The 144,179-nt window shown below is 38.4% G+C and overlaps 2 protein-coding genes, 1 long non-coding RNA gene, 3 other non-coding genes and 5 pseudogenes across 11 annotated transcripts; 9 read left to right on the forward strand and 2 right to left on the reverse strand.

Annotated features, from left to right (window-relative positions):
- The first annotated feature begins 17,054 nt into the window (after positions 1 to 17,054).
- LOC149022971 (protein PHR1-LIKE 3-like) lies at positions 17,055 to 37,257 on the forward strand. The gene is made up of 7 exons (XM_089150859.1): positions 17,055 to 17,726; positions 17,887 to 18,081; positions 35,254 to 35,330; positions 35,748 to 35,802; positions 36,102 to 36,183; positions 36,276 to 36,345; positions 36,448 to 37,257. The coding sequence occupies exons 2-7, from the start codon at positions 17,892 to 17,894 to the stop codon at positions 36,874 to 36,876; spliced, it is 903 nt and encodes a 300-aa protein (XP_089006985.1). The 5' UTR covers positions 17,055 to 17,726; positions 17,887 to 17,891; the 3' UTR covers positions 36,877 to 37,257.
- Positions 37,258 to 39,025: 1,768 nt separating this feature from the next.
- On the reverse strand, positions 39,026 to 39,630 carry LOC149022972 (MLP-like protein 43; annotated as a pseudogene).
- Positions 39,631 to 53,614: 13,984 nt separating this feature from the next.
- Positions 53,615 to 56,129, forward strand: LOC149022973 (uncharacterized). Of its 2 annotated transcripts, none has more exons than XR_016172494.1 (2): positions 53,615 to 53,913; positions 55,306 to 56,129. It is a non-coding gene; the product is annotated as an uncharacterized LOC149022973 (long non-coding RNA). The 2 variants fall into 2 exon arrangements; XR_016172495.1 differs by having other exon boundaries at positions 55,310 to 56,129.
- Positions 53,722 to 53,824, forward strand: LOC149022974 (U6 spliceosomal RNA). Its single transcript, XR_016172567.1, has one exon. It is a non-coding gene; the product is annotated as a U6 spliceosomal RNA (small nuclear RNA).
- Positions 56,130 to 57,543: 1,414 nt separating the features above from the next.
- On the forward strand, positions 57,544 to 58,828 carry LOC149022975 (protein PHR1-LIKE 3-like; annotated as a pseudogene). Its single transcript, XR_016172045.1, has 2 exons — positions 57,544 to 57,945; positions 58,037 to 58,828. The product of XR_016172045.1 is annotated as a protein PHR1-LIKE 3-like (transcript).
- A 9,461-nt stretch (positions 58,829 to 68,289) lies between these two features.
- Positions 68,290 to 100,874, forward strand: LOC149022976 (protein PHR1-LIKE 2-like; annotated as a pseudogene). Its single transcript, XR_016172498.1, has 4 exons — positions 68,290 to 68,545; positions 98,437 to 99,033; positions 99,878 to 99,936; positions 100,040 to 100,874. The product of XR_016172498.1 is annotated as a protein PHR1-LIKE 2-like (transcript).
- LOC149022977 (U6 spliceosomal RNA) lies at positions 68,354 to 68,456 on the forward strand. The gene has a single exon (XR_016172578.1). It is a non-coding gene; the product is annotated as a U6 spliceosomal RNA (small nuclear RNA).
- LOC149022978 (protein PHR1-LIKE 3-like) lies at positions 68,544 to 74,625 on the forward strand (annotated as a pseudogene). Its single transcript, XR_016172496.1, has 3 exons — positions 68,544 to 71,367; positions 72,787 to 73,759; positions 73,851 to 74,625. The product of XR_016172496.1 is annotated as a protein PHR1-LIKE 3-like (transcript).
- On the forward strand, positions 95,032 to 95,134 carry LOC149022979 (U6 spliceosomal RNA). Its single transcript, XR_016172589.1, has one exon. It is a non-coding gene; the product is annotated as a U6 spliceosomal RNA (small nuclear RNA).
- A 401-nt stretch (positions 100,875 to 101,275) lies between the features above and the next one.
- Positions 101,276 to 103,654, forward strand: LOC149022980 (putative calcium-binding protein CML22). 2 transcript variants are annotated; one of them, XM_089150860.1, is made up of 6 exons: positions 101,276 to 101,336; positions 101,467 to 101,531; positions 101,753 to 101,989; positions 102,094 to 102,296; positions 102,753 to 102,924; positions 103,030 to 103,653. In XM_089150860.1, the coding sequence occupies exons 2-6, from the start codon at positions 101,516 to 101,518 to the stop codon at positions 103,140 to 103,142; spliced, it is 741 nt and encodes a 246-aa protein (XP_089006986.1). In that variant the 5' UTR covers positions 101,276 to 101,336; positions 101,467 to 101,515; the 3' UTR covers positions 103,143 to 103,653. The 2 variants fall into 2 exon arrangements, with proteins under 2 accessions (XP_089006986.1, XP_089006987.1); XM_089150861.1 differs by lacking the exon at positions 101,276 to 101,336 and having other exon boundaries at positions 101,362 to 101,531; positions 103,033 to 103,654.
- Positions 103,655 to 111,067: 7,413 nt separating this feature from the next.
- LOC149022981 (dynamin-related protein 4C pseudogene) lies at positions 111,068 to 113,468 on the reverse strand (annotated as a pseudogene).
- Positions 113,469 to 144,179: the final 30,711 nt, after the last annotated feature.

Genomic DNA, 144,179 nt, shown 5'->3' on the forward strand with positions numbered 1-144,179 from the left:
CATCTCCCCCCCCCCTCACCTTCCCATCTACGCCTACCCTGTGTCAGGTACTTTGTGAGTGTGGGGGCATTGGGGGACAACTTGCCTAGGTGGAGAGGATCTAGATCCGTGTAAATCATTGACTTGTGCGTGTGATTTATATTGTTTTTCATGTTGGGGCTCCATTTTCAAACTTAAAGTAAGTGGTCAACCCCCCCCCCCCTTTTATATATCCATGCACCTTCTTGGTACCCTTAATACTATTTGATAGCTTGTATTGTCATGTGACCAACTCTAAGTAGGCTATTTTCTTTCTTTCTTCTTCTCTTTTTCTTTTGCGTCGGTACCTAACACCTACTTGCTTATGTGGAGCCGAGGAGGATAGGCAAGGACCAAGAAGCTCGAATCCAAGACCTCCTTTCGGTATGTGCTTGTACGAGACATACTACATTACTACTGCAAGCTTAGATGCTTTGATAAGGAGACTCCATCTTAAACATTGATTTAGCAAAATCCAATCTAAAAGGACCAAAACATATCATACATGGTATGGGCTCATACTTAAGTTTGGGCTGGGCTTATTTGTGACAAAAATTAGAAATAAGAGAATTTTTTTTGTCAACAAACTAAAAGAATTATAAAAAAGAGTCAACGCCAGGAGACCTATAGACAGATCAATCATAAACACTGGTGGAATAGTCCACCAAGACCTAGATAAATGAGAGCATGATATTGGGCTTGAGAACCAACCTCTCTAAAATAAAATACAATGAAATAAATAGATTGTTTTCCCTCTTATCATCTTTCCTTTAGAGGTATCAATTCGGTATGGTGTCAGTATGGAACCACGTAAATCTACCTTATATTATTATCATATCGAATACAAAACGAGTATGTCATATCATTACCGTACCATTCTTATTTGATACAAGATGGTTTTGATATTCCAATTGTGTTGGTGTAGTATGATTCATTTTAATCATTTTGTCGATACCATTACCGTACCATTAATCAAAGGCTATACCTATACCATGTCCATTTTGTACCATATTTATTTAGTGTGGTATGAAATGGTATAAGTTGCATGGTCTTAGTTTTGGTAAACAGTACACGGTATGTTTATCTAAGTATTTCAAGTGTAACAATTACGACTTACAAGTATCACAAAGCAACCAAAGCTTTCGTCTACCATTTTTTCATCCCTCTTTGGACTTGACACATACAAAATTTGGTATTTTTCAATTAAAAAACTTCAATCACGAAGGGGGAAAAAATCCGTCACACATCATAGTACTACTAGATGGATTTTTTGTTTTTGTTTTTTATCTCAGGTTCATTTGGGTCAACTTACACGCACCTCAATTACATTCTTAGGAGAGCTTTATATAATTAATATAGACGGGACTTCGCCCCTGGCCTTAAGGGAATTCGAACTCTGACCTTCTACGTAAAAGCTTTGGTCTTTTGCCGTATTCGATGAATTTTTTTTTATTTTTTTTATTTGAAGTTCATCCGGGCCAATTTGCGGGCACCTCGACTACATCATCAAGGAAGACTTTAATATAATTAATATGTCATCCCCAATGATCAAAATTACGATCTCTCTATTGAAAAATATGAATCTTACCATTCCACTAACCTTGATTTTTATTTGAATATACATATGTTATAGTTTTCAGAACCGCCATATTAATCATAACTAATCCTCGTCCATTTTTTTAATTACAACCCATTTTAAAAATTGTTCAAGAAAACAAAATAATATGACAAGTGGCTGGGGGGCCCAAAGTTGCCACGTAATATGATTGATGACATTAGTGAACCATCAGTTTTTATAGAAATCTATTTATAGGTTTATATGTAGCTGCAAATTCTCTTTTCCCACTCAAATAAAATAAAAAATTACCAACCCCCCCAACCACCCCCCCAACCCCCCCCCCCCCCCCCCCCCCCCCCCTCCCCCCCCCCCTCTTCCTTTTTTTTTTTTTTTCCCCTCCCCCCCCTCTTTTCCAACCCCCCCCCCCCCCCCTCTTAACAAAAAAAATTTTTTTTTTTTTTTTTTTTTATTATTATATAATAAAAAATTTTTTTTTTTTTTTTTTTTTTTTTTAAGTTTCCGAGCGTGGTTCATGCATCCATCTTGCATCCGGATATTATGTAAGGAACGTTTTCTCGGTACCAAATTCTGAAGTTATGGTTCAATTTCTATGGAATGCATCCCCTAGCCCAAAAGGAAAGTCTATTATCCGAACTTCGTAGGCGAGCTTGGCTATAAGTCTCGGTTCGATAATTAGATGGAGCCCCGTAGGCTTTGTGTTTTGCGCCAAACGAAATTTACCATACAATACCAAGAAAAGACCACGAGAAAACCACTCCTTCGATATCTTTGCATTCATATAGTATAACTTTGCATCGGGCCAAGATAAGTAAGTCTTAACCACGAAGGTAGTCTTGAGTAGGATATACAACTTTATTGATCACTCGTGTATCCAGTTCACGTTCTCTATTCACTATTCACTTGTTCACTTCTGCTAGTAAATTTACTTTTCGAACTCTAGTAAATTTTCCTTACTATCTTTATAAACTTGATATAATGAAGGAAGTAGTAGATAAATTTCTTTTATATTCATCTTTTGCATAATTGTAATAATTTTTCACAAATAAAAGAAGTATTTTGCGGTTTACTTGAATATTACAAAACAATTGTGAATATTATAGAACTTCCACAAACATATGTTGAACAAGGATTAACTCTTCCAATAGAAATCCGCGAACTTATCTTTGATAAGTTAGCAATTTCTATTAAACCAACCAATACTGTAGTACAAAAAGAACAATTAAGAAATAAGTTTAAAAATCAAAGACAAAAATATGTGATATATTTGGCAAGAAACATTTTGATAAAAAAGAACAGAATTCCGTGGTATGATCTTATAAAAGGAATAAAATATAAAAGTCCCACATCTATGGGATTTGATCCTTATACATATGAATTACTCATGTCCGAAACTCTAGAAATAAAAAACATGAAATTAAAATAGAAATTTTACACCAAAGAAATATTGGTGATGAACTTGTTTGTATAAGAACTAAAATTCAACAAAATTATAACAGAATCCATAATATTATGAATAAAGGTCATGGCATAATAAGTAAAAAGATAGAAAACATATGAATAAAATTGAAAGAAATAATCAAAAATTATTTGAACAAATTAAGAATTTAGTAAAAATTTATGGAAATATTAAACAATATATGGAGCTTAAACAAAATGAATTAAATACCGCAATTGACATTGAAGATAGTGATAATTACGAAATAGAATAATTATGCAAAATTTAATAGAAAAACTCTAATATTTAATAACATTAATTGGAACATGAGTTCTCAAGATAGGCTAAGACAGTTAAGAGGAATAAAAACTTAAGAGATAAAATAAAAGAAACAAAAATGAAGTTAATTATTTTAGAAGAAAAATGGCAGAAATAGATCATAATGAACCCTTTGATAATATCCCAGACTATTTACGTTGGAGAATAGATAATCAACAACCAATACTAATAAGAATATACCAAATAGATAGATTAAAGGCTATCTTAAAATATAAACAAAAAGAATTAGCACAATTTGCATCATGAGTCATCTTGGTAACAAATTATTCTAAAAATTATGCAAAAACTAGTAGAAACATACACAGTATACATATCTCGCTTTACAACTTAGTGAAACAACTAACGGAAAGAAAGTGGCTTTTTGTAGCTTATTAGAATATTTTAAACATGCAGTAAATATTATTGAACTCCCTGAAGAAACTATTAGTCAAGGAATAACTTTACCCAGTGAAATAAGAGAACTGATATTTGATAAATTAGCATCATCCATAGAATCTACAAATTCAAAATTATTATCACAATATATACAATTAAAAGAAGACACAAGATCAATAAGACAAAAATATTGTATACATAGGATTTCGAGTTATTTCGATCAACCTGACGAAGACCTCCCCTGGTATAAAAATATAGAAAATATGAAAATGAAATTAGCTATATCTTACGGATATGAACCATTTGATAGAAGTTTAACTTTAATCGAAACAATAAATATAAAAACTCAAGAAATGAAAATAGAAATCCAAAAACAAAAAGATATAAGTGATGAGATAGTAATCTTGAAACAACAAATCGTAAATAATTATGATAGTATACATCGATTAACTGCTCCAAGATATTTAGGACCACGCGGCCCTACCTTAGAAGAAAGAAAACTTCTAAAAGAATTTAGACAACAAAATTATGAATTATTTGAAGAAATTGGAATATTATTAAAACAATTTGAACAAATAATTAGAGTAAATGAAGAAAATGACAACCTTATTTGAAGATTATCATAATTCGAAGAATATTACTAAATGGACCAAGAAAATAAAAATTATAAAAATGAACTAATAGTACTTAGACAAAATCAAGATTACATAAAAAGTGAATTAGAACAAATTATGTCTGTAACAAACCAATTAAAATTACAACAATTACCAACAAGTGAGGATATACATAAATTAATCTTTTTCTTTGAACAAGAGCAAAATAGACATATAAAGCATAAAGAAATATTTAATTTATTGAACGAAAGATGTGATAAAGTCAATATTAGGTGTGATCAAATAATGGAAAAATTAGAATATTTAGAAAAGATAATTAAACAAATAGGATATTAGGCTATGGAAGACAACCTGATATATCAACAAATTTTACAACAAGCCAAAGAATATCACCCAGAAACGGAAGGCTTATCAAAATATGATCCAGGACAACCCACTGATAAAATACTCCTTAAACAAAATAATGTAATTATATTATTACATTTAAAACTCCTAAATAACTTAGAACAATTACACAAAGATTTGCTTTTAGTACAAGATTTAATACCAAAGAAAACCACAGTAAATGATATATTATCTCAAATGGAAAATCTAAATATTAACAAGACAACAGAATAGATAGACTCGACAACCAAAACCCCTAGCTAAATTTTACGTGCAAAAATCATGAGTAAAATGATAAGAAAATTTTCGAATAGACAACTAGTAGGACAGTCCTCCAAAACTTCAAAAGCCCACAAGAAAATAAAATAACAGAAATTGTAGATATATATGAATATATAGATATATTTAGGAATAATGCTTTAAATCTATTAAACCCTAAAACCTTATATATATACAAACAAACTTCCCAAGAGATACTGTATTTATAAGACACAAAAACGAAGAAATTGTAAGTTGTTTAGAAGGACAAACCATCAGATTACCAATGGTGGACAAAGAATTAAAAATATTATTAAAACCAAAGCATATTAAATTAATACACACTGGAATATTTGTAGTTGGAATAAAATCCCTTACTCGAAAACACTTAGGCACTAAAGCCCTGGTAACAATATATGATTCTAGATGGAAAAACACAAATTCAATAATACAATTAATGGAAATAGATATGAACAATAATGTAGGATTAGTATTCTTCACCCCTGATATGTTAATTGATAAAGAAGCTTTTATAAACAATATACAGATAGGAATCCAAACTAAAGGATATGAAGGATTTACAGGAAACAATCTTATAATATGTACTTGGATTTTTAGGAGCTGGAATACAAAATTCAACCACTAATTATAAAATAAATATAAAAGATATAGTAGAAAGTATGGCTAGTAAAGGAGTAAAAGCCATAACACCCCTAAAATAGACTCTTTTGAATATGCAGGATTACCATGGAACATTTCTCAAATAGTGCAAAACGATACACAAATGACAATAACTCCATCTGAACACTCAATGTATCAAACCGCTAAAGGAGAGACATTAATAAAATTCACAAATTATACAACCCTAACTCAACCTAAGACAGACAATCGATCTGAATCAATTAGTGATTAAACAAAACAAAATGGATATCAAAAATACTTTAAACGAAATGCACTAATCATTAGATAAATTAACAAATAATATAGCAATAATTACCAAATTAGTAGAAGAACAATGTAAAAAAGATATGTTAGAACAAGAAAACAAATTTAAGGTTATAGAAAAGCAGAAAGAACTTGTTATAACCCCGATACAAATATCACCTATGAATCGACATAGAATTCAATCGAAATATCAAATATTATTAATACGGAATATGTTGTAGATCCGGAACGTGAGTATATACAAGAAATTATAGATATATATATATAATGAATATATGGAACCACAAGAATCTAGAGCTAGTGCTTCACATCAACCTCACAATACTCACATACGAGATACAGAATGAGTACCGAAGATGGATCATCCGGAATGAATCTACCTAGACCATCTCGCACAACATAAAGATATATTTTGGTTACCGGAAATACCAACAATTTTAATCATAATACACAATGGAAATCTAGAGGACAAAGATATCCTACCGATGAACCGATAATATTCCGGAATCATGAGCAAGGAGCTATATTAAATATAACACATCATGATCCACAAAATGGAATGTCATATAGCTATTTGGAAACAAAGAGTTACTAATGATATTTATAAAAATTTTAATGTAGAAAATTTAACAACAGAAAATTATTTGCTAGATTAGAAACATATTTAGGTGACTCTGTTAAAGTGATATGGGAAAAATTTAAACAAGAATATCAACCCACATATCAATATTTAATAAATCTAGAAATAATCCCTTCAATTTCTTAAATTATGTAGGCCAATTAGTCACTGGAAAAGACCCAAATTTAGGAAACACCACACGGCTGATGCCTTAAAAACATTAGAACAAATGTCTTTAACAGATTATCGATATATTAAACAATTTTGTAATGATTACATGTATCATGGAATAAAATCTGGATTATATTTTAATAAAGAAATAAGTGACAAACTATTCTTAAAATTACCCGGAATATTAGGACAACAAATACTCAAGCTTGGAATAAATTTTTAAAGACAATGCTGAGCATATAACTAAAGCAGATATGCACGGTCTCGGTATAAAATACAATTTATAATGGAAACACTCAAAGCTAAATGTGCCCAATTAGCACAAAAACAATTAAAGGGTGATAATAGCTATTGCGATATAATGTATGTCCCACAACAATACAATAGAAATATACCATTCTATAGAAAACAAGCTAAACAAAATAGAAATTACCGATTCTAAATACAATACAAATCTCACTAAAGCCAAAATAGCTATACTAGTAAACCTCGAAAAACAATTCCAATTACTCTATCCAAAATCTACCGCTCAAAACCATTTTTATCTCAAGATAAACATGTTCCGATATGACCCTCACGGACATATAAACAACAATTAAAGTGTTATACCTCGTGCATACAGACATTTTAGTAATAACTGCCCAAATCTACAAAATACATATACTCGAATGCTTATTTAGTACAAAATACAAATCGCGTTATTAGAAATTGATAAAGATGTTTCCACACCAGCATTTATAGTATCATTACTATCCATGATAGGGAAGATATAGAACAAGAAGATCTTGAACAAAAACCAATAGAAGAATTATTCCACAACATCAATTTAAACCATATTTATTAAATGACAAGTTGTTCTCATAATTGGATAAACAACAAAGGCAACCTACAAATAGGATGTCTCTCTGTGGGCTTTTGGCCATCTTTACAAAACCGGTATCAATGTAACAAATGTTATAAAGAAGCTCTTAACTCTTGCCTTCCGGCAAAACCTCTCCATTTTTACGCACACCCGAATATTCAAATATAACTCTTCTCTCACCTACCTCAACCCAAACACACCAGTTATCCTCCCCGACCTTCGATCTTCGATTAACACAAATTGAATCAAATAATGCACAACTTCAAACTCGCGTTTCCCCTCATCGATATCGTCTCTATTAAATCACATTCAAACCATGCACACAACTCTACATACCTTAACATCCAAGGTCCAATATATTACACTTATTACAATTAAACAACATTCTCAATCACCCCTACCGCTCTCAACCCAATATTCTACAAACTCCCCCCTTCTTTTCCCACTTTCCAATGTTCACCTCCCCAACTTTACATACTCTTTTGGTCAAAGTCAAACTAACAATTCTTTCCACCACAAGATATTTCTTATAGCCCATGTTGACACCGGATGTACAAAAACCTCCTTTCTTCCCACTTTATCTCTAACTGATACTCCCCATTCCCCCACAACTCGCTCTTTGTTTGATAATATTCCCCATATATATACTCATCACTCAAACCTTCCACAATTGCTTTTCCCATTGTACTATTCTCTTTCCTACCCCTTGACCCGTTTATATCAAACCACATGCCCTTCTATCTATGCTATTGGCCTAAATTTCCTTTTAATCAAAATGCTCTTCTATCACCAAGCCCTTCTTCTCTTTGTGGTTCTACCCTTCCCCACGGTTTCTCCATATATCTCCTCTCCCCATCTCCACTTCTGTATCGTTGCTACTTCCAAACTCAACAACCAATTAACATTTCTTCAACACATGCGCCTCACATCATGTGATTACCTCCACTTCATTCATATAATGAACATATTCTTCACATGATGACTTCGCATATGACTCATTTTGACATCTATCCAGTAATCTTTATATTATAGTCTTGACTCACATAATCCACATAATTAGAAATTTAAAAATTAGAATCATAGCAATGATAATCCACTTAAACATTGAATGTTACAAACCAATTTGTAAATTAGAAATAATTAATCCCAATCATAGATCGTAAATATACACCTAAGATAATGAGAATTTCTATTACACATGAAAGAATTATTAGAATATAAATTAATACAAAAATCAATTCTCCATTCTAGTCCCTTCTTGTATATCTGCCACAATTAGAGGAAAACCTGGTAATTTATAAGATTAATGATAATACACTGAGATTCTTCATCCCGGTTATTTTTGTCTATCGTTGTCTTTTTGCTTTTTGTTCATTTCCCCTTGCTACTCATGTCCTTTTCTCCCTTGACATTTCTTTGTTGCCTTTGGTTTCGCTCCATCCGTCTTTCAGCTGGATGATATATTTTTACATAGAAATTTCTATAGTCTATATAGATATATTTTAGTCTTTACACCTCAGCATATGTCATTTTTATTTCCTTTATGATATGGTATAATTATTTCTGGATTGGTACAATACATTAATTCTTAGGAATGGTTGGCATGTACTATTGTTCCCCCATATTGCCCAATCTGACTTTCCCGATAAATTAACATCTATAACCATTCTCATTTTTAGGCTTAGCTTCGCTCCTTTCATCAACTTGGAATTTTGGCCGTTCTCATCTTCTCTGGCGAACACAGATGGAATAATCAAGATATTCTTCTTGTACAAAAAATTAAAAATCTTTTCTTAAATATTCCCTCATTAAGATTACCTACGAGATAAGGATTATCGAATAATAGAAACTGATGGTTGTGAGTCATGGGGAGCTATTTTAAAAATTAAACCATCGTAACAACACCCTAAATCAATCAAGAAATCGTAGGTATAACTCAGAAAGTTTAGTATAAAAACATTAACCTCTCGTTGAATACGAAATTGAGGCCTTATTAAAAGGACTTGATTGTATGGAAATATTCTTAACAAATCACCATTTACAATTAGAGCAGATCGTGAAGCCATAGTCAAGGCATATAATAATTTAAATGAAAGGAAAATACAACATAGGAGATGGGTTCTTTTAAGAAACCATTTTTATAATAGAGGATATAAAATTACAATTGAACATATAAAAGGTGTAGACAACAAAGCTGCTGATTTACTATCCAGGATACACCAAATTTTACAGACCCCGGTTAACCACCTTTATTTTATGATTACACAGAAGATGATATGATCCGAGATCTCATACAAAGGAGTAATACAACTCCGAACAAAGCTCTCAGCTCTCCTCCGATAACCCCCTCACAATTATTGAATAATACTTTCTCACCACAAACACGGCGTTTACCTCGCGATAATGGGAACAGTCGGTAATTCAAATACCGTGCAGCTCGCACATTCCCTTCTTTCTCACCTCACGTAATTCCCTCTCCCCCGAAACTATAAACTTTGGAAAACATATTCTGTTCAAAAACTCTCACATGAAGTTTGAAAATAGCAATGGCTATATGATCGGTGATGAAGAGCAAATATGTTTGGACAACATATGGTACAATGCAAACAAGTGTATCACTCAACATAAAGCTATCTCGGATTAGCCAATGCCATACATGTCCTGCTTTCCTATACGGACAATTGCGAACAAAGAAAGGCAAGGCGAGTTCTACGTCGTCTACCAAGGACACAATACGGCATTTTTCTTGATTGGGAAGATGTTGCGAAGCTACAAAGGGTTATCCCACTCCTTTCTTCAAGGGATATGAGACCCTCGAACAAGCACAGATTTTTGCCAAGTCGATGATTGGCCCAACATATTACGTAGATCCAAAACTACGTAATGCTCCTCCTCAACAACCTTCTTTCTCCAACATGGCTCGAGGAACACAACTTGTATACAATGCGAGCCAATCAAGAACAAAACCGAACTCTTGGATCAAGTAGCCAATTGTTCTATGAGGATAAGCAAGTTACAAATAGAAAATGCTACAAAAGAAAGACTAATTCAGCGATTAGAAGCTTCAACAAAAGCCTCTTAGCTGAGCTACAACTTTACAAAGCACAAGATACTCCATCGAAACGAAGCTCAACAAGTTGAACAAGTATCACCAGGTCTCTAGCTCACAATCACCAATGGAGGCCTTCAAAACAGAAATACTTGGAGAAATAGAAGCTCTCCTTCAACAAAAATTCACACAATACGGCGGAAGCTATCGTGGGCCCATAAACCCACAGACTAACAAGAAAGAACATTGACCCCACAAGAAGACACCGAGTATGAAATAGTACACGAAGACACAACAAAGGAAAGTCTCCGTCAACATCACAAAATCTCTGGAAATGTAGATTGAACAAAGGGGTGATTCCCTAACCATCCGTCTCACACCCAAATGACGTTAAACTTAGGGATGGTTTTTGTGGACCTTAACAAAACCACAAGGATTTTGGCCCAATCCATAAAGGACCACATGGTTCATAGGACACCATGTAAAACTACATAATTGTCCTTAACCCTCGATCCGGGCTCCATCCATGCTAGTACCAAGCATGAAAAACATTGGGTAAACTAGGCCGCTAGTATAAAACCGGCTAACCCCGAACACGGGTTACAAACGTAGTGTTCATCACACTTTAGCATGCTAAGGATAAAGGTATGCCGCAGAACCCCGTCTCGTAAATATGGGTTACACACCCGAACCAAACCAATGTGGAAAACAGTAGTTTTATACTACATGGAATGCCACGGGGTGGTTCTTAAGAAATACCAAATCTACGTCCCCGCGGTACAAGCGCATCTGGGGTGTTCTGGATCATTCTTTAATCATTAAAGTGACACCTCTGGACAATGTTGTAAATACCAAAAGGGCTAAGGGTATTCTAGTACCCTAAAAATGTACCTTAGTCCTTTTACTTCCATTTTGTAGTAATTTGACGTGTAATAGTCAATTACAACTTAGCTTAAAATAGTGACATGTGTCTTTGGAATAGAGGCCCTTTGCCTTAATGAAGTAGTTGTTGGGGGTGCGATGAGGTAGTTATCTCTCTCTCTCTTTCTTGGCTCTCTCTTGTATCAGCTCTCTTGTAACATGCTTTTGAAGAAATAAGACAGTTTACATAATGGTATGTTTGGATCCTTTCTTCTCTACTTAGTATTTAGTTAACACTTCGATCCCGGACCTGTGGTTAGATGTCTTCTTGTCCTGTTTTTATTCTTTTTCTTTATTTCTTGGATTTGAGGATGGCCTCATCTCTTCTATCATCTCTCTTAGGCCCCTCTAAACTTTGACATCATGCATCATCATCCTTTATATGTATTTTACTTCTTTCATTTCTTTCTTTATTTCTTGGAAGGATTTGGGATGAATAGCCTCCTCTTCCTTCATCTCCTAGGCCTCGATAATTTTTCATGCATCTCATTAGCCACATCCATTTCCCCTTTTTTTTCTTTCATCCTATTCCTACTCTTGTAAATTTTTGGTATTCATTTTTCTTAATCTTTAAACACTTTTAATTACCTCGTGTCCATATTCCTCTAAGACCGTTTTTTTAGAAACTATTGTCTGTGCTGTCCTAAATTCCACATAGTCCCCTTTTCCTTTTTCCTTGCTCTGCTCGCTGCTTGGTGTTCTTTTTTTAAGATTAAATTTTTATGTGTTTTACTCTATGTCTTCACTTACCTAATAGGATTGTCTTTTTTTCTTTATCTTTCTCCTCTTCTTCTTCTCTCTCTTGACTTCTCGACTCTTTTCCTTTCTTTTCTTGTCCCGACCTTTCTCCCCTCTGTGTACCCGTGGTCCTTCCGGAGTTTCTTTCATTCTCCCTTGTTTCTTGGTTGTTTTTCCAAGCCGACCTTAAATTCTGAGGGTTAAAAAAAAATCACGTGAACAGGTGAGGAGATTAAACGATTTGTTCGCTCCCGCCCGTGTGTGGCTCTCCATACGCGCTATGTCACCCACGCACTCTTTTGGAAAAAAATAAATAAATAAAAATAAAAAACAAGTTTGTATTTAAAGCTCAAAAACCTAATACCCTTTTATATTGTACTAATTTGGATTTATAGAGAATGAACAGAGGAAGAAAACTGTACCCCATGTGGTATACCTGTAATGTAATGTTTGTTGTAGACATATAGGTGTGGGTGAAATGTATTTTATGGACAAAAGACATAAGAATTAAAGGCATTTTAGAATAACGGAAATCTCATGTATGTATAATGTGAACCTATAAATTTCTTGGTACAAAATGATGAAGTCAACTTCAATAACTTTAGTTCACCAAAATTGAAAAGACTTCAATAATTTTAGCGTGTTAGCTCTTATGGATTGGGTTGAAAATTATGTTTGTGCCTTTTACAGGAATAGTTAAACTTATAAACTGTCAGTGTTTATCATCGGTCCCAAATCCAGGTGAAGGAGGAGACTGGTGTGTTAGGTCAGTATCTGGCATTGAAAAAACCCCAACCAAACCCTTTTTTTGAATGATCAAGTTTCTATAACCATTCACTGTCTAGGGCGCATTAAGCTTGAGGGGGTGGTCCTGCCATCGGTTGACCACACGTCTTGCAAAGCTTTTCACATATTTTTAATTTGAATACGATTTGTACCCTTTCCATTTTCTTTTTTAGTTTTTGATTAGGAAGACTTGTATATGTTTCTCGTATGAGAAGATTATTTGACTTAAAGGAACTGAAAAAATGAACAAAATAAAAGATCAAAGAGCACTCATGACTATTTCTAATTCCAATTTTGATCAATTTTCTAAGGGCCTGTTTGGTTACATGAGTCTAGAAATTTTAAATCTATGAAGTCATAATTCATAAAATTAATTGTTTGGTTAACCTGAATTTGTGGGATTTTCATTATGAAAAACTATTTGATCAACGTGATTTTTGTGGATGCGTAAATGTGTAGTGTTTTTATAGTATGGGGTGAAATCTAGAGATTTCATTCCATACCCATAAATCTACAGATTCATGAATCCAGGAATTTTCATAACCAAACATGTATAAGTCTCACATTCATAAATCTAGAGATTTGAAATATCTGAATTCATGTAACCAAATAGGCCCTAATATCATCAGGCATCTATTGTTTTGATGTAAAATTTTATACAAAATTTTCTTAATAGTAAATTTCACTTATGGTTAAAATTTGTTATTATCTTGCATACTTTTTTCTTCTTGGTAAATAATAATTTTCTTTTTTGTTGCTAAGGAAGAGAGTATGTGGATTTTTTTTTCAGGGGGAAGGGGTAGGGGGCAATATACATAATTACAACATTAGGTAATTATAACCCCTTAAAGGCTTTACATAGAAGTAAATGTAGCCGAGAGAGGAGGGACCGAAAGCTCTCTATACAAAAGATAGCTAGCTTAATAGTAATTTAATTTATGAAGTGTTTTTTTTTTTTTTTTGGTAAACCACATTTCATTCAACTGAAACAAAATGAAATATATCCGAGCTACAAAACCTGGAAATCCAGGTAGTGGAAATAGGCCACAAACCTCCCCGGTGAGGGCGCCCGTGCCGGGTCGCTATCGTTAGTCTCCCTTGGAGAAAAAAGAAATTTGCAACCTACAAAGTTTCTGCTGTCTTAATATCCCATTTCAATTGTCCACACCGGGGTTTGAATCTTGTCTTCAAGAACATTGTAGTTGCAAACATCGATCTCGCTTCAATCATCTCGACCCCTCGCCCCCGGTAATCCTTCTCTTGCGCTGGCTTCTCCTTCAGCCCTCGGTGGCTCGTAGCACCGCCACCGCTTGATAAACCCCGGTCCCCCTTTTGATCCTACCTTAGCTGCATCGAATTCGGTTTACACCCCACTCAAGGCTTAGCCACCTTACTTCCTTCTTTTTCCTTTCTCGCACCCAATATCGAAGGCTTAACCGAAGAGCGGGACTCAAGATCTTCAAATTGGCGAGAGCCTTTGGAACACTGGATGGTGTCGAATTCACTCCATTGAAGATGAGATCATTACGAGACAGCCATAAGTTCCAACAAATTAGTGCGGCTAAACCAGCTCGGTGCCCTTTCTTTTGACCTTCACTATCCAATTTTAACCAATCTGACACAAACTTAGTAAACTCAGGGTTCAATAATGGAGGGATATATGAGAAATCTGACCCAAACCAAACAGCTCTTGCAAATGCACAATTCATAATTATATGATCTTCTGTTTCTAATTTATGAAGTGTTGAAGCAATGAAGAACAATACTTCCATTGGCAACGGACGAAAAAATGACTGACTGTCTTACATGCCATAAGCAAGGACTTCCAGGCTGGAGAGTTGACTACAACACTGACATCTTTAAGAGTAAATGAGAAATAACTTCTATGCTAACAAAACCCTTTTGATATAAACCGGGTGGGGAATGAGAACACTAAAGGATATCAGGAAGAGATTGGTATTCTGATTCTACTTAAGGTGAGACATTTGTTGTTAACAGCCTCTATTAAAGCAGTTTTCAATGGAAATTCGAGCATATGAAAGACTTCGATACTATTTTCTTCGTTGTTGTCGTGTATAATTTTCAAATACACAAAATAAATAGTGAGAGACAACCCATTAAAAATGAAGGATGCTCTCCCAAATGAGATGTAAATAAATAATAAAAAAAAAATCAAAAAATGACATATACAATGAAATGAAGTGATAGAAAATTCAATTAATATATTGTTCTCTTTTTGACCCAAAAAAGAAAAATCAATAGTTCTCATATTGATATTCTTGTCTTATTGTTTATACATACTTTGTTCTAGGATTACGTCATCACAAATGTGATTTTATTTGATAGGGCTTCAACCACTCAACTCAACATCAACGACCAAAAAAAAAAATAAGCTTTTATAGTGGTCATGGAGATGCTATGTTAGGTTTATTTTATTAACCCTTCTTAGCAAATCATAGTCTTTCTTTAGCATATTTGTGTTTGTTAACAAAAAAAAAAAAATCATATTCATCTAAATCACTAGTGATTCAATTTGAAAGTGACTAATTATTATATCGTGATAGAATTGTCAATCGTTTCAATAATTATCTTATATATTTTCAAAAAACAAGTCAAACAAAAGAATGCAACGAAGAATCATATTCTCTCCCCACATTGAAATAGCTAGGTGGGAACAAATCCCTACCTTTCATTGGGGAGTATGAAGGACCCTTTAGAGATGTATGATCTATACTCTTTGGATGCTCGAGATCTTATCTCACTTGTACATGTGTGGTAGAAAACCTAACTTAAGAAAAAATGTTACTAAATTTTGACACCTTAAGGATCTGTTTATTTGATAAAGAATCATATAGAACGAGAAATGTTGATATCAGATTGCATCCAAATCATTCTTTTAGGGGGTCACTTAGGGGTGGTGTTGAAATTCGTTTTTAAAAAAGTTCACACCCATATGTCCAGTGCAAGGACAGAGCACCACAAGCACTTTATAGATGTTCTTTCTCGTATAACATAAGACAAAGAAAGTTGACAGGACTAATGCTTGCAGAGGTTGAACTCGAAAGTCTGAACATCGCGTGGCGGAGGACAATGTCGTCACTACTGCATCTCCTTTTTTTTGCTACAAAAAGAAAAAAAGATGGACATGTAGGTTAAAGAAAGTTTTGTTTGATGTATAAATAGTTTGGATCATATAGACTTTCACCAAATGATGTTTGAATTATGAAAGAGTCTTTTTTAAAATGATGGAATACTGCTCTATTGATAGATATTTCATAAAAAAACAATGTCTTTAAATTAATGTGGATTTTTTTTCTTCCGTAAGATATAAACTAACATGGATATAAAAATATCCCACAAAAAAAAAAAAGATATAAAAATAGAACTTAGGACCACATATTGATTTGTTTACTATGATTGTTGATTATAGTTTTTTTGTTTAAAAAAAAAAAAAAAAATCTCCAGAGGACTACTTGCATAATTTGACATTTATAAGGTCATAAGATAGTGATCGACGTAAACTCTGAGCAAACCACTCCCCTTAGGGAATTCATTTGTATATTTTTTTTGATGTTATCAATAATAAAATAGACCCAACATGATCAAAGCAACAATAATTCATACATTCCATGCATAAATATGAGATTAATCACATGCTTGCTGGCATCTAATATAATATAGTTCAATCAATTTGACCATCAACTATTATTTGAAGATGATTTGAACTCTGTAACAAACATGATTGATCAAAGAAGGAGAGAATAGTGGGGTGGAAGATAATAACAAGACAAACATACGCAGACAATATTGACTATGTTCCTCTGTTTGTGAGAATAACTAGACTTTCAGGATTGGATCACTGGTTTCAACCTATAATGATCTAATACTCTACTTTGATGTGTTCTATTATATTACAATTCATTCTTCAATAAGAAAACGCAGGAGAACATGACTACATGAGGTTCTGTAGTTTTCAGGGTATTCCTAGAAAAGCTTTTAGGAACCAGAAACAGTAAAACCAGAAAAAAAAGGAAGCTTTAGCTCCCCTTACATTTGAAAGACACCTTACCTAAAATCTCTCATTGTCTCTTTAATTTTTTGCTAGTAGTTTATGCAAATGGTGGGTCCCTTACAAGCCGCCCCTGTTGTGTAGACCTCACGGTACCCAATCCCTTGGATGGGCTGTGTCATCCTTCCTTATCCAACCTCACACCCATCAGCAAAGAGAATAGCAAATTGACAGAGAAAGATCTGGGAAAGGAAGTGGCAAAGTAAATAATAGGTGTTGTGCTTGCTTGGTAGCTGTGATGTGGGCTGTGGTGGGTCTTTGTCCTTTGTACAGTGCTCTCTCACCCTACTATTTGTACTGGGTAATAGGGAGTTGCTGTTGGCTTATTTAGCTCTCAATAAAAGAACAAGAGAAAGGAAAACTTGCCAGCCAGAGGCCCAGACTACAGCCAGTTCATGTGTTCATCTTTGTTTAGTATCATTACCCACAAAGACCCAACACATCGCTTTCTCTCCTTACATGCATGCCCTTCTTCTTTCTACTTTTTGGATTTATAAACCTTTTGACGCATTGATTACTTTCTGGCTTTGAAGATTTTCAGGGCTGTTCAGCCCTGGAACCCAGGTGGGTTTGTTTCTAGTTCGTGTGCTTGGAGAACTTTCTCTCTTCCTTTCCTGCTTTTAGTTGAAAAAGAAAAGAAAAGAAAAAAGAAAAAAAAAAAAAACGAGTATTTGCATGTTGAGTTGTTTCTTCTTCGCCTGATCTTTGTTTGTGGTGCTTTCAGGAAAAATGTACTCTGGGATCCATCTGATCGATGGTAGCGTCGGACATGAGGGTTTGCCTGGATCTCTCGAAGGCACAAATCTCCCTGGTGATGCTTGTTTAGTTCTTACTTCCGATCCAAAGCCTCGATTAAGATGGACTGCTGAGCTCCATGAGAGATTCGTTGATGCGGTTACTCAGTTGGGTGGCCCTGACAGTGAGTATTCTTCATTTTTATTTTATCTACAGTTTAAATTGGCTGACTATTTCTATTTGTCTTGGGGGGTTTTAATCACCAGTTCTTCTGCCACTTTTCACATTGTTGCGCTTTCAGTTTCTGTCATTAAATTTTGTCCACTGATTTTAGGTATATGCTAGTGGTGGGGGTATCTTCACCGCACATCCCGTTGCTTACCTGGGATGAATATGTGTCTCAAGCGAAGATTAACACAAACATTGTCGATTTGCTGTGACAGAATCCTGTGGAGATTGTGGGTCTTTAAATTTCTTTAGTTTTCTATTTTAGGGTGTTAAACGATGCTGTCTCCTCCTTACTTGTTCTTCATCCCTGTTGTGCCACTGTGGTTGATCTCAGAACTTAACCATCCTCATTTTCTTTTGTGGGGGCTTTTTTGGTCGAGGGAGTGGGTTGGTTTCGTGTGGATTTAGTACTTGGGTGATCCGGAAACTTTTTTTCTGTCTATTTTCCCGTTCAATTTGTTTATCTACTTAGGCTTGTTCTTAGGTTTATCTCATCTCTCAAATTTTCTTTCAATGTAAATACACAATGGGTTGCTGAGAAATCATATAGATGCTTATGGGAGTTCCGTTACTGAGTTTTGGGTTGCTGGAGTACAGAATAACTATAACTGAAATGACAAATGCTTTGGTGAGAACTGCTACTAGTCAACCTGCAGATGGAACAGAGCAAGTTTCTGTCTGGTGGCTGTATTAGAAGAACATATTGCTGTACAATACTATGTAATTATGCTCGTGATCATGCCATGAGGCAAATCCTAGTACTCCCCTATACTTAGAAAGAAACAGTCTCAACAGTGCTTATACTGTTTTATAACAAGATTCTATCTGATAGTTGTATTAGAATGATGACTATGCTTCTCTGTTGGAATTTTTGTTTTAGCAGGGTGCTGTGTGGTAATAAAAATCTAATGGTGTAAAATGAAAGTTTGGGTGCTTGGCTCGTAAATACAAGAAAGTCGTTTGAGCTGGCACATACATGTTCAATAGAGGCTTGCAAATGCCCGTGTGGAGGAGCGATTTAGTCTAGATTGAAGTAATTAGAAGAACTAGGGGCAGACCTAAGATAATCTTAGAAGAAGTGGTGAGAAAGGATAAGAGAAATAGTGAGAAAGGATATGCATAGCTAGGCCTTGTATCTAGTATGACCTCAAATAGAGCGGGTTAGAAGGCAAGAGTCCATGTAGCGGACCCCATTTAGTTGGAACAAGGCTGCTTCTGCTTGTTGTTGTTTTTCTTTTTGTTCTTTTACACTTATGTAATTATATATTTTAAATTTACATATTGTCAACCCAGAGCTGAAGTATCCTTCCTTCAGCACTTCCCTTCCCAAATCCCTTTTCTGATAATTTCACCGGAGTGTTTGACTTTCTCCTTTCATCAAGCTTGCTGTCATTTTTTCCCCTTATAATCAAACATTACTAATAGAAAGCTGAATTGGTGAAATCCTTAACTGTGCATATATCTTACAGCGGTGGAAACAGTATTATACATAGCAAAGAAGAATTATAGTGGAATGTTCTGCAACTGCTGACTATATTGGATCTCTGATTCTCAAAACAATTTGATCTCTATTGCTTTTGAGGTGCAGGTGCAAGAAAAGATAATGAAGAAACATTTCGAGGAGATGGTGGTTTCCAAAGAATCAGATATTCTTCTTTCATAAGCAGGAATTAGATAACTTCCTTTTGAGCTGGAGTTTGCTACTATTCATTTCACTGTGTCTTTCAATTTCAAATATCTCTTAGCCATCAGCATTAGCTTTTGCATACTTCTACTCGTTCTGCTCTCAATATTTTTATCATCAACTCATTACCAAGTGGAATCATGATCAGAATAAGCAGATACGGCGAAATCGATCTCTTAGCCCAGATTCTACTTGTCTTATGGGTAAACAAAAAACTCGAGCTGCTCTAGCAAGATCATGATTTAGAGGCTGGTTTTGACTAGCCAGAAATCGAGATACTGCCGAGATTCGTTGAAACCAGGGACTTTTAGGGAGTAAAACTCCTTATGTGATGGGCTGGTTGAAATCCTAAAAACTTGTCAAAAATGCTAAAATTGGATTGGTTGAAATTGGTCATAACTTGGCATTTATTGGCCGAAACTACTAAAATTTCCGAAATATTGATCAAAACTACCAAAATTTCTGAAATACTGTCGGAACTTGGGACTTCTAAAAACTAATGCATAGTTTGGTCTCAGTTTCTTGTGAAACCAAATTTTATTTGAAATATTGGCCCATTCTGTCGAAATTTGAACCATGTTCTCTAGGGCTCCTAAAATTAGAGAAAAACCTTGAACGTATCACATGTGCTGTGCTGTTTCTCACCCGTGAAGTCCACCTGGATTGTGTTTCTTTCTCCCTTACTATGTCCAAACTCTCTGGATCTGAATCCTTTGAATTCATAAATTCTTGCCTTCTTTGTTCTTTCTTTCTTCTTCAATCCCTCTTTGATATAAAGCTTCTATTAATCTCTCATTTGATGTTTAGTGTTTCCTACAACAACAACAATAACAACCAATAAGCCTTTGTCCTAACTAAACGGGTCGGTTACATGGATTCTTGCCTTCCAATCAGCTATGTTTAAGGCCATACTAGATACAAGGCCTAAACTATGCATATCCTTTCTCACCACTTCTCTTAAAGTCATTTTAGGTCTTTCCCTGGCTCTTTTAATTCCTTCAATATGGATTAATCACTTCTCCATACAGGGGCATTTTTTACAGGCCTCTGTTGAACGTGAACATATGATTTTTTTTTGAAATTTCGACCCTAGGTTTTGAGCCTTATATGACGTCCATTTCATATGATTTCTTGTCTCCTACCTATTTAAAGCATAATAAACACAATGGAACTAGTATTTTGTCCCCAAAAAAAAAAACCATTGAAAATTTATCATTCAAGTATACTATCAAATGACTGGTTTCGACGAGTACAAATTGTATTATATACAAGCATAGAATCATCAACATACATAAATTGTTTGATAGAATGGTTACATATACAACAAATCAACAAAATAAAATGCCCAATTAGATCAAGTGATGTTGTCTGACATATGTTAAGTTGAAGCCCATATATCATATATACATATGTATTTTCTCAAAATACATAATTTAGAAAATAATTATTAAAATAAAAAATGAAAGAAAGGTAGAAAATAATAAAAAAATAAGTTTAACAAAACACAATCATATATCATAGTTCTAGGCTAAACATATACTAATTTCAAGGCAATACAAGCATGAACAAAAAAAAAAAAAAAAAAAAAAGGGAAGTTTGGAACTGTTGGGTATGACTCATGCTTCACATTTTATTGCTGCCGAAGTTTCCTTTGTAGTTGTTGTGGCTTAGGAGGTGTTTGGAGGCAAAAGATGAACAAAAGAGTTGCTTGAAGGCAAATGAGTTGTGGAAATTAGGTGAAAATGGGATAGAAATCAACCAAAACCGAGGAAAAACAAGTTGGAATGTTGAAATGGTCGAAACCTCCAAAATGGTTGACATCTCTGAAATTTAGGTCGAAACCTCAATTTTTTTTGAAATAATTGGAATTTCGTTTCGATTTTCAAAAATGCTGGCATTTCGGTCGAAATTTCGACCAAAATTTCTTCTATTTTCCAAGACCAATTCTAATATGATCATTCTCTATCTTATCCTTCCTAGTTTTGCCACTCATCCATCTTAACATCCTCATTTAAGCTACAATGAATTTATCTATATGATGCTCTTTAACAACCCAACACTTTGCACCGTATATTATAGCTGGTTGTACAATAGACCTATATAATTTTTCTTTCAGTTTTAAAGGAATACATTGATTACACAAGATCCTTGACACACCTCTCTACTTCATCCACCCTATTTTCTTTGGTAAACATCATCTCAACTTTTTATTTATTTTTTATTTATTTTTGATTATGATTGAGCCAAGATACCTAAAGCAATCACTTTGAGGAATCTCCTTCTCATCAAGTTTCACCTGCTCATCATACGCCGGATCAAGACCTAAGTTGCAAACTAGATATTCCATTTTCGTTCTACTTAGTTTAAAGCCTTTTGATCCCAAAGTTTCTCTCCATGATTTTAACTTGGTATTAATCCCTTCTTGTGTCTCATCTATATAATAGATTGTTCAATTGGATAAACACTACTTTTATTTATATTTTTGGTTGGGAAGTAATTTATTGAAAAATAAAACTTCTTTGGTAATAACATCTAGAGTTATCAAATACAGTTTGCTGTAGATAAAAGGGGGTGGGGTGTTGGTGTAAAACAAAAAACTTGAGTCTTGGTTGCTTTTGTAGCCAATTTGTTTACAATGCTATTACCTTCTCTTAGCATGTGCTGAAGTCTCACTGTACGGAAGCTTTTTTGAAATTCCATTGCATCCAAAGCTACATCGATTCCAGAGCATTTCCTAAGGCCCAACCATGGTACAAATTTCTGTTGAAACCACCGAAGTTTCGGTGGAATCGAAAAAGTACCAGGTTTTAACTGAAACGGTCAAAATTTCCAACAAAATGGTTGAAACCTGTCAAAACCTGCGAGATTTTGCACGTTTCGACATCTTTTGCTAGGTTTCACCTTTTAAGTTTTGACCCCTAAACCAAAATTTTGGCTAGGTTTTGTGATTTCAACCTCTATTTCACCTTAAATCAATAACTCATTTGTCAAAACTTGTGGAAACTTGGGGGAAAAAGTTCACTCGATGAGAATTCTACATTATTTGGATGATTCCACCCATAAAAATGCATTGTCTCAGTTCATGGATAACTTTATGGGCAAAATGTCATGGGCAACTTTCATATAGTACTCGGAGTACTACTATACACATGGGATAGGTCCACCGGTTCTAGGCAGGCACTCAATATGGAATTGAAGTCGCAGGCATTGTAGTTACTAGTTTGTCGTTGTATTTTGTTTGACTTGTCATATATGTAATTATTTTATCAAACAATTCATGTATGCTAATGATTCTATGCCTGTATACAATATAGTTTGTACTTCTTGTAACCGGTCATTTATTTAAATACTTGAATGGTAACTTTTCAGTGGAGTTTTTGGCAAGCTACTAGTTTCATTGTGTTTATTATGCTTTAAATAGGAATGAGGCAAGAAATCAATTTAAATGGAGGCGACATAAGCCCCCGAAGCCTTGCTCGGAATACCAAGTCTCCACTGAAATTTTAGTCGAAACCTGGAAATTTCGGTTTTTGTCCATGTTGAAACTGGCCTCGAAATCAAATCTGCAATTCTTTGGCCCAACAAAGTAGTCCACTACGCCCACAACCTTGAAAAAAAATCTTGAAACAATAATGACTGCACAGTCTCTACTTTTGGGTCAACTTTGAGTTAAAACCTGTGCGAATCTAGAAGTAATTAGAATGAGATTTTTAGACGGATGGACAGATCTGGAAGTCTATTTCCAACGTAACAAACAGTGAGTCATTTGCTTTTTCCTAGTGGGAGTTATCGCCATTTTGACGAAAGTGGTCCAGTCTACGTAGCTCTAAGGGATTCCTAGCTCTACTCTATCTCAAGGCCACTTCTCCACTTCCAGCCACATTGGAACTAGTCTACCTTTGAAAACTCAACCAACTACCTCTTCATACTTTCAAGGTCTTGTAAATGTAATTCTATAGTTTCAAAAGAGTCTTTATTATAATAGGGAAGTTAGCTAGTCAAACTAGGTTTTCATTTTCAAGGATTTCTTGAAATTGCCTAATCATGGGGGGAATGTTCCAATGTACTTCTCTTTTAAGCTCCCTATTGTGAATGAATTTGATAAGTTATTGGAATGAAAATTGAGTTTGGCCTTTGGCTTTAGAAGGAGGAGTTCTTCTAGTTTTGCTCTTATCCCTTAGGTGGATTTTCTTTGGGGGGCGATTGTCCTATCTTGAGTATTCACTTGTGTTACCTCCTACTTCTCTAATCTTTTTGGAGTCAAGTTTGGTATTAGAGATCAAGGTTCAATGGCTAGGTTGTCATAAACATGGACTAAATGTTGATTCTCCTACGGCTTTAGAAAGAACCTACGAGATGTGGAGGTAAACGATTTTAGGAGATAGGTGCAACAACTCTAGGAGCGTTTGTAATGCTTTGAACTTTTGGAATATGATGATTTGCATCATAATTCAGAAGATAACCACTCTGATGAAGAGTCTATTAGCCCCTTTGCTGACATCTGAAGTCACAGTTGAGTGATGGATGACGTCATTGTCAAAGACATGATAATGATCGGCAAGATTCCTTTTGAAAGTTGATATTCCAGAATTTGAAGGAAAGATGCATCCTTAAGATTTTATGGATTGGCATTGGCTACACACCGTTGAAAGAATCTTTGATTACAAAGACATACCCAATGATCGAAAAGTGAAGCTTGTTGCCATCAAACTTAAAAAAAACATGCTTCTATTTGGTGGGAGCACTTGAAGAAGCAAAGAGCTCATGAAGAAAGAAGTCGAATCATAACTTGAGAGAAAATGAAGAAAGAAATTGAAGAGAAAGTTCTTAACAGGTGTGATATTGCCAAACCAGAGGAGCAAACCGTTGCTCACTTTCTTGGTGGACTTCAGCCTGAATTTAGTAATGTTATTTGACTCCAACCTTATTGGACTCTTAATGATGTTTTCCAACTTGTCCTTGAGTTGGAAACACAACTCAAAGACTCAATGTAGTAGCTTCTTCTACTAAGAGTAAGGCAGCCCCTTCAATACCATTTCCTAAGAATGATGGAGCTTTAAATTCTAGCTGCCCTATTTCTTCAAAATCAGTCAAGGGTTTCAAATGCCAAGGGTTCAGGCATATTGCCTTCGAATGTCCAAATCGGAAGATTTTCTTTTTAGTAGAGGTAAGAACTTGAAGAAGAGAAGAGTGAGGACCATCTAACTCTAATGAAGACTTGGAACAAAGTGATGGAGTTGTCTTATGGAGATGAAGGGGAGTCTCTTATCCTCTGCTGAATTTTGAATTCCACTTCTATTGAAGAAGATGCATGGCTCCGCAGTTATATTTTTCACACTAGATGCACATCTTATGGCAAGGTGTGTGATGTCATCATTGATGGAGGAAGCTGTGAAAATGTTGTGGCAACAGCAATAGTGGACAAATTGCAACTCAAGACAGAGAAACACCCTCAACTTTACAAGCTCTTGGCTTCGCAAAGGTAATGAGGTAAGGGTAGATAAAAGATGTCTTGTTCAACTTTCAATTGGGAAAAAAAATACAAGGATGAAGTGTGGTGTGATGTTGTACCCATAGATGCGTGCCATGTGCTTCTTGGGAGGCCTTGGCAATATGATTGAAGGACTAATCATGATGGGTTCAAGAATACATAATACTTTTGTGAACGATGGAATCATGGTCACCTTGGGTCCCTTCAAAATGTTGGAGAATTCCTAAACCATCAAATGGGGAGGGAAACAATTTACTCACTAAATCTGAAGTTGATAGTCTCGGAGGAATTCATGGAGGCTTATGCTCTTGTGGTGCTAGAAGAAAATGGAGAGAAATTTAGCATCCCAACCCAAGTAGAATCTCTCCTCAAAGAATTCAAAGATGTTGTCCTGGAAGAAATTTCTCCTAGATCTCCACCAATAAGAGACATTCAACATTGTATTGATTTTGTCTTGGGAGTTATCATTCCTAACAAGCAGCCTATGGAATAAGTCCTAAGGAGCATGAGGAGCTTCAGAGGCAATTATATTAACTCATGGCCAAAGGGACGGTGAGGGAAAGTATGAATCCATGTGTTGTACCTGCATTTAGTGTGCCAAAGAAAGATGGGTCATGGCAGATGTGAATTGATAGTAGTGTGGTGAACAAAATCACTTCCAAATAATGCTTTCCCATTCCTTGACTTGATGATCTTTTTGATCAACTTCATGGTGCTACAATTTTTTTTCAACATCGTTCTTTAAAGTGGATACCATCAAATACGGTTGAGGGCTGGAGATGAATGGAAACTGCATTAAAAACAAGGGATGGCCTTAATGAATGGATGGTGATGTCATTCAGCCTTTCTAATACTCGAAGTACCTTTATCCGCTTTATGAATTGTATCTTCAAACCATTCATTGGTAGGTTTGTTGTTGTTTATTGGTGAGAAATCTCTTTATTTTAAGTGGAGAAAGTAATGGTGGTAGTGGCAGTAATGAATAGTGATGGGAAGACTTCTAGGGTTGAACTTTAGCTAGAAAGCTTGAGGGTTTTGGATTTCCTAGTGTTCTGTAGTGAAAGAAGAAATAAAGGATTTTCAGAGACGTGAACCACATCAATTAAAGCCCTTGTTTGAGTTGTCCCTATCAGAAGGTTTGAAATGTGCACACATTCGCATGGCCTCATTTCAGCATTGCAGACATAATAGAATCGAACTTGAACTTAAACAAGGCCAGCACCAAGTTACCAACAAAGCGAGATGGTTAGAAGACTAACAAGATTAAAATGGAAAAGGGGAGAGAGTGTTGTTTGTAAACCTGCTGGTGCTATACTCACTTCCCTTCACATGACATACCACTCCATTTGAGGCCAATCATAATGCTTGTGCATAGAGATTTTTTTTTTGCTCATAGCTTTTATAGGGGTCATGAAATAGACTTAAAAAACGATTCTTTCAACGGAAAAAAATCACATAAAGTTAAATCAACAGGGCAATAAGGCCATTCATGTGTGAGGGGGAAATGTTTTACCCCCCCAAAAAAAAAGTGTGAGGGGGAAATGGGTGCCGTGTAACCACTTCACTGGTGACCAAACAACTGTTTTCCTTTTCAGAAGTCACAAAAGATGAATGAAGGGTATGGGAGACGGGACTAGATGGTTCAAATGACACCAGATGCTATGTTAGTTCTGGTGCCCACATAATCAACCTCCAAATCATATGATTACCGATATGAAAGGGTAGCACTAGTTTTAGGTTTTATTTGAATCAATTGTCGACAAGTGAGAACAGTTCTGTCAATCATTGGAAGTTTGAACCCATACCCTATCTCCAACTCCTGCCCCACAATATTGAAGAACCCTTGTAGAATTTTAATTGAAAAAAAGGGAGAGTGAAAGAGATCCAATGGTTAGCCTTGAATCTCAGAACTATTACACCATTACTCAACCAAACTCTACACTGAGGAAGCCAGCTCATTTAGTCATATGTCAAGGGATAAGTGATAAACTATGAGAAAGTCATTTGAGGTGGTATGACCATGTTCAATGGAGGCGCCTATAAATGCCCCGTATGGAGAAGTGATTTCATTTGGATTGAAGGAATTAGTAGAGCTATGGGCAGACGTAAGATAACCTTAAGAGAAGTGGTGAGAAAGGACATGTATAGCTTAGGCCTTGTATCTAGTATGGTGTCAAACAGAGCTGATTGGAAGGCAAGAATCTATGTAAAGGACTCCATTTAGTTGGGACTAGGCTTGTTGTTGTTGTGTTGTTTGACTGTGAGGCCTGTGAATAGTCTTTGGGTCATCTTACCATATATGCGGATACTTCTTAAACATAATCTACCTATCAACTTGTTGAAGTTATGCAGGTTTTGAGCCATGGTACTTTTAAAGTTATATCTTTACTCAATTACCAAGCGTATGCGTTATTTGGAGAATTTGATTGATGTGTGCACGTGCAATAATGGATTTCATACACTTTATCAGTAGTCATCTTATTACAATTCTACAAAAATTATGCATGACCATAAACCTTCTATGAGGAATTAAATTAAGTAATAGTTTCTTGATGTAACCAGGCCCAGCCCACATAAAGGCCATCGAAATTTGGACCACAAACCAAGCCCCATTGATGCACCAAGGGGCTGGCTGAACCCCTCAGAAGGGCATAATGGTCTTCCCCCCCCCCCCCCCATTTGAACATCGAAAGGGTCCAGTAAATTCGAGGATATTTTTAGGATCCTATATCTACTTTTTGTTTTCCAATTGGATTAGTGGTTAGAGTCCTTGTCAGAGTAGGAGTCCCAGTTGGAATTCAATTTTCAAGTAGTATTCTTTTTGGAAGTTGGTTATTTATTTTTTGCAAGTTTCTTTTATTTAGGAGATCTCTAGAAGACTCCTTTCTAATTTGTTTTTGAGTTGTAAGGGGAATCCCAATCTTATCCCAATCCAAAGTGGATTCCCTTGTTTGAGTCCTAGATTGAGTCAAAGCCAGACTCCCTCAAGTGGAAGGCTATAAAAAGCCCCCACCTCATTGTAAGCAATTCAGTTGAAGCATTAATACAATTTCGGAGACTTGGAGACGTGGGAAGCTAGCCTACGACCTGAGTTTGGGGGAATTGAGAGAGTTTCTGCAATTACAGCTTTGTTCTTCATCTTCTTCAGTCTTGCGGCAGCCCTAGAGTCCCCTTCAACTCAGCCTTCAGTCAGCAGCCCCCTCCTAAACAAGTTAATACAACCCCCAATACCCTTCCCAATCCCCTTCCCAACCCAATTCCCCAGCCCCACCCCCCTCTCTATTTCCCCTCTCCTAGCTCCCATCTTCTTCCCTAAACCCTGCAGTACTTAGACAATCCCTATAACCTTAAAACTGCGGTGACTCCCCAACCAATCATCCAAAACGGAATCCCCCTGGGAACTCCATCTCACCCTTCCCCTCTACCGTCGAATTCAAGTGGAACCCTAACCCCTAAGTTCAGCCTCCTCTTCCGAAATCTAACTGTAAGCCCTAGAATATTCTCTGTTTTTAAGAAAACAGCAAAACAGTAGTAAAAACACCTCAAATTTGTCCTAGCAGAACATGATTTAACTGGCAACCCTAACTCGTCCCCTAAGCCCTGAAACCCATCCGCAAGGATCTATGCCCATTCCCCCCTTGCTGCAGGCTCCAGAAACCCTTGTTTGGCTGCTGTCTAGTTCAAATTCCATAAAAAAAAAATCTATAACCAGAACCACTGAAGCCCTAATCTACTGTTGAACCCTAATTGCAGATCCTGTAGACTGGCCCAGTAACCCTTGGTTACATCATTTCTGACCATAATTGATTTTGAAGTAAATGCTGATAATTTTTTTTTACCATAGTTGCTGATAAAGTTATTGCTAATAAGGTGTAAAGCGTACTTGATTCCTTATGGTCTATTACGCTACATAAAGTAATTGCTGATGAAATAATTGCTAATAATTTCTGACCTAATTGCTGATAAGATATATAGCGTATTTTATTCCTTATGGTCATATGCTAGAAACTTGCTTTTATTCCTTGTGAACAGAATGATACAGTTAGATTTTGCAAAAACCAAGTCTGGATACGAGTTTGGCTTCGGACCATAGGGAGTACAGACAATGACGTGTTAGATGTCTAAAATACCCTATTTTGCACATAATTTAGTAATAGAAACTAATCCGATCATAAATTTTCATGTAAATAAACTTTTATCGACCAGTAGAAATGTTTGAATAGGAGAAGTATTGTATACCTGTGAGCTCTTGTCTTAGCATTTTGGAACCTGGTATTTTGTGCATGTGCCAAGTAGGTTTCCCATGTCATAGGGCTGCAGAATTAGAGAATGGAAAGAAGAAGACAAACTAGGACCGAATGGACCAAGCTGGACCATCTTAAGCCTGCTCAATCAACCTAGTTTGTCTTCTAGAAGGGCCAAAAAGAGGCCTAGGCTCTGTTCACGTGAAGTTTACAGCTCCATGTTTGACTCAAGTGGAAATATTCTTAGAAGGTTTGTGGGGCCTAAGATTAGGTTGCATGGAGATTTTTTCTTGGAAGATCTAGGAGTTTAGTTTAATTTCTATTGTAGTAGTTTATAGCTTATTTAATATGCACGTGGCTGAATCATAAAGCCTAGTACTCTTTAAATCTAGTTGCTTCGTATTTTCCATAAAATTCTACTGTCACTAGCTAGTGGGTTAACAGACACTTCCTTAAGGAGAACGAGTCTGGACTGATTGACATTTCTTTGTCTCATCAGAGACCCAGAAGGCTGATATCTTCACTAAGAGTCTAAGTACTAAGGTTTTTTGAAAACAATTCTTGCAAGTTGGGCATGATAGGTATCTATGCACCAACTTGAGGGGGAGTGTTGTAAGTCTAAAAAATAAAGGGTAGAATTGTCCTTGAAAGTATTATTTGTAATAATCTCACATATGGAATTTTCTTTCTTATTGTACTTTTGCATTATTATAAATAAAGACTGACTGGGTCTCTTTGACACAAGTCAGAAGTTCTCAGACCATTCAACAGATCAATTATCGGAGATGAGTATATAGTATTACCATTACAATTGGGCATAAAGTTCATGGTGGACTGTCTTGTAGGTCTAGTCCCCCCATTAGTTAACATTGTTACTCCATACGCCTCCCACCTTGGCTGTGTCAATATAGTCTTCCAACTCCTCTTTGGCAAACATACATCCATCAACTCCTATGGGACGAGCACTTTCATTCATACAGGATCAAGCATTGCCTGTAAAGCGTCCCTTTACATTAGGAGCATTTATTTCACGAGATTTCAGATATCTCAACCCCACTGAAATGAGACATTGGGTTGAAATGGAAATCAACCAAATCTCGACTGGAATCTCACGGTATTTTGTGATTTGGTCCTATTCTGAAATGTCAAAAATCTTGAGGGGGCTAAGTTTAAGGAAAGCTTATTTAAACCAAGTCTCATTGGTTTCAACTGAGACTTAATATCGATCTGGTTTCAATAAGAAACCCAAGTTTTGAGCCATTATCACCATTTTGAGCTAGATAGACCTCAATTCAGGGGGGGTGGGGACTTGGAAACATCACCAACAGTCAGTTGATTGGGATGGGGGAGCACTTGCTTGCTCCATTGTATTCTAGAGTTGACTACGGCTCCCACTCACAATATGGCGGTATTGGATCTTTGTTTATTAATGAGATGTTCTCCTACCCAGCACACCAGCCACCATACCTGGTGGCACCATATGATTCATATGATGGTGGATTAGTCGTACATCAGACTATCACAGTTTGGTGATCCATATTCTAGGATGGGTTACCGTCAATATGTTGAGATGCACCATCCATGTATACGGTGTTAGATTATGTTGGGTTCTTATAGTCTATGACGTGAACATCCTATGTGTCACAATAAGAGCACAATGCACATGGAGTCCAATGGACTTACAGTGGGATTGAGTGAGGCCGACATAGCAGCTTCTGTTAGTCTCGAGTCTAGAGGAATTTCTTTGGTTTTGTATTTTCTATAAATTGGTTATAGGCCTTAAAATAGGCTCTCCAGAAGAACCAGACCCAAAAAATGCATACAAACGAGAGAAACATACCACCAAAACCTGGCAGATTTTGTACCAGGTTCCAGTGAGATTTCGGTGGTCTCAACTTGGCCGAAACCTAGAGAAGAAATGAGATTGTAAACCTTGTTTTAGAGGTTGTTATTACACTTGCTACATCTTTCCTTGTTTGGTTTTCCTTATTACTAGACATTTGATGCATGGTTTAGTTGGTAGCTATCTTGTTGCTTGAACGTGGTGGAACCTTGTTGAACAATAGGATCTGAGAAAGGTATTCTCATAAAAGTAGGTTCATTTTGCTGTTCTCCATGTCTTGTCTTTCTCCTGTTCTTACCTTCTTGCTGAGGCACAAGTGCAGCTAAACCAGATCCACCTGCTCTTGCTTGCTTGGATTGCCTTGTGCTATCAAAGTAGAAAGACTATTGACATGCAGTTAAAGTTGCTTGAACTATCTCCGCTGAGCCTCTCATTGGTGTTCATTACTTAGTCTATTTGTCGGTACCCTCTCTAATGCTGCATTATTATACTATCATTCTATCTACCTTTCTGCCTTCTTCAACCTCCCTCCTCTTAAGTGCTTCGAGGTTGCTTATTTCACTTGGTCAACATTGGTGTATTTGACTACATCCTTATATCTTCCAGAGTTGAGCAACTTCCCACAATGTCTATATTTTTTTTCTTTTTTGGTGTCAATTGAAGTTGATGGAATGAGGTGTTGATAACTTAGGAGGTTGGAAAACAAAAGGGATGGATTTTTTTTTTCATTTTTTTTTGGGGTCATAATCTTTGAAGGGGCTTGTTAAGGCTTTTGGGGAAAAGGAATGGCTGTGGGGAGTTGGTTTTGGGGGTTGGAAGGAATTGGAGGGCTTCGATGGTCACTGTTAGGATCGAAACCGAGGAACAATGATACAACAAAAGACGGAAAACGTAGAACACAAAGGATTTTAATGTGGGAAACCTCCTCAAGGGGAAGAAAACCCATGGCCACCAAACAATCCACTAATTTTTGCAAACAGAAAAAACCAATTACAGTGGAGGAAAGTTACATATTTATACACCGTCCATATCTCGGAGTAATCTGAGCCATCGGATGAAGAATTTCCATGTAAATCAGGTATACAAAAATAATTTTCGGCACACAGCGATCGCCAGCCTAGTAAACTCAGCCTTCGCTCGCTTTGCGGGAACTCGTTGGCTCCGTTCCCCGCCGGGGGCTGCTGCCCCCTGGTTCCCCCTGCAGTCACACAGAGTCACACCCACATACATTACAATCACGAGTCAGGCCCACATACATTACGGTCACTGGACTGTGGAAGAAAGAGATTTGAGGATTTTTTTTTTAACCCACTGTCATGGGGGGATCAGAAGTTGCAGTGGAAGCTGGTCAGAGGTGCAGCAGAGAGGAACCGTCGGGGGTGAGGGGCCTGGGAAGGAAGGAGAGGCCTCGTTTTATTCTTGGTTACTGGTACTGGTACTCAGAGCAGTAACAGAGAAGAGTTTTGGGATGAGAGAGACAGGGAAGGAAGGATAGAGGTTGTTTAGGGTAGGATATGGATTTGAAGATTGATTTTCACACCAAGTTGTTTTGGGGGGTGGAGGGGAGTTTAGGGAAGATTAGGTGAAGTGGGGGAGAATCAGAGTTTGAGGAAAAGAGAGGTGACTCATGCACTGGCACATCCTTGCTCAAACCATCAACTTCAACTCTCAGATCAATTCTAAACTTTTTGTACTGCATTACAAATTTTAAGGAAACAACCTTTCTATGAATCAAAGTTAACTAACTGCAAATATAGGGAAATTGCCAGAGAAAGCCATATCTAAGAAAAGCAACTATGCAAGAAATACCTACTGTAAGCCTTTGTTAGACCAGAAGACCAGTTTAGGACCAGTCCTTGGTTTTGGGTCTCCAAAGTGGTGCATGTCGGTCCAGCCAGGTTAAGGCAACTGCATCAGCTTGGTGTGAAATGGTAGAAAGAGTTCAAAATTGAATGCTTGTAAGTTGAAGTGATGGTTTGTTCAGCAAAATGGCTGTCTGTTTCTCCCCTCCTCCCTGTTCTCTATGAATTGAAGTAGTTTTGTCTTTCGAAGGTGAAGGAGTGAGGTTGGTGTAATGCAGGGGGTTGAGAAACCAAAGGAGAGATTTTTTTTCTCTTGTTTGGAACCTCTGAAGGTGGTCAATTGAGACTTCTGGGAAAAAGAGATGGCAATAGAGATTGGAAGCAATGTCGATGGGATTTTAGTTGTCTTTAGTTAGGTGTCTTTCAATATCCTAGGCCAATTTATTTGTTCTTTGTAGTCCCAAAGTCTTGGAACAAGCATCTGGATTTATTGGGGTTAGTTTCATTATATCAGGAGTTTGTTTCTAGGCATTGGAGTTCCACTTAGTCTTGGAATCCCAGGAGCCTGTTTATTTTAGGCACGTGTATCGAAGAGGCATTAACTTCCATGCCTATGGCTATAAGCAAAATTGTAGGAGCTTCTCTGCATCCATGGAGTAAGAGATGTGGCTTTCTTGTGAGGACATTATCTCGGCTTAGGTAAGATTCCTACAGTGGGGTCAAGGTGTGACTCCTTTGATCGTAACATTGGGTAGACTTTGAAGGTTGGCAACCAGTGATACTCTGGGCTGCACCTTGCTTTATCTTTAACTATCAGCATCACGATCAACATCTTACAGTCTGACCCTCTGATGTCTACAGAACATTTCACATGTGTAAATAATTCGGTTTTTTTTCTCTCCATCTGGAGTCTGCACCCATAATAGTAGGAAATTTAGGAATGTTGGTCTTCCAAGGATGAAGAGGTAATATAGTAGGAGCATCCTAGATTTGACATAGGAAGTGACTGCCACTTCCAAGTTATTCATGTGGTGCAACAGTAACATTTCTAAGGGCAAAGTAATTGGTTTTCTTCAGTAATTGCATTAGTAGGTGAATCTTCAAATTCACAACGGAAGTTTAGCATTGGAAAGTGAATTAGTTACCCATCTTTCTCAAGGTTATGAAGTTGGACTTGATTTGGGCAAGTTATGGCTTGTTTTATGCGTGAGGGAAAGTTTATGGAGATCTAGAGCTGTTTAACTTCATTTAGTAAGCACAAAGTCATTACAAAGAAGAACCTCAAGCAGTGATCATTTGGAATTGGAAATACATGAGATTTGGAGGGAAGTGAATTGGATAGCATGCATGATCTTACTTTCCAACTGCAGGGAATTGTTTAACTTTGTTTTTCCTGGTTCATTAGTTATGGCTGAATAAATATGGTTCATATCTCTTGGGTTTTACAAGTTCCTTAATCCAAATTGAAGGAACTAAAGAGCTAGCGGCAGACTATCAATAACTATAGGAGAAGTGGTGAGAAAGGATATGCATGGCTTAGGCCTTGAATAGAGCTAATTGAAAGGCAATGATACATGTTGCTAACCCCATTTAGTGGGGATAATGCTTGCTTGTTTAGTTATTTTCTTTGGTTATGTCTACCGACGATAAATGTTCCAATTCTTTTACTTCTAGAATGAAGACATAAATGAGCTGGGTAAGTAAGTTCCAGAATTTCTTTAAGTTGCATTTGTAGTCAACAGAGCTGACAAGCTTGTAGATGTATGGGTTGGCCAGCCTTAAGGTCGTATTCAAAGTCTTCGATGGGCTTTACTTACCATTTCTGAGACTAGCCCTTTGAAAGTCCTCAAGTTAAGTGCAGGCCTGTGTCAATGGCCATTTGTTTCTAGTCAACTGATGCCTTTAGTGCCCTAGCATGGGGTTAGCAATTTCCAGATTCTGTGCTTCTTTTGCTGTCTATACAAAGACTTGTAAATTGCCTTTAGCCCTTAGTATTTTTTTTTTCTTTTTTCAGAGTTGCAAACCCTAAGTTGATTGACAATACTTTCTAAAATTTCCTTGCAGAAGCTACTCCAAAGACTATTATGAGAACAATGGGGGTAAAAGGCCTCACACTATATCATCTGAAGTCTCATCTACAGGTATTTTTCCGGACAATATATCTACAACCATATCCTTCCAAATTGTTGTTTTGGCTTTTACTTTTCCAGTTTCTTCTATTTTTTACTCGTAGTAGCCTAAGATGCTGATTAGAATGGACTCCACCATATCCTTTCAAATTGTTGTTTTGGTTTTTATTTTTCCAGTTTCTTGTATTTTACAAGTAGTATAGCCTAAGATGCTGACTGGAATGGACTTCCAGGATGTGAAAATTTCAAAACACTGGCCCTGATATGGAAGTCATTATTTTTGCCCTATTTTTGGTTGTCTCATTATCATGGATTCATGGCAAACTTGCTTGTTTCCATTTCTGAAGCATTGTGAGAGGCATTCTAATTTTTTGCTGTACTTCCCAAATAGCAGTTATTCATACTTTATTTTTGTCTTGTATCTTGCAGAAATATCGATTGGGGAAGCAATCATGCAAGGAATTTATTGACAACTCGAAGGATGGTATTTATCTCTTTCTAATAGATAAAAAGCTTCTTCACTCATCTACACTATCACCTTGCCTACTTCAAAGTTTTTTTTAAATCATCTCATTTGTATTTAATGATGAGCCTAGAAAAGAAATGTAACAATACACTAGTAAAATAGCATTGGTGTGGGTTCTTTTGTAGAATGTGTCAAGCATGCATTATTTTCTGCCCTGATACATGGCCTCTTCCTCTGGTTTTTCAATTTCCCATCAAGGGCCTGTTGCAGCCAACCTGTGGTCTTTGTCAAAAATGCTCATCTGTGTGGTCTTGCAGCTTCTTGTGCAGCAGAAAGTCAGGGGACTGGTTCATCATCCTCGTCATCCTCGTCAAGATTGATGGCCAAAGAATTAAATGAGTATGTTAAAATAAGTTAGATCCATATCTGCCACCAAAGTTTTCTAGCTTCTCCTGACATCACATATTCTTCCTGCTTTCAATTTTTAACAGAGGTTATCAGGTTACTGAAGCACTAAGACTCCAAATGGAGGTCCAGAGGAGGCTGCATGAACAGCTAGAGGTCATTCTTGTCCCCTGCAATGATAGATTTTGGGTTTTCAATTAAGTCAATTAATCCTAGGTGATAGTACCTTAAATCATTTTGTTTCAATTTCCCCATCAGGTCCAGCGTCATCTCCACATCCGGATAGAAGCACAAAGCAAGTATTTACAATCCATACTTGAAAAAGCCTGCAAAGCTCTCAATGAGCAGAATCTTGAATCAGGTGGGGTTGAAACTGCTAGGCAAGAGCTCTCTGGACTTGCATTCAAGGTTTCCAATGACTATCTAGGCATGGTACCACTTGAGACCTTAAAAATGCCAACTCTGTCTGAGATTGCTGCAGCTTTGGAAGAGAAGTCTGCTTCTAATGGGCTGGCAAGAATCGGAGACTGCTCTGTTGAAAGCTGCCTGACATCGACTGGGAGTCCAGTATCTCCAATGGCTATCGCCATGAAGAAAAGATCACGGCCAATCTCAGCCACAGGGGAGTCGTTGCCGTGGGAGAGCGATATGCGGGAAGATGTTGAGTGGATGATGACGAGTATTTGACGAAAGACGGGGGCCAATCTCCTTGGTTTATGCCTTTTTTTGGCAACTGAACTGACCGATGAATCTGTTATCCCATGTGTAACACCAGTCGTCTGTATATTCTCTAATCAGATCCTTGTACTTAAAAGGACACCCCTTGGTTGAAATTTAAGCCTTACATTCCTAGTAGTAGCTGAATCAAGAAGTTGTAGTCATTGTAACCCAGGCATCATTTTTTTTTACTGCGTCCATACTGTTCAAATGTATCAGCTCTGTCTAGTCAGTGTCCATGGGATGTGAAATTGAGACTCATTGGTTTAACCTGGTTGATGTAAAGAGTTTTAATGGAGAATTATTAAAACCTGGCTGAGAAAATGATTTTCTTGAGATCATATGGCTTTATCCAGTAATATGGGTCCTTTCTAGCATGGATTTCAATACTTGTGTAAGGTGGCTATTCATCGATTTGCATGCACCTACCATAATGGACTTGAATCTGAAGCCACAGTAGTGCAAAGCAGAAAAGTAGATGATCAATGTACTCTTGTCTGCTTTCTTTCCTCAGCTTTTCTTCCCATTCTGGTTGGAAAGAAATCCAAAGTATATCCTTTCGTTTTGTTTTATTTTCTTCACAGTTTTCTTTGGAGTGATCTGAATCACATTCAAGATATCACTTGTGCTTCAATTTCTTTTCAAGTCCTCCACATCCCGGAAAGAAGGAAGGGAAAACAGACGCCTTCCTGCCTCATATGCTTGGTAGTGAAGATTGAGTAATGTTCTGCAGTCAATACAACAACAACAATAAGCCTTGTCATAACTAAATGGGGTGGGTTACATGGATTTTTGCCTTTCAATTAGTTTTGTTTGAGGCCATGCTAGATACAAGGGATAAGCTATGCATATCATTTCTCACCACTTCTTTTAAGGTTATATTAGGTCTGCCTTTAACTCTTCTAGTTCATTCAATTTAAATTAAATCACTTTTTTGTACACGGATATTTATGAGTCTCCATTGAACATGGCCGTGTCACCTCAAACGATTTTCTTGAAGCTCATCACTTATGGGAGCAACTCCAAGCCAACTCTAGTGTTCTTCAGTGAATGTGGAAGAAAAATCATATCTTGTGTGAAAGATGCTAGTCACCGAGGTCATTTTCCAATTTTCTTTATTTCACATGAATTCCCATATGCTTCAATTTCTAGGGAAAATTACGTGATTAGCTGCTTTTAGGTTTTCTCTTACAAAAATAGCCATTCAATATTTCACTTTACAAAATTAGCCAAAACTAACTTTGCACTTACAAAACTAACCAAAATATTGATTTTTCTCCTTTTTGGATATTTTTTACCCCTAAAATTGATTACATCGAGCGAGAAAATCACTATTTTGTCCAAAAGGAAAAAAATCATTATTTTTTATACCCTTTGGACATTTTAACCCCTATGTTGATATAATCAATTTTAGGGTAAAAATGTCAAAAGAAGTGAAAAAAAACACTATTTTGATTAGTTTTGTAATTGCAAACTCAATTTTAGCTAGCTTTGTAAAGTGAAACATTGAGTGGCTATTTTTGTAAGGGTAACCTAAAAGCAGCTAATCACGTAATTTTCCCAAATTTCTATTGCCGCTTTATGGGTGCTCCCTCTCCTTTATTTTTGTTATTATTAACTCCTTCTATTCACTGTGGATCAGAGAGTTTGTTGAAGCTTGGCAACATTTAATTCTCTAATATTGAAAGCCATGAAAGAATCACCAGTTGAATGTTTTCTTATTCCCATTTATTTCTATAGTCTTGGGAGGGACTTTTTTTGAATTGTGTTTGTCTTTGATCATTGTAATGATCATTGTAATGGTTCAAACCAACACCTCTTAATGAAGAGGTCATGGGTTCGACTCTTGCTGAGACATATTAATATCCCCATCCCTCGGCTTAATAAAACCCCTTTGTACAAAAAAAAAAAAAGTTCAATGATCAACCTTTTTATTCCATTAGTAATACCAAGATCATTACAAAGACACATAGACGTAGAGGAAGGAAAACAAACATTACCATTACATACAAAAATCTCAGCTCGTCCTCATAAGCAACCTACATGGTATAGATGTACGATTTTAGTTGCTAGTAGTGATTACTAACAAGCCAAGGTATTAGGGTTTAAGACCTTGGTTCTAAGCTTGAGGAAGATGCATGTCTAGCCCCTTACCAAACTTGGTTATAAACTCCAGATAGTTAATTGGCTTAGGGACCTCCACACTTAGCTTCTCATATTCTATTGTGTAATTCACATAATTCTTGCCATCCTTTTTGAAGACTTTTACATGAAGCTTGTACTCACTGTAAAGCTCTTCTAACATGTCCATTGAACCCACTCAAAGTTTGAAAAAGATTCTTTTCATCTATAGCTTCCATCTTGCCTTTGATAGAGACAACTGTATTCCCATCTTTTGTTCAACAAAACGCAAGGAAAGAAAAGAAAAGAAGAGTTTAGAATTTCTCATTGGTATCTAAAGAAAAAATTTGCAGTTTATTGAAACATTTTTGAAGAATGACTCTAAATCATTTTCAGGGTTAGCCCATATAGTCTTACCTAAAACAATAGTGTAGTGGTTGATGGAGTTCAAGCTCTTTCGATCTCCTTCATGTACTTCAGACTTGTGGATACCATCAGGAAGAGCTTTGGAAAGTAGGCTGCATGATTTGCAGAACCATGAAAAAACTTAACCGCAGGTGATTTGATCTCTATTTCGGCTGAAAGCTTTCCACTAAGACCCATTGTTCCTAACTTTCAAAGGCAAATGAAGCACGGAAGAAATGTGGCAGATAGACAAGATAAAGAAGTTTGTGTAGTTGAGAATTGAAAATGCATGTATTTATAATTGTTCATTACTCTAATACAACAACAACAACAACAACAATAAGCCTTGTCCCAACTAAATGGGGTTGGCTACATGGATTCTTGCCCTCCAATCAGTTCTGTTCGAGGCCATGTTAAATACAAGGCCTAAGCTATACATATCCTTTCTCACCACTTCTCCTAAGGTTATCTTAGGTCTACCCCTAGCTCTTCTAGTTCCTTCCATATGGATTATATCACTTCTCCGAACAGGAGCATTTATAGGTCTCCGTTGAACGTGGTCGTGCCACCTCAAACGATTTTCTTTAAGCTTATCACTTATGGGAGCAACTCCTAGACCAAATATAATATGATCATTTCTTATCTTATCCATCCTAGTTTTGCCACTCATCCATCTTAGCATCCTCATTTCTGCTACACTGAGTTTATCTATATGATTCTTTTTAATAGCCCAACACTCTGCACCGTACATCATAGCTGGTCGAACAACGGTCATATAAAATTTTTCTTTAAGCTTTAATGGAATGCGGCCGATCACATAAGACCCTGGACGCACTTCTCTACTTCATCCACCCTATTTTAATTCTTTGGGAAACCTCATCCTCTAAATCACCTCTTTTACTTATGATTGAACCGAGGTACCTAAAACAATCACTTGAGGAATCTCTTTATCGTCAAGTATCACCACCTCATCATCTGCCCGATCATGACTAAAGTTACAAATTAGATATTCGTCTTTCGATCTACTAAGTTTAAAACCTTTTGATTCCAAAGCTACTCTCCATGATTCTAATTTGGTATTAATCCCCACTTGGGTTTCATCAATCAACACAATATCATCCGCAAAAAGCATACACCAGGGGACCTCATCTTGAATGTCTTTGGTTAATTCATCCATTACCAATGCAAATAGATATGGGCTTAAAGTTGACCCTTGATGTAGCCCAACTGTTATCGGGAATTCATTACTTTGTCCCCTCACTGTTCTAACACTAGTCACCGAACCATCATACATATCCTTAACTATATTTATATATTTACTTGCAACACTTCTTTTCTCTAGTACTTGCCAACTTAACGCTCTAGGGACTCTATCATAAGCTTTTTCTAGGTCAATAAATACCATATGAAGATCTTTCCTACATTCTCTATACCTTTCCATAAGTCTCCTAATTAAGTAAATAGCCTCCGTTGTAGATCTTCCCGGCATAAACCCAAATTGGTTCTCCATAACTGTAGTTAAGTGTCTCAAACGGGTTTCAATTATTCTCTCCCACAATTTCATTGTATGGCTCATCAATTTAATGCCTTTACAATTATTACAACTTTGAATATCTCCTTTATTTTTGTAAATTGAAACCACAACACTTCTCCTCCAATCATCTGGCATTTTCCCTGTGCTCATAATCCTATTAAACAACTTAGTCAACCAAACTAGTCCATGGGTTCCTAAGATCTTCCATACCTCAATTGGGATTTCATCAGGACCTTGTGTCTTGCCGAGTTTCATCCTCCTTAAAGCTTTTTTTACTTCGAACATTGAAATTCTACGTATATAAGCTCGGACATTGGTGTCTTGATAAAAAGTGTAATCGTCCGAAACATAAGTGCTTGAAGAATGCTCATTTAGTAAACTAGAGAAATATGTTTCCCATCTTTTCTTAATATCCTCCTCACAAACTAATACTTTACCATCTCCATTTTTAATACATCTAACATGGTCAAGATCTCTACTCTTCCTATCCCTCATCTTAGCTATCTTATAAATAGATTTTTCCCCTTCCTTTGTGCCCAGCTTATTGTATAACTCTTCATACTTCATTTCCCTTGATTTTCCCGCAATTTTCTTAGCTTCATTTCTATCCAACCTATACCTTTGAAGATCCTCAACATCCTAAGTTCTTTGCCATGTCTTAAAACTAGTTTTTTTTTATTCCTAATGGCAACTTGAACCTCACTATCCCACCACCACGTCTCTCTATAAGAATGGATCTTTCCTTTTGATTCACCTAGAACATCTTTAGCCACCTTCTTAATACACATAGCCATCTCATTCCACATTGCATTGGTATCCCCTTTAAAATCCCATTTTCTTTATTTGACTATTTCATTAACGAAGGATTTAGAGTACTCTCCTTTCAAATTCCACCATCTTATTTTGGGATAGTTTACCTTGGACCTTTTATGTGTTCTTGGGACTAAGCACATATCCAAGATCACAAGTCTATGTTATGCAGTTAAGCTTTCCCCCGGTATCACCTTGCAATCCTTGCACAACAATCTATCAGTCCTTCTAGTTAGGAAGAAATCTATTTGGCTTTTATGCTGTCCACTTTTGAAAGTAATTAAATATTCATCTCTCTTTTTGAAGTAAGTATTTATAATAGATAGATCAAAAGCAGTAGCAAAATCCAAAATTGAAATCCCCTCCTCATTCCTTTCCCCAAAACCATATCCTCCATGAACACTCTTATATCCTCTTTGATCTTTTCCAATATGTCCATTTAAATCACCTCCTATGATAATCTTTTCTCCTTGACAAATTCCTTGTATTAATCCACCCATATTTTCCCAAGATTCTAGCTTTAGACTTTCATCTAGTCCTACTTGAGGTGCATATGCACAAATTATATTTTCGAACTCTTTCTCCATTACAAGCTTGATAGCAATAATCCTATCACCCACTCTTTTAACATCCACCACATCATTTTTTTAAAATCTTTATCCACTATTATACCCAATCTATTTTTATTTGTTTTATCCCTAGTATACCAAAGTTTAAAGTCATCCAACTCTTTGGTTTTTTAACCCCTTCATCTAGTCTCTTGAATGCAAGCTACATTAATCTTTCTTCTCCTCATAACATCTATCAATTCTAAGCTCTTACCGGTTAGAGATCCTATGTTCCAAGATGCCAATCTAATCCTACGCTTATGGACTAGCTTTTTTACCCACACTCGTCCATGGCGCGGGAACCCTTGCCTACTTATCACCGCATTCGGGCGCCGATGCGACGCGTTGCTTACAAGGGGATGCCCTAGCTAACCCTTGCCCACTTATCACTACACCTGAGCCATAGTGTAGCGCGTCGCTTCTTTTGTCGGGGAATGCCTTAGCATAGCTTTTATCATATAAGGTCGAATCCATGAAAAAATGTTTGGCTAGATTTTTTCCGGTGCCGGCTGCCGACCTGACGCACCAACCCTCCTCCTTTACCCGGGCTTGGGACCGGCAGCAAAACACTGGCGGTCATTACTCTAATAGATTTTTTATTTTATTTTATCTTCTTCTTCTTACATATATTATTGGGTAACTTCCTCTCAATTCTATCTCATCTTTTCATGCTATTTCCATTAAAAAAAAGATTATGCTTTCAATTATTAGGTAAGGTCTTATGCAAAAAATTTATTAGATAAGGTTAGAAAAAATCATGTACAATGCTCTAATCATGTACCATGTTGTGGTTAAAAACACAACTGTAAATGTTTCATTATTAACCCAACCACCAATTTTAATGAGGTAGAGACATCAAATCAGAGAAGAGGAAAATGTCCGGATGTGGGTCTAGACAACCCATGAGTGTGTTTTGGAAGTAAGTGAATGAAGAATCTAGATTCTTTATGTGTCATGGTAGATGTCTGTGTTTTTGACCACACGTTAAGGGTATATCCCACTTCAGAGTACTGATAAAATGAATCAGAGATAGAATTCTCATTGGGTTTCACATTGGTCCCCCTCATAATATGTGATGGAGAGATATAAGAAGAGATCAAATAAACAACTTGGAACCATCATAATAAACAACTTGGAACTAAACCAATAACCCTTGCCAAAAATAGGCCATGAATCTACACAAATGCTCACAATATAAACCAAGTCAACTCTAATGCTTATCATATGATACATAAAAGAACCAACCAACTAGAGAAAAATAATTTAAACAATCCAACTTTAATATATAAACCATGACAATGACAATTTAAAATTCAACACATGAGCAACGAAAGAAACTTTAACAGACAAAAAAACAACAGGTTAAATTGCCAGTGACCATTGCTAAAATAAAATAAATGAGAATAGAACTTTCCCCCTCAACTAGGTAGATCCCAATCCTAAGAAATCCTTAAAAGGTCGAAGCATTCCATTAAATGTAAGTTTTAAAATCAATACATACAACCAATATGTAATCCATACATCAACAAATACAACGCAAAATAAGAAATGAAAAACTAAAGGCAATTGTCAAACCCACAAATGCAAAATACAATGTCAAACACATAGATATCAAGTCTTATATACTAATACCAATGATATATGCAAGAAACTACAAGATGAGTCATTTAAAACAAAGTCATAATTTCAATTTAGTTTTTAAAATGACTAAAGAAGTTGTAAATAAATTTTATCTTTTAAATTATAGTGAAGAAAAATAATAAATATCTAATTATCCAAAAAACATGATATAGGGAGCAATTCAGGATAGCAAACACTCTTATAGACTTACATTTAATGACAAGACGAAAATATCGAGTAAACAATCAAACAATCACTCAAGGCAAACCCAAATGCAATCGTTCTCCTAACTTTATAACTGGTCTACTAACCACTACTTAGATCGAGACCTCACCACCCACATATCACAGGGAAGGCACAAGTCAATCATTAGACACATCCAGGTCAACTTAGAGTAGACATCAACCAGGGATAAGGAAAAAATAATATATATAAGACTCAACAACTACAGTGATCCCTTAAGACCACACTAATGAAACGCTAGATCTAAGGACTAAATTCCAAATACCACCTATGCTGATACCTAGGACACAATGCACACAAGCTCTAAAATCCAAAGACTAGCATGACCTAACCTAGCATGCAATACTAGTGCAAAATAGCCCACTAGACAAACAACATAAATTCAAGACACCTTAAAGGTAAGTATTCTCACCCAAACCATACAAGCTTGACAAAACCATACCCATGAAACACATGTGAACCCCAACAACCAATGAAGACACCCCTTGACAATATTTGTATCAAGACAAACACTATCTAGGTTGAAAAATGGAGATATAATCTCTCCAAAGACCAGGGATAAACCTAATGCCATGCAAAGTGAAATATGAATCATCATGTATGTGCAACTACTATGTTCAAATCGACTAACCCCACACATGTCAACACAACCCATCAAGATATAATCTCCAAAGACCAGGGATAAACCTAATGCCATGCAAAGTGAAATATGAATCATCATGTATGTGCAACCACTATGTTCAAATCGACAAACCCCACACATGTCAACACAACCCATCAACACCCAAGCATTCCAAACCTCGTCCAACTAAGTACACTAATGCAATATAATCATATATGTGAGTACAATAAAAACAACAAAAATCAATCCAACTAGCATGCCAAACACTATCATAAATGTTCAAGACTTCACACACTATAAAACAAACATAGCTTAACCAATACTAGTAGAAGGCAAGACACAAAATGATGTTTCAATATCCCTTTTTCCCCCCTAAAAAAAACTTTAATTTATCAACTTCTTTATACAAGTATAACACCTCCCTTTAGGTTGCACCAACAAACCCTTCTATAAGTGAGGGGTTTTCTATCAAAAATGAGTACTCTGTGCTCCATCGACGGCTTTACAACCACAAACTATTAGGGGCACAATAGTAAAAAATAATAAAATATATATTTTAAAAAAAACCCATCACCCTAATCCTATGGGCCCCCTATAATTTGTGGTCAATAGCCGTCGGGGAGATGATCCGGACTCAACGTTACCCATAGATACAAAAAAAAAAAAGAAAAAAAATGTGCAATATTTTTTTGTCTTCTGCTGTTTTAATTCTTCCTGACTTTTTTTTCTTTCTTTTTTTCCCCTTTTCCCATTTAAGGTTAATGTGGATGAATCCATGAAATCCAATTAATTCTATTTCTCAAGCAAATCATAGCTCCACATGATTCTGAGGTTTTAACTAGAGTAATCAATGGCCAATGGTGGGTTAGTTGAGTGATTAAAAGCCCAACCTCTCATGGAGAGGTCTTGGGTTCGCACCCATCCGGCGCACCTATATTAGTAATATTCCCCCCAAATATGAATTCATCGGCTACAAAAAGAAACTAAAGTAATTGATGGTTTTTAAAAGTTAGTTCCATGACTTAATGGATCCATTTGATCAGTCATGTCCACAATCATGCTTTTGGTGCAGTTTAGATATCTCCCATGCGATGGCAATAAAAAAAAAAAGCATAATTGCATAAGTACTGTCAAATGGAAAATTTTATATCATGTATATGACCAAGGGTAAAAGGGAATCCCTTGTTTGTGGTTTTTAAATATATGCAAGGATGTCTCCCTCTACAATGTGTGGAGCTATCAACATCATTTTATGGGGCCAAAGGAGTGATGTTTAACAATTATGATGGTTTAGGAAAATTTTACCATCACGGGGTAATTTAGTTCATAATAACTAATGACCAACACTCTTAGTGAAGGGGCCATGGATTCATCTCTTCTTAATAGTTTTGAATTTTTTGTGGAAAAATGATGCAGGGTGAGGAGTCAATTGGGTGACTTGGAAGAAGATGTGTATGAGCAAAACTGTAGGGGGTATGGGGTTTCAGGATTTTGAGGTATTCAATCAAGCCCAATTGGCTAGGCAGTTTTGGAGGTTACTCACGCAACCAAACTGTTTGTAGTGTCAAATTTTTGAGGCAAAGTATTTCCCTAATTGTTCTCCATTGGAGGCAAATAAACGACAAACAACTACATGGGGTTGGGCAAGTCTTGTGAAAGGGAGAGAGTTGCTAATCAAAGGGTTAAGGAAACAGATTGGGAGTGGTAGTTCAACTCATGTCTATAATGAGTTGTGGGTCCTTTCTCTACCACTGGGGAAGACCAGTAGTCCATAGAGGGAGCACAATGTGCAGATGGTCCATCAGCTGGTTAACTGGAGCACTTTAGAGTGGAATTGTCACACCCCACCTAGCCGGATCCGGTCATACCCGAATTGTCATCGCCCAACCTAGAAAATCACTTTTCCACCAACCCTTTTTTTTTTTTTTCACTTTTTATGATCTCTCCACAATCTCTCTTTGCTTTTTCTCACTTTTGGTTGAAACCTTCCACATTCACGCCTAGATCTAGTCACGTACGACGCCCGAACGCAAGATTTAATAGCATTTTGTCCGCGAAAATACCGGTAAGCTCTCTCCTCATACCATTTTCGTGAGATTTCGGCTAGATTTATGTTTTCTCGCATTTTCGTCCGTGGCATTTCAAATATTTTTGTAGATCTGTAATGCTCACGACATTCTCTTTACTTTCCCATTTTTTTTTCAGATCTGCACTTTTTCCCATGACAACATGCGAACTTTTGCGAAAAAAACACTATTCATGCACTATTCACCACACTATTCACAACACTATTCATATCACTTAAATATTTTGGAAATTTTTTCTTAATTTCAGATGGCTCATCGAGGTGGTGGTCGAGGACTCATGGGCGGGCCCGATGCGGGTCAAGGACAAGGTCGGGGAATCCAACAGCTCGACTTATTCCGCACGGTAGAGGCCGAGCAATTGTACAATGACTTCTTCCAACACCGACCCATAGAGTATGGGCGGTTTGTCGAGCCGCTCCCGATGGCTCCATTCCCTATCCAAGAGAGGTTTGCAGCTTTACAATGGGGTGCATGCTTGATTTGGATGAGCCGGCTTACCCCGATCTCATCCGGTATTTTTATAGTAACCTAACATTCGCCGAGGTCTTAGGCAACAACGGCGACATAGTGCTTTCTGTCCGGTCTTGGGTACGAGGTATGTTCATTGAATTTGACATTGAAACACTAGCTACTATCTTGGGGGTACCGCATATTCCTGATGAGATGAGGTGGATTCCACCTGGTGGTGGGGATGACTCAATCCACTATATCGAGAAGTTCCTTATATTCTTGATGTTATGCGATCGGGAGTGTGATCACGTGCGGTGCGGCGGGGTAAGGACATGCTCTTTTCCCCTAGACTTATCTCCCGCATCGTAAGTCGCAACATCTTGCTCAAGGCTGGGCATCAAGATGAAATATCCATCATGCATGCTTTCATCACCTTTGCACTCTATGTGGGGTATCCCATCGACTTGGCATACATCATACAACGTGCCATGATTCAACGGGTGCTACATCTCGATTTTTGCAACCTTGGGTACGGGCGTCTCTTGACCCGTATTTTTAGGTACTTTGGGGTGGATTTCACCAATACCGATGAGTTAAGGACAAACATGGGGGAGAATATTGGGAGAAGGCTCTCTCACAGATGGGTATTCAGGATGGGCCCTACTCTCCGGTCCTACTTGCCGATGGCAAGGAAGGTAGGCCCCAGGAGCGGCGCCACCTGGAGGAGGGTGAGCCTTCCCGTCGTAGGAGGGCCCCACCGGCACCTACCGTTGACCCATCTCAGTGGGCTTCTCTCTTGGCCCAGTTGGGAAGGATAGAACAAAATCAGCACTTCATGGGCCGACGGATTACTGAGATCCATATCCAACAGCAAGAGATGGTCCGTTGAATGAGGGACATCAACTCTCGGATTGAGCATTGGGAGAGGTTCCTTCGCCAGTACATGCCTCAACCTCCGCCTCCACCAGAGCGCTAGAGGTCTTGGCCCCACATCGTTTTATTATATGATCTCCCCGATTTACTTCACTCGGTTCCATTATGTTTCGAACTTATGTTTGTATTATTATTATGCGTGTTTGACCACGCTTGCACTTAACACTTGGGTTGTAATATTCTAGAACTTAAGTCTTTTACTAGTTATGCAACTTATCATTTCATATACTTATTGTGCTTTATGCTTTTGTTTAATTAATAGCAGCAGTGTGATTTTGTATTCCATATAGTTATTGTATTTTATTCAAATTAGATTCATCATGCAACTGTTATGATAAATTTTATAAGTTCATATTAAGTCTATTATTCACCTCTATTTTATAGAGTCATTTATGGATTGATGACTCAAGATGTCCTTGCTACATCACATAGGTGTTAGGACTTGTTTGAACCTCGGCTCTGATACCACCTTCTATCACACCCCACTCAGCCGGATCCGGTCATACCCTAATACCCGTGGGGGTGATATACCGCAAGACCTAGGTTCAGTGACAATTCCATACAACACATGATATAACAAAATTAAAAGGACAAGAATAATCAAGTTCAAGTATTAAAGTCCAAAATCCTAAATATCGATTACAATCATCCAAGGTTTAGAATCCAAAGTCATAAACATCAGAGTTTAAAAGAAAGTCCATAGTTTGTTCGTAGTGGAAGCCTCTAAAGAATATTCTAATGGAAATCGACTCCATAAGAACAATCCACACAGGAGCATGACGCATCATGCGCATCCACCTCTTCCCCGATCACGCTCTCATGGAAATCACCCAACGAAGGATCCTCCATAGGGGTGGGGTCCTCATAACCTATAGAGAAGTCTAAAATATACACAAATAAAGTAGTGAGTTCATAGAACTTAGTGAAGTTAACTAACATCCATGGCATGCATTCATCCATCATTTCCACATCATAAATATAAGATAAGTATGTGATTAACAATATGGCCAATATAATGTATGATTATGATATGATATTCCTAACTCTATCATGTGGTCTCTATGGTAGACACGCTTTAAGTATAAACACCAATCTCCTTTGGGCGGTCTCAGTCGCTCTCCCTCAACAAGAGACGTCTATTGGGTTCTCCGCGGTTGTTGGGTAAAGTCCTGTTGATCCATGGTTGGGGTATAGGTCATCACTCTCTCACATCATTGTTTGGTATGAGATTTGGTGCGTGTCAATGATAATCCTAGCCCAGTGCAAGGTCATACGGTCTCGTACTACATATGGTACGGGTATCTCCCCTCATGCCTAGTGCCCTTTTGGTTCGATATCTTCCCACCTATGAATGAAATCCTCAACGGGAGGCATCTGTTGGACCCCATTCCTTAACCCAGTGGTTGTCCACATATAATATACAGGATGCTCTCTATGTCCTCTCACGGATTGGTTATCGGTCTTGAGCACCCATGAGTCCTTATATATTATATGCAACTCTACCTCTCTATGATGATAGTGGGCCTGTTCGACATCCAGGACCCATCCACTAGCATTACGGATTAACCGGCTTCAATACCCCTACCGGAAGGGTAGTAGTACTCATAAGGATTCCTAGCCCAACACTTCTAGACACCTATCATTTATGCAATTTAAATATAGGTACCATCACATGAGGTCACTAGGGCAATGGTCGAACCCACAACCCCAGTTGACAAGATCGGTTAAGAAGAATAATCACATTCTACATCATCCATCACGTATGCTCTCATGTCGTATACACATCATCAATATAAAGTTTCGAATAAAGAATAACATTCAACATCAAGCTTACCTTCCGTTCGCGCAAAGTCACACACAACCATATATTGGTAGCGAACAATTTAGAGAGGTTCGTATTACTAAATAAATACAAAATAATGACATTTAATAATACACAACATGGTTAGTCAATCCTCACCTTCCAATTCAATTCCTTTCTAAAATTCACCAATTTCGGTCACAAGAGTAGGCGATTAACTCACAAAAATTCATAATCACGCAAGAAGATTAATAGACACATATTAGAAATCATATGGGTTTCAAAATAGTCCCTAAGATTACCCAACAAAACCCAATCTGACGATTATGTTCAAACCCACCGTTTTAGACCTAGTTTCGGCGAAAAATCAATATTTCGTTATCGAAACGAAACTTTGGGAATGCCTATTTGGCAGCAAAAGGGTTCTAACTACCTTAAATTTGATCTAATTCCACCTCAATCAAAAAGCCCCAAATTTTGGCTCTTGCGAGTGCTCTCGGCTAGGTCTGAGAACCAAAATGCAAAATCGTTTGCAATGACTCGTACAAATCACATACAAACCAAAGGGAAACATAAATGGAACTATTTGTAAGCGTTCAAAACACCTATCATGTTACAACTACTCAGATCCAACATTTATTGCGAAGAACTACTCCTAAAACTAAGCCCAAAGAAGAGGGTTTGATGAATCTTACCTTTCCTAACGATTCCGCAAAGATCCGGGTGTCGGCATGCTTCCGAATGGTTAAGAACCTTCTTCTCCCTTGGTTTCTCCTCCTCCTTGAGCCTCAGCCTCGTACTAGCAATGTAAAATGCGAGTATGAGTGAAAGAGGGCTTAAAAATAGGGTTTTAGAGAGAAAAACCCGATTCTGCCCCGAACTGGGCTGGGGGCGGTCGACCGGCGTTCAACCGTTCAACCGGCCTGATCGACCGGTCCTGTTTGGAGGGGTCAAACAAAGTCCAAATTGGGAGATCTTTGGCTTGCTAGAAAGGTCTTTCAAAGATCTAATCATGGGTAAAAATACCTCGTCATTTGGATTTTCCATCATCGTTTTATGGACGTGCCAATATCACCTTTTAAAACCTTCATGACTAAACTTCTCTCTCCTTTTAAATTCTATAAGAGGTGTCAAGTCATCATTAGGGTCATTCACTTGCATTGGGTCCACTCCCGAACCTTCGGGCTCGACTCGGATGGCCCACCGTTGTCGTCAACTCGAGGCCCGGGTTCGCGATCCTGAAAACATACATGGTTTATCGGGTTAGAAATCCGGGGGATTTCACAGGAATCATCAATTATTTAATTCTTTTTTCCGCCTTTTAAGGTGCATGAGATCAAGAACATTCCTTTATGCTTGGAAGCAGTTGAAGACTCTTGGATGTGAGGTCAATGTAACTAGTAGATTTATAGTCAAGTCAACATACTTTTTGGGCTCCTTGGTTTTGTTCAGTCTTGTTACAAGTTCATCAAGTTCATCAACACTTGCTCTCAATGGAGAGAAATTTGGACTTTACCTATTGCCCCAAAGGTGCAACATTTTCTATGGAAATGCATTGCGAATGCGGTTGCTACCCAAGATAATTTGAATTGGAGGAATTTGGTGATCTCCCCTTGCTGCCCAATTTCGCAACTGGAGGATGAGTCACTAGTTCATGAGGTCTTCAGGTGCCAACATGTGGCATCCAGTTAAGAGGTTTCGCTTTTGAGATTTAGAGTTTTTGATTTTTAGGGAGTTGTGTTTCGAGATTGGTTTGATTTTATTCGTCTTTCTTTTCAGGGAGTAGATAAGCGTGATTTAACCCCTATGTGGACTTTTATTATTTGGAAGGTGTGGAAGTCAAGGAATAATTTTAGCTTTAATGGTGTAGATCCCTTTCCCACATCTACCCTTGCAGCAGCAAATGTGACTCTGGCTGAAAGCTTTTTCTTCGATACCTTTACCAATAGCCTACATGATCCTCACCGAAGTGTCTAGCTCGCATTGTGCCGAATCAACCGAAGCATTTTGTGATTTATACGGATGGTGCGTGGAAGGTGTTGACGGCAGGTGGGGGTTGTGCGGTTTTGATTTGGGAACCTGGATGAAATTTTGTGGCCGCCAAGTGCAAATATGGTTCTTCTTTCAGCAATGGCTATGGTGGTAGAGGCATGTTAAGACAAGATCTTCATGGCTAAAGCGTTAAACTTGTAGAGAATAGCTGTCTACTTAGATTGTTTATCTGTTAAAGCCTAGCTAAATGGCTTAGAGGTTGCAACGGATTGGGTTACGTCATGGACTATTGACCATGTGTTGTTTATTTGTTCAGGTTTTTCTTCTCTGCAGTTCCACCATTGCCGCATGACTGATAATCATATGGCTGATTTCCTTGCTGTGAGTTGTTTCCGCTTTAGACTCTCAAAGTGTTTGGTGGGTGTCGCCACTGTGTTTGTTCCCCCCTCTATATATTAAAAATTCCCTTAGTTCCTTTATGCAGATCTTTGATTAGTTCTTCTTAATTTGATCTTGGGTTTTTTTTAACCCCGTTTATGTATAAAAAAGGAAAAAAATTTCCCCTATAATCATTATAAATGTATAATTTTTTTTTGATTTTTTAATGTTCTTTATAAAAGTAAATACATAAATCAAATAAAAATGTGAAATATTGTAATGGAGTCTATCATGTAGGACCAATGTTTGAAATATCGGACAATGTTGCCTTGTTGGTGACTGGCGACACTACCGACACAACAACATTTCGCCGACATGTCGATGACTTTTGGTGGGGGTGTCGATGAAAATTCGACCATTGGTTTCGGGGGGTATTTAGGGTCGTTTTGACTTGAATTTTATTGTGTAGCTTAATTTGTGGCCAATAAACACACTGGGAGCATTATTTTGGCCTAAAACATCACTAAATCTAAAGTTTCTGATTGGCACATGCTAGGCTATATGCGGGTAAAACTGGAAGTTTGGAAAACTCATATAAACTAATGTAAAGATGTAAAGAGAACAAAAATACACAATTGGTGAAGAGAAGTATTAAGATCTACAATTCATTATACAATTATGTTGAGTATGATTCATGCTTCACATTCGGGTGTGGGGGCAACACCCCTGGAGTCTGTAGAGGTCTTACATCCCTTTGGCAAAAATTGAATGGAAAATCGGTGAAAAATCGAATGAAATTCTGTTAAATATACTAAATTTGGTGATATATCGCCGAAAAATTGACTTTTCGTGATATATATCGCCGACATTTGGTATATGTCGTGTCACTGGGGGAGTAGTGTCGCCCCCCAGCGACCGGGCAATATATTGCCGCCGACACTTTGTTTTGTGTGTAGGACCCATCTAGATGGCTCAAGCCCATTTTAGGAAAGAGAGAACTCTAGGTGGAAAGGACGTATCTTTTGTCTCTCGATATATAAATAAGCCCATTAATTAATTTCAAGCCCAGCCCAGAAGACACGAATCTCGAGAAACAAGAGTATGTGGTTTTTCAATCTAAGCTTAGGGACTACTGGCGATAATATAGTCCCATACGGTGCAGCTTTGAAGCTCTCTTCCACTTGATAAACTTGCAGACGCCTTGAACGGTTGTCTCTTCGGAGACATCCGATAAAATTGGAACGATACAGAGAAGATTAGCATGGCCCCTGCGCAAGGATGACACGCACAAATCGAGAAATGGTCCAAATTTTTGTGGCTTTTTTTTCCTTGCCTGTTTGTTCTGTGTTCATCTTCGGTGATTCTCAAGTAGGGTTTGGTGAGCTTTCTCAGAAAGTCTATTGGTAATCTTCTAGCTCGCTCTTTATTTTTTGTTGTTCGTGTTATTGGTTTATATGTGAACCTTACGAATGGCTTCTGAAAGGAACAGTCTGCTAGGATGTTTTAGGCACTCGAAGCATGATGGACATTTGTTTACTGGAAATAGTACTTCCATTTTTATGAAATTCATTCTTCTATTTGCTGTTGCATTAGCTGCTCTTTAGTTTTTCTGGGAAGAGAAAAAGGAAATACCACCTGCCCATGCTTTAAAATGGGTTTTGCCTACCTTCTCTGTTGGCTGTCTTTCATCTGAGTGTATTCCAGGGTTATACTTCTAGATGAGTCTAAAGAAGATTGTTGATCTTAACCTGCAATCCTCTTTACAGTTTTCAGTATGCGTTGTCTGTATGAGCAGTGCCCGACAGAGGTCACACTCACTGCCATTAGGAGTTTATAAAGGTTTGAAGCCATTCAGTGGCATCACTTGTCATGGCTGACATGAGTATTGCCATATCAAGAGTGAGAAAGGGCATATGGTTTGTAGCATACCTGATGTTGAGTATGTGATATCCTGTCTCAGAATGGTACCTATTTTAAAGATTTATGATATTATTTGCCAGAGGATACTGTCATGTTGATTTTCTTTGAAGTCATGATACTGAATATTTATTTTGTCATGCATGTATATGATATACTCCTAAAAATTGAGACATCAAAGAGAACATGAGATGAGTAAGATATACTTGTGTACTTTATTTGGAAATAGAATACCAAGGGGTTGAATAACCCACTATTGATCAACATATTTCATAAGCTATAGATCCAAAGCTCAAAATGTAACTGGGAGCCAAAAAAGTGAAAGGGATGAAAAGAGAAAAAGGTAGATGGATGAAGGGAAATTCAAGGAGAACAAGGGCGGCAGCATGGCTCTAAGCTTTAAACCAAGGGTTGGGATTTTGGAGTTGAAGTTTAAAGAAATCAAGCAAGAAATGGTTTGGTTCTTCATAGGCTAAATGTTCTTTCTTAAATGATTTCTAATTTTGAGATGGCGAATCATAAAATCAGAGGGTTTAATGACGGGCTTCCAAGCCCTTCCTCCGAGAATGTGAGTGGCTGCTATTCTAATATATGTGTGTGTATTTTGCTACAATTGAGTTTTTTGCTGAGGTACCTGTAGCCTCAATCAGAGCCACTAGGAGAGGGAGAAATAAAGGGGGTGAGGGATTGCTGACTCTGGGATGCATAGTACATTTATTTGTTGTCATTTGCTCTTAATTTTTTGACATTGATTTAGAAGCATCAATTTTTTGGTAATGCAACATTAATAATAATTCAGGGATAATCCAAAACCAGAAAGCAGAGAGTGAACCATCTGCTAAGCTGGGTAGATCTTTGTATGTAGAATAACATATTAGAAAGGTTTGGTGAACTAGTGGCTTACTTGTGGGCCATGCTTTGTTTCGTGGAATTGCTGGATTTCGGTGCCTCATTTCCCCTTGCAATCCTTACGTAGCCAATTCCACACTGCTGTTTTCGAATGAATCTGAGAACTGTCTGGTGATCTCCTGGAAATTATTTTTCGGTGAAACAGAGAAGGAAGATTGTGGTGTTTGTCTCAATCTTACCGCATTCCTTAGTTTCTAATTCAGGTTTGTTAAAATATATCCATTATTCTGATCCCCGACAGTGTTTTGTATTTTGTTTTTCAATTTTTGTTTATTATGGTTACATGTTATTCGCCTGTGTTTCTTTACTTGACTGTTCCCCTACAGTGTTTTTAATCCTTTTTTCCGAATTAAAGAAATGAGAAGGCTTTCAATTACAGGGAAATGGGAATGGACAGTGAATTAGTGCAGAAACAGGAGCTTTTTGATGATATTGAAGCATTGGACTCTCACATGCTTCAATTGCATGTATCAATTTTTTTTTATTATATTTACTTTGTAATTTGTATGCTATTAAAGATGAGATTATTTATCTGTATTCAGTTTTCTGTAATCGGTGATGGACAAATTGGAGAGGAAAACATTCTAGATTTGGAAGTTAGTTGAAGGAGTTGTGTGAAAACATTGGCAACAAAATGATTAAGTGAGAAATCAGAGTTTTCCAGCAGAGTATGACTACAATAATTTGGGGTTTTCTCTCTTTCACCATATATAATTCTTATCATGTTCCCTTGCATTGATTGATATTTGTCCCAATCTTTATTATGTCATTTGAAAGCCCTAATTTGATTTTTTTGAATAGAAAATCTTAAATCTTTGTTGACTTGAACTCTTTGTTTGTGACAGCAACATTTAATGGTCATAGAATGGTAACAACGGGTAGGCTCTAATGATGTAAATTTATCTTTGTCTTCTTATTTATATAATCTCATCTTTTCTAGATTGATTTTTACCCTATATGATGTTATATCTAATCCATGTTTTCCCTATATGATATTAGGAATTCATCTTACTGCCCTAGGTGCAGTGACATGTGGTTTTTCTCCTCTTTCAATAGAATTTCTTATTCCAAACAGCAGTCACTGTCAGTAGGCTGAATTGACATAAGCATTAACCATCCTGTCCAGTAATTGAAGCTTTTGAAAAGGGGCAGCAGTTTAGTAAGGATGAAAGCAGGTGCTATTGGCCCTATAGTCTCAGGTTCTTTAGGGAAAAAAAGAAAAGAAAAGAAAAAGACCTTTTCTGCACAGTTGCCCCTGAATTCATTGTTGATTTAAGAGGTTTTAAGGTACTTTACCTAAATGTTGCAAACAATTTTTGCTATTTATTTGTTTTTACGTTTTCTATAATTATCTTTATATGGTTGATGGTTCAGAATACTGCTGGGATAGATCCTGAAGATATTGCTAAGCATCTTATTGATTATGGAATCCATGGACCTACAATGTCAACATGCACTGGATATCACCTGTATTCTTCTTTGGAAGAGAAAACCATCTCAATCCCATCCTGTTTATTGTATATAAGCAGTTCATATTCATCCCCTCAGGGTTGTGATGCTTCCATATTGAATCAAGTGATGGGGAAATGCTTCCAGAGAAATGTCATTGTTTGAATATTGTTAACAGGTTGAATAGCTGTGAAGACAGCAGCAACGCAGGAGAAATGACACCTGGCTTCAAAAAGCTCTTGAGATTGAGATGCAGAAATGGATTTGAGGGACCGTATGCATAAACTTTACAAATTGGGTTGCAGTTGAGTAATGAGTACTCTTTATACTTGGCCATATTTTACTGGATTGATATTTTATATATGATGATTAATTCATGTGTTATTTTATGTGAGTTGGTTTCATTTGGAAGAGTATCATGTGGATGTATTTAGAAGAATTTATTTGAAGCCTAAATTATTTATTAGTTATTAGAAAAAACTCTTGTGACGGAAGTATGTTTCTGTCACAAAAAGTAATAGGTGTCCCCACTTGGTGCTACGGAGCCATGATATAAGGTGATAGCCCAATTTCTGTGGCATATGTTGCAGTATTTGTGACGGAAATATAATTTCATTGCAAAAGAAAGTATAACCCACAAAGCCATATTACCATTGTATTTGTTTACGAGCAGCTACACAGCTGACAGTCGACCGACGGAAGTTTACTGTCGGTTTACCTTCATTTTTGTTTGCCGCATTGGAATCTTGAGCTCGAACAACATATTAGTATTTCCCTACAATAGCCTTGGTATGGTTTCTTTTGTAGCATGTCTCATGCATGCCTTATTTTCTGCTCTGATACACGACCTCTTCCTCTGGTTTTCCAATTTCCCATCAAGGGCCTGTTGTAGCCAACCTATGGTCTTTGTCAAAAATGCTCATCTGTGTGGTTTTGCAGCTTCTTGTGCAGCAGAAAGTCAGGTGACTGGTTCATAAACATCGTCATCCTTGTCAAGATTGATGGCATGTTTGATCCATATCTGCCACCAAGTTCTCTTGCTTCTCCTGACATCACATATTCTTCCTGCTTTCAATTTTTTAACAGTGAATTATCAGGTCATTACTGAATCACCAGGACTCCAAATGGAAGTCCAGAGAAGGCTGCATTAACAATTAGAGGTCATTTTCTTCCCCTGCAATGATAGATTTTGGGTTTTCAATTAAGTCTTTTAATCCTCGGTGATTGTACCTTAAAATCATTTTGTTTCAGTTTTCCCATCAGGTCCAGTGTCATCTCCATATCCGGATAGAAGCACAAAGCAAGTATTTACATTCAATGCTTGAGAAAGCCTGCAAAGCTCTCAATGAATAGAATCTTGAATCAGGTGGGGTTGAAACTGCCAGGCAAGAGCTTTCTGGACTTGCAGACAAGGTTTCCAATGACTATCCAGGCATGGTACCACTTGACACACTAAAATGCCAACTCTGTCTGAGATTGCAGCGGCTTTGGAAAAGAAATCTGCCTCTAATGGGCTGGCAAGAATTGTTGATTGCTCTGTCGAAAGCTGCCTGACATCGCTGGGAGTCCAGTCTCTCCAATGGCTATTGCCATGAAGAAAAGATCCCGGCCAATCTAGCCACAGGGGAGTCGTTGCCATGGGATAGTGATATGCAGGATGATGTCGAGTGGATGATGACCGGTATTTTGAGAAAGACGGTGCCAATCTCTTTAGTTTATGCCTTTTTTTTGTGGCAATTGAACTGACTAATGAATCTGTTATCCCCAGTCTGTTATCCCATGTGTAACACCCGTCGCCTGTAATCTCTAGTCAGATCCTTGTACTTAAAGAACACCCCCTGGTTGAAATTTAAGCCTTTAATTCCTAGTAGTAGCTGAATCAAGTTGTTGTAGTCATTGTAACATGGGCATTGTCTGTTACTGTGTCCATACTGTTCAAATGTATCAACTCTGTCTGGTCAGTCACCATGGATGCGAAATTCAGACTCATTGGTTTAACTTGGTAGATGTAAAAGAGTTCCAATGGAGAAATATTAATGTCACACCCCACTTGCCGGTATTGATCCCGCTTGATAATTTGTGGGTGCAATCTGTCACAAGATCCAATGTTTTATCATCAATAACAATAAATGCATATAATAATAATCAAGAGCAAGTTCGATTAATTAAATAAAAAAATTATAAGAGTCCAAATACTCCAAAGGAAAGAATCAGAGAAAAAGGAAATAAAGTAAGTTAAGTTTCAAAATTTTATCGAGTTAAGCGGAAGAAAAAATAAATCTAATTCAATTTTATTCCTTTAGTTCTCTTTTGAGTGAGGTCTTCTAATCTAGTAATGAGGGGAGCCATCCAACTCTCCTCCACCGACTTTTTGAAGTGTCGAGCTATCTGTCTCTTTTTGCCGTCAATGGGTGCTATAAGCGCACTCCAAGCATCCACAGGAGGCTTCATGACATACATCTTCGTCTTCCACTGACGCCACCATAGGTTCTTCAAGGAGTCACTATAGTCATACGAAACTTATCCTGGTCTAGTATACCCATCTATATAATATAATGCAACATACAATAAAGGAAAGAGTTTTGGCGAACTCCATAAGGAAAACACATCTCACATACATATCAACAATGTATCAAGGTAAGCACAAGTATAAAGAATGATATGCAAACATATGGAAGCAGCTAGAATCCAACTATGCAAGTCTCTATATAGTGGACATGATTTAAGATATAACACCAGCCCTCCTTTGAGTAGGTCTAGTCACTTTGATCCCTCACGGATTGGTTACCTCCGTTGGGATCTCGGGCAAAGGGGTTCAGTCCTCGTTAGTCAACCGTGGCTGGGGTTTAGGTCCACACTCTCTCATCACAACCATTGGTATGAGTACTGGCGCATTTCGGGGTTTATAATCCAATGCAAAGTCATACAGTGACATATTACATGTAGTCTAGATACTTCTCCTATGGCACCAACCAACTCGATTCAGTATCATTCTCTACCTAGGAATGAGAACCCTCACGGATTGGCTACCGCTGTTGGACTCAATTCCCTAAACCTATGATCATCCACATATTGTTGGGGCGGATGCTCTCATGACCCCTCACCATCCTGACCGCTCCTTGGATGTCCATGAGCCTAAACCCTAACATATGCAACCCTACCAATGCATGATCAACAGTGGACCACTGAATCTCTGCACGGATTGTTTACCGCTGAAGGATGAAACATAGTCACATCACTATTATCACAGGTCATTCGGCTTCAATTCCCCTACCGAAAGGGTAGTAGCATGTATGGGTACCTAACCATGCAATCTAGACTCCCTAGTTATGTCATCCAGGAAACAATGGTAGTGCTGAGGGCATCAGTAAGTAGTGTCCCATACCAAAGCCCCTGATCCCAAGCAATGGATACCCTCCATCATAGTTACAACAAATCATAACCCATCATTACATAATCAGTCATTTAACATCATAAAGTAATTTAAAATACATCTAAACTTGATCCACAATATATATTCAACTAATAATCATTAAATCATACTATTACAGCAAGTTATAAGAGCAATGATGCATGTAAAGAGTAAACAGTTCATCATAGTTCACATCATCGCATATATATAAGAGTGCGTCCTTACCTGTAAATACGTAAAAAGCTTACTAAAAATGCAAGCAGACCTCACCCTCAACAGTTCCAGAGAACTTCAAAGATCACCTAAGTATGGATTACAAAATTACATTAAGTACAGAAGTCAAATCAGAGCAACAACCAACTTCACAGGGCTACTATGAAATCCCCTGGATTTTTGACCTGTTAACCCATGATTTCAAGATTGTGAATACAGGCCTCGAGTTAGCAACAACTGTGGGCCATTCGAGTCAAACCTGAAGTTTCTAAAGTGGACCCAATGATCATGAATGATTCTTGTGATGACTCGACAACTCTCATAGAGTTTAAGAGAAGAGAGAAGATTAATCACGATGGTGTTAAAAGGCGATTTTGGCACTTCCGTAGACCGGCGATGGAGAGTCTGATTGAAGAGATTAAGGTATCCAATCGAAGATCGTCGAAAGACCTTTCTATTAAACCAAAAGTCACCATAATCGGAGTTCATTTGAGGGTCCAATCATAGACTTGTTGGGTGGCCGGTTGGGTGACCAACCCCCCATCCCTTTTTCTGTTACGGGACAAAATCGGGATTTCGGGTTTTAAAACCCTACTTTATGTTGTAACTCACCTCTAAACGCATTTTTTTATGCTAGAATCAGGTTGAGGTTGTGAGAAGAGGAGAAACCAAGGAGAGAGCGGATCCCATCCATTCAAAGGTGCTTTGTGACTCGGATCTTTACGAGAACGTTAGGAAATGTTAGATTTCTTAAACCCTTCTCTTAGACATAGTTTTATGGGAATTTATCTCCTCTCTTTTTATGAGATTATGGTAGTGGGAGCATGTTAGGTTCATTTTTCATTCTTCAATTCTCTTGTTGAGGTTGCTCTTTTGTATAAGAGTTAATGGTGCGATTCCTTGTGAAAGATTTTGCATTTCGACTCTTTGAGTTGCCCACTGGCAATTTAGGAGAGCCAATTTGTAGCTTTTTGATCTAGATCGAATTTGATCAAATTGAAGGAACCCTTAGGATCCTTTTATTTCCGATTAGACTTCCCAAGGTTTCATTTCGTTATGACCTCGAATCGATGGTGAAATAATAACTTTTAACCTATTTAGGTAAAAGGCGAGTTAGAACCTAGTTTTCTGTTTGGGTTTTTGTGGTAAGATTTTGAAATATTTTTCTAAACCCAAATTAACTTCTACTTTATTTTTGTTAATCCTCTTTTATGATTAGGTTTATTTATCTTTTTGTCACCTTCTTATGAGAGTGAATTTTGATATCTGGAGAAAAGAATCCAATTGAAAGGTGAGAAATAACTAACCATCTTTTGCGTAATTTAATTGTTGCTATTTTAGTTTCCATTGATGATATAATTTGCTGTAAATCTCTATCCACCATGATATGCTTGTGTGTGACTTTGCGCGAAAGGAAGATGAAGCTATTTGTTTTGATATTGCTCTTTACAATTGAATCGTATATTATTGTTATGAAAGTGGTATGGTAATGTATGAGAAGAAAGAGGAGGAATATTGTTATTCTCCTTACCTTGTATTTTCTACTAGGGTTGTGGGTTCGCCCATTACCCTAGTAACCTTAAGTGGTGGCATTAAACCCAAATGTATGATTGATAGGTGTATAGAAGTGTTAGGCTAGGAATCCTTATGAGTACTATTACCCTTCTAGTAGGGGTATTGAAGCCGGTTAACCCGTGATGCTAGTGGCTGGGTCTTATATGTCGAACATGCCCACTTTCATCATAGAGAGGTAGGGTTGTATATAATAGATAAGAGCTTCTAGGCACCCAAGACCGGTAACCAACTCATGAGAGGACATGGATAGCATCATGTTCATTATATGTGGATGACCTCTAGGTTAAGGAATGTGGTCCAACAGATGCCTCCCATTGAGGATTCCATTCATAGGTGGGAAGGTAATGAACCAAAAGGGCACTAGGCATGAGGGGAGATATCCGGACAATATGTAGTACGGGACCGTATGACCTTGCACTAGGCTTAGGTTTATCCTTGACACGCGCTAGATCCCATACCAAACGATGATGTGAGTGAGTGGTGACCTAGATTGTCATTGAACCTAGATTTTGCGGTGTATCACCTCCAAAGGTATTTGGGTATGACCGGATCTGGCTGGGTGGGGTGTGACAGCTACTATGACCCAGCCGGTCGCTTGGGGCAGTTGGTTGGTTGGTCAAGCGACTGCCATAAATGACCGCCCCTATTCCAGACTACTTCTAAGTCCAAAATTCCGACTTTTGATCTCCCAATTTTAATCCGATTTTGGGATAATTTAAATCCGAATTTTTTCCTTAAGGAGCCTACAACACAAGCATGAAACAAAGCCCTAGAATTATAATAATTCAATATTCATATCATCTCCTTCAGTCAGATCTATCCTTTATTTGGATGCAAGAATCTTTCGAACATGATCTAATCAAGATTACTGATGGGGAATAGAACCAATACAATTAGCTCAATACCAATCCACAAAGAGAATGGATCCACACCATTCAAAGAGATGAGGAAAAAGAATAGAGAATGCGGGATCACTTATCTCCACTTTATTCGCAAAATTGATGAAGGATTGGATCTTCTTAGCAAACCACGCTTCTCTCACCTTTCAGCGTGTGTTCTCTGCCTCCTAACAGTCCACAGTAGCAATCCCGAATAGAATAATGAGTAAAAAGGTAGGAATTTACTATATATATGAGACTGGGGGCAAATTAAGGTTAAAACCCCACAAACAAACCTGGCGGTAGCTTGGGGCAGTTGATTGGCCAATCAACTGCCTTAAGCAACCGTCCCCTAGTACTTTTCAGTACTTGGGTGCTTTGCTCAAGGGGTTAATCCCAACTCGAACCTAACCCTCTAACATAATGTGGGGTGATCTTACCTTGATTCTGGACATCTTCAAATGCATCTTGACACGGACTGATAATCCACTTTTCCAATCCGTCAGGGTTTCTACGAGTTCTTCTTTGAATTCCTAGTAAAGCAAGTTCTTCATCAGCAGAATCTAGATCCATGGACTTCAAGCTGGATACTCCACAACTTATTCTTGCTGGACCTTCGGGCAATCGAACCTGCAACACGAATCCCATGTTAGAATTACAGGGGTTATTACATCCTCCTCCCCCCCCTAAAATAAATTTTGTCCTCGAAATTACAGCGTACCTGTGTGTCTGAAAAGATGGGAGTATTTGGTTCGCATCTCGTCTTCTTTTTCCCAAGATGCTTCCTTAAATGAATGATTCTTCCATTTGATCATCACTAAGGGTATGGTTCGATTTCAGCTGTGTATCCTTTCAATCCAAAATTTCTACCGGTTCTTCATCATAAGTCAAATCCACACTTAAACCTTCAGGTTCATGCTGAAGCAACTATTCTGAGCTTGCGAAGAATTGTCTTAGCATAGAAACATGAAATACGTCATGCACACCAGCTAAAGATGAAGGAAGGCCAACCTGTAAGCAAGTAGTCCAACCTTCTCTGTTATCTTGAAGGGTCCACTATATTTAGGGCTGATTTTCCCTTTGATATTAAATCTCATAACACCCTTCATAGGCGAGACCTTCAAGAACGCTCACTCACCAACCTGAAATTCCAAGTCTGACCTTCTTTTATCCGCATAGAACTTCTATTGAGATTGAGCAGCTTTGATTCTTTCTCTAATCATATCCACCATAGTACTCGTGGTTTCAATTAGATCAGGGCCAATAAAACATCTTTCCCCAACTTCATCCCAATAGAGAGGAGTTCTACACGTCCTTCTATACAAAGCTTTAAACAGGGCCATCCCAATCGTCGACTGGTAACTGTTATTATATGCAAACTCCACCAAGGTTAGGTGGTCATCCTAGTTACCACTAATGTCAATAACACATGCTCGAAGCAGAGCTTCCAATATCTGAATGGTCATTTCTAACTGTCCATAGTCTAAGGAGGATGAGTAGTACTCAAATTCAACTGCGTTCCCAAGGCTTTTTGCAAACTATTCTAAAAACGAGAGGCAAACCTCGGATCTCTATTCGACACAATACTGACTGGTACACCATGTAGTCTCACCACATTATCGACATACAACCTTGCCAGCTTGTCCATAGTATAGGTGATCCTCATCAGAATGAAGTGTCCTGATTTGGTCAGTCTGTCTATTACCACTAGGGGTGTCAATTTATAGCTTGAACCGTTAAAACTGAACCGCACTGGCCCGTTATAGCTCTAACCGGCCCAAACCGAACCTTAATGGGCCATAATTGAGCTGAGGGTTGTGGAGCCCGCACCAACCCGAAACCGAACCGCAACTCGTTATAACCCGTTTTGTAATTTTACATTAAATAGTATTTGAATCAAATATTACCATTAGGTAGTTGTTATAGACAATTAAAAAAATTAAGCATGAATTCAAAGATCAAATAGTCATTTTACTACTTGATAATATCTAGGTTCTTGATTTCTATAGAATGGGTGGGTTCTTTTTTTAATGGAAATTGACCAATAGCAACTTTGCTTACCACATAATTTTTCGCTTTTGTTGTAGGATGCTCAATTGTTTCTTCTTGTTCTTTTTTCTCACACACCATAAACCGTTTAATCAACTCGAATCTAAACCGTTAGCCCAAACAGTTAGTTAGCTTGAACCCAAACCACACCAAACCAAAACCGGCCCGAAACCGTTATTTTGCTAATGGGCTGTGTTTGGGCTAGGTGTTTTTTAGCCTGAAACCATTAGGCTTAGACCGAAACCATCCCAAACAGCACCGTTGACACCCCTAATTACCACCCACACCGAGTCATTCCCTTCATTAGTTCGGGGTAGACCTGTAACAAAATCCATGGCAATGTCCTCCCGCGTTCGACTAGGTACGGGAAGAGGTTGCAAAAGACTAGATAACGGCTGCTTGACAGCTTTCACCCGCTGACAAGTTCCACACTTGGAAATAAAATCTTCCACATCATTCTTCATATCAAGCCACAAGAAATATCCCTTTATATCTTGATATATCTTTACACTTCATGGATGAATGGTGAAGATGGATTGATGGGCATCAGCCAAAATCTCTGTCTTGAGGTCTTCCATTGCTGGAACACAAATTCTTTCTTTGAAAACAAGAGCACCATCGATGGCTAGGGAGAAATCTGTCACTTCCTTAGTCTTTGAAGAGATCAAATCAATCTTCTTCTTTAGTTTTAGATCAATCTATTGCAAACTAACAATTCTGTCCCTCAAACTCGGACTAACTGATATAGCTGATAAAATAGCATCGGAATCTTTTGGCACAATTTCAAGTCCAAGTTCAATGATGGAGAACAACAAGGGCTTACTCAGAGATGACAGGTCTACACCTTGTTGATTGCTCTTTCTAGTCAAGGCATCAACAACCACGTTAGCTTTCCTTGGATGATATTGAATATCACAATCATAATCTTTCACCAGTTCTAGCCATTTTCGCTATCTCATATTCAATTCCTTTTTGGTGAAGAAATACTTGAGGCTCTTGTGGTCAATGAATATTGCTATCCTCTCACCATACAAATAGTGACACTTGATCTTCAGAGCAAAAACCACTGCAGCTAATTCCAAATCATGAGTAGGGTAATTATGCTCGTAGTTCTTCAATTGTCTTGATGCATAAGCTACTACCTTCCCATTTGCATTAACATACAACCCAAACAAACTTTAGAGGCATCGATATACACTATCAAACCTCCAGAGTCATATGGCATAGTTAACACTGGGGCGTTAGTCAACCTCTTTTTGAGTTTTTGAAACCTTTCTTTGCAGGCTTCACTCCACTCAAACTTGATTCCCTTCCTCCTAAGCTTCGTCATAGAAGCCAATAGTTTAGAGAAATTCTCAATAAAGCGCCTATAATAACCAGCCATACGTAGAAAACTTTTAATCTCAGTGACTGACTTGGGTCTGTCCCAATCTACCACAACTTTCACCTTAGTAGGACCAATTTTAATACCTTTAGCTAACACAATATATCCCAAAAAGACAACCTTGGACAACCAAAAGTCACATTTGCTGAATTTGGCATAGAGCTTCTTTTCTCTCAACTGTTGTAAAGCAAAACTCAAATGCTCAACATACTCTTTCTAGTTCTTTGAATATATCAGAATGTCATCAATGAATACTATAATGAATTTGTCTAAGACATCCTGAAATACTCGATTCATCATATCCATTTATCGTCAACTTATTTAATTTACGGTAATCTATGCACATTTTCATACTAACATCATTTTTCTTCACGAACAACATTGGGGCTCCCTATGGTGAAACACTGGGTTAAATAAACCCTTTGTCTAATAGTTCATTAAGCTGAGTTTGAAGTTCTTTCAACTCAGTTGGAGCCATTCAAAATGGAGCTTTTGGAATTGGGGCTGCTCTAGGAATTAAATAAATCAATAGAAAACTATAATTCCCTCTCTAGGGGGTAAACTAGACAAATTATTAGGGAAAACATCAGCAAAATCTTTGACTACTTCAATATCAGACAATTAGACAACTGTTTCACACCTTGTGAGACATCTACAGAGGAGGAGAGAAGTTCAACATCTTTAGTCAATTCTCTGACTTTCACCGTTGCAGAAACAATCTTCTTGCTTAGCTTCCCTTGATTCCCTTGCTATTTGAATGGATGAGCATCGTTAGGATGAAAAAGTACTTTCCTTTCATAACAAAGGATGACAACTTTATGCTTCGTCAACCACATCCATTCCGAGTATCACATGAAAGTCTTTCATATCAAGCTTTACTAACCGAGCTTTCAAGTTTCTATCAGCTATAGTTACTGGACATGACTCAACCATTTCATCTAATTTTACAATAGATCGGGTAGGAGTACTAATAATTAGTCTTCTTTCCAATTTCTTAAGTGTGACAGGGATATGACTCACAAATGAAGATGCAATGAATGAGTGAGATGCGCTAGTATCAAATAATACAAATGCAAGAGTAGATGATACTGGAATAATACCTGTCACCACATCATGATTTGTCTTGGGTTCAGTACCAGTAACATTGAAAACTTTCCCTGCAGAAGGATTCTGTGCAGGCTTTGTTATAGCTGACACTTGAGGATTAGGTCTCTGAGTGCAATTACGAGAATAGTGATCCACCTTTCCAAAGTTGAAGAAAGTAACATCTCTAATGCCAGTAGAAGCTATTAAGGTAGAAACTGTAGGTCTCTGATTACTCATCGTTGGACAAGGGTTAGCATAGACTGATCCAGTACCTTGACTTTCTGCAGTTGGACGTACTAGTCTACTGCTAGATCCATAACTTGAACCAGAGCTAAAACCAGAACTAGCACCTCTAGGTTGAAAAGTAGGTGCAGGATATGGAGCAGGCCTAGAGAATCTTCTATTATGGTCCACAAGATTGTTCCTATTTGCCACTAATATATATAGAGCTGATAATGTTCTCTTTCATTATCTTCAACTTTTTTGGCATTCTGCACCATCTGAGCATATCCTTCTATCGGCTGAATAGCAAGATAGGTTTTCAGTGATGGTCGCAGTCCCTTGAAAAATTTCTTTGCCTTCTCACGATCACTTCTTGTGGTTTCAGGGGCAAAGAAGAAGAACTCTTCAAATTTCTGTTGGTATTTTAGGATTGTACTAGATCCCTGAATAAGAGCCATGAATTCGAACTCCTTAGCATCTATCATGGAGGACCTATCTAAGTTCTAGTCTACCATTGCCCATTTTAGGAAAGAAAGAACTCCAGGTAAAGGGCCTATCTTTTGTCTCTCGATGTATAAATAAGCCCATTAATTAATTTCAAGCCCAGCCCAGAAGACACGAATCTCGAGAAACAAGCGTATGTGGTTTTGCAATCTAAGCCTAGGGACTACTGGCGATAATATAGTCCCATACGGCTCAGCTTTGAAGCTTTCTTTCGCTTGATAAAATTGCAGATGCCTTCACTTATTGTCTCTTCGGAGACATCCGATAAAATTGGAACGATACAGAGAAGATTAGCATGGCCCCTGCGCAAGGATGACACGCACAAATCGAGAAATGGTCCAAATTTTTTTGGCTTTTTCTTCCCTGGCTGTCTGTTCTGCGTTCATCTTCGGTGATTCTCAAGTAGGGTTTGGTGAGCTTTCTCAGAAAGTCTATTGGTAATCTTCTAGCTCGCTCTCTATTTTTTGTTGTTCGTGTTATTCGTTTATATGTGAACCTTACGAATGGCTTCTGAAAGGAACAGTCTGCTAGGATGTTTTAGGCCCTCAAAGCATGATGTACATCTTTGTTTACCGGAAATAGTTCTTCCATTTTGATGAAATTCACACTTATATTTGCTGTCCTCTGCTGCATTAGCTGCTCTTTTCTGGGAAGAGAAAAAGGAAATACCACCTGCCTATGCTTTAAAATGAGTTTTGGTTACCTTCTCAGCTGAGTGTCTTTGATCTGATTGTTTTCCTGGATTACACTACTAGATGAGTCTAAAGAAGATTGTTGATCTTAACCTGCAATCCTCTTTACAGTTTTCAGTATGCGTTGTCTGTATGAGAAGTGCCCGACATTGGTCACACTCACTGCCATTAAGGAGTCTATAGAGTTTTGAAGCCATTCAGTGGCATCACTTGTCATGGCTTACATGAGTATTGCCATATCAAGAGTGAGAAAGGGTATATGGTTTGTAGAACACCTGATGTTGAGTATGTGATATCCTGTCTCAGAATAGTACCTATTTTAAAGATTTATGATATTATTTACCAGAGGATACTCTCATGTTAATTTTCTTTGAAGTCATGATACTGAATATTCATTGTGTCGTACATGTATATGATATACTCCTTATAATTGAGACATCAAAGAGAACATGAGACCCACTATATATCAACATTTTCCATAAGCTATAGATCCAAAGCTCAAAATGTAACTGGGAGTGTTATGATCCTGGTTAAGGGTAGGGCCTATGACAGAGGTTATCTTGTATGGGATTAAATGGGGTGGAATGTCATGTTGAGAGGTAGTCATTTTAGGACTTATTAAGGGTAGAAAGGTCATGCAAATAAGGAGATAACCCTACACTATAAATGTAACAGGGTAAGGTGTTTTGAGAAATGAAGAATTTTATCCCCAAACTCCTAAACCTCTCTATTCTCTGGGTTTCTTCTTCTTCCCCATTTCCCAATTTTCTGAATTCTTTTCCCAACCCCTCTGAAATTCCTCTGCTCTAGGTTCCCAAAATGTGGGTTCACAACAGGGAGCCAAAAAAGTGAAAGTGATGAAAACAGAAAAAGGTAGATGGATGAAGGGAAATTCAAGGGGAACAAGGGCGGCAGCATGGCTCTAAGTTTTAAACCAAGGGTTGGGATTTTGGAGTTGATTTAAAGAAATCAAGCAAGAAATGGTTTGGTTCTTCATAGTTATGTTCTTTCTTAAATGATTTCTAATTTTTTGGGATGGAAATCGTAAAATCAAAGGGTTTAATGATAGGCTTCCAAGCCCTTCCTCTGAGAACATGAGTGGTTGCTATTCTAATTTATGTGTGTATTTTGCTACAATTGAGTTTTTTGCCTGAGGTACTTGTAGTCTCAATCACAGCCACCGGGAGAGGGAGAAATAAAGGGGTGAGGGATTGCTGACTCTGGGATGTTTACTACATTTATTTGTTGTCATTTTCTTTTAAATTTTTGGTAATGCAACATTAGTATTAATTCGGGGATATAATATGAAAGCAGAGAGTGAACCATCTGCTAGGCTGGGTAGATATTTGTATATAGAATAATATATTAGAAAGGTTTGGTGAACCAGAGGCTTATTGTGGACAAACATGTAGTTCAGGTATGACTATGATTTTTTTTTTTAAAATAAAAATTTCCGGTGGACAAGGGCAGCAGGCTTATGACTCAACTAAACCTTGCTTAGCCATCTGGGTAGCTTTGTGAATCATCTCTCTTCCAGTTTGTTTCATCTGGGCAGTCTCTGATGGCCTTTTGTGACTTGAAGCAATATATGTCATTACTTATATTTCATTGCATTTGAAAGCCTCTCACAATCTACCCGCAGTAGTTGGGGATTTGGACAGAAAAGAAACCTAGAAGCTATGAAGTCTTCTATTTTGTGAACAACTGGGACTGTGATGCAGTATGTTGAATTTTATCCTGAGTTCTTGATGGAAACTGTGGGACTGGACTGCGTCTTTTCCATGCCTTGGCATCATTTTGCACTGGTGATGCAGTTTCACAACCTAGCTGGACTGATGTTACCAACTTTAGAGGCCAAAACCATGAACTGCTCCTAAACTGGTTTTCAGTCTATTAATACTTAAATTGCAATCTTTTAGTTATTATATTTTGATCGAATGGGTAGATTAGGCATATTTTCTCCTCCTTGTGGTCTTTGCAATTTTATTCACAACTAGCAAATTGCAGATGAAGAGTTTGCTAAATTATGGGATGATGATGTGTAAATTGAACATGATCTAAATCCATCTCATCAAGAGTACAATGTGTAAAATCAAAATATGAGTCAAAGATCCTGTTCATATGCAATGAGCCTTGTTAGGGCTAACATTGCTAATGAAATGGCTAGAAGGCATGGTATGCCTTAGATACTTTGTAGATTTGTTCAACAACTTACTTTTAAATTTGAATGTGTTGTATACTTGTATACTCTTTAATTTTGGGACTTTTTTTTAATGGATAGTCTTGTTTAAGAACTATGTAAAATTTAATTAGACTTTTTTTTTAAATGTTAGAAAGGTTTGGTGAACTAGTGGCTTACTTGTGGGCCATGCTTTGTTTCGTGGAATTGCTGGATTTCGGTGCCTCATTTCCCCTTGCAATCCTTACGTAGCCAATTCCACACTGCTGTTTTCGAATGAATCTGAGAACTGTCTGGTGATCTCCTGGAAATTCTTTTTTGGTGAAACAGAGAAGGAAGATTGTGGTGTTTGTCTCAATCTTACTGCATTCCTTAGTTTCTAATTCAGGTTTGTTAAAATGTATCAATTATTCTGATCCCCGACAGTGTTTTGTATTTTGCTTTTCAATTTTTGTTTATTATGGTTACATGTTATTCGCCTGCGTTTCTTTACTTGACTGTTCCCCTACAGTGTTTTTAATCCTTTTTTCCGAATTAAAGAAAATGAGTAGGCTTTCAATTACAGGGAAATGGGAATGGACAGTGAATTAGTGCAGAAACAGGAGCTTACTGATGATATTGAAGCATTGGACTCTCACATGCTTCAATTGCATGTATCAGTTTTTTTTATTATATTTACTTTGTAATTTGTATGCTATTAAAGATGAGATTATTTATCTGTATTCAGTTTTCTGTAATCGGTGATGGACAAATTGGAGAGGAAAACATTCTAGATTTGGAAGTTAGTTGAAGGAGTTGTGTGAAAACATTGGCAACAAAATGATTAAGTGAGAAATCAGAGTTTTCCAGCAGAGTATGACTACAATAATTTGGGGTTTTCTCTCTTTCACCATATATAATTCTTATCATGTTCCCTTGCATTGATTAATATTTGTCCCAATCTTTATTATGTCATTTGAAAGCCCTAATTTGATTTTTTTGAATAGAAAATCTTAAATCTTCGTTGACTTGAACTCTTTGTTTGTGACAGCAACATTTAATGGTCATAGAATGGTAACAACGGGTAGGCTCTAATGATGTAAATTTATCTTTGTCTTCTTATTTATATAATCTCATCTTTTCTAGATTGATTTTTACCCTATATGATGTTATATCTAATCCATGTTTTCCCTATATGATATTAGGAATTCATCTTACTGCCCTAGGTGCAGTGACATGTGGTTTTTCTCCTCTTTCAATAGAATTTCTTATGCCAAACAGCAGTCACTGTCAGTAGGCTGAATTGACATAAGCATTAACCATCCTGTCCAGTGATTGAAGCTTTTGAAAAGGGTCAGCAGTTTAGTAAGGATGAAAGCAGGTGCTATTGGCCCTATAGTCTCAGGTTCTTTAGAAGAAAAAAAGAAAAGAAAAAGACCTTTTCTGCACAGTTGCCCCTGAATTCATTGTTGATTTAAGAGGTTTTAAGGTACTTTACCTAAATGTTGCAAACAATTTTTGCTATTTATTTGTTTTTACGTTTTCTATAATTATCTTTATACGGTTGATGGTTCAGAATACTGCTGGGATAGATCCTGAAGATGTTGCTAAGCATCTTATTGATATTCCATGGATCTACAATGTCAACATGCACAAGATATCACCTGTATTCTTCTTTGGAAGAGAAAACCATCTCAATCCCGCCCTGTTTATTGTATATAAGCAGTTCATATTCATCCCCTCAGGGTTGTGATGCTTCCATCCTTATTGAATCAAGTGATGGGGAAATGCTTCCAGAGAAATGTCATTGTTTGAATATTGTTAACAGGTTGAATAGCTGTGAAGACAGCAGCAACGCAGGAGAAATGACACCTGGCTTCAAAAAGCTCTTGAGATTGAGATGCAGAAATGGATTTGAGGGACCCTTATGCATAAACTATAAAAATTGGGTTGCAGTTGAGTATTGTAGTACTCTTTATACATATGTAGCTTGCATATTTTCTGGATTGATATAGAATGATTAATTCATGTGTTGTTGTATGTGAGTTGGTTTCATTTGGAAGAGTATCATGTGGATGTATTTAGAAGAATTTATTTGAAGCCTAAATTATTTATTAGTTATTAGAAAAAACTCTTGTGACGGAAGTACGTTTCTGTCACAAAAAGTAATAGGTGTCCCCACTTGGTGCTACGGAGCCCAATTTCTGTGGCATATGTTGCAGTATTTGTGACGGAAATATAATTTCATTGCAAAAGAAAGTATAACCCACAAAGCCATATTACCGTTGTATTTGTTTATGAGCAGCTACACAGCTGACAGTCGACCGACGGAAGTTTACTGTCGGTTTACCTTCATTTTTGTAGCATGGAACAACATATTAGTATTTCCCTACAATAGCCTTGGTATGGTTTCTTTTGTAGCATGTCTCATGCATGCCTTATTTTCTGCTCTGATACACGACCTCTTCCTCTGGTTTTCCAATTTCCCATCAAGGGTCTGTTGTAGCCAACCTATGGTCTTTGTCAAAAATGCTCATCTGTGTGGTTTTGCAGCTTCTTGTGCAGCAGAAAGTCAGGTGACTGGTTCATAAACATCGTCATCCTTGTCAAGATTGATGGCCAAAGACTTAAACGAGCATGTTAAAATATGTTTGATCCATATCTGCCACCAAGTTCTCTTGCTTCTCCTGACATCACATATTCTTCCTGCTTTCAATTTTTTAACAGTGAATTATCAGGTCATTACTGAATCACCAGGACTCCAAATGGAAGTCCAGAGAAGGCTGCATGAACAATTAGAGGTCATTTTCTTCCCCTGCAATGATAGATTTTGGGTTTTCAATTAAGTCTTTTAATCCTCGGTGATTGTACCTTAAAATCATTTTGTTTCAGTTTTCCCATCAGGTCCAGTGTCATCTCCATATCCGGATAGAAGCACAAAGCAAGTATTTACATTCAATGCTTGAGAAAGCCTGCAAAGCTCTCAATGAATAGAATCTTGAATCAGGTGGGGTTGAAACTGCCAGGCAAGAGCTTTCTGGACTTGCAGACAAGGTTTCCAATGACTATCCAGGCATGGTACCACTTTACACACTAAAATGCCAACTCTGTCTGAGATTGCAGCGGCTTTGGAAGAGAAATCTGCCTCTAATGGGCTGGCAAGAATTGGAGATTGCTCTGTCGAAAGCTGCCTGACATCGCTGGGAGTCCAGTCTCTCCAATGGCTATTGGCATTGAGAAAAGATCCCGGCCAATCTAGCCACAGGGGACTCGTTGCCATGGGATAGTGATATGCAGGATGATGTCGAGTGGATGATGACTGGTATTTTGAGAAAGACGGTGCCAATCTCTTTAGTTTATGCCTTTTTGTGGCAATTGAACTGACTAATGAATCTGTTATCCCATGTGTAACACCCGTCGCCTGTAATCTCTAATCAGATCCTTGTACTTAAAGAACACCCCCTGGTTGAAATTTAAGCCTTTAATTCGTAGTAGTAGCTGAATCAAGTTGTTGTAGTCATTGTAACCTGGGCATTATCTTTTACTGTGTCCATACTGTTCAAATGTATCAACTTTGTCTGGTCAGTCACCATGGGATGCGAAATTCAGACTCGTTGGTTTAACTTGGTAGATGTAACAGAGTTCCAATGGAGAAATATTAATGTCACACCCCACCTGTCGGTATTGATCCCGCTTGATAATTCGTGGGTGCGATCCGTCACAAGATCCATGGTTTTATCGTCAATAACAATAAATGCATGTAATAATAATCAAGAGCAAGAGCAAGTTCGATTAGTTAAATAAAAAGATTACAAGAGTCCAAATACTCCAAAGGAAAGAATCAGAGAAAAAGGAAATAAAGTAAGTTAAAGTTTCAAAATTTTATCCAGTTCAACGGAAGAAAAAATGAATCTAATTCAATTTTATTATTTTAGTTCTTTCTTGAGTGAGGGTCTTCTAATCTAGTTTCGAGGGGAGCCATCCAACTCTCCTCCAGCGACTTCTTGAAGTGTCGAGCTATCTGTCTCTTTTTGCCGTCAATGGGTGCTATAAGTGCACTCCAAGCATCCACAGGAGGCTTCATGACATACATCTCCGTCTCCCACTGACACCACCATAGCTTCTTCACAGGAGTCACTCTAGTCATACGAAACTTCTCCTGGTCCAGTTTACCCCTCTATATAATATAATGCAACATACAATAAAGAAATGGGTTTTGACGAACTCCATAAGGAAAACACATCTCACATACATATCAACAATGTATCAAGATAAGCACAAGTATAAAGAATGATATGCAAATATATGGAAGCAACTAGAATCTAACTATGCAAGTCTCTATATGGTGGATATGCTTTAAGATATAACACCAGCCCTCCTTTGAGTAGGTCCAGTCACTTTGATTCCTCACGGATGGGTTATCTCCGTTGGGATCTCGGGCAAAGGGGTTCAGTCCTCGTTAATCAATCGTGGCTGGGGTTTAGGTCCACACTCTCTCATCACGACCATTGGCATGAATACTGGCGCATGTCGGGGTTTATAATCCAATGCAAAGTCATACAGTGACATATTACATGTAGTCTAGATACTTCTCCTATGGCACCAACCAACTCGATTCAGTATCATTCTCTACCTAGGAATGAGAACCCTCATGGACTAGCTACCACTGTTGGACTCAATTCCCTAACCCTATGGTCATTCACATATTGTTGGGGCAGATGCTCTCATGACCCTTCACCATCCTGGCCGCTCCTTGGATGTCCATGAGCCTAAACCCTAACATATGCAACCCTACCAATGCATGATCAACAGTGGATCACTGAATCTCCGAGTGGACTGTTTACCGCTGAAGGATGAAACAGAGTCACATCACTATTATCACAGGTCATTCGGCTTCAATTCCCCTACCGAATGGGTAGTAGCATGTATGGGTACCTAGCCATGCAATCTAGACTCCCTAGGTATGTCATCCAGGCAACAATGGTAGTGCTGAGGGCATCAATAAGCAGTGTCCCATACCAAAGCCCTTGATATCCCAAGCAATGGATACCTAGTATGGATACTTCCATCATAGTTACAACAAATCATAACCCATCATTACATAATTAGTAATTTAACATCATAAAGTAATTTAAAATACATCTAAACATGATCCACAATATATATTCAACTAACAATCATTAAATCATACTATTACAACAAGTTATAAGAACAATGATGCATGTAAAGAGTAAGCAGTTCATCATAGTTCACATCATCGCATATATATAAGAGTGTGTCCTTACCTGTAAATATGTAAAAAGCTTACTAAAAATGCAAGTAGACCTCACCCTCAAGCAATTCCAGAGAACTTCAGAGATCACCTAAGTATGGATTACAAAATTACATTAAGTACAGAAGTCAAATCAGAGCAACAACCAACTTCACAGGGCTACTGTGAAATCCCCTGGATTTCTGACCTGTTAACCCATGATTTCAGGATTGCGAATACAGGCCTCGAGTCGGCAACAACTGTGGGTCATTCGAGTCAAACCCGAAGTTTCTAAAGTGCACCCAATGATCATGGATGATCCTTGTGATGACTCGACAACTCTCATAGAGTTTAAGAGAAGAGAGAAGATTAATCACGATGGTGCTAAAAGGCGATTTTGGCACGTCCGTAGACCGGCAATGGAGAGTCTGATTGAAGAGATTAAGGTATCCAATCGAAGATCGTCGAAAGACCTTTCTATTAAATCAAAAATCACCAAAATTGGAGTTCATTTGAGAGTCCAATCATGGACCTGTTGGGTGGCCGGTTGGGTGACCAACCCCCCATCCCTTTTTTTGTTACGGGATAGAATCGGGATTTCGGGTTTTAAAACCCTACTTTATGTTGTAACTCACCTCTAAACGCATCTTTTTTATGCTAGAATGAGGCTGAGGTTGTGAGAAGAGGAGAAACCAAGGAGAGAGCGGATCCCATCCATTCAAAGGTGCTTTGTGACTCGGATCTTTATGAGAACGTTAGGAAATGTTAGATTTCTTAAACCCTTCTCTTAGATCATAGTTTTATGGGAATTTCTCTCCTCTCTTTTTATGAGATTATGGTAGTGGGAGCATGTTAGGTTCATTTTTCATTCTTCAATTCTCTTGTTGAGGTTGCTCTTTTGTATAAGAGTTAATGGTGCGATTCCTTGTGAAAGATTTTGCATTTTGACTTTTTGAGTTGCCCACTGGCGATTTAGGAGAGCCAATTTGTGGCTTTTTGATCTAGATCGAATTTGATCAAATTGAAGGCACCCTTAGGATCCTTTTATTGCCGATTAGACTTTCCCAAGGTTTCGTTTCTTTTCGACTTCGAATCGATGGTGAAATAATAACTTTTAACCGATTTAGGTAAAAGGCGAGTTAGAACCTAGTTTTCTGTTTGGGTTTTTGTGGTAAGATTTTAAAATATTTTTCTAAACCCAAATTAACTTCTACTTTATTTTTGTTAATCCTCTTGCATGATTAGGTTTTTTATCTTTTTGTCACCTTCTTGTGGGAGTGAATTTTGATCTTTGGAGAAAAGAATCCAATTGAAAGGTGAGAAATAACTAACCATCTTTTGCGTAATTTAATTGTTGCTATTTTAGTTTCCATTGATGATATAAATTGCTGTAAATCTCTATCCACCATGATATGCTTGTGTGTGACTTTGTGCGAAAGGAAGATGAAGCTATTTGTTTTGATATTGCTCTTTACAATTGAATCGTATATTATTGTTATGAAAGTGGTATGGTAATGTATGAGAAGAAAGAGGAGGAATATTGTTATTCTCCTTACCTTGTATTTTCTACTAGGGTTGTGGGTTCGCCCATTACCCTAGTAACCTTATGTGGTGGCATTAAACCCAAATGTATGATTGATAGGTGTCTAGAAGTGTTGGGCTAGGAATCCTTATGAGTACTACTACCCTTCTAGTAGGGGTATTGAAGCCGGTTAACCCGTGATGCTAGTGGCTGGGTCTTATATGTTGAACATGCCCACTTTCATCATAGAGAGGTAGGGTTGTATATAATAGCTAAGAGCTTCTGGGCTCCCAAGACCGGTAACCAACCCATGAGAGGACATGGATAGCATCATGTTCATTATATGTGGATGACCTCTAGGTTAAGGAATGTGGTCTAACAGTTGCCTCCCATTGAGAATTCCATTAATAGGTGGGAAGGTAATGAATCAAAAGGGCACTAGGCATGACGGGAGATATCCGGACAATATGTAGTACGAGACCATATGACCTTGCACTAGGCTTAGGTTTATCCTTGACACGCGCTAGATCCCATACCAAATGATGATGTGAGTGAGTGGTGACCTATACCCCAACCATGGTTCGACAATACTTTTCCCAACAACCGCAGAGAACCCAATAGATGTCTTTTGTTGAGGGAGAGTGACTGAGACTGCCCAAAGGAAATTGGTGTTTACACTTAATGTGTGTCTACCTTAGAGACAACATTTTTATAGAGTTAGGAACCTCATATCATCACCATGCATCTGTTTATTTATATTATTAAATACATGATTGTCATATGAATTATGATATGAAAATTGGATGAATATATGATGTGGATGTTAGTTTACCTCATTGAGTTCCATGAACTCATTCCTTTATTTTGTTTGTTCTTTAGACTTCTCTATAGGTTATGAGGACCTCACTTTCGTTGAGGATCCTTTATCAAGTGGTTATGAGGAGGGCGTAATCGGAGAAGAAGTGGAAGCACATGATGCTTTTTATTCGTGTCAAGATTGCTCTTATGAAGTTACCTTTCCTTAGAGTTTTCCTCATATTATTTTCCTCTACAGACTTTAGACATTCTTTCTTTTCTTAGAACTCTGGTGTTTAATTTTTGAATGGAAGTTTTGGACAATTGTAATTCTTTCTTTTTCTATGTTGATAATTAAATACTTGAACTCGTTTTATTTCTTGTCCACTTAATTGTATTATATCATGTGTTGTATGAAATTGTCACTGAACCTAGATTTTGCGGTGTATCACCTCCAAAGGTATTCGGGTATGACCGGATCTGGCTGGGTGGGGTGTGACAGCTACTATAACCCAGCTGGTCGCTTGGGGCAGTTCGTTGGTCAAGCGACTGCCATAAGTGACCGCCCCTATTCTAGACTACTTCTAAGTCCAAAATTCCGACTTTTGATCTCCCAATTTTAATCCGATTTTGGGATGATTTAAATACGAATTTGGTCCTTAAAGAGCCTACAACACAAGCACAAAACAAAGCCCTAGAATTATAATAATTCAATATTCATATCATCTCCTTCAGTCAGATCTATCCTTTATTTGGATGCAAGGATCTTTCGAATATGATCTAATCAAGATTATTGATGGAGAATAGAACCAATACAATTAGCTCAATACCAATTCACAAAGAGAATGGATCCACACCATTCAAAGAGATGAGGAAAGAGAATAGAGAATGCAGGATCACTTATCTCCACTTAATTCGCAAAATTGATGAAGGATTGGATCTTCTTCGCAAACCACGCTTCTCTCACCTTCCAGCGTGTGTTCTCTGCCTTCTAACAGTCCATAGTAGCAATCCCGAATAGAATAATGAGTAAAAAGGTCGGAATTTACTATATATATGAGTCTGGGGGCAAATTAAGGTTAAAACCCCGCAAGCAAACCTGGCGGTAGCTTGGGGCAGTTGATTGGCAATCAACTGCCTTAAGCAACCGTCCCCTAGTACTTTTCAGTACTTGGGTGCTTTGCTCAAGGGGTTAATCCCAACTCGAATCTAACCCTCTATAGCATGTGGGGGTGATCTTACCTTGATTCTGGATATCTTCAAATGCATCTTGACACCGACTGATAATCCACTTTTCCAATCCGTCAGGGTTTCTACGAATTCTTCTTTGAATTCCCAGTAAAGCAAGTTCTTCATCAGCAGAATCTAGATCCATGGACTTAGGGTATGGATCATGGACTTCAATCTGGATACTCCACAACTTATTCTGGCTGGACCTTCGGGTAATCGGACCTGCAACACGGATCCCACGTTAGAATTACAAGGGTTATTACATCCTCCCCCCCCCTTAAAATAAATTTTGTCCTCGAAATTACAACGTACCTGTATGTCTGAAAAGATGGGAGTATTTGGTTCGCATCTCGTCTTCTTTTTCCCAAGATGCTTCCTTAAACGAATGATTCTTCCATTTGATCGTCACTAAGGGTATGGTTCGATTTCAACTGTTTATCCTTTCAGTCCAAAATTTCTACCGGTTCTTCATCATAAGTCAAATCCACACTTAAACCTTCAGGTTCATGCTGAAGCAACTATTCTGAGCTTGCTAAGCATTGTCTTAGCATAGAAACATGAAATACGTCATGCACACCAACTAAAGATGAAGGAAGGCCAACCTGTAAGCAACTACTCCAACCTTCTCTGTTATCTTGAAGGGTCCACTATATTTAGGGCTGATTTTCCCTTTGATATTAAATCTCATAACACCCTTCATAGGCGAGACCTTCAAGAACGCTCACTCACCAACCTGAAATTCCAAGTATGACATTCTTTTATCCGCATAGGACTTCTATTGAGACTGAGCAGCTTTGATTCTTTCTCTAATCATATCCACCATAGTACTCGTGTTTTCAATTAGATAAGGGCCAATAAAACGTCTTTCCCCAACTTCATCTCAATAGAGAGGAGTTCTAGACGTCCTTCCATACAAAGCTTTAAACAGGGCCATTCCAATCGTCGACTGGTAACTGTTATTATATGCAAACTCCACCAAGGTTAGGTGGTCATCCCAGTTACCACTAATGTCAATAAAACATGCTCGAAGCATAGCTTCCAATATCTGAATGGTCCTTTCTGACTGTCCATAGTCTAAGGAGGATGAGCAGTACTCAAATTCAACTGCGTTCCCAGGGCTTTTTGCAAACTATTCTAAAAACGAGAGGCGAACCTCGGATCTCTATTCGACACAATACTTATCAGTACACCATGTAGTCTCACCACATTATCGACATACAACCTTGCTAGCTTGTCCATAGTATAGGTGATCCTCATCAGAATGAAGTGTCCCGATTTGGTCAGTCGGTCCATTACCACTAGGGGTGTCAATTTATAGCCCAAACTGTTAAAACCGAACCGCACTGGCCCGTTATAGCCCAAACCGACCCAAATTGAACCTTAGTGGGCCATAATTGGGCTGAGGGTTGTGAAGCCCGCACCAACCCGAAACCGAACCGCAACTCGTTATAACCCGTTTTACAACCCTTTTTGTAATTTTACATTAAATAGTATTTGAATCAAATATTACCATTAGGTAGTTGGTATAGACAATTAAAAAAATTAAGCATGAATTCAAAGATCAAATAGTCATTTTACTACTTGATAATATCAAGGTTCTTGATTTCTATAGAATGGGTGGGTTTTTTTTTTTAATGGAAATTGACCAATAGCAACTTTGCTTACCATATGATTTTCGCTTTTATTGTAGGATGCTCAATTCTTTTTTCTTGTTCTTTTTCTTACACACCATAAACCGTTTAGTCAACTCGAATCTAAACCGTTAGCCCAAACAGTTAGTTAGCATGAACCCAAACCGCACCAAACCGAAACCGGCCCGAAACCGTTAATTTGCTAATGGGCTGTGTTTGGGCTAGGTGTTTTTTAGCTCGAAACCATTAGGCCTAGACCGAAACCGTCCCAAACCGCACCGTTGACACCCCTAATTACCACCCACACCGAGTCATTCCCTTCAGTAGTTCGGAGTAGACCTATAACAAAATCCATGGCAATGTCCTCCGCTTCCAACTTGTAACCCAAGACTAGATGACGGCTGCTTGACAGCTTTCACCCGCTGACAAGTTCCACACTTGGCAATAAAATCTTCCACATCATTCTTCATATCAGGCCACAAGAAATATCCCTTTATATCTTGATACATCTTTACACTTCATGGATGAATGGTGAAGATGGATTGATGGGCATTAGCCAAAATCTCTGTCTTAAGGTCTTCCATTGCTGGAACACAAATTCTTTCTTTGAAAACAAGAGCACCATCGATGGCTAGGGAGAAATCTGTCACTTCCTTAGTCTTTGAAGAGATCAAATCAATCTTCTTCTTTAGTTTTAGATCAATCGATTGCAAACCAACAATTCTGTCCCTCAAACTCGGACTAACTGATATAGCTGACAAAATAGCATCAGAATCTTTTGGCACAATTTCAAGTCCAAGTTCAATGATGGAGAACAACAAGGGCTTACTCAGAGATGACAGGTCTACACCTTGTTGATTGCTCTTTTTACTCAAGGCATCAACAACCACGTTAGCTTTCCCTGGATGATATTGAATATCACAATCATAATCTTTCACCAGTTCTAGCCATTTTCGCTATTATTCAATTCCTTTTTGGTGAAGAAATAGTTGAGGCTCTTGTGGTCAATGAATATTGCTATCCTCTCACCATACAAATAATGACACTTGATCTTCAAAGCAAAAACCACTGCAGCTAATTCCAAATCATGAGTAGGGTAATTATGCTCGTAGTTCTTCAATTGTCTTTATGCATAAGCTACTACCTTCCCATGTAGCATTAACACACAACCCAAACAAACTTTAGAGGCATCGGTATACACTGGTCAAACCTCCGAGTCATATGGTATAGTTAACACTGGGGTGTTAGTCAACCTCTTTTTGAGTTTTTTAAACCTTTCTTTGCAGGCTTCACTCCACTCAAACTTGATTCCCTTCCTCCTAAGCTTCGTCATAGAAGCCGATAGTTTAGAGAAATTCTCAATGAAGCGCCTATAAAAACCATCCATACCCAGAAAACTTTTAATCTCAGTGACTGACTTGGGTTTGTCCCAATCTACCACAACTTTCACCTTAGTAGGATCAATTTTAATACCTTTAGCGAACACAATATATCCCAAAAAGATAACCTTGGACAACCAAAAGTCAAATTTGCTGAATTTGGCATAGAGCTTCTTTTCTCTCAAATGTTGTAAAGCAAAATTCAAATGCTCAACATACTCTTTCTAGTTCTTTGAATATATCAGAATGTCATCAATGAATACTATAATGAATTTGTCCAAGACATCCTGAAATACTCGATTCATCATATCCATGAATACTGCCGGAGCATTAGTAAGACCAAATGGCATGACTCTGAATTCATAGTGCCCATATCTGGTCTTAAATGCGGTCCTGTAGATATCACTAGATTTTACTCTCAACTGATGATATCCAGATCTTAGATCGATCTTCGAGAATTTAGCAACATCTTTTAATTAATCAAACAAGTCATCAATCCTCGGAAGAGGATACTTATCCTTGATCGTCAACTTATTTAATTTACGGTAATCTATGCACATTTTCATACTAACATCATTTTTCTTCACGAACAACATTGGGGCTCCCTATGGTGAAACACTGGGTTAAATAAACCCTTTGTCTAATAGTTCATTAAGCTGAGTTTGAAGTTCTTTCAACTCAGTTGGAGCCATTCAAAATGGAGCTTTTGGAATTGGGGCTACTCTAGGAATTAAATAAATCAATAGAAAACTCTAATTCCCTCTCTAGGGGGTAAACTAGACAAATTATTAGGGAAAACATCAGCAAAATCTTTGACTACTTCAATATCAGACAATTAGACAATTGTTTCACACCTTGTGAGACATCTACAGAGGAGGAGAGAAGTTCAACATCTTTAGTCAATTCTCTGACTTTCACCGTTGCAGAAACAATCTTCTTGCTCAACTTCCCTTGATTCCCTTGATATTCGAATGGATGAGCATCTTTAGGATGAAAAAGTACTTTCCTTTCATAACAAAGGATGACAACTTTATGCTTCGTCAACCACATCCATTCCGAGTATCACATAAAAGTCTTTCATATCAAGCTTTACTAACCGAGCTTTCAAGTTTATATCAGCTATAGTTACTGGACATGACTCAACCACTTCATCTAATTTTACAATAGATCGGGTAGGAGTACTAATAATTAGTATTCTTTCCAATTTCTTAAGTGTGACAGGGATATGACTCACAACTGAAGATGCAATGAATGAATGAGATGCGCTAGAATCAAATAAATACAAATGCAAGAGTAGATGATACTGGAATAATACCTGTCACCACATCATGATTTGTCTCGGGTTCAGTACCAATAACATTGAAAACTTTCCCTGCAGAAGGATTCTGTGCAGGCTTTGTTATAGCTGACACTTGAGGATTAGGTCTTTGAGTGCAATTACGAGAATAGTGATCCGCCTTTCCAAAGTTGAAGAAAGTAACATCTCTAATGCCAGTAGAAGCTATTAAGGTAGAAACTGTAGGTCTCTGATTACTCATCGTTGGACAAGGGTTAGCATAGACTGATCCAGTACCTTGACTTTCTACAGTTGGACGTACTAGTCTACTGCTAGATCCATAACTTGAACCAGAGCTAAAACCAGAACTAGCACCTCTAAGTTGAAAAGTAGGTGCAGGATATGGAGTAGGCCTAGAGAATCTTCTGTTATGGTCCACAAGATTGTTCCTATTTGCCACTAATATCTAGAGTTGATAATGTTCTCTTTCATTATCTTCAACTTTTTTGGCATTCTGCACCATCTGAGCATATCCTTCTATCGGTTGAATAGCAAGATAGGTTTTCAGTGATAGTCGCAGTCCCTTGAAAAATTTCTTCGCCTTCTCACGATCACTTCTTGTGGTTTCAGGGGCAAAGAAGAAGAACTCTTCAAATTTGTGTTGGTATTTTAGGATTGTACTAGATCCCTGAATAAGAGCTAATGAGCACATTTATGTGTGAAATCTTAGGGCATAAAGCATGCATGTTATACACTTAGAGTGGAGTTACCTTGGGTTTTATGTTGTTTTTGCAGATTTTAGGACTTTTTACGATTTAAGCAAATATTTGGAGTTTTGGGCTTGAATCATGCTATTTTACACGTCAAGAAGTCCATTCAAATTCTCAAATACGAAAATGGGCCTGCTGGAGCATGATGGGCTAGAGATGTGTGATTATGGGCCAACTTCGAAATATTGAAGAGATAAAGAAGGCAAATTTGATCTACGACCGAGATTTTAAATCAAATCTATAGAGATATTATTGAGAGAGTCAAAATGGAAAAGAGTCCTTGCATACCTCAATATCTTATTTCCCATCTTGGATTTAATTAAAGAAAGAAAAAGAGGGAAAAAAATTATATTTAGAAAGAAAAAGAGGAAAAATCCCGTTTTTGAATGCCTCTGTCTAGTTTCGATCAAACCCTTCATCGAATGGTCATCCGATGTCCGATAATGCTGATATTTGGAGGAGAGCTTCACGACTACTTAAACCTCAAATCCAATGGTGGAATTATGCATCTGATCTCTCTAAGTTGGTGCGATTATTACGTCAAAACCCTAATTGGTTAAGTCAGATAGAAACCCTGAGTTTTATTCAAATTCAGCCGTGCTTCACATCTCATAAAAGGAGACCATACTCCATCAAAGGAAAACATGTTCTAGAGCTTAGTAGAAACATTATTTCTTCTCTCTTTATTTTATTTAGGCTTTCTCTAGTTTTCTTTGCTTGCATTTGTGAGATTTAAATTTCTAGATTCAATGTTTAGGTTTATTTTTTTTATGTAATGCAATTCAAGTTCAAGTTTCAAGTTTTAGATTCGTTTTTCTCTGGGTCTAGCAATTGCAGATTTAGATCATTCTAGATCTAGATCTGGTTGTTAGGGTTGGTTGAGATTCAAATCATTTGTTCAATTCGCAAGTAAGTAATCTTCTTTATTAATCTTCTCTCCTCCCTCCATTCCCGCTTCTATCTACCCCTCCATATTCTTAATTTAGGATTTACTTTCAGCATTATTTATTGTTCTCCTTTCCCCTGGATCCTTGATCAGAGATGCCAACAGTCGTGCCTCTCTTTGGTTAAGGCTTCCTTTTCTTTTTATTGTATTTTTTTGTTGCTTTGTTATTTACTTTCTGTTATTTACTTTCTGCCTATTCATTCATCATCTTGGACCACATAACCGGAGCAAGCCTATAGGCGTGCCTCTGGCTTCTGTGACGGGTGGTGTTGCATCTGCATTTTAGCTATGAGCTAAATTTTATCGACTGCTTTAACATACTAACTGGTTTTACTTTTTTTTTCCTTTTTTTTTTTTTGTTCGCATTTTTTTTCCTGTCTTTTATTTATGCATTGATTGTGTTTAATTTATTTTTCATTTCAATTCAATTGCATTAGACGTATAAGTTAGGATCGTTTAGTTTAGTTAATTAGTTAACAAAAATTGAATCATTCCACTCTCGCATTACTATTAAGAAGTTGAATTATAAGTGGCATATCTCCTTGAGATCGACCCATTAGCTACACGATACCATGCGCTTGCGGTTACTTTTAAATTTCACAGACAAGAGCCATGAATTCGAACTCCTTAGCATCTATCATGGAGGACCTATCTAAGTTCTAGTGTACTATTGCCCATGTAATGAATATGACACCAAACAACTAAGCAATGCCTTCAAAATCTACTTCTATGCAAGTGTAGTCGCCGGAAAAACCAAGGTAACCATGTACAACAAGCTTGGCCGGAAAAACCAAGGTAATTTGGCCGAAAAATTTTTTCTGGGTCATTGCTGCTTTCCGATATACATGTTGTATTCTCCTCCTTTGTGAGTGATTTGTCTCCTCCTATGTGAGTGTTTTTTTTTCTCTTTCTCTATTTCATGAAAGTTGTTTATTACTCTGCAAGAGTAATTGTCTTCTCAGCAGTGTGATTTTTTGGCATTCGGTGATTACTTCCGCAACTGTGAGTTCTTCCATTTTTCTGGAGTGTCCTAGCAATCATCTACCTACAAGCAGGGCAAAGCATGGCTTCAGGATGTGGTAGAGGGAGAGGGAGAGGCTCTAGACATGAAACAACATCTCAGGCAGATACAGATGATTATTCATAAATTATTCTATCAGATGATGACGGAATAGATGTACCAGATGAATTCGAAGATACTGCTCAAGGAAATGGAAAACACTAGTGGGATGGGTGTTAACAAGGAAACCCTATCGCAGACAAGCAATTTTTGAAGCACTTCCCAGAGCTTGGAACCCTGTAAAATCAGTGGAGATTATACAAATGAAAGCAGATCAGTATAAATTTCAATTCGAACACATTCAAGATATGTACAATGTTATTGAGGAATCACCTTGGAGTGTTGGAGGCAACGTGCTTATGATGGAACCCTGGAGAGAAGATAAACAGTGGGCTTTCACACACATAGACTTCTGATGTCAATTCCATGAAATCCCAACCGATTTACTTAATCTGGAATTCGGTTTCCAACTAGCTACTCTGCTTGGAGAACCTGGAAGCGGGATGATCATACAAGGTTCACAATTTGGAGAGAGACTGCTATTTCCGATGTCGCCTTACCATCGATCGCAGAAAACCCCTTAAATCATCAATCCCTGCTAGAAGAAGATCCGGATCGGTGGCGAAGATCATAGTGAAATGGGAAAGATTGCCGATGTATTGTTATGAATGCGGGATATTAGGGCACGAAGAAGAGAGATGCCCAAATTTATATGCTGCTCCACATCAACGAAGAAACCATAGAAGAATCGATTCCAACCTTCGTGCGATCTCACCGGATAAGAGATTGGTTGAGAAGGCCATTTCTCTTCACTACGCCCATTCAGCCCACTTCCGGCGAAAGAACTCGAAGAAGGCACCGGAAACCGGCGCTAGCAGCGGTGGGGGAGAAGCAAACACGACCCCGACAACATCTGACAGGGCGTCCTTGGTGCCAGTGGGATGAATCTTCGATTCCATCTCTCACGATCTGTGTTTGGGACCACAAACAACCAAGGAGAACACGATCTCTGCACCACCGAACCACAGCTCTGCTCCATCAACCTCCCTGCAAAAGATTGTAGAGATCGTTCAGGCTCCATATGCGGGTGACCTCTCTTCTCTCTCCTCTGAAACGGCTGCAGCTATTTTAAACCCTGATTTCCATCGCCTCATTTCATCTCTACTTCCAACCCTAGAGTCAGTCTCTCTTTTTAACCCTCCCACTTCCCATATAATACCAACTCTGTCCCAACCAAACCTCACACCAAGACCCACAAGCCCAAGCCCATGTAGCTCACCATATCAGCCCCCAAATATAAACCCACCTTCACCAAATATGTACTCCACGCCTTCTAGCCCACATAACCAATTCCAAACAAATTCATCAGCCCATTTACCCATATCTCTATACCCAAACTACACCCACAAATCTGCAGCTAATATTCAAATGCAAGAACCGAGCCTACAAGTCAAAAATATTCAAACTTCCCAAACTCATAATCAATTTTTGACCGTTGGCCCCTCCCTCACAACCGAAGGCAACTTTCAAAACCCACTCTACCTACAGATTGAGAATGATATTTAGTCAGAGATGGATTTGGTTTTAGAGGGTTCAAATAAGAAGAAAAGGAAAGGTGTTCAAGATATAGACCATACCTATGAGAAGGACCAAGAGGAGGAGGACAATCATTTTTTTCAGACAGATTAACCCCATGGTGCATGGTGGAGACCAGCATCACGGGTCACCATGATTATAATTTGTTGGAACTGTCGGGGTCTGGCGAGTCCCCCCTCAGTTCGAGCTCTCTCAAATCTCACCAAGAAATGGAAACCAGATATGTTGTTCTTGATGGAGACAAAGATAAGTACAAATGAAATAGGGAAAATACGGAGGAAAATTGGTATGGGCTGTAGTGTGATAGTGGATCCAATAAGAACTGCAGGGGGCTTGGCTTTATTCTGGAATGGTGATATTCAGATGGAAATCCTAGAGACCAATAGAAGAATGATTGATTGCAATATTTCCTACAAGAAAAAGAAATCATTTCTGACCTTTGTCTATGGGGATCCAAAAAAACACAAAAGAAAGAAGGTATGGATAGGGCTGCACTGCGGGCGGGCTTGCAATCCCAAGCCCACCCTATAGGTATAATTTGAGCCCATTCCCGCCTGGCCTAGTTCGGGGCCATGTTTTGTCCCGGCCCTGCCCCGGCCGCCGCCCATTCCCGCCCTTTGGCCCTTTGGGCCGGGTCGGGTGGGTTGGCCCTTTGCCCCGTTGCCTGTCCCCGTTGGCCCCGTTGGCCCTCCCGCCCTGCCCTCGGGCCGCCCCCTTCCCCCCTTTGGCCCTTTGGGCCGTCGTGTTTCCCCGTTCCCGATTGCCCGTCCCCCCCCGCCCCGTTGCCCCGTTGGCCTTGTCCCCGCCCGTTGGCTCGCCCCTTTGGCCTTGTCCGTAGCTTTATTGGCCATATCTTTGGTCGTTATCTGTAGCGGTAGTTTATACATATTGTTTAATCTTAAATTCCAAACTCGGTTCGGTTGTGTGTCAACAAATAATCCAAACTTATATTCAATATGTATTTAACTATTTATACCCATTTAGATTTTAGAGATCCAAATTTCTAGGGTTTTTAATTTGCTATTCGATGAAATTATGGTTATTATATGTAAGCTCGAAGGGAAAGAAAAGATTTATCTCAATTCTCAATTAATTTGTAGCTTCTAAGACAATGGTCAAACTTCATTCCAAATTTCCAATTTGTCTTTCCCCAAGTTTCTCTCTCTCTCTCTCTCTCTCTCTCTCTCTCTCTCTCTCTCTCTCTTATTCGGTTTTTTCCTTTGGTTTTCTCCAGCAGAGTTAATTATTCATGAATAGATGTAGAGAGAGTTGTAATTAAATTTAGGCATATTTGAGTCAAGTCAATTATAGAGTGTCACACAAACTCTTTTTGTAAACTTAGAAACATCGAGATTCGATTCAAAGGATCGATAAATAATTTTATCTTCAAAGTCAATAACTTGCCGTGGTGGTATGTTTTCATTCACAACTATTCAATAATTGATATCTTTATTCAATACAAAAAAATCATATTCAAAACCTTGTTAACAAGTAAATCGACGATAATTTAGTATTCAACAAAAAAAAAAAATTCCATAGTTAAAGAAAATGATGTTTTAGTTACAAACATAGCTATATGTTTTTAATAAATTTTTTGAAATATCACGGTGATTTGTTAGATATTCATGATGGAGTTGGGGTATAGATTTGTTAGATATTAATTCTTTATGTAATAGTTTTTATTATTTATAATATATTATCTCACCTTAGTCAAAAAACAAAATCAATATTTTATTGAACTAGAAATGACTTTGTTGGAAAATAAAATTACCTTAGAAATAATATAAAAGTGAATTTATAGTCTAATATGATCAAAGTGACTAAATGTCAAAATCAAGACTCATATCAATGTTAGTATGAAGATCGGGGTAAAAATCTAGTCTGTAGTTCATGATATCGTCAAATTAATATTAAGATTAGAGCCAAAATTAGGGTCGGATCGGGGCCAAATCAAATAGTGCTTATTACATTGGTGAGGTTATATTTTTTGGTGGGTTATAATTTATTTTTATTAATTTTCTACAAAACATGATCATGTTTCTAAAATTTGACACGTGTCGTATCACCTATATGTATTACAATTAATTCCTCTCCATGTGGGTGGAGGGTCCGAGTCTTTGACTCAAATCGGGGCGTTCGGGGTTAGGATCGGGGCTAATTCGGGGCCATATCGGGGCCAAGATCGGGGCCGATCGGGGCCAAATCGGGGCCGTCGGGGCCTCGGGGCCGGTTAGGGCCAAGATCGGGGCCTCGGGCCGTCGGGGCCAGATCGGGGCCAACCGGGGCTCGGTCGGGGCCAGATCGGGCCAAAATCGGGGCTAGCCGGGGCTTCGGGCCAATCGGGGCTTGGGTCGGGGCCTCGGGCGGGCCGGGATGGGCTGGGCGGGCCAGAGAGTAATCCCAGGCCCGCCCTTGGCCCTAGTTCGGGGCCTTTTTTGGCCCTCCCGCCCTTGGGCCTCTTGCCCAGCCCTATTCGGGCTCAGGGCGGGCTTAGGGCGGGTCAGGGCCGCCAGGGCCAAACTTGCACCCCTAGGTATGGATGGCATTAAGGAAATTAAGTGAAGGGAGACAGGGGAATTGGATATGTGCAGGTGATTTTAATTCCTTTCTCTCTTGGCAAGAAAAAAGTGGTGGTGCTTGTACAGGCAGCAAAGATGTTTGGCAATTTCAAGAAATGGTAAATGATTGTGGCTTCAAAGACCTGGGTTCACATGGTGCAGCATACACTTGGAGTAATAAGAGGATTGGTGCAGGTAACATTGGAATCAAATTAGACAGGGCTTTTGGCAACTTTGACTGGCTATGCAACTTTCCAGAAACAACAGTATTTGTGGAGATTGCAATCTCCTTTGACCATGCTCCTTTGGTGATAGATTCAAATGGGAGACCAAAAAGAGGCCCACGTTCATTTTGATTTGAAGCTATGTGGTTGAAAAATCCAAACTGTGAGGTTGTAGTACTTAAACGAGCATGGCAAAGAGAACCCGACAATTCACCTCCTTCACTGTTATTTAAGAAGTTACAATGGTGTTAAGAAGAACTGATTGAATGGAATCGAAACTCTTTTGGTAATATTCATACCAAGATTGAAAAACTCAAAAAGGAGCTATCTCAATTACAAGGCAACCTAGCCCATGAAGCTTCTCAGCTCAAAGAGAATTAGATGGCCAAGGAATTGGAACAACTATTGGCTTGTGAGGAAACACTATGGAGACAAAAATCAAGAATTGAGTGGCTCCAAGAAGGTGAGAAAAATACATCATTTTTTCATGCTACGGCTGTGGCAAGGAGAAGACACAACCGGGTTTTTAAAATCAAGAATGAAGCAGGAGAATGGTGTTCTAATGAAGAGAATATTTATAACCTCTTTGAAGTATACTACCAAAATCTCTTCACCTCTGAAGAAGTAGAGGATAAAGAGCTCCGTTGTGTGCTTCAAGGTATTAGTCCAAAAGTATATGAGGAACAAAATTCTATGTTACTTGCAGCCCCAACCATTGCCGAAGTGAAGTAGGCCTTGTATGCCATGGGTCCCTTGAAAAGCCCGGGAATTGATGGCTTTCCTCCGCTATTTTTTTCGAGATTCTGGGAGCTAACCCATGATGAGTTGTTTAAATTTGTCTGTGATTTTTTCTCATCAGGTTTCCTCCCTGAGGGTACAAATGACACACTAGTATGTTTAATACCAAAGAAGGAAGCTCCTGAATTGGTGGAGGACTTTAGACCAATAAGTCTGTGCAGTGTAGCAGTGAAGGTGGCCACCAAGGTGCTAGCATCCAGACTCCACGCCTTGTTACCTGATATTGTTCCACTAGCACAATCGGCTTTCGTGAAAGACCGCCTCATTTCAGATAATGTATTTATGGCACATGAAGCTTTCCATTTCATAAGAAAGAAGAAGAAAGGCAAGAAGGCAATGATGGCACTAAAATTGGACATGAAGAGAGCATATGATAGAGTTGAGTGGAGGTATGTTGCAGCCATTCTTTACTCAACTGGGATTTAATATTAGATTTGTTGATTTAATATTAAATGTCCTTTCTTCTGTGAGATACTCTTTTTTGATTAATGGATTTGAGAGATTTATGGTTACACCAGAAAGAGGTCGAAGGCAAGGAGATCCTTTATCACCAGCACTTTTTGTTATATGTTCACAAGGCCTGACTTAGATGATCACATATGGAGAGAGCAGGGGTGATATTAAAGGAATCCGCATCAAGGGAAGAACGGATCCACTCACACACTTGATGTTTGCAGATGATTGTGTACTATTCTCTGAAGTAACTTTGAAGAGTGTACATGCTTTGAAAGAAGGGGTTAATGCCTATTGCAAAACTTCAGGCCAAGCGATAAACTACTAGAAATCAAATGTATGCTTCAGTCCAAATACATTGCAAAGAGTGAAGAGGTGGTTCTCAAAAATTTTGAAAGTATCTAATGGAGAAGGGCCAACTAAATACTTAGGAATTCCAACGGATTTTGGGATATCTAAGGTGGCTTTATTTCACTCACTTAGTGATAAAGCGGAAAGTCGTTTCCAAGGATGGACACACAAATTACTAAATCAACCAAGCCGGGAAGTACTATTAAAAGCTGTGGCACTACCATCCTCTATCTATGCCACTTCTCACTTTAAGATCCCAAATTCCATTCACAACAAGGTCAAAGCTCGGGCGGCAAGATTCTTTTGGGGAGGAACAAAAGAAAAGGCAAAGATCCATTGGATGTCTTGGAAAAGATTGTACAAAGAAAAGGCCAAGGAGGGAGTGGGTTTTAAAGACCCTCTAATGCACAACAAAGCTCTACTAAGTAAGGTAGTGTGGAGACTTCTCTCTCAACCGGATGCATGTTGGGCTCAATTCCTTAAGAAGATCTATTTCCCAAAAACACCGTTTTTGGAGGCAAGTTTAGGCAAAAATCCATCATGGGCATGGAGAAGTATCATTGAAGGTAGAGAAGTACTTAAGAGAGGGCTGATTTGGAAAATTGGTATGGGAGACCATATAGATGTTTGGAAAGACCCTTGGATTCCTACAATCAAGGATTTCAAAGTCCATACTATAAAGCATGATGAATGTGGTATTTCAACTGTGGCACACTTGATAGATCAACAGTCAAGAACATGGAATAGTACAGAAATCATTAGATGGTTCTCTCCAGAGGAGGCTAATGCAATCTTAAACATCAAGTTGGCCTTGTTCCCTAATGAAGATGCACTAGTATGGGGTGGCAGTAAAGATGGAAGGTTCTCAGTGAAAAGTGCATATAAAGTACTAGTACAACATCAAGAAGAAGAGGACAAGAAGACACCTTCTACATCTAGAACTCATAGCTGGGACGAGTTGAGGAAGGAACATTGGCAGAAATTTGGAAGTGCAAAACATGGCCAAAAATCAGAAATTTTCTATGGAGAGCTTGTAATGAATGTCTAGCAACAACATCCAACCTACATTCTAAGAAGATCGGGGTAGATGCATTATGTGGAGAATGCGGTTTGGAAGAGGAAACAACTCCCCATGTACTACTACATTGTCCGTTTGCAAGGGGTGTATGGTTTGGGTCTTCCCTTTCTTGGAGAATCTCGGAGGATAAATGTAGAACCCTACAAGATTGGCTTTCAATATGGACGGAATTCAGCAAACTGGGCAAGAAGGATGCAAAAATTATGAAAAGCCTTTGTTCCTTTGTAGTATGGTGGTTATGGAAAGCTAGGAATGACCGACTTATGGGTGATAGGAGTTGGACACCACAAGAAGTAGTTGAGAAGGTGGTTCATTCTATGCAAGAGTTTTGGGACAATAAAAAATTAGCCAATCCAACTTCACACTTGAGGGTTGAATGTGCAGGAACAGTTTGGCAGCTTTGGGAACCACCCCCTTTTGGGTTTGTGAAGATCAATACCGATGCATCATGGGTTGAGAGAACCAAGGAAGGGGGTGCGGGTCTTATTATCCGAGATGCCGAAGGAAAATGATGAATGCTTCATCGATACCTGGCCATTACAATTCTGCTGAAGAAGGAGAAATTATTGCTTTTAGAGCAAGATTATTGGAGGCGCTTGCAAGTGGATATGAGTCAATTCTTATTGAATCTGAATGTAAGCAGCTAATCAGGTACCTTGATGGTGAAATCCAACCCCAAATGGTAGTGGAGCCCTTGATCAAAGATATTCATTACCTAATGGATAACTTCATACATTGTATCCCTGCCTTTATCCCTAGGAGGTCTAATGTTATTGTAGATCTCTTAGCCAGGAAGGCCCTTTCGGTTTCGGGCTCGAAAGAATGACTGGCTTCCACATTGTGGTTGGTGGACTTTTGTTCCGCCCTACTCCCTGCCCGCAATGAATAAATTTGTTGTTTACCAAAAAAAAAGTGTACTATTGCCCATTTTAGGAAAGAGAGAACTCCAGGTAAAGGGCCTATCCTTTGTCTCTCGATGTATAAATAAGCCCATTAATTAATTTCAAGCCCAGCCCGGAAGACATGAATCTCGAGAAACAAGAGTATGTGGTTTTGCAATCTAAGCCTAGGGACTACTGGCGATAAGATAGTCCCATACGGTTCAGCTTTGAAGCTTTCTTCCGCTTGATAAAATTGCAGACGCCTTCATTGATTGTCTCTTCGGAGACATCCGATAAAATTGGAACGATACAGAGAAGATTAGCATGGCCCCTGCGCAAGGATGACACGCACAAATCGAGAAATGGTCCAAATTTTTTTGGCTTTTTCTCCCCTGGCTGTCTGTTCTGTGTTCATCTTCGGTGGTTCTCAAGTAGGGTTTGGGTGAGCTTTCTCAGAAAGTCTATTGGTAATCTTCTAGCTCGCTCTCTATTTTTTGTTGTTCGTGTTATTCGTTTATATGTGAACCTTACGAATGGCTTCTGAAAGGAACAGTCTGCTAGGATGTTTTAGGCCCTCAAAGCATGATGTACATCTTTGTTTACCGGAAATAGTTCTTCCATTTTGATGAAATTCACACTTCTATTTGCTTTCCTCTGCTGCATTAGCTGCTCTTTAGTTTTTCTGGGAAGAGAAAAAGGAAATACCACCTGCCCATGCTTTAAAATGAGTTTTGGTTACCTTCTCAGCTGAGTGTCTTTGATCTGATTGTATTCCTGGATTACACTACTAGATGAGTCTGATTGTTGATCTTAACCTGCTCTTTACAGTTTTCAGTATGCGTTGTCTGTATGAGCAGTGCCCGACAGCGGTCACACTTACTGCCATTAGGAGTCTATAGAGTTTTGAAGCCATTCAGTGGCATCACTTGTCAGGGCTTACATGAGTATTGCCATATCAAGAGTGAGAAAGGGTATATGGTTTGTAGAATACCTGATGTTGAGTATGTGATATCCTGTCTCAGAATAGTACCTATTTTAAAGATTTATGGTATTATTTACCAGAGGATACTGTCATGTTAATTTTCTTTGAAGTCATGATACTGAATATTTATTGTGTCATACATGTATATGATACTCCTTATAATTGAGACATCAAAGAGAACATGAGATGAGTAAGATATACTTGTGTACTTTATTTGGAAATAGAATAATAACCCACTATATATCAACATTTTCCATAAGCTATAGATCCAAAGCTCAAAATGTAACTGGGAGTGTTATGATCCTGGTTAAGGGTAGGGCCTATGACAGAGGTTATCTTGTATGGGATTAAATGGGGTGGAATGTCATGTTGAGAGGTAGTCATTTTAGGACTTATTAAGGTCTTTTGGTAGAAAGGATCATTGCAAATAAGGAGATAACCCTCACACTTTAAATTGTTGGCATCTATGCTGAATTTTATTTTTTTTGAGAAATGAAGAGTTTTATCCCCAAACTCCTAAACCTCTCTATTCTCTGGGTTTCTTCTTCTTCCCCATTTCCCAATTTTCTAAATTCTATTCCCAACCCCTTTGAAATTCCTCTGCTCTAGGTTCCCAAAATGTGGGTTCACAACAGGGAGCCAAAAAGTTGAAAGTGATGAAAACAGAAAAAGGTGATGAACGGGATGGATGAAGGGAAATTCAAGGGGAACAAGGGCGGCAGCATGGCTCTAAGTTTTAAACCAAGGGTTGGGATTTTGGAGTTGATTTAAAGAAATCAAGCAAGAAATGGTTTGGTTCTTCATAGTTATGTTCTTTCTTAAATGATTTCTAATTTTTTGGGATGGAAATCGTAAAATCAAAGGGTTTAATGATAGGCTTCCAAGCCCTTCCTCTGAGAACATGAGTGGTTGCTATTCTAATTTATGTGTGTGTATTTTGCTACAATTGAGTTTTTTGCCTGAGGTACTTGTAGTCTCAATCACAGCCACCAGGAGAGGGAGAAATAAAGGGGTGAGGGATTGCTGACTCTGGGATGTTTACTACATTTATTTGTTGTCATTTTCTTTTAAATTTTTGGTAATGCAACATTAGTATTAATTCGGGGATATAATATGAAAGCAGAGAGTGAACCATCTGCTAGGCTGGGTAGATATTTGTATATAGAATAATATATTAGAAAGGTTTGGTGAACCAGAGGCTTATTGTGGACAAACATGTAGTTCAGGTATGACTATGATTTTTTTTTTTTTAAATAAAAATTTCCGGTGGACAAGGGCAGCAGGCTTATGACTCAACTAAACCTTGCTTAGCCATCTGGGTAGCTTTGTGAATCATCTCTCTTCCAGTTTGTTTCATCTGGGCAGTCTCTGATGGCCTTTGTGACTTGAAGCAATATATGTCATTACTTATATTTCATTGCATTTGAAAGCCTCTCACAATCTACCCGCAGTAGTTGGGGATTTGGACAGAAAAGAAACCTAGAAGCTATGAAGTCTTCTATTTTGTGAACAACTGGGACTGTGATGCAGTATGTTGAATTTTATCCTGAGTTCTTGATGGAAACTGTGGGACTGGAACTGTGGGACCGGACATGCCTTGCCATCATTTTGCACTGGTGATGCAGTTTCACAACCTAGCTGGACTGATGTTACCAACTTTAGAGGCCAAAACCATGAACTGCTCCTAAACTGGTTTTCAGTCTGGCAAGGGCTATTAATACTTAAATTGCAATCTTTTAGTTATTATATTTTGATCGAATGGGTAGATTAGGCATATTTTCTCCTCCTTGTGGTCTTTGCAATTTTATTCACGACTAGCAAATTGCAGATGAAGAGTTTGCTAAATTCTGGGATGATGATGTGTAAATTGAACATGATCTAAATCCATCTCATCAAGAGTACAATGTGGAAAATCAAAATATGAGTCAAAGATCCTGTTCATATGCAATGAGCCTTGTTAGGGCTAACATTGCTAATGAAATGGCTAGAAGGCATGGTATGCCTGAGATACTTTGTAGATTTGTTCAACAACTTACTTTTAAATTTGAATGTGTTGTATACTCTTTAATTTTGGGACTTTTTTTTAATGGATAGTCTTGTTTAAGAACTGTGTAAAATTTAATTAGACTTTTTTTTTAAATGTTAGATTTTATTTTTAAATTTGAATGTGTTGTAAACTCTTTCAATTTAGATTTCACTGTCCTTCAAGCATATGGTCATTCTTTGTAGTTAATTAGATGAGATTTCATTGATAATTTCTCTTCCTAATGGATAGTCTTGTTCAAGATCTGTGTAAAATTTAATTTGACTTTTTTTTTGAATGTAAGATTTTACTTTTAAATTTGAATGTGTTGTACACTCTTTCAATTTAAATTTCACTATCCTTCAAGTATATGGTCATTCGTTGTAGTTAATTAGATGAAATATCATTTTTCTAATTATCAATAGCTGTTCAAAATGAAATTCCACCTAGAACAAATTTCTAAGAATGAGTTTTTCAAACATGTTTTTGTTTTGAAAATATTTGAAAAACATTTTCAAAAGATGTTTATCAAATGCTCAAAATTGTTCAAAAAATGTTTTTTTTTAAGCGCAGAAATATCAAAAAGGGTTATTGGCCCTCTAATCTCATGTTTTCTTGGATTGATTTTTACCCTAACACTCTGAGATATTCTCTTATAATGGATTCATCATCAGGTGTGGGAACCTGTCAGTGATGTGTTTTTCTGCAACTCATGCAGGTTCTTTAGGGGAAAAAAAGAAAGAAAGAAAAAGACCTTTTCTGCACAGTTGCCCCTGAATTCATCATTGATTTAAGAGGTTTTAAGGTACTTTATCTAAATGTTGCAAACAATTTTTCCTATTAATTTGTCTTTACGTTTTCTATAATCATCTTTATATGGTTGATGGTTCAGAATACCGCTGGGATAGATCCTGAAGATATTGCTAACCATCTTATTGATATTCCATGGATCTACAATGTCAACATGCACTGGATATCACCTGTGTTCTTCTTTGGAAGAGAAAACCATCTCAATCCCTCCCTGTTTATTTTATATAAGCAGTTCATATTCATCTCCTCAGGGTTGTGATGCTTCCATCCTTATTGAATCAAGTGATGGGGAAATGATTCCAGAGAAATGTCATTGTTTGAATATTGTTAACAGGTTGAACAGCCATGAAGACAGCATCAGCGCAGGAGAAATGACACCTGGCTTCAAAAAGCTCTTGAGGTTGAGATGCAAAAATGGATTTGGGGGACCCTTATGCATAAACTATACAAATTGGGTTGCAGTTGAGTATTGCAGTACTCTTTATACATATGTTGCTTGCATATTTACTGGATTGATATATGATGATTAATTCATGTGTTGTTTTATGTGAGTTGGTTTCATTTGGAAGAGTATCTTTTGGATGTATTTACAAGAATTTATTTAAAACCTAAATTATTTATTAGTTATTAGAAAAAACTCTTGCGATGGAAGTACGTTTCTGTCACAAAAAGTAATAGGTGTCCCCACTCTGTACTACTGGGCCGTGATATAAGGTGATAGCTCATTTCTGTGGCATATGGTGCAGTATTTGTGACGGAAATATAATCTCTGTCGCAAAAGAAATTATAACCCACAAAGCCATATTACTGTCGTATTTGTTTACGAACAGCTACACAGCCGACAGTCAACCGACGGAAGTTTACTGTCAGGTTATCATCATTTTTTTTTTTAATTCTTCTTGTTTGAATTTGATGATGACACTTGAAAAGACATGGAACAACATATTAGCATTTGCCTACAATAGCCTTGGTATGGGTTCTTTGGTAGCATGTCTCATGCATGCCTTATTTTCTGCTCTGATACACAACCTCTTCCTCTGGTTTTCCAATTTCCCATCAAGGGCCCGTTCTAGCCAACCTATGGTCTTTGTCAAAAATGCTTATCTGTGTGGTTTTGCAGCTACTTGTGCGGCAGAAAATCAGGTGACTGGTTCATCATCATCATCATCATCATCATCATCCTCGTCAAGATTGATGGCCAAAGACTTAAATGAGCATGTTAAAATAAGTTAGATCCATATGTACCACCAATTTCTCTTGCTTCTCCTGACATCACATATTCTTCCTGCTTTCAATTTTTAACAGTAAATTATCAGGTTATTACTGAATCACTAAGACTGAGGAGGCTGCACAAACAATTAGGGGTCATTCTCCTCCCCTGCAATGATAGATTTTGGGTTTTCAATTAAGTCAATTAATCCTTGGTGATAGTGTCTGAAAATCATTTTGTTTCAATTTCTCCATCAGGTCCAGCATCATCTCCACATCCGGATAGAAGCACAAAGCAAGTGTTACAATCAATGCTTGAAAAAGCCTGCAAAGCTCTCAATGAACAGAATCTTGAATCAGGTGGGGTTGAAACTTCTAGGCAAGAGCTTTCTGGACTTGCAGTCAAGGTTTCCAATGACTATCTAAGCATGGTACCACCTGACACACTAAAATGCCAACTCTGTCTGAGATTGCAGCAGCTTTGGAAGAGAAATCTGCTTCTAATGGGCTGGCAAGAATCGGAGATTGCTCTGTTGAAAACTGCCTGACATTGCTGGGAGTCCAGTATCTCCACTGGCTATTGCCATGAAGAAAAGATCACAGCAAATCTCAGCCACTGGGGAGTCGTTGCGATGGGATGGTGATATGCAGGAAGATGTCGAGTGGATGATGACCAGTATTTGAAGAAAGAGGGGGCCAATCTCCTTAGTTTATGCCTTTTTTGTGACAATTGGACTAACTGATGAATCTATTATCCCATGTGTAACACCAGACGCCTGTATATTCTCTAATCAGATCCTTGTACTTAAAGGACACCCCTTGGTTGAAATTTAAGCCTTTAATTCCTAGTAGTAGTTGAATCAAGTTGTTGTTGTCATTGTAATGCAAGCATCATCTTTTACTGTGTCCATATTGTTCAAATGTAACAGCTCTGTTTGGTCAGTCACCATGGGATGTGAAATTCAAACTCATTGGTTTAACCTGGTAGATGTAAAAGAGTTCCAATGGAATACTATTAAAACATGACTGAGGAAATGACTTTCTTGAGAGCATATGGCTTTATCCAATAACATAGGTCCTTTCTGGCATTGATTTCAATACCTGTGCAAGACATGGTTGGCATTTGGATTGATGTGCATGCACCTACCATGATAGACTTGAATGTGAAGCCAGAGTAATGCAAAGCAGAGAAGTAGATCATCAATGGAATCTGTCTGCTTTCCTACCTCAGCTTAAACTTTAATCAAGACTACTTTCTTGCCATTTGGGTTGGAAAGAGATCCAAAGTATATTCTTTGGTTCTATTTTTTGTTCTTCACAGTTTTCTTTTGGAGTAATCTTTTTCTCTTTTCTTGTAACCTTCTTTGGAATAATCTGAATCACATCCAAACATCACTTTTGCTTCAATGAAAGTTCATTCTGTTTCTTTTCAAGTCCTCCACAACCCAAAAAGAAGACCTTTTTCCTCGTATGCTTGGGAGTGAAGACTGAGTAATATTCTTCAGCCAATGTAGAAGAAAAATCATGTCTTTTGTGAAAGATGCTCATCACCAAGGTCACTTTCCAATCTTCTTTATCTCATACGAATCCCCATTTGCTTCTAATTTCTATTGTCGCTTTATGGGTGCAGGTGCTCCCTCTCATTTATTTTTGTCATAATCTATCTTTTTATTCACTGTGATCAGAGAGTTCTGCTGAAGCTTGGCAAGGTTTCATTCTCTCATATCGAAAGCCATGAAAGAATCACCAGGTGAATGCTTTCTGATTCCATTTAATGTGTGAGGGATTTTTCTTGAATTTTGCTAGTCTTTGAGCAGGGGAACTGCATAATAATTGGAAGATTCAGGTCATATATAAATGAACCCAAAACTTAAAGAACACTTGCATCATCCTGGTATGAAGAAGAGTAGCAAAACAAATTAGATAGAATGTGTACTGTTAAAATAAGTTCTTGTTCTTGATCCTTTTCAGGCATAACATGCATCTGTCCCTTCATTTCGAAGAAAGTTGGAAGCATGATTTGTTATTGCAATTCATCAAGCAAGTACAAGAGATTAGATGCAAATCTTGAAAAGAAGATGATGGAATCCATCAAACACATAAGCGCATCAGGAAAGAATACATTCAGATCCATGAGTGGCATAGTCATGAAGTTTCCACAATTCAAAAAGGAGCTAAGAAACATCAAGAGTATGTTTGAGCAGTATGGTGAGTTCTGATTTGTGCTTGCTCTGTTTCTTACTTCCTTGGTAGAGAGGGTCTCTGAAGAGTTAACAACCTTGAGTTTGTGTTGGTATTCTTGTTTTTCATAGATGAAGACTCAAATGGAGTTATTGACCGCAAGGAGATAAAAAAATGTTTAAGCAAACTGCAACTACACCTGACAGAGAAGGAATTGGAGGAATTATTCCATTCTTGTGACTTTGATGGCAACATAGGAATGCAATTCAACGAGTTCATCGTCTTCCTTTGCCTCATTTATCTCCTGATGGAACCTTCGAGATCATCAGACACGGTATCCATTATGAACTCAATAGAATTAGTTATTGTTCATCACATCTAACCCAACTGACATACCACTTCAATGGGCAAATAGCCCAATTTTTGGAACATACTACAGCCCTAAGGTGGCGAATAGCTGACATCAAGGTGCCAAATCTTCCTGTATGGGGAAGATCAGCTTATTATCCCTAGAGTAACTTTCATCCGATGAGTGATGGCCTTTCTACTCAACGTCGGCAGATCACTAAGGCTGACTTTCATCCCTGCTCGACCACCGAGGGGTCTCTTGCAGTCAAGCGCCCTTCTGTCTTTACACTCGAAGGCCAATTCCATCCAGCCTGAGGAAACCTTTGGACTCCCTCATTATCTTTTGAAATGCCTACGCCACATAGAGACTATCTAATTGATACTGTTCCTTGGCCCCTAAGTCCTAAATATTTTCTTCTCAACAACTTGTGGTTTTGTTTAGATGTCAAAGATGGGATCACCACAGCTTGATGAAACTTTTAATACAATTGTTCAAGCATTCTTGTATCTGGACAAAAATGGAGATGGAAAGTTGAACCAAAATGACTTAGTCAGGGCATTGAACGAGGAGTCTCATGAAAAATCTCCAAGGCACATCACCAAGACGCGTTTCAGTATTATTCTACCCCTTGTTATCAATTCTTCTTTCATTGCATCTTGCTCACTTGTGTGCTTCTAGCCATTATTTTATTTTGTTGTTCTCTCTGAAATAAATGCAGAAGAAATGGACATAAACAAGAGTGGAAAGGTCAGTTTCAGAGAGTTCCTCTTCGCACTAACCAATTGGGTTGGGATTGATACTGATGATGAGAAAGAAATACCTATCACATGAGGTACTGTGAAGCAGAAGATGGACAATAAATGTAAAATAAAATGAAGCAGACGAGCTTTCCTAATTGCTGTTGAGTTGATGCAGTTCATTTCCTTAAAGATGGTTAAGATATGGAATTATTAACAAATTAGACATTCTCTAGAATTCATAAGTATGAAGATATGCTGGGTTTATTGAGCAAAGGAATGCTGAGTTCTCGCATAGGCAGTTCGTGGCAAATCATCATATCTTTTCATTTCTATTTCTATTTCTATAAATGTTCTAGATTAGTATGTATAGTGTTTTTACTTTACTTTTTTTTTTTTTTTGGACCAAAATGTAGTGTTTTTAATTTAGTTGAAGGTTAGGGTCTGGATCTTCCACCCATATGGAGAGGAAAATTTTCAATCCACATGGTTGAATGCTCGACATGTGTTCAATCTAACTGCAAAATCGTCATTTTTAGGGAAGGAGAGAGAATATTCGGATTCCTACAAACAAATCACATTTTGTATCATAATAACCAAATCACAAACAAGAATCTTAATCGTATTAGTCTATCGAAAGTTTGCAAACTCGAAAAGCTTGTTGCTTCTCTTTGTAATGGTTATTCCTCTAGTGAACACATGAGGATGACGGTTAAGAATATTCTCAGTGCAAATAATGGTCTCCAAGTCAAGTCCAATCGCCTTTCTTTGAGGAAAAAATCTAGGCCGTAAAAAATTAGGGTTTACACAGCCTAATTCTCATGCTTTTGAGGAAGAGAAAAGAATGAAAGAGGAAGGAGAGAGAGAGTTCCCAACTTCATTGTGTTCACCCAGTTTAGGAAGTAGAACCAAGCTTAATGTATTGGTATCAAGTATCGTATCGGTCAGGTGCTTTTAAGAAATGTATCGTCTTGCATTGAGTATTATATTGTACTAACCAACACATTTTGGTGCATTCCAATATGTGCCTTTGAAAGGAGAAAAAAAAGAAGATGTATGAGCATGTACGCTCTCTGTTTGTCTGTTCCATATTGTCTCTTGCGTTCGCATTGAAATGTGTTTTGTCTCCCCATAGTCTCCCCCTTGCATTCACATTGAAACGCATATGTATGTCACGTCATGATGACGATGGAATGGATAAGTATGAATTTAAAATGTTCCTTTAATGGACAAAGACGAAGGGTTATAAGAACAATGGGTACATGTTTTTCTCCTGTATGAGCATTTGAGAAACCCTTCACTTCCAATCCTTCAAAACCCTAGATGAGCTAAGATTCAACTTCACATTGAAGTTTTTCATCAAGAGAAAGGAGCTTTGAGAGGCATCTTAGGGCTTTAGTGTGATTTTTTTTTCTTTTGGCAACATTATGGTATGAATTTTTTTTATTTTTAATATTTAATTTGTTTTGTTTCGAGATCCCCTTCCTCTCCTTTCTTTCTTCCTCATTCTTAATTTTGTTCCCATTTTTTACCTTACTTTTAGAAATTGGTTTGTATTTCATGTAAGTTTGCTTCTATATTAATCCTATGATTGAGTTGTCACTGGTATTCAGCTCCTATTTCTAGAATGAGTTACTATATAATTGTGGTTTTGCAGATTTTGTGAAGAAATATTACTATGGGAGTAATTTTGATATCTTCGTCTTGGTTAATAAAAGAAACTGAGGATGCACGCATTAATCGGATCAAGGGTTTATCAGGGTTTGTTAAGGTTAAATAAGGAATCTTCTCCATCTCCTACTGACCTGATTCATGTAGGAGTGTATGTGTGGGTAACCGCATCATTCTTGAGTTCTTCCAAGTTTGGGGCACTTCTAATTAAGCAAAGTCCCACTGTGGTCACCTGCAAATGAGAGATTGCAGGGGTGCTCGAAGACCAACACCTCCTAGTGAAGAAGTCATGGGTTTGATTTTGCTTAATAGTGTATTATGTAATACCCCCATCCCTGACATATAGAAAATCGCCTATTCCAAAAAGAAAGAAAGAAAGAATCTTGAGAGAATTAAAGATTGAGGATGGAGGTTGACGTCTTAGTGTGGAAAAACTGAGTTCCAAATTACTCAATCTCAGTGTATGCGGGTCTAGATGAAAAAAGGGAGATCTCAAACAATGGGTAAATTGATATTGTTTCTGAAGAATTTACAAAAATTGATAGACTCTCTGTGGAGAAAGAAAATAGTAGGATGAACAATCAAGCTTAGATTATTGGCTCTTCTAATAGGGAAGGGGATTTTTCTATCTTAAAATATTTTACAAAGATATTCTTTTGGAATATCGGGGTGTTGCTCTAGAAACCTGTTTTGCAACGCAAGTGAACTAATTTGCAAAAAACATGCTCGAGTGGGTTGATCGAGTAACGTCTCCGATGATCAAGTTATTGGAAGCACACAGTCTTAGAAGATAGAACAACAGTTGCAAAGATCTTAGAGCTAGCAAGAGTACTAGAAGAGTGCATGCCTGAATATGCTAATGTGCGAGGTTTATGTATATTTAAGTACTTACCTTGACTATGTGATCCGTTTTCCAAACATTTGCTAATCGTCAAATGTAAGGCTAATAGTAATTGAGTTCTACTTGGACTCCTTAACCAGTTCGAACTCCCTAATTCACCCAAAGTCTTTATTCAAAACATTAAGGAGGTTGGTTATAGCTCAAACGATGTACTTTGCTTAGTGTACACGCTATATGGTTTAGTTCATTCATGGTCCAAACAAGATCTGGTTGATCCTATTTATCCTTAGTTGACCCTAGTTGGTCTGTTAAGGGTCGACCATATCAAGGGGTGATAGGCATAGTATCCAATGTTCTATCTTGTTAATCAAAACATCTCCAAGGGAAGCATCAAATTTAAGTTCTGGAATAGAAACCCACTTAAATCTCCTTTCTTTTGATAACATAGATATTTAGAGGCATATCACAGATTGTAGTTCCATGTAATAAAAAATATCTTGAACCCCTTTTCATTTTTGAAAGAGACATTGGCAAGTTGTATTCTTTTTTGATTCTGTTTTTATGTGGGGAATGTGGACAACATGAGGAATCGATGTACGAGATTCTTTTGCATTGCGAATTCGCTCGAAGGATTACAGATTTCTCGCATAAACAGTTCATGGCAAATCATTGTATCTTTTCATTTCCATTTCTATTTCTAATTCTATAGATGTTTTGGATTAGTACATGTAGTGTTTCTACTTGGTTTGAGTTTGGATCCTCCACCTATATGGAGAGGGGGGGGGGGGAAATCAATCCACATGGTTGGATGCTTGACATGTGTCCAATCTAAATGCAAAATCGTCATTTTAAGGAAAGGAGAGAAGATTTGGATTCCTAGCAAATCACATTTTGTATCTTATGATAACCAAATTACAAACAAGAATCTTAACTGTATATGTTTATCGAAAGTTTGCGAAATCAAAAACTTGTTGCTCCTCTTTATATTGGTTATTCCTTTAGCGAACTCACAAGGACGGTGCTTAAGAATCTTCACAGTGCAGATAATTCAAATCAAATCGCCCTTCTCCAAGGAAAAAGGCCCAGGCCTTCAAAAATTAGGGTTTACCTGTCACATTTCCCTGGCCGTTACCTTATTTGGAATACCTGGATGTGTGATCCATAGCCTGAAGATCAAGTTTACAGCGATCATATACCAACATAGCACAATAATATAATCAAGAGTAAGAAAAAAATCATTGTATTAAAGTAAATTAAGAAACAATCAAGTATGGATCTCAGAAGGATCACAAAAGAATATCGAAGTACGGAATAAAATGCTCTACCAATCAAAGAAATAACTATAGAGTATAGCGGAAAAAAACTCTACAGATCAATGCGGAAGGTAGATTGAATTTCTCAAGTATTACAACTTAATTAAATAAAGGAAATAAGAATCGTTTTAAAACTAAATGTAATGAGTATCTATGTCCATCAAACAATGTCTAGACTCAAATATTTCCATCTCCAACACGGGACACTCTAGCTTCAAGATCCGACTAATGCTAGTACGCTCCGTCATCACATGGGTATGCTTCACTATGATGTTCGTACTCGTCAGTTTCTTGAAAATCATACGAGTCACACACCGTGGCCTCATAGTTTGGGATCTTGCAGTTGTCTGTTCTTGTAATACAACCAAAAGAAAACATGTCCCCCGAAGGGTGAGCTCAACAGAACTCAGAAAATAGTTCAAACACAATTAACAATTATAATAGTCACAAGCTCAAGAACAAGAACTATGCGTGAATGCAAATGATATGAAACAATATGTAAGTATGCTTCTAACTCTATATATGCTGGTCTCTAGTAGCAGACACGCATTAAGATAGAACACCATACTCCTCTGGGTAATCTCGGTCACTCTTCCCTAAAAATTCTTTGTCTCTTGGGTTCTCTACGGTAATTGGGTTAGGGCATCCTCCTCAGACTTTCGATGGCTAGAATTTTAGTCACCACCCTCTCACTCCACCATTGGTATGAGTATTGGCACGTGTCAGGGTTATACCTAGCCCAATGCAAGTCATCTGCTGAGTCACATCTACTCGGAGTCAGATACCTCCGTTCCGTGCACTAGTCCCTTCTGTGCCTAGGCAGTCTGTTCCGGTACCTACCTCTCTAGAGTCACTATCTCCTTCTCGGCTACGTAAACTCTTAACCCTATTGGTCATCCACATATAATAAACAGGAAGCTTTCGTGTCCTCTCATGCTTCTCTCCTTCTTGGGCTCCCACGAGCCCAAGCCTATTATGTGCGACCCTACCAATAAATGGTCCCCCACAATGTGATTTGTGTCCTCTAACGGGTTGGTTACCGGTCTTGAGTGCCCACAAATCCTCATTACTGCCACGGGTCACTTGGCCTCAAATACCCCTTCCGATAGAGTTAGATATGATAGGGTTTCCTAGCCAAACACTTGTAGACCAAACCTAGGTATGCCAACCAATAGTTATGGAAAGAACCAAAGGACACCATAGGAATGCGTCACATACCACCTTCTCTGGTGTCCAATGACAGAAATGCCAAAAGGGCATTCCTCATTCCACAACCACAACCTATGCAATCACATCACATCATGATTCCATAAATATCATAACAAAGTCCAAGTCACAATTGAATCAATCACATTCATACAAGTATGCAATTTACATAGTAAAACATATTCTAGAATTACAAAAGTATAATATTATAGAAAAAGTACTATTACAGTAGCTAACACTTGCATACGAGTTCTAACATATCAAAGCATGTAACCGTGTTAATTGTGAGTGAACATACTCACCTTATATTCAATTCGTAATCTCCAAAGAAAGAGGTCAAAGGGTAAGTCCAAAATCACCAAAATAACCATATACAAACAAGTATAAAACATAAGGAACAAACACTAATGACCGGAGACCAAATGGAGACAAAACAGGGAAAAGTTGTTGTCAGCACCCCTTTGTCGCTTGGGGCAACCAAAGCAGGCGACCAAGCCTACTGTGTACGGACAACAAACTCCAAATTGGTTGGAAACCCCTCATTCAAGATTGGAACACTCCGAAATTAATAGGAAAATTTCTAAAATAGTATATTAAGACTATCTAGCATGATCTAAGCATCTAACATGGTCATTGGAGTATAAATCTATCGGATCACATAGTAATCTTAACCCAAAATTGATTCGTAGATTTCATGGATAGACTAGAATGAATGGGGATTCATTTTAAAGATAATAAAATAGTAGATCATGATCGAAAATTCACTTAAGAATAGATCTAGCATAGGTTAGAAGTCAAACAACACAAGTTGAAATAAGATCATGAAGAATATACTTTTAATATCGAAATCACACCATATTGTCCACGGAAAGAATAGAGTGAATGGGAATCACTCTAAGACTCTGAGGATCAGAGATTAGGTCATTACAGTAGTGTATGACCTTCCTCACAATCACAACAATGGGTTAATACAGTAGAGAGAGTAGATCTATAGACAATAGATGCGAATACTAACCTTGTAGAAGAAGTTTCAATGTAGGAATCTCTCATGGATGTTTGGGATCAACCTTGGCCTTGAAGAGGAAGCTCTAGGGTTTTTCTCACCTTTTCCAGTAGCTAAGAGGCAAAGTGGAATTAGATCAAACGAAGTTTGAATATATAGGGCTTCAAAAATCTAATTTTCCCAAAAGAAACAATTCTGTTCCTGGCCAGCTTTGGTCGATTGCCTTGGTCGCTTGGGGCGACCAAGGCAATCAACCAAGGTAGTGCCCTTAGGTCAATTGCTAAATTTTGGTCACCAAAAGCCATATACTCCACTTGGGTCCTCTTCCAACTTAAGAAAGGGTCTTTCCTGATTGTGTAGGACCTTCCGAAGGTGTCACACTGTAAGCAAAGAATGAAAAAGAAGAGAGAAAGAGAAAGAAGACGAGAAGGTCAAGTTTCCAACTTCCTTGTGTGCACCTAGTTTTGGAAGAAGTAGAACCAAGCTTAATGTATTGCAATCGAGTATCGTATCGGTCAGATGCTTTTAAGAGATGTATCGTCTTGTATCGAGTATTACATTGTATTGACCAATACATTTTGGTGCATTCCAATATGTGCCTTGGAAAAAAGAGAGACGTATGGGAATGTACTGTATTGATTGCATTCCAATATGTGCCCTTTGAAAAAAAGGGGTACAAATTTAAAACATCCCTTTGACACACGTATGTGTCACGCCATGATAACAATGGAATGGATAAGTAAGAATTCAACACATCCCTTTAACAGATAAGGACAAAGGGTTATAACTATGGGTATAGATTTTTCACACATGTGAGCATTTGAGAAACCTTCCATTCCAATCCTTCAAAACCCTAGGTGAGTTGGGATTCAACTTTGCACTGAAGTTTTTCATCGAGAGAAAGGAGCTCTAAGAGATATTTTAGGGCTTTAGTCTAATTCTTCTTTTTTGTCTTGTGATAAGCATGCATTTACCATTATTTATTTGATTTAATTACCCATACTTATTTAATTGAAAGAGCTAATTGAGTATTTTTGTGTATTTTTCAGGAATAAGGTGATTTTGGATATTAGAGATAATATGGAGTAAAGTTGGCAAATATATTAGATATTGATGGATTTTAAATCATGGCATTCAATCTTGCTGCCCAAAAAATCATGAAAAGTGAGATCTTAGCCAAATTGGAAACAGGTGGAGGTCTAAGGAACAAAATTGGTAATAAATTTGAAAATCGAGTAAACAGACCTACCTTCATTATTTTGAGCATATCTCTCATATGAGATTGGATTGCGGTGATTCAAGATGCTATGGAACGATATTGAAAATATCTACAACTTTCCAGGTTTGGGTTTTTCCAAAATCCGAAATAATAAAGGTCAAATCGACGGGTAAAGAGAAGGGATTCATTGTGTGCGGAAGACATAAAAGATAAGCAAGCCATAGAGAAAAAGAGGACGGCGAACGCGGCTCTCATCTCTCTCATTACTGAAGAAGAATACCACATCTCTCTCTCTCTCTCTCTCTCTCTCTCTCTCTCCCTATGTTTCATCTTTATTTTTCTTATGAACTTTGTGATAAGGAGTAGTTAGTTCATTTTCTTTGGGATGTAGATGAACCATGCTTATTTCATTAATTTGATTGTTCTATATCTTCTAGTTGATTGTGTTTGAGTTTGTCCAAAGATGTTATATAGCTCAGCAAACTAAGCGTGCCAAGCTTCCGCGAAGGATGATAGTCTTGAGAAGATAGGGCATATCTAGGAAGACCATCCCTAATTTACTTTGAAGTATAGAGTTATATCGGTTAGGGAAAAGCATTGGGGATTCGAAATCCCAAAGATCTTCACAGATTCATAGTTAACGTTTTTGTACGAAGGTGTTCACCCCTTTTTAAATGTATGAAAGAATATAAAGAAGCACAAAAGCACAATCCTATCCCAACATGACCCCATTCCAAAATAATATGAAATAAAACACAAACCTTAAAATGTTCAAACTATTTTTTCCATTGAAAAGATTTCCCTACATACTAGCAAACTTACATAGTGATAGAACTCTTAGAAGCAAATAGTAAAGCTTCCCCTTGGCACAATAACAGCATAAAACTTCCCAAATAGTATATTTAAGACATAAAAATACTAAGCATACAATAGTTGGAAACCAAACACCATCATCTCCTATACCGAAATGGAAGACCTAGAAGGGGTGGAAGGGATAGAAACAGAATTCAGAAACCCAAGCTTGCTAGAGAAGTCATTGCTGGGAGGTTCTACCATATCCATGATCTTTGCTACAACCTTCTTTGATTCCCTCAGTAAACTGATACTCTGGTTGAGCCTCTCTCGTTTTGTAGCAATGGATGGAGATTCTTCCAGCAATCGTTCAATACCACCACTAGCAGGTCCCATCAACTCGGTCACTATCTCCTTCTCCATCTCTTTGTTCACCAGCTTCTGAACACTAAACACAAGATGAAGAGCCAAGTAATCCACCAATCTCTGCAACACAGACTCCCAATAAGCAGTAATTCTCATTCTCAGATCAAATGCCTTACCCAACAAGTCCTGATGGTACTCCCTTAGATGACCAATTTCTACCTCACCCACTCCATCTAACTGTATAGTGGTATATCCATTGATCAATTTCTGCATAAAGGTTGGTTGGTTTGCCATGAACTTGCTCCATCTTGACATGTATTCTGGGTTACAAGTATAATCTGTGAGTTTCTCCATCTCCACAATCTCCATCACCCGTTCAATCGATTCCCCCTTCATCTTCTCCACCAAATTCTGCACTGCCCTTCTCATGCAAGATTGAAGCTTTGGATACCCATCAGCGTGAAACATCAAGACATACACTACAACAGCTCCGATATAAGACCAGATCTTCTCAACAAATTCAACAGGAATATCCGAAATTTCTTTCACTCTGCCCTGTAATATGCTGAGAAAACCAGTGCGAGGAATGAAATTGGGAAGCTCAATCCCTTTCGCTTCCTCTAACACCTTAATTTCATCCACTAAGAACTTTGCCCCTGGGTTGCTGCACTTTTGGTGGAGTTCTTTGGAGTAGTCCCATCGAGCATATCTGCCATTCGAGCTGTGCCATGCATATCCTTCTCTTCTAGGTACTCATCGAACTCACCCCTGATGAAAGTTTTCCTGAGGGATTCTTTTGTAGAACCAATAATCTGCATAAACACAGTCATTGCATCCGTGACATTGGATAAATGTTTGGGCAATTTGTCAAGCTCGGAAACATTGAGGCTCAACTTTTCATTGATCTTCTTCACAATGCCTGGCAAGCACTTGGAAATACTAGTTGCTTGGATCTCCACCAGCTTCTGGGCCAAAACAGGGATACCCACAATCGATTTGTTGATCTTGGAGAGAAGGGAATGGGATTTAAACAATCTTGCCTCCTCCTCCCTTGCTTCCTCATACGATTCTTCTCCAATTCGATTCCTCACGCAGACATAACCGAGCCCAATGTTGACATCATCTGCAATAACCTTCTCACGCAGACCTTCGGGAGCTTGATCACACTTGGTCACAACAGCCAAGGTCCTCTCCCCGGTCTTGTCCACGCGTTGCGACATCCTGATCGATTCACAGGTGGGAAAATCCACAGTAGCAGATAAGACATTCAAAATAATGCTCTCTTCTGGAGTTATATACTCCATAATAATGTCTGAAATTTGCTCGTAGATGTCTTCAGGTTGGCCACGAACAGGAACCCTGGTAATACCAGGCAAATCAACCATGGTTAAATCAGGAACACCGATCTTCTTCACAACAAGAGTGAGAGGAGTATTGGAAATTCCCTTAGACGAACCAGCAATCTCACTGGTGGCATCTTGAATATCTTGAGCTACATGATCTTCATCTGTATGAACTTCTTGATTGTTATACTCCAGGTGAAGTTCAGCTTCAGGTGATGAGTGTTGCTGAAGTCGCATTATGAGGGGAACACGAGTACAGATGCCCAGACCTCGAGGTAAACTGATGCCGGCGAGTGACTCAAGAACACTGGATTTGCCGGAGGATTGATCACCCACAACGACGATGGTGGGTAACTCAATGCCTTCTTGCATGACATTGAGTTGGCGTAGTTTGTCGATGGTGTCGAGCAGAGGTCGAATCCTTTCGTTGTAAGAGGTGTAGAGTGGCACGGATGAGATGGGTGTGATCAACTCTGGTGCAACTTCAAGATCATAATCATTTGAGTTTCCCAAACCAAATCTCGCCATTTTGTCAACAAGAACAGAAGCAGAACTCATTCCAGGTAAGGAACTAAGCAATTAAAGGGTTGAGAATAGTGAATAGAGCAAAGAAATGGGTAGTGACGTTTGGGTCGCAGAGCACTGAGTGGAAGAAGAAGAAGCAGAGAAACCATTTTAAAGGCAACTTGACTTAGCCAAGGAGGACTTCCTTTTTGAAAATTTTATTATTATTAATTTTTTATGGCAAGACTTGCAGAGGGGCATGGATTCCGATTCCACTAGTCCAGGTTCAAAGGGTCATTGGGAGTAGTTTCTTTCCGTACTAATGGGAGTACTGGATGGAAGTGATATGTCTAGAGTATCATTGTCACACCTTCCTATTTAGTCTATATTTGCCAACATTCCCTTCTTTCATGTTTCTTTTCAAATACCCCCCTGAGGTGTATACTTCTATTGCTCTTTCATCCTTGTCATTAAGTCATAATGATAATGCAATAATTTTATGGTAAACTCATTTTCAAGTCCTACCCATTCAGCTCTTTACTAATTTGAGGTTATTTCTTTGCTTGTATAGATGTTTTGGATGATACAATCTTCTATAAAAATTTTAAAAAAAATTTGAAGAAGCAATCTTCTATTAAAAATAAAAATAATTATAATTATAATAAGTTGTAATTATTAAAAAATTATACATAAAAAGGAAATTTGAATTTTTTACTATATAAGTTAAAGTTGAGTGGCTATTGAATTGCCTCCATCTGCTAGGTTTGCCTTATCTATTTTATGTTGATCCAATGCTTAGTAGTTTTAGTAAAAATGAACCTCAACCATTGATCTAGAAAAACAAAGAGTGAATTCTTTTTTTTTTTTTTTCTTTTCCTTTCTTGATAAATAATAAAATTTATTTTCAATGATAAGATCATAAGAAACTTTAAAGGGATGCAATTGAAAAAAGTTTCAGTAAGAGGATGCTTTTGAAAATTTTTTGGTAAGAGGATCCCATTGCAATTTGCAACTATTCTATTTTTATTTTTTTTTTTTTTTGAAAAAGAAGGCTTTTTAGTTGTCCTTTCGATTGGACCTTACGGCTTTACCACTCAGTGAATATTTAAAAAAGAGAAAAAGTACTACACGGGTTCCTTGCGAACCAAGAAACCTAATTTTTTTGTTTTTTAATGCGATGTTCAGGCTTTCAGCCCAAGAATTTAATAGGATCACCTCGCTTACTGCGCGTTTCCCTTCCATTGCAAAGGTAGGGTGAGAACGAAAAAAAAAAATCTGGGATCCATGCATTGTGGGGGTGAGTTAGAAAAAAAAAAGACAGAAGAGATTTTTGTAAAAGAAATGTTAATTGTAGATTTTGTGAATCTTATATTTTATTTTCTCATATTTTTCACAAAAAATTATATATTTTTTGAAATTTTGAAAAGATTTGAGATGAAAAAATTGGGTTGCTACATCACCAAACAAATTTTCTTAATTTGTTGAAACCAGTTAAGGAATCTGCACGCACACTAGAACTGTTGTTGTAATCACAATACTCCTTCACAAAAGGGTCTCCCCAAGATCATTTAGCCAAAACATTAAGGTTGCCCCGAGGCCGCGATCGGCCAACCTTAGGTTGCACCCCAAAAAGGTTACTCAAGGTATAATCAAGATATGTTCACTGTTTAACAGAAAAATAGGGAGAGAGAGAAAGAGGAGGAGGAAATTAAATGTTTAGAATGAACACGAAAATGAGTTTATGATTTTATTAATATTAATATATATTTATATAATCATGGCAGGGTCACAACAAGGTCCAGGCTCGGTTCGTGTCGCACAAATTAATATTACATAAGCCCTTACTATATATAAACTATATAAACAACTCATCTCAACCCGATGTGGGACTAAATAAAACCATGGATAAAAAACACGATTAAAACAGATATTTATATAAAATAATATTAATAAGTTTTAAACATATTTATAACATAATTTAAGATAATTTATCTATAATTTTCCCGATCCAAACAATCAAACAATCTACAATTTTAAGATTTCAAAAAAAAGAAGTATAAAAGTTTGTTTTTTTAATGAATTTTTTTATCCTTTTTTATTCACCTTACCTTTTTTCCAGCAAACAAACATAACCTTAAGTCTTGATATTCCATGGAGGAAACCTTCTAGAGAGTGTCTATTGAATCATTGGATTCAGATAAGTGTTATACGTTTGATCCAATGGCCAATATAAGATACTTATATTCACCCTCTAAAAACACATCTCGAGTTAACTCTTTTCAAAATCCAAATTTCATGAGATATAAAGATTGAACTTTCCTTTAATTGGGGTTTTCTTTTTTTCTTTATGTAATTGAGTTTTCTCCTTTTACCTTTGGAACAAAAGGTCTTCTACAGCTATTAATGCTGGTAGATACTTGTTGCATTTCTGCTTAGTGAAGTTCCCTCAAACAACGCTCTCACCTCTCAACTAAATTCCTCCTTAGCGCTCTCACTTCATTTTGTGGTGGTGCTCAACATATCATTAGAGTGGGATTTTGATCCTCTTTTGCTTGGAGTTGGAATTGAGTGGTTATAATATGGCCTTCAACTAGTAGATTTGCCTTTTTTATTTTTTACAAACTTTATGGAGGAGATGTAGATCGATTGAAAATTTTGTTTTCAACCAAAAAAGAAAAATTGAAAATTTTCATGAGGGGATGCCATTGCAATTATCCTATTCTTTTTCGGAAAGAAAGCTTTTGCCTTTCCTTTCTAGGTCAAAGGCTTAACATTTTCTTATTTTCCTTCATGGCATATCTGAGTGTGAACAGAGTGAGCTAGTCTTAGTACATTGGGTTCAAGGTTCAGATTCCTTGTGAACCAAAAAACCTAGATTTTTTATTTTATGTTGTATAAATTCTAGTAGAAGAACAAATACTGATTGAGCTTAATCCAAAAGATAGCACATACTGTTTCTCAACGTATCTTCGTCATATAATAGAGGTGGAATCTATATAAAATCCACTATAAGTTCTACCTTTAAATTATTTTATCAGTAATAATGTGAATCAGAAATAGAATCCACACCCACACTTATTGCACGGTGAGAAAGTGTCGAGGAGGTGATCCAGACTCACTGCTAGCCACTGGTTGCTAAGAAAAATAATCATTGAAAACAAGAACTCATACAAGCAATGACATCTGTCTTATATAATTGCATAAGACAAAGATTGGACAAATGCCACTCAATTGGGAGTTCAACCGATAAGGCCAACCTGAATAAAAAATCTGTTACACCATTTGAAATCCTTAAAACAATACAGAATTGACTAGAATCAAAGGATTGTTTCATATCTAAAATATCTTGATAGATGGAAATGATTTTCGTAGGAGGTGAGACCTACAATTCAAGTGATTAACTAAATCCAAGCAGTCTGACTCAACAATAACTGAGTGAATTTCAGCTTTGCAAGTTTGAAACAAATTAGATCTAACCACTACAATTTCAGCAACCAAACTCGAATCACATGAAATTTCACAAAAAAAAAAGGCCAAGATCAATCTACCACCATCATCTCAAGTTGATTGATTCTTATGTTTGTTCACCACCCAATCCAACTTTAAATCATAAAACCCATGAAACCCCTATGTGTCATCTCCTCTAACCTCTGTTGCAACCGATTTAATTGCAGGTGAAGGAACATTTGAAAACTGATGAGCTCAGTCAACAATTGAAGAATCGGACCAAAGTGGTGGAAGAAATTGCAAGATTAGAGAAAAAATTATTCCCTGAGCATGAATCAAGAAAATGTTTATTTCCTTTACCATTGGTGAAAATGGTGAAAGATTTATTATGGGTATTTGGATTTGTAGCATATACAATGGATATCTATAGTTTACCAAAAAATAAAAAATGAATATTTATAAGTTATTTACGGTGAAAATTTTAAGGATAACCCAAGATAAATGTACAAAAGCACAATCACCACAAAATGATACACAAATTGACAATGACCCCAAATGTCTCTTAAATTTACTCAATAATACACTCATTAACAAATTCTGTTAAGTCATGATTGGATAACTTTATAATTCCTAAATCGGTCATAATTTCTTATGAATTTATAGTGTGCCTTTCGTAAAATAAAATATAAAAAAATCCTAAGTTTCACCTTCTTTCTTCTTCCATGAGTTCATTCTTTCCTCTATTTGCCATTTTATATTGTAAAATATAGAATAATACAACCATGGGTTATACCCATCATTTTCTCTAGCCAACTAACAATTCTAACAAAAGAAGAGTTCATTATGAATTTGACATAGTTTTAGAGTGTCCATGCGTTTCGTTCATTATCTACAGGTATCCCTTAAATTTCCTTAATTTATATACTTATATATAAGGATTATTTATTTATTTATTTTTAATGAGTAACATATAGATATTTTGACGTTGTATCCGTATTATGTGAGTGGAGGAGCATGATCAAGTGTTAATCTTTGATGTTAATGGTAAGTTTTCATAACAAGTTTATCAAACATCAACATGTTCTTCCTTTTCCATTCCTGGTACAATTTTATCAAACACCTATTTTCAAACAAAGAAAGGTCTCTCAATACTGAAAAATGCATAAACAGTTCCACACAAAAACTAGTCTCCCAAATGGAACCAAATGCATGCAGAGTAGTCCATGAAAAGCTTGGCCACCAATTTGCCTTGATTTTTTAAACTGATATGTTGATATAGATCTCGTTATTTCTTCATGATTGGTCTGGTTTATTGTCCTAGTGGATCTTCTTCAATCTAGAACCTATGATTAGATACCAACCAACCAAAATAAGATCAAAGCAGAACATCACCAGATTCAGGTGAATTCAACTAGCAAAAATTCCAAAACTAAGAATTGATTCGGTCCTAGGTTGATATGAGCACAACCAAGAGCCAATTAACCAGGATCTGAGGCAATTCAAATGGGTAAAAATTGGGTTTTAGGTCACAATTAGGTTACTTGTTCCTGTTTCTGAAAACCCAAAGAGCAAAGGTCAACAACTCCAAAAAGATAACCTTTGTTAAGTGGGTTACAATAACATAAATGTGTCTTTACTCAAAATGCTGACAGAGCTGTGAAAGGTAATCTTGGGTGTGGAATGGCAGTGGCTGCCTTAGGGACAACAAGCAAAGGTTCAAGAACTCAATTTCAATGGCCATCTCGGTGGGCCAAAAAACCAAGATCTCTGCAAGATATCGTCCAAATTCCTCCCATCTTGACCCAATTGGGTGACCCATCCTGATTTTTTTGGGGTACTTTGGGGCTGAAAATTGGTATTCCTCCATCTCCACCCAATTTGGTGGCCCATCTCAGTTGATTTTAAGGGTAATTTTGGGCTGGAAATTGGTATCAAGCCTCTTTTAGGCCTTCTAAAAAAAATGGTGGCCTTATATTTATGAACAAACAACTGTAAACATGAGTTTGAGTTTCAATGTGAAACTAAGTTTGAAACCGTTATGTTGAAGAAGTGAAGATGTAGACTTATGAACCATAAGGTAAATATGATTTACTTAATATTATATGTGAATACAATAAGGATTGGATTCAACCAACTATGATATATTGTAAGTCATGCATGCCCACATGACAAGTTTGATAAGACTCCCATGTGTTCATGTGAACTTGTTTTATATCCTCTGCGTTTAGAAGACCTTCTAAACTATAGGTCTGAAACCACTAGTTTGGAAACTCTGTATATAGATATTCAACTCTTCAATCTTTGCTGTAGATGTTGTAGGAGGGTTGTCGATGAAAACTAGGAGGTGTTCTGGCCAAAACTCAAATAAAAAATTTCTAACAAAAGAGGCCTCTCCAGCAATGCAGAAAAGGAGGCAAGTGAGCACCGAGGTCTCACCAAGATTGAGTTGAGATAACTCGACTCGATCAAAATCTAGTTCCTTTCAAAAACGAATTCGGAAGGTACCTACAAGATTTCTTGGGCAACTTGACTTCTTGAAAAAAGAAATAATATTTGTCCTTGAACTTAAAATTAATGGAGAGATTTAAGAACCTGAACGAAGGCTTCAACTACAACCTCTCAGACCTTCACACCACCAAGTCAATTTAGGACAAACAAAATAAATAACTATGACATCCGCATATGTTTTTGTAGAATAAAATTTGATGTTTTGAAATAAATAAATAAAATCTAGGTAAAAAAATGTCAAAATATAAAAGCTTTAGTGCCTAGGCGGCAACTCTTAGGCGATAAACTAGCTGAAGTCTTGTATGTCAAAAAGAGAGTCTTGGTGGATGCTTTGATAACCATGCACTAGATGTCTAGAACAAATAACTCCTCCACTTATCTTGATCACACACAATACAAAGTATTCTAGAGGAAGAGAAGGCAGCTTACAATATCAAAATTCTTTGAAAATTCTAAGGTTGGAAAGAATCCTCTTTATTTATAATATGGCCCAAGGCGTAGAATCCGGATCTTCTCCCCGTCGGGGAGCACTCCTCCCCCATGGCTTCCTGACCACAAACATCAGTGGGTCCCACTGGTGAAAAAAAAAAACTTTTTTTTATTTTTTTCAAAAAGTGTTTTTTACCGTGGGCCCCACTGATGTGTGTGGTCAGGAAGCGTGGGGGAGCACTTTGTGCTCCCCGTACGGGTCGCTGATCTGGACTCCAAGGCGTAATCCTATTAGCCTAGGAGCGGAAAACAATTCCCCTCTCCTTGGCCAAATTACATTGACAAAAAATAAAAAAACTCCTACAGCACAAAACCCCAACTTTTAGTAAAATCAAAACTAAGGACATGAGGTGATGAGGAGAAAAAAGATGCAAGGGAAATTAGGGGCTGCCAAATTAGTCACACCCCCCCCCACCCCCACCCCACAAAAAAAAAACGAAAGAAAAGCCTTCCCTCTCCTCTTACAAATAACCCTTTATTTATATAAACTAATTTGCAATTACAACCACAAAGAAACTCCTAATCTAAGTAACAATTACATAATCAGAAAATGAAACATAACCAGAAACCTAAACACTAGAAATAGAAGCAGCTACAAAATGAAAGTAACACTGCTACAATTCTATTGTGAAACTTCCATTCATCCAAAAAGGAGGGGGGGAGGGAAGAAAACACTCTGCCACAAGCTGGGGTGTATACAAGTCACCATGGCCTAGCTTGGAACATCCAAAAGGAAGGTCCAAACAGTGGTATTGTAAACATATCTCCTACTTGACTGGTAATTGAAACAAACAGGGTAGAAATCAAAATTTTCATAACATCTGCACTGGCTTAGTGATAGGAAATGTAACTCCTGAAGCAATGACTTTACCCACATCAATTTAGAAGTACACCAAGAAACCATGGCCATACACTCAACTTTAGCACTACACCTTTTCAAAGTGAGTGTATCATCATTGGCACTAGGTCAATCAACATCAAAAAACCCAACCAAATAACATTCTGATTAGGTCAATAAATAAAAACTTTTCTAGAGACACTTTTTAGTTAATATAGCACAAGACAGTAAGGCAACAAATCTCATATATACGTTAACATTATGTCATGGTAAGTAACATAGGTGAAAGATAAAATGCATAAGTATGGATGCATCTAGTAGCTAATCATGCAAATCTCTAGTATGGCAGACATGCTTTAAGATATAACACCAACCCTCCTCTGGGTATGTCTAGTCACTCTGATCCCTCACGAACTGGTTACCTTTGTTGAGATCTCGAGCAAGGGTACAGTGCTTGTCAAACAACCATGGTTGGGGTTTAGGTCCACACTCTCTCACCACAACCATTGGCATGAGTACGTACTAGCGCATGTTAGGGATTCTAACCCAATGCAAGGTCATATAGTAACATACTATATGTGGTTCAATTACTTCCCCTATGGCATCAATCAACTCGGTTCAGTATCCTTCTCCACCTAGGAATGGGAATCCTCACGGACTGGCTACCTCTGTTGGACTCCATTCCCTAACCCTATGATCATCCACATATTGTTGGGGCGGATGCTCTCATGTCCCCTCACAACCCCCAAGTCGCTTATTGGACGCCTATGAGCCCAACTCTAGCATATACAACTGTACCATTACATGATCATTAGTGGACCACTGAGTCTCCGCACAGACTGGCTACCGCTATAGGATGAAACAGAGTCACATCACCATTATCACCGGTCATTCGGCTTCAATAGCCCTACCGAAAGGGTAATAGCATGTAAGGGTTTATAACCATGCAATTTATACCTCCTATGTATATAATCCAACAACCATGATAATGCTAGGGGCATTAGAGAACAGTGTCCCATACCACAGTCCATGATATCCCAAGCTAAGGATACCTAGAAAGGTACCCTCAATCATAGCTACACCAACTCATTATTAAATATCACATAACAAGTCATTCAACATCACATAGTAAATTGTGTACAACTATTCATCATTCACAACATATTATAATCAATTAATCATTTAAACTAATGTAACAACAAATTATAAAATCACTTATGCATTTGAAGTTATACACAATACATGTCAATGCATATATTTAGAAATGTAACATTACTTGTCGAAGTGGAAAAACTACTAAAAGTGAAATTAAACTTTATCGATAACAAGTCCAATAAACCTTAATGATCACCTAGATTAGGGTTAAAAGATTCATTAAGAATAGAAGTCAAAACAGAGCAAGACTCAGATTGACAGGGCCACTGTGACCCAGCCAGTCGCTTATGGCGGTTGGTTGGGTCAATCAACCGCCCTGAACGACCGCCCCCTTTTCAAGCAAATTCTCAAGTCTGGAATTCCAACTTTTGATCACCCATCCTCGATCTGATTTTGAGATGATCCAAATCCGAATTTTGTCCTTAACATGCTAGAGAGTCTATCTCAAACCAAAAATCACAAAGAAGAAAGGTTTAGAATCCACTTCATCTCCTTCAACTAAATCAACCCTTGATTCGAGAATCCATCTTCGGTTGTGATCTAGCTGCAATCATCGATGGAAGTATTCTAACCATCAAACTCTATATCTATGGAATCATGGAGAGAAGAAAACGCATTACTACTCAAGAGAGATAAGTAAGAAGAGCATGTGATCAACTAACCTCCAATCGATTCACAAGTCAGATCAAGGATCGAAGCTTCACCGTGATTCGAGCATTCTTCACTACCGAACATGTGTACTCTATCTCCTAACTATCTACAGTAGCATCCACGAATAAAATAATATGAAATTAAGTTGTGGATGGCTATTTATAAAGGGTTGAGGGAAGATTAGGGTTTAATCCCTCATTTTGACTTGTGGTTGGTTGCTTGGGGCAGTAGGTTAGGTCAATCAACAGCCTTAAGCAACCACCCCCTAGTGCTTTTCAGTACTTGGGTGCTTTGCTCAACTGGTTGATCTCCAACACTAACCTAACTTAAACCAACATATGGGGGGATTCTTGCCTTGATCATAGTCATCTTCAAACTCAACTTGACTCAGGCTAGAGATCCACCTTGCCAGTCCATCAGAGTTTCTACTACATCTCCTTTGGGTTCCTAGTATGGCAGATTCTTCATCTGTAGAATCTAGATCCATGGGCTCAAGGTATGGATCATCGGTTTCAATCTGGATAGTTCAAAGCTTATTCAAGCTGGAACTTCGGGTACTTGGACCTACAATACGGAACCCGGGTTAGAATTACGGGGGTTATTATAGGAGGCATTAGCTTTTTGGGCAGGTCTGTTGGAAGCACTTGCCAAATGTTTTGAGATGGTTTGCATTGAAACAGACTGCAAACAACTTCTTGAGTACATCAAGGGGGAGCAAATTCCACCAATCAACATTGATCCAATAGTCGAAGATATTGAATTCTTGATCCCAAAGTTTTTGTCATGTATCCCCTCCCATATTTCTAGAAGATCTAATACTATGGCAAATCTCCTATAATGGAAGGCTCTTTCTCTTTCGAGCAAGAAAGCTTGGTTGTGTTCCTCTTAGTGGCTGGTAGATCTTTGTAATACCGCCACTCCTGCTCAGTTTGAATAAGGACTGGGTTACCCCCCTGATATGGAGAAAATATGATCGAACCGGGTTCATACTTGGTTTGATCCTCGACTCCGGTCAAGACGGAAGGAATCGACTCTCTCCCGAGAGAACCGAATCTGTAAGATGGCTTGCTGAGGAAGAAAACTTATTCAGCTACAAGCACGCCCTAATCCAACTTATGGATTAAGTTAACTACCCTAATGATGGCAGACTCAAGTTGGCGGCTGCGGCTAATCATTATCGAAGGGATAATCATCGCATAACCTAGAGGTTATCTCAGGAGTCCTCTACTAGTCCAAACTAGTAGAAGTCTATTGCTCCATGGATCTAACTGTTAAGATCCAACGACTACCCGAAGAAGGCTCAAGTGCATCCAACGAAGGAGATTCGAAGGTACACTCTATATAAACCTCACTGCCATACGAGGTGAGGGACGGAGATTCACACACACACTAGTAGACATAAAAGGCTTACGATCTAGATCACCTTTCCCAGTTCTTCATTCCTTAGCTCTGTGCTTCTAGCAGAGCCATTTGTGATTAAGTTCATCAACTGACTTAGCCTTCGAAGGTGGACTCCCGACCCCCGCGGTCGGGCCACATCTGACGCTTTCGTTTTGCAGGTCATCACGAGGAGATCTAAGGGCTGAGTAGATTTTGGACGCATCATTTGACGCCGTCTGTGGGAAAGACTTGTAAAGACATGGTGACTAGATCGGCAGCATCGGCAGCAGCCGCTGCACAGCGCGATTCCGGTGTTCAGATTCCTGGAGTGAACAATCCAAATGTTCCCCAGGGAAGCCAACATCCTATTGAGGTAGATGGTGGTCAGGGAGGACATAATCCTCCAGATACATTCCAAGATCAATTGAATCAAGTGAAGATTCAACTCTTGGAGGTGAGCCAAGCACTCCGCGTGCTCACCAGGCGAGTGGTGTTACCACAAGAACCTGATCATCGCGATTCAGGGAGGCGTGCGTTACCACGTGATCAACCGCATGATCAAAGATTGGCTGAAGACCGGAATATCGGTTAGAACTTTCGTGAAGGTGACCGAGGACCTAGGAGAATTGACGATCAACCTAGGCGAGACGATCGGTTCAACAGACCGCAGGAAAGTACAACTGATTCAAATACAAGGTTGGATATGGGGGTGAGAACTCACTCACCAACTGTCAGAAGAACCGTTCGTGATGATCGAGCAGTTCTCGATGAGCGGAATGTTCGTGAGGGACGGGCCGTTCGTGATGATCGAATAGCTCGTGAAGATCGTGTTAATCGAGGTAGTGATCATACTGCTAAAGATCACCCGACCCAGATTGGTCAGGAATTGGCCAACATCAATCAGAAATTAGGGCAATTGGCTAAGGGAAGGATAACTGAGAATATTTACTCAGTCATTCGGAAGACCCCCTTTGGCGAGCCAATTGCGGGATATCAGTTTCCCCATAACTTCCGTTTGCCTACATTTTCTACATTCAATGGCTCCGGAGATCCAACGGCCTACATTGGCTATTAACAGCAAACCATGGCAGTTTCAGGTAATTTTGATGAAGTTTTATGCAGGGTTTTTGGTTCATCTTTGACCGGAGTAGCACAAAAGTGGTTTTCGAACCTCCCATCTGGAAGGATCGTAAACTTTGATGAATTGGCGCGCAAATTCATAAGGCGATTCCAGAGTGGAATACAGGTCAAGAAAACGGAAGAAACCTTGTTTAATGTTGACAAGGAAAAAGCGAATCGATCAGAGAGTTTCTGAAAAGATTTAACAAAGTAACGATGGAGATAGAAAATTTGGATGAGCAAGTAGCCAAAACTACTCTATTCACTGGACTCACTAACCAGAAACTCCTGGAGTTATTACTACAGAATATGCCTGCAACTTATGCTGAGTTGGTACAGAGATGCCAGAAGCAGGCCAAAGTCATGGAGATCCTAGATGCGCGCTAAGGAGATAACAAAGTCTCCAATAAGGAACAGAATGCTCCTGAGCAGAAGCAGAAGCCAAAGAAAAATGTCCGTGATCGGGTTGGAAAATCTCAGGCTTGGCGCCAGAGGTCTCCCGGTAAAAGTGAGTATACTCCATTGAATGCTCCTCGGGCTGATATTTTAAATATCATCAAAAGGCGAAATATTTTGAAGTGGCCACCTAAAATTCCTTTGAAGCCTGGAGAGCAGCAGGATCGAGAAAAGTATTGCCGATTACACAAGGACTATGGTCATTATACAAATGACTGTCGTCATCTGAAAGCAGATATTGAGAGATTAATATCTCAGGGACACTTGTCCAATTTTGTTAGCAGAAGAAGGGAGGAGCCACGTGAGCCACGCGCGGCTGCCCCTAAAAGGGATCATTCGGTTCGTTTAGAACGATCAAGGGAGGCTCCGAAGTCTAAGAAGGGCAAGGAGGTGATTGAGCTACTCAGTCACCGATCCTTACCATTTTCGGAGGACCAGAGCCCGAATCACTCCGAAGTTTGAAAACAAAATCCAAATTTGTCGGAACCGGAGAGATGCAAAAGCGAAAGAAGCCGAATGGTGAAGATTCTATCACCTTTGGCGAGGAGGATGAAATAGGCATTTGTTTACCTCATGATGATGCCATAGTCATCAAGGTAGAGATTGCACGCCGGGAAGTGCATAGAGTTTTGGTTGATACGGGGTCTGCAGCTGACCTAATTTCTTATGAAGTGTATCAAAAGCTGAAGGTGGATGAGGACTTGATGGAGCCTTCATCCACGCATCTATATGGTTTTGCAGGATCATCTGCTGTGGCGGAAGGATCTGTCCAGTTGGACTTATCTATTGGAAGTTTTCCTAAGGAAACAACCGTCCGAATCAATTTTTTGGTGGTTCGGGAACTGCCAGCTTATAATGTTATCCTCGGGCGACCATCTTTATCCAAGATAGGTGCTATTGTTTCGACAAAACATCTGAAGATAAAATTCCCGACTAATATGGGAATCGATCAAGTTTCCTCTGACCAGAGGATCTCTCGGCAATGTTACGTTGCCTATTTAAAAGACAAGGAGGGCCCGAGGAAGGTGACTTCCCTACCTATAGAAGTTCAAGACGATCGGGAAGAAGCAGAAATGCAAAGGCCCGAACCAGTGGAGAAGCTGGAGCAAATCCAACTGTGTATCGAGGATAAGAAGAAGATTACTTATATCAGTCCGAGGCCAGTGGAGGAATTCAAAAGTGAATTGAAGCTATTTCTTCAATAGAATAATGACGTATTCGCATGGTCTGCCAAGGAAATGCCAGGAATGGATCGGGCTATCGCAGAGCACAAACTCTGGATAGATCCGAAGGTGAAACCAGTGATACAGAAAAGGAGAAATTTCTCCATTGAAAAGTATGAAGCCGTTCGGGGCGAAGTTGAAAAACTGAAGAATTCTGGTTTCATAGAATCAATTGAATGCCCAACTTGGTTAGCTAACGTGGTAATGGTAAAAAAGGCGAATGGGAAGTGGAGGATGTGTACAGACTACACAGATCTCAACAAGGCTTGCCTTAAAGATTGTTATCCATTACCTCGGATTGACCTCTTGTAGATGCGACTGCAGGATTGACCTCTTCACGGCTTTCATGACTGATCGTGAAAGCTACTATTACAAAGTCATGCCATTTGGCCTGAAAAATGCAGGAGCTACATATCAGAGAGCCGTCAACAAGATTTTTAAAGATTTGATAGGAAAGAATGTCGAAGCTTATGTTGACGACATGCTTGTGAAGAGCTTTACAAAAGCGAATCATATTGCAGATTTGACTGAGGTATTCTCAGTGCTGCGAAAATATCAAATGAAGCTAAATCCAGAAAAGTGCACCTTTGGAGTTTCTTCAGGAAAATTTTTGGGCTCCATGGTGTCACAGAGAGGTATTGAGGCTAATCCTGCCAAAATACAGGCTCTGGTTGACATGGAGGCTCCCAAAACTGTTCGTGATGTGCAGTATTTAACTGGGAGAGTTGCCGCTTTGAATCGTTTTATCTCCAAAGTCTGGAGAAAAGTGTTTGCCATTCTTCAAGGCACTCAAAGATTTGAGGGGCAACAAGGAAGCAAAATGGACCAAAGAATGATAGAAAGCTTTCGAGGAGTTAAAAGAAGCACTGGGACAACCACCGATCTTGTCCCGACCGGAGAAGGGGGAAATATTACAGCTATATCTAGCAACGTCCCTTTCAGCGGTTAGTGCAGTACTTGTTCGTGAGAAAGATAAAAAACAGTGGCCGATTTACTATGTAAGCCACGTATTGCTAGATGCGGAGACACGATATTCGTAGATTGAGAAGTAGGCTCTGGCTCTCATGATGGCCGCCAGGAAGCTAAGGCCATACTTCCAAGCTCATCCAATTGAGGTATTTACAACTTTTCCTCTCAGTAAAGTTCTTAATAAACCTGATTTATCTGGAAGGATGGTGTCCTGGTCGGTAGAACTCAGCGAGTTCCAAGTGAGCTTTAAGCCCAGAACCGCAATCAAAGCTCAGGCACTAGCCGATTTTGTAGTAGAAACTACTGCACCAGTGGAGTCCACCATGGAGGATCCTATTATACCAACCACTTGGGAGGTATATGTAGATGGTTCGAGTATTAAAGATGGAGCAGGAGCTGGAATCCTATTGAAAAGTCCAGCATGATTTATTATTCGATATGCTTTAAGATTTGCATTCGAAGCAAGTAATAACGAAGCAGAATATGAGGCTCTGATAGCTGGACTTCGGTTGTCAAAAGCATTGTCTATTGCAGATGTTACTATTTATAGTGATTCTCAACTTATAGTCAACCAAGTCTAGGGGGAGTATGGTATTAAAGAACCACGCTTGCAGAAATATCAAGAGATAGTGCAGGCATTTCAAAAGCAATTTCGGAATTTGAAGATACCTCATATTCCGAGGACTGAAAATACAATGGCAGATGAGTTATCCCGATTAGCCAATGTCAAAGAAAAAAATCTAGACCCTTCGGTCTACATTGAAGAGATAACATTTCCAAGTTATCATGAGAAAGAAATTTCTTATATTGAAGCAAAGGGTTGCTGGATGGATCCGATAATCGAGTATCTGAGAGAGGACAAATTACCTAAGGATCCGAAAGAGGCAAGGTTGATCAAGATACGATTGGCGAGATTTGTCATTTAGAATGGGAGACTATACAAAAGATCTTATTCTGGACCCCTTATGAGATGTATAGGCCCCGAAGGAGCAAAGTCAGCTTTGGCTGAGGTTCATGAAGGAATTTGTGGAGCTCACATGGGTGGACGAGCCCTGGCCCACAAAATTCTAAGACTTGGGTTATATTGGCCTAAGATCCAAGAGGCTGCTATGTAGTATGTTTGTCGATGTGGCAACTGTCAAATTCATGCTACAGTATAGAAGCGCCCAGCGGAAACCATGACTTCAATTCTAGATCCCATTCCCTTTGCGATGTGGGGAATTGATATCATGGGCAAATTCACCAAGGCGTCAGGCGGACGGGAATATCTGATAGTAGCAATTGATTACTTCACAAAGTGGGTTGAAGCCAATGCCCTGGCAACAATTACTGAGAAAAAAGTGGAGAAATTCGTGCTTGAGTCAATCATATATCGCTTTGGGATTCCAAAGATTATCGTCATTGACCATGGTACTCAGTTCAACTATCCGCAATTTGAGCAATTTTGCGGAACATATATGATCGAGCATCGTATGTCCTCGGTGGCATACCCCCAGAGCAACGGACAAGTAGAAGTTAATAACCGAACGCTACTGGAAGGGATAAAGAGAAGACTCGAAGCTGACAAGGCTTTATGGGTCGAAGAACTTCATAATGTAGTGTGGGCCTATAGAACTACGGTTCGAACACCCACAGGAGAAACTCCATTCAGGTTAGCATATGGGTCCGAAGCATTGGCACCTGTAGAGATAATGGCGGGGATAATACGGAATCGAGAGTTCGAGGAAAAAGCAAACAAGCAAGGACTGCTTGATAGTCTTGATTTGTTGGACGAAGTTTGGGCAAAGGCAATAGCACGAACTCAACATTATCAAAGAAGGATAGCGTCTCATTATAATACCCGAGTGAAGAATCGTCGGTACTTAGCCAGAGATTTGGTGTTGAGAAACACCTTAGCTTCCGACCCACGTCACCAAAGAAAATTGGACCCTTCCTGGGAAGGACCTTATATGGTTATAAAACCAGTCGGTTCAGGAGCTTACAGGCTGAAGAACATCAACACCCAGAAAGAGTTGGATCGTTCGTGGAATGCCAGGCATCTCAAAAAAATTTATCCTTGATGATGATTTCAATTTTGTTCGTGATGTAAACATTTTCAACTCAATCAATGCAATTATTGGCTTTCAACAAATTATCTTTTGATTGGGGGGCATCATACACCACATTCAAGAACAAGATCCAACTATAAGGCATCGGATGAAAGTTCATGTGGGTCCTTCAACACTTATGGAATTTTCGAATTATCCTTAAGTAAAGGCATCGGTTTAAAACCCGAGTGAGTTCCTTCTCAGACTTATTGTATTTCTTCGGAAATCCTTAAGTAAAGGCATCGGTTTAAAACCCGAGTGAGTTCCTTCTCAGGCTTATTGTATTTCTCCGGAAATCTTTAAGTAAAGGCATTGTTCTAAACAACTAAGACCTAATGCAACAGCAATTCAAATGACTAGCAAAGTTCAAGATGAAGTTAATTCTTATTTCTTCAAAAGACCAACAGAGGCCAATCTCAATATCAACATAAGATTACAAGAGCTGGGTACAATCTTCGATCAAAAAAGAAAGTCATCATCGATGATCATTAAGAAGTCATACAAGATCGGCACAACTTTGCTAGAACAAACACATGAGTCACTTATTGGTATGGATTCAAGGAAAAGAAGAGGAGGAATGAGGATTACAAAAAACATTTCAATATGTATAAAATCCTCCGCAATTTCATACTCTTTGTCCAGCTTGTCCAGGAGAAGTATGGTCCTCGACCAAACTTGCATTCAAGGCGAGTTCGTCATAATTGACTCCTTCCAAGGGAGAATAAACAGGAGAATCTTCCAGATAATGCATAGTATCTGGATCGGAAGGCGGAGGATCAATCTTATTTTTGGTCCAGTCAGGAGGAGGAAGGCCCAGGTTCGCAAATACTTCAGGATGGCAAATAGCACTATAGGGAGTCGTATCAAAATGAGGATCCTTCCTTAGTATTGATTCCCATACTTCGTTCTCACCATCCTGGTACGCCTGCAAGTTATAAGCATTCAGCATATCAACAAAGGGCTTACTGTGTAAATACTTGAAGATGCAGGCTCTGTAAACATCAGTTGGAAGGGATTCAGGCAAGGGAACGACAGCTTGCCTTTGAGGTAACGTTTCAGATCCTTTGGCTCCTGACTTTCCAACTCCTCGCTCCAGGTGCCGAATCTTCTCCCTGGCATCATCCAAGTCTTACCGAAGACGATCGATCACCGAATTCTTTTCTCCTGCAACCTCCCAAGCTAGTTTCCTAAGGCGAGCAATCTCAACATCTTTAGCTTCAGAGATTTCCCGAAGCCTGGAAACTTCATTGCTCAACCTATTGAGCCTAGAGGCTGCTTCCACTTGGTTATGGAAGTTACTAGTAAGACTCCTGCAACAACTTCCGAGTTAAAAAGGAGCAGAAAAGTAATATTCAGAATCAAAAGATAATGAAGAAAGACTTACATCACCATTGACTTCATAAAGACCTCATCTGGAAGTTTGGAAAGAACTGCGCTCTCAGAAGTCATTTGAGCAGCAGTGCACCATTGTGAAACCCGGCCCTAACCTTAACCCGGATACTCTTTGATTGTAGGTCCGAAGACCCGAAGTAGAAGTGAAAGTCAACTATGGGCCATATTGGTAGATGATATAGTGTTCGACTCCGAACCTATGGAGATTGAAGATGATGCCCCATACTTGAAGTCAGTGTTGGATATAGAGAAGAGATTGCACCTTGATGAAGAGAAGATTAGTTGATGACCTTAGAGCTTGGTGGGATATGATGTAAAGCCATTTTTCCATGCTAGGTATGTTATAGAATATGTGTTTAAAGTTTCGTTTGATTCCGAGTAGTGGAAGACCCTCAAATCCCTATTTTTGGCTTTGCTGTCAGCCTGGGTCGAGTGCTTGGGTCGAGTGCTCAATGCTACCCAGCCAATCGACCCAGAGTTGCTAAACTCGAACAGAATCTTCTGTTTTGAGAATCTTGCTATATATACCCCATGACTTCGTGATTTTAGTATCCCTAGCCTCCATAACACCTAGAGAACGAAGGGAAACCATCTCCAAGCCTCCAAGAGTGAAGAAGAAGACCTAATCTTGCAATCTTGCAAACTCTCTCTCTTGTTCTTCAATTAAAGGTTAGTAATTTATCTTTTATGTTAATGATTTATTCTTTCTATGATCACTCTCATCTCTGAACTGAGATTATGATGAAGATGCTGCAACCTTGTAGTCATATCTTTACAATCTCTTTTCATTCTCTTGTACTATGATCATCTCATTCATTATTAACATGATTCTTATGATTTCTTCTTAAACTATGATAATACTTCCTATTTTGATTCATTCTAGCATTATAGATGCTTCTCTATGATTATTCATACCTCTGATCTACTGTGTTCTTGTACTAGAATGAGATCTAATCATCTCTAGTTCATCTCTTTCATTCATAGCATGTTTCCAATGAAAACTATGATTTTCACCAAAATAGAAACTATGGTTCTAAATTAGGAAGTAATGTTTTAATGGTGGTTTGATGTCTAAATTATGCTTTCTAGGCTTAGACTACTGTGTTAGGCAATCCCTCCAAGTTTCGTCGCATTCCGGTTTGTGTAGCATAGGTTTTGGATCAAGATTCCCTTTTTACTTTTGGATTTGCTCTTGGGCAAACTGCCTGGGTCGACTAGCCAATGCTACCCGACCAATCAACCCGTAACCATGAGAATTTGTTTTCTTAGTCCGATTTTATTCGAATCATGCTTATTCTTTTAGGACTACTTCCTAATGATTGTGTGATGCTATTTTAGGGATTATTTGCTAACTTTGGATTCATCCTCTTGTTCGTCCGGAATATTCTCGGATCTATTTAAGGTAAGGAAAGTTGTTACCATATTAACATAGATTTGCATAGATTTAGTTTCTAATTTGGGAACTACTTAGATTTGCTACTGTTATGTTAGTTTCTATTATGATATGAATGCTGCAAGTACATTAGGATCTTATTTCCTTATTTACTTTATGTACTTGATTATGTATGAATACTTACTCATGTATGTTTCCTTATTTATTTAATCTTGTCTTATTATACTCTTTCATATGATGTGATATTTGTCGTGGCTGATATGACTGAATTATGATTGTGATTGCTTAGGTATGATTTGGGATTAGGAATGTCCTTTTGACATTTCTGTCCTTGGACCTCATTGGGAGTAGTATGGGATATTTCTAATGTTGCCCTTTGACGCTTTCCCGGATTATTGGTTTTCATACCTAGGACTTGTCTAGCAGTGTTTGGCTAGGTTATACCCCTGTTATATCAGACCCGAATCGGAAGGGTATTGAGACCGAACGACTCGTGGTAGCAATGGGGATTCATGGGTGCTCAAGACCGGTGAGTTATATCCGTGAGGGGACATGAATCACATTGTGGGGACCATTTGTGGGTAGAGTTGCATATGGATAGACTTGGGCTCATGGGCGTTCAAGACCAGTAACCAACCCGTGAGAGGACATGAGAGCTTCCCGTTTACTATATGTGGATGACCTATAGGGTAGATGAGTCAGTATTTGAGAGAGTCGGATACGCTGACTCTAGTGTGAAGGATATCGGAAAGGATCCCAAGAGGGGAGGAATGGACGTATCTGGATCTGAGTTGATATGACTAAGTAGAAGACTTGCATTGGGCTAGGCTTTACCTTGACATGCGCCAATACTTAGACCAAACGGTGATGTGAGAGAGAGGTGACTTAACCCCTAACCATGGATTGTCCAAGATGGATGAAGGACCCACTACCAACCGGCATTGTGTGATGAGACCTACCCAAAGAAGTATGGTGCTATGACTTAAAGCATGTCTGCCTATAGAGACCAGCATACATAGAGTTAGACTCATTCATACATTGTTGCCTCATATCATATCATCTTATGCTTTGTTTGTGATACTATGTTATTTATGCTATTATGGAATAACTTGCCTTGCTGAGTTTCTTTTGAAACTCACTCCTTTTTGTACAATATCCTTTGTTAGAATATTCTACAGGTTTTGATGGCTATGAAGCGCAATATGAGGAAGCGCAAGATGAAGAAGCATGCCATACGCAAAGTGCTGGTGACTACGAAGATTACTGTGAGGATCCCTCGAGTGGTCTCTCTTGTTACCAGGATTAGCCCTACTGTGGAGTGGGAGCGTTTGAGCATCATCGATGAAGTCTATGTCTATGAGGACATCCTTTATAAAGTAGAAAAGACTCTAGTTTAGATTATATCTTTCTTTCTTGTCTTTAGAATCAGTTGTAATCCCATTTGATTTTCGAACTACATTCCGCTGTACTCGTGGAGTGAGATTCCGCCTTACTCTACTTTTGATTTATATATCTATTGGTATCTTTTCCGCACTCTGATGAATATCTCATTACTTTACCTTGATTCATTGAATAATATTGTTAACATTGATTTAGTCTTGTTCTTGATTATATTGTTGTGAATGTGGGAGGTTGATTTCTCTAACTACTGGATCTTGTGGACTGTGGATCACACACTCGGGTATGCCAGATAGGGTACCGGCTGGGTGGATGTGACAACCATTCCAACGCTCTGTCAAACTCGTTTGACACTAATTCGGGCGAAGGATGAGAAGGATGAGCTACATCAAGAGAAGGATGAGCTACATCACTTGTCACCCGACAACGCTTCCTGGTGGCAAAATCCTCCAACTCTAAAGGAGGGAAGGAGGATGCCAAACAAGCACTAGAATTGGAAATAGGAGCAACACCTGCTGGGACCACACCTTCATCAAGCGCCAACATAGTTGCCTCAGATGCCCGAAGAGTCTCCTTCGGGGGTGCACAAACGGTCTCTATAGCAGGGGCATCAGCAGCGCCATCAACAGTGGAGTGATCAAGATCTTCCTGGGAAGAACGAGCGATCACTTCAGGCAGAAGAGGCGTAGGGGCGGCATCAATAGAAACTGTGGGAATATGACTTGAAGATTCACCAACAGCAGTCGCCTTACGCTTGGAGGATTCACTAGCTGAAACCACCTCACTGGCCCCAACCACCGCCGACGGAACGATTTTCTTACAAGATTTCGCTCTGATAAAGTTCGAGTCGATCCTGGGAGCCACTGTATAAACAGAAAAGCCGTATCAGTACAGATGTCCAACAACAAAAGAAAAGAGGGAAAACCCTAGTTCTCTATCAGCTATGAAAAACCGATTAACTAAACCCCAAGTAATACTGCTGTGCAGTTTACTCAGGGGGAAAAGGGAAAGAGATGAGTAATCAAAAAACTCACTTGTTCAGAAGTTGATTGAGTTATTGTTGGAGTACGAGGAATACGGAAGCAAGCAGCAGGACGGAATGTTGCTTTAGCAAATCTAACTTGCAGATAGCAGGATAGATGGAGAGTACCCACGAAGGCTTTAAATGGCCTCAGGTATTAAGATGACGGTTGAGAGCTAAAGACAACCAATGGCCCAGATCGAAATGACACTTCGAAATCCGCAACAAGCAAGATCAACGGTCAGTGGGAGGCCACATGGAAACATGTGGAGTCGAGCACTCGATGCAAGGATACCTCCAATCGTCGCACCGCCATTGTGATAATGGATGTATTACCAATTTATTAGAAACAGTGAATGGTACACCAAAGCAAGGAAACGTTTGGACTTCGCAAATACCATAAGGGAAACGTGTGGACTTTGCAGTAAATGAAGGAGTTGGAAAGATTAATGCATCTTTCCAAAATGTATCTTCATAATATCTTTACAATATTATTATTCGTCAAAGAATGTGAAGTTAAGTGATAAGTTTTATCATTTATATTTTGATATTCAAGACAAGATTTCGGTAGGAGACGAGGAATAATAAGGCCAACATGAAAGAAGTGTCTATTCATTAGCAAGGAGGTCAATCTTTACAAAAAAGAAAAAGAGATAACTCCCTAAGCCTCTTCTTCATTGATGCCCGAGGAACCCTGGGCAGGAGGACTTTTCTCAGGATCCTGAGAAGAGCCTTCCTCAAGATTAACGTTGTCGGAGTCCTCTTTAGCAGCAGCTTGTGACTCAGCTTGTGACTTTTCCTCTGAAAGTGCCGGCTCGTCAGCCAGATATGCCTCATATTGTGGGTCAGCTGGAAAAGGATCATCTTCTTCCTGAGCCCAGTCTGGGAGATCCATGCCTAATTTCCCGAAGACCTCTTTATGGCACACCTCACGAAAGGGAGCATTATCGAAGGAGGGGATTGATGTGAGAATTCTTTCCCAAACGTCATTTTGCCCCAAACGATAAGCTTGGATGTTTTAGGCACCCAACAGTTGGGAGAAAGGTACGCTGTTCAGGTACTTCCGAACACAATCCTTCCGAAGCTCTGGCTTGATGTGCTCGGGCTTGCTAGGAATCGCCAACTTCAAGTATTCTTTGTTCTCTATACATTTAAATTCAAGTCTGTCACAGACAACGTGGCAGCTTCTTTCTGCTTCTTGGCCTCGCGCTCGGCAGCAACAGCACGAGCCATTGAAGAATTGAGGGCCTCCTTGAGGGAGTTCACCTCTTCTTCGTGCTTTCTTTGCAGCTCCTCGGCAGCTGCAATAAGCCGGTCTATCTCAAAATTGGCTTTGGCCAAATTCTCTTCGCAGGTTTGCAGCAAGGAGCCGTTGCGACCAACCCGACTCAATGCTTCCATGTGCTGATAGAAGCTCAACACAACATTCCTGGGAAGGCAAAAATTATCAGAAGAAGTCATAAGAAATTATAAAAAAATAAGTAAGCAAGAAGACCGGTACCTTGTGGATTGACTAACAAGGGCAACGTCGACCAGGGATTCAAATTCCTGGCTATCAGAAGGAATAAGACTGAGGGAGCTCCATTTTGCAGCATTCTCAGGATCCTGTGTCACCCTGTCGGTCAACTTCAGGGTCCACTGGGGGGTGAAGACCTCCTCACAATCCGCAGAATTTTTGGATATTTTATAGGAGGAAGCATCAACTGTATCATGCCTCCTTTTGGTTCGGGCGGAGGAGGAGACATTAGACCTCTCCACCATCGGCTTCTTCCCTTTATCCAAAGCATCAGCCACGGACCTGATATTCCTGATACCCCTGTAAGAGGGGTCGGGAGAGGGAACAGAAGCCTCTTGATCAACGATCAAGGCTCTAGGCGATCGTTGCTCGACTGTCACAACGGCCCTAGCGGCCTTCACTCGCAGATTCTTGGGGTTCATTCTTGGAGGCACTGCAAAGAAGAGCAAGAGTCAGAATTAAAGACATATCACTTCAGTAAAATTAAAAGATGATGGTTAGAAGCTCACAATGAGCCAAGCCCCAGTACTGAAGAATGGAGTTATACTCCACCTCAAGTCCATGTATCTCTTGATACCATGGAATGGATTTGATCTTCCTGATGGCCGCCTCGTCTTCTTTGGATAAGGGAAGGCCTCGGTTATTCTCAGAAGAAGTACACTGCCTCCAGACGATCGGGAAGTTAAGATCTGATGGAGGCACTCGACAGAAAAAGTATCGTTCGCGCCATCTTTTGTGGTTAGAAGGGCAAGTTACTTTGACAAGGATGCTGTCCCTCCAATCAAGTTCAGCTTTATTGCGTTTGGACAGAAAAACCTAGCCAGGAGGATGGGAGATAGAAAGAACATGAAAATGCACAAAGAGAGAAAGAGATGGCGTAATGCCAAGTTCAAAACACAAACCCAAGAAGCCGACGATGAGACGCCAGCTATTGGGAAGGAGCATTCCAGGGCAAATGTCCCAATGATTCAGAACGGCTGAGAACAAAGGATTAAAAAAGGGAAAGCGAACCCCGCTTTCCAGTGCATCTATATATAGAGAAAACTCACCTGAAAGGGTTGAATCAACCCTCTCATCAGGATGGGGAGCCCTAACCTGATAAGAGGAAGGAAAATCAAAACCTTGGATTGCTGAAAGAAGGGTTTCCTCCTTGAAAATGGAGGGAACAAAGCCAGGTCCGCCATCGGACCTGGAAATTTGAGGCTGCCTAGAAGACTCGGCAGTTACCCTAGAAGTCTTGGAAGATCCAGACTCAGGAAGGACGGAAGGAGTTTCGGTTTTTCTCTCTAAAATTTTTTGAGAAACTTCAACAAACTCGCGCCAGAGGACAGTTAGGGTTTTGTTATCGCTATCCGACTGTTCGGAAGGAGGGGAAGCAAAAGCTTCATTACCACTACTATTACTAACATTGGGTACCAGAGAAACCCTATTATCCGCCATTACTTGTTTCAATAAGGTACAAAAAGAAAAAGACCAGTAAACTTACTGATTCAGTGAGGCAAAAGCTTGAGAGCAGGAAGGCGCGAAGCAGACGCGACAAAGGTTCAAATTCCAGACAAGAAGAATGAAACCTACGAAGACAACGAACCGCTTTTAAAGCACCCGCACGAGTGTTCGGGAATCTAAACAATCGAGATTAATTCAAAATCGACGATCGAGATTAGAAGACGTTTTGAAAGTTTGAACTCACGAATCCGAAATAGGCGTTCGGAAACCGTCGCTTGGGTTACGTGAGCCACGACAGATCGACTGCAAGGAGACACGTGGCATTACCCTCACAACGCTCGAGGAAAAGTGACCACCGCATTAAATGTGATATGACATTTAATGGAACATGCAGAGACTATTGCCTGATGAAGAACCCAATTAAAAACCAAGCCCTCGGGATCGACCGAACGCTTGGTCTGGGGGGCTCATGATATGGAGAAAATATGATCGAACCGGGTTCATACTTGGTTTGATCCTCGACTCCGGTCAAGACGGAAGGAATCGACTCGCTCCCGAGCAAACCGAATCCGTAAGATGGCTTGCTGAGGAAGAAAACTTATTCAGCTACAAGCACGCCCTAATCCAACTTATGGATTAGGTTAACTACCCTAATGATGGCAGACTCAAATTGACGGCTGCGGTTAATCATTATCGAAGGGATAATCATCGCATAACCTAGAGGTTATCTCAGGAGTCCTCTACTAGTCCAAACTAGTAGAAGTCTATCGCTCCACGGATCTAACTGTTAATATCCAACGACTACCCGAAGAAGGCTCAAGTGCATCCAACAAAGGAGATTCGAAGGTACACTCTATATAAACTTCACTGCCATACGAGGTGAGGGACAAAGATTCACAAACACACTGGTAGACATAAACTATCAGAGGCTTACAATCTAGATCACCTTTCCCAGTTCTTCATTCCTTAGCTCTGTGCTTCTACCAGAGCCGTTTGTGATTAAGTTCATCAACTGACTTAGCCTTCGGAGGTGAACTCCCGACCCCCGCGGTCGGGCCACATCTGACACTTTCGTTTTGCAGGTCATCACGAGGAGATCTAAGGGCTGAGCAGATTTTGGACGCATCACCCCCCAAAAAAAATAATAAAATAAAATAAAAACAACCCTCATTTGGGAGCTAACTTAGGAATTGAGATGTTTCAACCACACACCACTGCTACAACTGATGGCCATCAACTGAGAGTGATTTCTTCCACTTCTGCTATATCATTTTATAGCTTTGCCCTAATAATAGGGTTTTTGAAATGAGTGTTATTTTTGGGTTGCTTGCTACATGCATGAAGCTTATAACCTTGCCCCTTAGGTACTTATCTATGTGGTTGTGCGGACCTGTCAGTGCCACATGCTTGGATCTTCTTCTTCTTCTTCTTTTTTTAACTAAAAGGATAAGCTTTATTAAAAGAGAGAAAGAAAACATTATAGGGAATACAGAAGATTCAATCTCGTACAATAGTTGCCCCAATACACCCATCACAAACTTTAAGCCCTTCCAACACCCTACTTTATCATACCTCTAATATTGTTCAACAAAACTTTTATAGGAAATTAATGCAAGTTCATTATGTCCTCGCAAGGTGTTGGAGCCTTACCTTACCCTGACCTTTCTCTATCTTAAGTAGCAACTGATCCACATACACCATCCCTAGAAAATGTCCATCAACTAGATCTAGATTCATTGGTTGTTGCATAGACTTCTTAGAAAGTTGCTGAGATTGTCTATGACCTCAACCATGGACAGAACCATCTTACTACCACGATCACCTATTTTATGTGCATGGCAAACCCTAGTCTGCTTAGGACGGCCCACCGCTCCCACTGGCCTAGGTAAGCGTGTCAATCGATACGGTTTCGATTATTCAGTATGGTTTTCGTACGATACCAACTTTGAATATCGATAACCAAAACCGTATCGTACCAATTTTACACAGTATGGTACAGTATGGTTTCGGTATCAAATCGGTGCAGGAAAACGGTTTAAACACGATTTCTAGTGCGGTACAATTTTAGTACGAACGAACCCATACCACTTTTGTTATTAGTTCATTAAGATCCTAATGAAATTGCGATCAAACAATTGATAGAACATGATATTAACAGAGACAAAACAAGTAAATCTAAGAAGAGTAGTGAAGGACGAAACGAAAAACTGAAACAGGGAATTAGGGATAGGGTAAAGATAAGTGTTTTAATTTTAAAATTACATTTATATTCCTTAATTTGGTATGGTACAAATTCAGTACGATTTTAGTACATACCAATGGTATGAGTACCTAAAATCGGAACCTTACCAAAGAAATACAATTTTTGTATGTACCGTACCGAATTTTGAACGGTGTGGTTTTAGACGACGTTGTTCAGTACGGTTAAACAGTTTCGATACGCAATTGACACCCTTAAGCCTAGAAACACTAGAAGCACCCTCTTTGGTTCGGTTAGGACGGCTCACCTTATCCATTAAGGGCCTGTTTGGTTACATGAATCTAGAGATTTGAAATCTCTGGATTCATGAATCTGAGAATTATACCCGTTTGGTTGTAAAAATCTCTAGATCATGAAATCTAGAGATTCACCTTTTTACACTATAAACGTGAATCTGTAGATTTATGGTTAAGGGGTGAAATTCGGAGATTTCAAAAAAGCTATACATTTGGACATTCACAAAAATCACGTTCGATCAAATAATTTTTTAGGATGAATCCAAAAATTTCATTCCACAACCAAACATTTAATTTTATAAATTATGACTCCATAGATTTGAAATCTCTAGATATTTGAAATTTCCAGACTCATGTAACCAAACAGGCCCTAAAACAATTAACAACTCACCACCAATGCCTGAAGGGAAATTCACTGTGGGCCCCTAATAAGATTCGGTCATGTTTGCCTTATCACTTTTGGAAATAAAATTATTAGCTACCTCCTTCTGAAAAACTCTTGAGTGTGGGCCCCCTCAATAGGAGTTGTTGCAACAACTCTATCAATAATTTCTCTAATATATGCCTTATCAATTTTGGAATTCGAATGGTTAGTTGCCTCCTTCTTAATAAACTCTTGAGTGTAGACCTCCTCAATAGAAGTTGTTGCAACAATTCCTTTAATTTCAAAATTTGAAGCACTTGAATCCACAAATAGGAGTCTCACAGAGAAGGCCAACCTTGACATAGAATCTACTACTAGATTAGTAGATTCAGGAACAATAAAGAAAAATTGCCTTGTTTGAACATTTGCTTAAGCCGCATAATATCTTGTAGAATAACAAACACAACTATTGTAACAACCCCCGTATTTCTAACCTGGGATCCGTATTGCAGGTCCGAGAACCCGAAGGTCTAGTCGGGTAAATTTGTGGAGTGTCTGGATAGAAGTACATGATCCATACCCTGGATCCATGGATCTGGATTCTCTATCTGAAGAGCCTGCCTTGCTTGGTAGTTGGACTTCTGAAAGTCAAGTGATGTCTGGAGATGTCCGGAATGAGGGTAAGATCTCCCCCACCTCTTCTTTAGGGCTAGTTTGTACTTGGACATCAACCCCCTGGCAAAAGCACCCTTGTATGGCAAAATACATGAGGGCGGTTGCTAGTGGCAGTCGATTGAACCAAGCGACCGCCTGGAGCGATCGCCCGGTTCTGGGTGCGGGGTTTTGCCCTATTTTGCCCTATTTTGCCCCCTGACTTCTATAAAAGGTAACCCTCGTATAATTTACGAATATTTTATTCGTGGTTACCGTTTTTGGAGGTTAGACGGTTGCAGAGAAGTGCCGAAAGCAGATCTGAAGTGCTGGTAGTGATCTGGAGATCAATCCTTCCCTGTTTCTGGTATTCTGGAGTGAGGTAATGGATTCACCCTTCATCCTTTATCTCCTTTGTCTTTCAATTTCGTGTTAATCCATCCCATCATCATGGTGGTTACCCTTTTGATCAATCATAACTCTCTTTCCAATCTTCTTGATGTGATTCATCCGAAAACGAAACCCTACTTTCGTGAAAAGGATAGATCCAGTCAAGGGGAGAGTTCCGGGTAATCCAATTATGATGTTTGTTAGGTTTCTTGTCACCCAGTGGTTATGGGAGTAGTAGATTTGAGATTCGGGCTATGATCATCCAAATTTCGGATTGAAAACAGATGATCAGAAGCCTGAGTTTCGGATTGAAACTCTCTGTTTTTTAGGCGGTCACTAGTGGCGGTCGCTCAACCTAAGCGACCAGCTGGTACACAGTGACCAATTGGCTTTTGGTTTTGATCCGATTTGATTCAATTGACTTATACATTATTGTAACCCTGTATATAGGTGTTCTCTGTTTGAAGAGAAAGTCTTATAATTGTTTACGGATTTCTTATTACGGACAAATTACTTATATGCAGGTAAGGGCATACAATCCTATCTTTATGAATAGACTTAAACATGCTAGTTCAGTGTCTGTTAGTATTAGTCTTCCATTTTATATGCTACTGTAATCATGTTTTACCTACTGATCTTGTTATATTACTGCTGTTTATCTTGTTTATGTATATACTTTGTTGGTTATGAATGTGATATATTGATGATGGTTAGTATGTGGTTTTGATGGATGAGGTATTCATTTGGGATATCTTAGCTTGGGATATCAGAAGGCTATGGAATGGGACACATGCCTGCTAATGTCTCCAGCATTGTCATAACTATTGGATGACATTCTTAGGTAGAGTCTAGAGTTGCATGGTTAGGTACCCTACATGCTACTACCCTTTCGGTAGGGGAATTGAAACCGGATGACCATGATAACAGTGATGTGACGTTGGTCCACTGTTGGTCATATAAATGGTAGGGTTGCATATGTTAGGGTTGGGCTCATGGACATCCAAGGAACGGACCGAGTGTTGTGAGGAGTCATGAGAGCATTCCGCCCCAACAATATGTGGATGACCATAGGGTTATGGAATGGAGTCCAATAGCGGTAGCCAGTCCGTGAGGATTCTCATTCCTAGGTTGCGAAGGATACTGAACCGAGTTGGTTGATGCCATAGGGGATGTATCTGGACTTCATGTAGACATGTTACCTATATGACCTTGCATTGGATTAGAAACCCCGACATGCGCCAGTACTCATTACCAATGGTCGTGGTGAGAGAGTGTTGACTTAACCCCAACCATGGTTTGAGAGCCAGGTGTGGACCTTCCATTTTACCCAGGATCCCTACAGAGGTAACCAGTCCTTGCCGGATCAGAGTGACTAGACTTACCCAAAGGAGGGCTGGTGTTATATCTTAAAGCATGTCAGCTGTTAGAGACTTGCATAGTTAGAATCATTGTATCATTCATACTTTGCACTCATTCATATCGTTTATGCATTTCTGATTTTGTTGTATATTGGAAGGAAATTGTAATTGTTCTTACTGAGTTCTCCAGAACTCACTCCTTTATTTGTATATGTTTTATTAGCCTGTGCAGATGGAGGAAATATGTCGGAAGATGGATTGGTTTCCTATGAAGGAACCTTCCCGTATGAAGAAGATGTAGCACCGACAATGAGAAATGGAGATAGCCTGTGCGGGAGCTCCTGCGAGTGCATGGAATGCGCTTATCACACCCATTGATGGACAGAGAAGACAAGTTGCCAGACAATTCGCTCAACGAATGGAGAAGAACTGGAGGACCCCTTTTCTAGAGATTCATGAAAAACATTATTTAGCCTTAGAGAAGGAAACTGGAAAGAAAATAATTTAACTCTTTTTTATTGCTTCCGCTGAACTCGTATTCATTTTTTATTTATTATTCTTTCATTGATTATTTTATTGGAGTATTTGGACTCTTGTAATCCTTTAATTCATTAATTGAACTAGTATTGCTCTTGATTGTCTTTATTTGTATTTATTATTGTTGATAGACTAAAACCGTGGATCCTGTGACGGATCACTCCCACGGGTTGTCGGGCGGGTAACCGAGACCAACGGGTGGGGTGTGACACCTATAGATGAATGAGATCCTACAAGCACCATATTCAAAAACTCCAAATAGTCTGACTTTACTTCTAGAATATGCCATCCTTGTTTCATGCAAACTCAATCAATACTAGATCTAGAGCCAGAGCCTCAACCACAAATGGTGATTGTTTTCATTTTCAATGAAACTTAAAATCTTGAAAGTGTAATATGAAGAGAAACAAATATTGCAGGCTAAGTCATTGAATTTTGTTCCATATATACTTTACGATGTCACTATTAGCATTTATTCATAATAGCTCTAATTGCAAATTTTTTAGTACTAATATTTAGAAAGAATATCGTAACAGTAATAATTCAAAATTTATACTAACTTATTAGAAAAACAAGAACAAATGAAAAG

Source organism: Hakea prostrata, chromosome 3 (assembly GCF_041222555.1).
Source record: "Hakea prostrata isolate BN-2017 chromosome 3, UWA_Hpros_2, whole genome shotgun sequence".
Classification (NCBI taxonomy): domain Eukaryota; kingdom Viridiplantae; phylum Streptophyta; class Magnoliopsida; order Proteales; family Proteaceae; genus Hakea; species Hakea prostrata.

Coding starts and splice junctions, on each gene's coding strand:
- LOC149022971 (XM_089150859.1), top strand. CDS start 17,892: ATGTACTCTGGGATCCATCTGATCGATGGTAGCGTCGGACATGAGGGT. Junction 35,803..36,101: donor TATTGACAACTCGAAGGATG/GTATTTATCTCT, acceptor GTGGTCTTGCAG/CTTCTTGTGCAGCAGAAAGT. Junction 36,184..36,275: donor ATGGCCAAAGAATTAAATGA/GTATGTTAAAAT, acceptor AATTTTTAACAG/AGGTTATCAGGTTACTGAAG.
- LOC149022980 (XM_089150860.1), top strand. Junction 101,990..102,093: donor GAGTATGTTTGAGCAGTATG/GTGAGTTCTGAT, acceptor TGTTTTTCATAG/ATGAAGACTCAAATGGAGTT. Junction 102,925..103,029: donor CATCACCAAGACGCGTTTCA/GTATTATTCTAC, acceptor AAATAAATGCAG/AAGAAATGGACATAAACAAG.